Below are 137,490 nucleotides of genomic sequence, written 5' to 3'. Positions count from 1 at the left end.
TTTGCCATGGCTAATTGCCTCACCCCTACTCCTGTGTCTGGAGTGTCTGGGGAGCAACTTGCTGGAAGCAGGGTCCCTTAGGGTTCAGGGCCCAGGGCAACAGCCTCCAGCAATCCTACCATGGGGATGATCATTAAAAAATAAAAATAAAAAATAAAAAATGGTATTTCTCAAGCACTTATTCTGTGCCAGGCACTGTACTAAGCACTGGGGTAGGTGCAAGTTAATCAGGTAGGACACAGTGCATGTCCCACTGGGGCTGCCAGTTTTAATCTTCATTTTCCCGATGAGGTAAGACTTGCCTAAAGTCACACAACAGACAAGGGAAGGAACCGGGATTAGAACCCAGGTCCTCTTACACCCAGGCCCATGCCCCTTCCACTAGGCCACCCTGCTTCATTCTTGAGTACAACCAAATGGAGGGAGGGGTGTGTGTGTGTGTGTGTGTGTAGTCACGTATCTGTGAGCCTTGGGGCTGCTGGGACCTGCAGTTATCTAGGCAACTCTCGCGTGGTTCCTCCAAGTATCCTCGTGTCACTTTCAGAAGCAGAGTCTTGGGTGACCTGCACTATGGGTTTGGGCCACAGATCTGATTCAAGAACGGCCTTGCTCTGCCCTTCCGCTTTATGGGCCCAATTGGTATGAGTTTGCCATGTTGGTTATTGCATGTATGTGTTGGATTTTGGAACCATTTTCCTTAGAACATAAGACTGGGACCAACACCATTTCTTGATTCTGCTTCTGACAGTGGCCACGGGATGAGTGGAAGAATGGAGTGACAGTTGCCATCCTGTACAGCCAGCCTCATGCTCAGGGATCTAACATTCCTAAATCTTCTTGCTCATTTTCCTTCTAGTGATAAAATCTCCCATCGAGAATGCAGACATTACTCAGTCTAAAGACTTCAGGACTGAGACCTTTGTGTGGAGAAATTGATTCTATTGCTAGTGGTGTGCGTAATTCCACTCATATCCTCTCATCCCAAACAGTTGTGTTTCCAGTGGAGCATGGAGTACAAAGAATGAGCAGGTAGACAGGGTTGCTGCACGTTACAAACTGCTCTCCACCACCAAGGCTTGGAGCATTGCAAGACCCATTGATGACCAAAGTGAATGTGGCACAGCACCAGTGCTGTGCTGTGGTATAATGATCCAGCAGCGGTTGCCTCAGTAGCCAACCGTGGTCTTGGCTGTCTATATCAGGCAGTTGTTTTACCTTATTCCCACAGGCTGCACTGGGTGGTTTTTCAGTCAGAAACCTTTACCATTGTTGGCCTGGCCCCAGCAGGCAGAGATCCTAGCTAAGAGTGTGCACAGACTTTGGGCAAATCACTTAACTTCTCTGTGCCTCAGTTTCCTCATCTGTAAACTGGAGACTAAATCCTACTTGTAATCCTTATCATTATTATTATTATCAGGTGCTGTCGAGTCATTTCCAATTCATAGCAACTCTATGGATATATTTTCTCCAGAACGTCCTGTCTTCTGTCATAATCCGTAACCTTGCTAACAGTTCTTCTGTTATTGTTGTTATGGTAGCTAGTCTGCTTCTTCCACATTTTGCCTGGATTTTTCCTAGCATTAGTGTCTTCTCCAGAGAATTAGTCCTCCTGATGATGTGTCCAAAATATGCTAATCTGAGTCATTTGGCCTTTCAAAGATCACTTTGGCTTAATTTACTCCAAAATTCATTTGTTTGTCTTTCGGGCAGTCCATGGTATTCACAAAAGCCTTCCCCAACACCACATTTCAAAAGAATTGATGTGATTTCTGTCCTGTTTTTCACTGTCCAGCTTTCCAATCCATAGATTGTCACTGGAAGCACCATAGAATTGACAATTTGTATTTTTGTGGCAATTGTTACATCGGCACTTTTCATGGCTTTTTCCAGGCTCTTCATAGCAAGTCTTCCTAACATTAATCTTTGATGTATTTCTTGACTACTAGTTCCTTTCTTATTGATTTTCGATCCCAGGAGAGAAAAATTGTCACCTATTTCAATCTTCTCTCCAACCACTACAAATGTGTTAAAACTTCCAGTTGTCATGATCTTTGTTTTCTTGACATTCAAATGTAGGGCCATCTTTTTGGCCCGCTCCTTAACTTTTAATAATAAGCCCTTCACATCTTTGTCACTTTCTGCTAGTAGTATCATCAGCATAATGAAGGTTGTTCATATTCCTTCCTCCAATCTTTACTCCCCGTTTGTCTTCATCTAATTCGGCTTCTCTCATCATGTATTCGGTTTAAAGGATGAACAGATAAGGCAATAAGATAAATCATGGTCTTACACCCTTACTAATGGGAAATCAATCTGTTTCTCCATATTCTGGTTTTACTGTAGCCTCCTGTTCGTCATATAGGTTCCGTATTAATGCAATTCAATGCCTATTTTCCTTAATGTGCTCCAGAGCTTCAAGTGATCCAAGCAGTCAAAGGCCTTACTATAATCAATAAAGCACATGCTGACTTCCTTTTGCTATTCTCTTGTCCTTTTGATTATCCAACGGACATCAGCAATAATATCTCGCGTCTCTCGTCCTTTCCGGAATCTTGCTTGAATATCAGGCAATTCACGTTACGTGTAGGTCTCTATTCGATGCTGAATGACATTTAGCAATACCTTGCTTAGCATGTGAGATCAACGAAACTGTATGATAATTGTCACATTTAGTTGTGTCTCCTTTCTTCAGTATTGGAACGTAAACTGATCTCTTCCAATCAGATGGCCATTGAGTGGGTAGCCATACCTTTTGACATAATTTTGTAAGGACTTTCACTGAATCCACTGCAGCTGCCTGAAACACCTCAGTAAGAAGCCTATCAAAGCCAGTTGCCTTATTTTTGGCTAGACAGTGCAAAACTGATCTAACTTCACTAATCCTAATCCTACAGTCTGTAAAATGGGGATTGAGACCGTGAGCCCCATGTGAGACAAGGACTGTGTCCAACTTAAATTTGTTTGTATCCACTCCAGTGCTTAGTACAGAGCCTGGCACATAGTAAACACTTAACAAATACCACAGTTATTATTATTATTATTACTCCCTCCTACTTAGACTGTGAGCTCCAGATGTGACAGGGGCCTGTGTCCAACCAGATGATCTTGTATCTACTCCAGCGCTTATTACAGTGCTTGGCACAGAATAAGCACCTATTATAATTATTATTATTATCACTATTATCATTATTATATCATTATTATCATTATCATTATCATTATTATCATTATTATGTATGCAAGTACAGTAAAGTTGGCGCTGCCTCTCTGTGGGCCTGAGCTCCTATCTGGAGCAGTCCTCTGTCTGTTACATTTCTTGTACCAAGCCCTTCCTCGGAATGCCTGTGCCTAAAAGACATTACAGGGGTACAGGAGAAGGGCTCAAGAGAAGTACCTCAAAAGATGAGAAGAGGGAAAATGGGTTCTATGAGAGACTGAGTTAGAGTTAGAGTTAGAGAGACTGAGGATGTTGGCTTGGAGAAGGAAGAATATGGAAGGGGCTAAGGGAGGTCAGGGGAGAACTCCCATTTGTGAAAAATGTTTACAGAAATGACAATGACTCAAGCTCCCCACTAGACTGTAAGCTCCTTAAGGGCAGGGATTGTGTTTACCAATTCTATTGCACTTTCCCAAGTGCTTGATACAGTGTCCTGTGCACAGAAAGCTCTCAATGAATACCACTGATTCTGGCATTATAATAATAAAAATAATAATAACTGTGATATTTTTAAGCACTTGTGTGTACCAAGTGCTGGGGCAAGTATAGAATAATTGGGTCAGATACAGTCCCCATCCCACCTCACTGATTGTTTGTAAACAGGGAATGAGTCTTATGCTTCTGTTGTCCTTTCCAAGCATTTAGTATAGTGCACTGCATTTAGTCCCCTCTCAGGGTCACACATGGAGAGTTTCCAGTACTCTACCAGTCTCAGCTATAGGAGGGAGAGTCAAGCAGAGGCCTATCCATCCATTCCTAGCTTGGCCAGTGGCTAGCGAGTGGAAGGCAATCTGCTACAAGTCAAAACTCACCCATGCTGGGCAGCAGCGGCATGGGAGAGAGTTGAGGGCAGAGACTCAAGTTTTCTATGCAGAAGGCGGCAATGGTAAACCATTTCCATATTTTTACCAAGAAAACTCTATGGATACACTACCAGAATGATTGCAGATGGAGAGCGGGGTGTTCTGGGAGAGATGGGTCTGTGGTGTTACTATGGGTTGGAATAGACTTGACTGCATAAGAAAAGACTGCATTTAGTAGGTGCTGAATACATACCAGTACTAGTAGGAGTAATAGTATTTATTAAGTGCCTGCTTTGTGCAAAGACCAGGACAAAACACTGGGAAAGAATACATGGGTGGAAATTAGGCACAGTCCCTAACCCTCAAGGGGCTCCCAATCTAAGGATAAAGAGGGGAGGTAGGAGACTGATGATAAACACATGAAGAACAACAAAACACTACAGAAGCAGCATGGTCCAGTGGATAGAACACGGGCCCGGGAGTCAGAAGGTCATGTCTGCTGTGTGACCTTGGGCAAATCACTTAGCTTCTCTGTGCCTAAATTCCCTCATCTGTAAAACAGGGATTAAGACTGTGAGTCTTATGTGGGACAGGGACTGTGTCCAACCCAATTATTTGGTATCTGTCCCAGCACTTAGAATAGTGCCTGGCACATAGTAAGCACCTAACAAATACCATCATCATCATCATTATTATTATTATTATTATTATTATTATTATTATTGTTAATAAAATACTAAAACAACAGTTTTAGGATAAAATACTGCTAGTCTTCTCCCTGCCAACTAAAGAGTGACCAACAGGATATAGGCTTAAATGAAAGCACAGGAATTTCCCATTGAGCATAAAGAAAGCATTCGATCAATGGTATTTATTGAGCACTTACTAAATGCAGAGCACTGTACTAAGTGCTTGAATATGACTATGAAAGCAATAAAAAGTGGAATGGGTTATCTAGGGAGGCTGTGGTTTCTCCATGCCTGAAAATCTTTAAGTAAAGAATAGACATCATCTTTCCTGGGTGGTCTTCTACCTGCTTGAAGGCAGGAAACTGAAACAGATGACCCCTTGAGGCCTCTTTCAACTCTAGGTATAGTAAGCAAACATAAATCAAATACAAATACCACTATTATTCAAGCATTCAATCATATTTTATTGAGTGCTTACTGTGTTCAAGACACTGCACTAAGCACTTGGACCTGAGCTTGTAGTAAGTACTAGCGCTTGTACAAAGTGCCAATAATTGTTATTAGTAATAGTAGGAGAGTGTGCCAAGCATTATACTAAACCCTGGTGCATATACAAAGACGCATTTAATAAGTGCTCTGCACTCAATAAACACTCAATAAATACCACTGATTGATTAAAAAAGGAGATCATATGCAGTCCCTGTCCTACATGGGGCTGATCTGCAATGACCTTGCCTCTCTTTCTCAATTCTATTTCAAGTCTACTTTTCAATCCCTTCCTTTCATTGACCTGTTCATACATCTACTAACTATGTTGTCTCAGAATAATAAAACAAAGTACGTAACAATATAACTCTCTCTCTCTCTCTCTCTCTCTCTATATATATATATATACAAATATATATAATATATATTTATTTGTATATATACAAATATATATATAATAATGGCATTTGTTAAGTGCTTACTATATGCAAAGTACTGTTCTGAGCGCTGGGGGAGATACAAGGTGATCAGGTTGTCCCACGTGGGGCTCACAGTCTTAATCCCCATTTTACAGATGAGGTAACTGAGGCTCAGAGAAGTTAAGTGACTTGCCCAATGTCACACAGAAGACGTGTGGTGGAGGCAGGATTCGAACCCACGACCTCTGACTCCAAAGCCCGTGCTCTTTCCACTGAGGCACACTGCTTCTCTAATATATATACTATATATAGTGCTTGATGTAAAGACCACCAGTGACCGTGATATTCAACTTTGGGTGTATGTGTGACTGAAAAGGCCAATGCATGACTACAGGCCTGACCACACCACTCACACACAGACAGCCACATTTGATATTTGCAGCATCTGGTGTTGCTTTCGCTTTTGTCTCCTGGTCTCCCAGGCCGTGAGAAGCTTCTTCTTGCAAAGAGTCACTCCTTACCCAGTCGCAGGGCTCCGGGCTGGTCTCTCTGTGGCAGATGACTGTGAGCCCGCTTTTGGGTAGGGACCGTCTCTATATGTTGCCGACTTGTACTTCCCAAGCGCTTAGTACAGTGCTCTACACACAGCAAGCACTCAATAAATACGATTGAATGAATGAATGAAATGACTCCCAGTCTTCAGCTGGAAGGCAGCATTGTCTGAGGTCTTCTTTTACTGGATCCTTAACTGGTTTCCTCTGTCCTCCTGGCTTTTGGCTTCCCAATTTCCGCTCACCACACAGCAGCTGCTTGGATATCCTGCTGTTGTCCCTTTTCCTGATGGGTCCCACCAGTGTGGCTGTGTGAATAACTGCAGTACATTGTTGTCTTGTATTCCGTTTGTCACCAATTCTGGTCCCCAGATCTTTTTCTGCTGAATTTGCTGACTTTCCTCTTCTGGTACACATGACTGTTTTTTGGCCCCAACTGTTCCATCTCACAGCTCTCCCTGTTGAATTTCCTACTTCCCCCCCACCCCCTCACCGACGTGTCTTAGTCAATTTGAACTTTATTCCTGTCTTCCCAATTTAGCATTATGTCCCAGCTGGAAGAACAGACCCAGGTTCCACGATCCACACCATCGGTTGAGCTACCGAGTGGGGTCCATCCCAGTTCTCTACTGAGAATTGCTCTGGGAGACATTCTGAGCTAAAGAAATCATCTTGGTTTATATAACATCTTCAAAGATGTTTCAAAGAGTCGGTCACAGTGTAAAAATAAGCAACTTAGACCCCTCACCCACCAAGTAGGTTAACGGTTCTACCTGAATCTTTGTAAACAGGAAACCATCACTAGAAACTGAAATTCAATGAAGTATCACATTTGTTAGTAACTGCAGAAACAGATGCTACTTTCAATAGATGGCCTCCCTCGCCCTCTCCTGAGAGTCTCTGTTTTGAAGACCACTTTCATTTCCCAAGCTGAAGGAAAAGAGGGATATTCTCAGCTGCATCTCCCCATCCACCTCCACTCAGGAAATTTGAGGCCACCTAAGTTGAGTTTCTAAATTGGAAAGTATTATTATTATGCTGTGTGACCTTGGGGAAGTCACCTTAGCTCTCTGTGCTTCAGTTCCCTCAACTGCAAATTGGGGTTTCAGTACCTGTTCTACCTCTTAGTTAGACTGTGAGCCCCATGTGGGATATGGACTGTGTCCAACCCAATTTGTATCTACCCCAGTACTTAAACAGTGCTTGATACGTAGTAAGCACTTAACAAATGCCATAAAGAAGTAGAACATGATTGGGTTCACCAATAGGTTACGGGCTGAGAACTAGGGGTTTTAGGTGATAGACACACACCTCTAAACTGTAAACTCAATGTGGGAAGGGAATGTGTCTACCAACTTGGCTGTAGTGTACTCTCTCAAGTGCTTAGTACATACAGTTCTCTGCCCACAGTAAGCACTATATAACTAGAAGCAGCATGGCTTAGTGGAAAGAGGATGAGCTTGGGAGTCAGAGGTCGTGGGTTCTAATCCCGGCTCTGCCACTTAGCTGTGTGACTTTGGGCAAGTCACTTAATTTCTCTGTACTTCAGTTACCTCATCTGTAAAATGGGGATTAAGACTGTCAGCCCCATGTGGGACAACCTGGTAACCTTGTATCTACCCCAGTGCTTAGAACAGTGCTCAGCACATAGTAAGCACTTAAATACCATTATTATTACCATTAATGATGATGATAATGATGAAGGCCAGGTAGGACTAATTTGGACTGAGCCCCCCCTTTTTTCCTCTCCTCCTCCCCACCCCCCCCGCCCCTACCTCTCTCCCCACAGCACCTGTATATATGTTTGTACAGATTTATTACTCTATTTATTTTACTTGTAAATATTTACTATTCTATTTATTTTGTAAATGATGTGCACCTAGCTTTACTTCTATTTATTCTCATGACTTGACATCTGACCATATGTTTTGTTTTGTTGTCTGTCTCCCCCTTCTAGACTGTGAGCCCGTTGTTGGGTAGGGACCGTCTCTATATGTTGCCAACTTGTACTTCTTAAGCGCTTAGTACAGTGCTCTGCACACAGTAAGCGCTCAATAAATACGATTGAATGAATGAATGAATGAATGGGGAGTCTTTATAGAGGAGATGTGCTTACAAGTCAATTAGCAGTAAGCGAAGATCCATAGGGAGAACAGTACTGGGCCCGTCTCCCTCTGGTAAGTAGGTTCTTCTAGGGAAGCAGCTCACTGTGGGAAATAAGGTAGAGAGATGCCTCCTTTGGGAGCCCTTTGGGTTGGACTTGTGTGGCCCCAACCTGCCTGGGCTATAGTCTCTCTTGGGGCCACGAGGTTGGCAACATGCCCAGGGCTGCAGCCCAGGTGACCTGCTGATGGCCCCTTGCTGAGAAGAACCAGGCTTCCAGGAAGTTTGAAGGTGTCAGGTTCACATCAACAGAAGGAAATGCTTCTTCACCTGTGATCTGGTCTGATTATCTTCTATCTATCCCAGTGCATAGTCAGAGCTTGGCACACAGTAAGCACCCTAATACAGCCCAGGATTGCTCTCATTCTTGTTCCCCCAGGGGATGGGACACTGAAGAAATTCACTGCCATGGGAAGTAGTGCAGCCAAGAAGATCCTCCAGAAGAGGAAAGGAGTAGGAAAGCAGCATGGCGTAGTGGCTAGAGTGCAGGCCTGGGAGTCAGAAGGTCATGGGTTCTAATCCAGGCTTGGCCACTTGTCTGCTGTGTGACCTTGGGCAAGTCATTTCACTTCTCTGGGCCTCAGTTCCCCCATCTGTAAAAGTGGGGATTGAGACTGTGAGCCCCACATGGGACAGGGACTGTGTCCAGCCCAATTTGCTTGTATCCACCCCAGCACTTAGCACAGTGCCTGGCATAGGGTTAAGCACTTAACAAATACCATTATTATTATTATTATCATTTTTATTAAAGCCCCTCCTTTCCTCTTGTTCCACTCCCTTTTTCATCGCCCTGACTGTTCCTCTTGTTCTTCCCCTGTCCCAGCCCCACAGCACTTATGTACACATCTGTAATTTATTTATTTGTATTGATGTCTGTCTCCCTCCCTCTGGACTGCAAGCTCGTTGTGGGCAGTGAATGTGACTGTTTATTGTTCTATTGTTCTCTCCCAAGCGCTTAGTACAGTGTACTCTGTACACATTAAGTGCTCAATAAGCACAATTGAATGAATGAAGCGTTAGGGGTGTTTGATGATCCATGTTGGGCTACTAGGGGGAGAATCTGATATTTTCTGAAACTTTTGTATAATTAAATCCCCCTGCCCCATTTAAATCAATCAATCATATTTAATGTGTGCCCACCATGTGTGGAGCACTGGACTAAGCGCTTAGATGAGTACAGAACAATAGAGTTGGTAGACATTTGTTCATAATCACTGACCTCAAGGAATCTAGAAGCAGCATGGCCTAGTGGATAGAGGGTAGGTCTGGGAGTCAGAAGAACCTGAGTTCTAATCCCAGCTCCACCTCTTGTCTGCTGTGTGACCTTGGGCAAGTCACTTCATTTCTCTGTGCCTCAGTTACCGTACCTGTAAAAATGGGGATTATAGCTGTGCACCCCACGTGGGACATGGACTGTGTCCAACCTGATTACCTTGTATTTATTTTATTTTTATTTATAATGGCATTTGTTAAGCACTTACTATGTGCAAAGCACTGTTCTAAGTGCTGGGGAGGATAAAAGGTGATCAGGTTGTCCCACAGGGGGCTCACAGTCTTCATCCCCATTTTACAGATGAGGTCACTGAGGTACAGAGAAGTGAAGTGACTTGCCCAAAGTCACAAAGCTGACAAGTGGCAGAGCCAGGATTTGAACCCATGAAGCCTGATTCCCAAGCCCAGGCTCTTTCCACTGAGCCACGTTGCCTCTCTGTATATACTCCTGCACTTAGTACAGTGATTGCCTTGCACATAGTAAGCATTTAACAAATACCATTTTAAAAAAAAGGAGCTCGTAGTCTAGTGAGGGTCTTATAACAGACTAGTGCAGGGGTGAGGGGCAACAAGCATTCCATTAACCTGCTCAGGGAACCCACTCATCATCCTAGCCTTTGACGCTGACATTCAGTCCATCCCCCACCCACCAAATCCTCCCACACGCCCCTAATGCCCCTCTACCCCTGGGCTCCCTCCTCCACCTCCTATCTGGGGTAATGTCTGCTTCCTGCCCACCACCACCCCCCAAGGTGAAAGACATCCAGACCCAGAGTCTGAGCCCCTATGATTCAGGGCCTGGCCCTGGATGGACTAGTTTATCTATTCAGCAGGTCTGGGTCACTGGCTCCTCTCCTTCAGGTTGACTTGTGTCTAGATAGAACAGTGCTTGGCACATAGTAAGTGCTTTAAAAATACTATAATTATTATTATTATGGAGGCCACCTGCCACTCCCACCTCAGCGTCACCCAACACTGAGCCCCCAGCTCTGAGCCCTGATGGCTGGGGTTGATAGCCTCATCACCTTGTTAGAAGATGGAAGAGTTGGCCTACTCCCTGTCTGCCTAGGCCATTTCCCCCAAATTATCTGGCCACCTCCATCACTCACCTCCCATCCCTACGAGCCCATGGCAACCCACAGAGAACTCCAAGTTGTCTCCAAGGTACAGAGCAGACAAGCGGCAGAGCCAGAATTAGAACCCAGGTCCTCTAACTCCCAGATCCATGTTCATTCATTCATTCATTCAATCGTGTTTATTAAGCACTTACTGTGTGCAGAGCACTGTATTAAGGGCTTGGGAAGGACAAGTTGGCAACAGAGATGGTCACTACCCAACAACGGGCTCACAGTCTAGAAGGCAGAGACAGACAACAAAACAAAACATGTAGACGGGTGTCTAAACCATCAGAATAAATAGAATTATAGCTATATGCACGTCATTGATAAAATAGAGTAGTAAATGTGTACAAGTAAAATAAATAAAGTAATAAATACGTACAAATATATACAAGTGCTGTGGGGAGGGGAAGAAGGTAGAGCAGAGGGAGGGGGCGATGGGCAGGGAAGGAGGAGAGGAAAAAGGGGGCTCAGTCTGGGAAGGCCTCCTGGAGGAGGTGAGCTCTCAGTAGGGCTTTGAAGGGAGGAAGAGAGCTAGTTTGGTAGATGTGTGGAGGATGGGCATTCCAGGCCAGGGGTAGGATGCGGGCCAGGGTTCAATGGCAGACAGGTGGGAATGAGGCCCAGTGAGGAGGTTAGTGGTGGCAGAGGAGTGGAGGGTGCGGGCTGGGCTGTAGAAGGAGAGAAGGGGGGTGAGGTGATGGAGAGCCTTGAAGCAGAGAATGAGGAGTTTTTGCTTGATTCGTAGGTTGACAGGCAACCACTGGAGATTTTCGAGGAGGGGAGTGGCATGCCCAGAGCATTTCTGTACAAAGATAATCCGGGCAGCAGAGTGAAGTATAGACTGAAGTGGAGAGAGACAGGAGGATGGGAGATCAGCGAGGAGGCTAATGCAGTAATCCAGTCGGGATAGGATGAGAGATTGAACCAGCAAGGTAGCGGTTTGGATGGAGAGGAAAGGGCGAATCTTGGTGATGTTATGGAGGTAAGACTGGCAGGTTTTGGTAATGGATTGGATGTATGGGGTGAATGAGAGAGCGGAGTCAAGGATGACACCAAGGTTGCGGGCTTGTGAGACGGGAAGGATGGTAATGCCGTCCACAGTGACGGGAAAGTCAGGGAGAGGGCAGGGTTTGGGAGCGAAGATAAAGAGCTCAGTCTTGGACATGTTGAGTTTTAGATGGCGGGCAGACATCCAGATGGAGGTGTCCTGAAGACAGGAGGAGATACGAGCTTGGAGGGAGGGAGAGAGAGTAGGGGTGGAGATGTAGATTTGGGTGTCATCAGTGTAGAGATGATAGTTAAAACTGCGGGAGCGAATGAGTTCACCAAGGGAGTGAGTGTAGATAGAGAACAGAAGGGGACAAAGAACTGACCTTTGAGGAACCCCTACCATAAGGGGATGGGAGGGAGAGGAGGAGCCTGCGAAGGAGACTGAGACTGGACGGCCAGAGAGATAAAAGGAGAACCAGGAGAGGACCAAAACTGTGAAGCCAAGGTTGGATAGCATGTTGAGGAGAAGGGGGTGGGCCACAGTGTTGAAGGCAGCTGAGAGGTCGAGGGGGATTAGGATACTGCTTCTCTTACTTTTAGTTTTATTTCTGCTTCCTAATCCTAAGCGTCTAGGACTGCACTCTCCACACTTTAGGTGTCAAATACATGCCAATGATAACAATCATGAGATTGATGATATGTACGTAACCACAGTTCAGTGATATTTCAGATACACCTTTCACTATTGAGGGTGCCCTTCTGTGAATGTGCCAATGTGCCAACAGGATGTACCAATATCCGATGATGTGGCCTCTGTTCTGCCTTCTGAGTAAATCACTGCCCTAGCCCAAGCTTCCAAAATGGTTTATCTCCATTCTTTCGATGGTATTTATTGAGCACTGACTGTCCACGACAGTGTACTGAGTTTTGGGGAGAGTAATCTGGGTTCCTTTCAATCTGGCTGCCTCTGATGGCTCATTGACTAAAATCCTTTGGGGCTCCATGAGCTAACTTAGTGGTCCAATTGGCTAAAACCATTTATCAATCCATCAATCACTTGGATTTACTGAGGGCTCTTTTTTTGTTTGTTTGTTTATTTTATGGTATTTGTTAAGTTCTTACTATGTGCCAGGCAATCACTATAATAAACCCTGGGATAGATACAAGGTAATCACGTTGGACACAGTCCCTGTCCCACATGGGGCTCAAAGTCTTAATACCCATTTTTTACAGATGAGGGAACTGAGGCATAGAGATGGGAAGTGACTTGCCCAAGGTCACACAGCAGATAAACGGCAAAGCCAGGATTAGAACCCATGTCCATCTGACTCCCAGGCCCAGAACATGCTCTATCCACTAGGTCTCACTCCTTCCCTGTGTGCAATGCAGTATGGTTAGTGTTTGGGGGGAACACCCCTGTATACTTTCCCCTTTGGTTGTCCAGTGGTCAGTACAATACTCAAAGTGGTTTAACAAGGGTTGGGGGAGTGACTTCCTCTTAAGAAATGCAGGGGGAAAGCCAAAAACAAGAAACAGAAAACAAAACCACTCACCCACCCTACCTCTCTTTTCCTAGCCTGAAGCAGGGGAAGACGTGGAGTTCAGTGGAACCTGAACCAAGGAGAGAACCATCAGATGGGAGTGCACAGGAGCCATCCTGGCATGTAAATAGCACTGGGTGACTAGCAGGTGACTCCCGGGAGCCCCCTGGAGTGTAACTGAAAGGGCCCCACAGCTGGAGAAGGCTTTCTGCATGGATGCTCACATAGCTGAGAAGATGCCAATTGTCCTAATTCTACCTACGTGTCTCTCCACTCTCCCACTTCTGAGACCTCGCTCTCGCTACTCCCCCAGCCTAGAACTTCCCCCAGCCAACCAATCGGCCTGAACACAGTCCTTCCCCTCTTCAAAGTTCGCCTAAAAACCCCACCTCCTGCGGGAAGCCTTCTCAGATTAACCCCCACAACCCAGACATGTCCACCCAACATCCACCCTTAACATTCCTGTACTTTCCTCCTATCCTCAGCCTTTATGGACATATGCATTCTTTAACTTTTGGTATGCTTTTATTTGTATGATTATTGGTACATTCAAAGATCAATTCAGCTGCTTGATCTGGACATCTTCTCACTATATCTGATGGTATTCTCATGCTTCCGGGAGCCGGCACAGAAAAGCCACAGGAAGCCAGGAGGATATGTGACAGAGAAACACGTCTGGCCCATCGCGCAGGGCAGGGTCAGCAGCAAGACCCAACTGCTGGCTCAGGATGGGGACTGACGGCTCTGGGATGGGAAAGGGGGAACTCAAAGCCTCAAACCAATCACACGAAGTCTGGGCCAGAAGGATGGCAACGTGGGTTTGTCAAGGCATTGGAGGGGAGGAGTGCCAAGAGAAAAGGATTCTGCTGGGGGGAGCTGCAGCCAATGCCCTTGCCAAGCCAGAGCAGCCTTACCTCAGCGAGCACAGTACAAGCAAGCCTTAAGATCGGCTGACGTTCACAGAAATCAAGGCCAGATTTCTGCTTCAGCCCACAGTGATAACCAGGACACCCATCAGGTGTCAAACGGGCCACAGAGGCTACCCGACAGGGCACAGAGACACAGAGAGATACAGAGTCAAGTGGCCTGTAGGCCAGAGGGCAGGTGACCAACAACCAGCCACAAGCCAGCCCAGAGGAGAGAAAGCCATGGTTCAGACCTTCTAAAGGGATAGACATGTCCACCGGAGCCAGGCCTCACATCTGGGTGGCTCAACTCAGGGGCCGGGTGTCCCTCCCAACCCCTTTCAGGACGGTAGTGGGTGGGAAGCAGACGTTGACCACAGACAGGAGGCAGAGAAGGGAGCACATGGTAGGTGGAGAGAGGTTTGGTTCCACCTCATTGCCACACTGGGGCACCTGCAGAGAGAGGCAGACGGGGCACCTTGTTCCACTATGTTGGAACTACTCTTCCCTCCCAGCCCCCAGCCCCACCTTCAGAGCCCTACTAAATTACCCCCCCCATCCTGCAAGGCTTTCCCCACCAACTCCCAAAACCCAGCATCAAAAGATGCCAGAAGCAGGCATTGTCCCTTAATAAAAACAATAGTGATGGTATTTGTTGCTTACTATGTGCCAAGCACTGTTCTAAACACTGGGGTAGATGCAAGGTAATCAGGTTGTCCCATGTGGAGCTCACAGTCTTAATCCCCATTTTACAGATGAGGTAACTGAGGCTCAGAGAAGTTAAGTGACTTGCCCAAAGTCACATAGCTACAAGTGGAGGAGCAGGATTAGAACCCATGACCTCTGACTCCCATGTTCTTTCCACTAAGCCATGCTGCTCCTCCCTTGATACATCTGGAGTCAAACTAAAGTTTAGCCACTTCTCCCCCTCCTCATCTGCCCTTGGCCTCCAGAAATCTGTGCTGGCTGCCCAGAGTATGCAGAGCCCACAGCTGGGCACTGTGAGGAGGGGCTGAGTGAAGAAGAGGAGGAGGAGGAGCAGACACCATCCCTGGCCTTCAAGGTACTGATGTGGGGGAGCCAGGACACCCATTAGCCCAAAGTCGGCACATGAGACTCACTTTTCTCTCCTTATCTGTTCCCTCTACCCAAAGCTCCGACCCATAGCCACAGACCACAGCTCTTACCCACAGGCCCTGCCCACAGCCCAGCTGTAGCCCAGCCTGCAGCCCTTACCGCAGTACTCGCCCGTTCTCTCTCCCCATTCAGGCTGGGCCTCCTCCCCCAACCATCCTCAGCCTCCCAACCCCACCCCTAGCTCCTTTGACAGATTTCCCCTCTCCATCTCTCACCCGAACAGGAAACACTGCTTTCAGCCTCCCCTAGTTGAGTCCTCTTTCTTTTCCTTGGGCCAGATGAATGCAAGGGCCAATGGAGCATAAGCTCTGAGCCTCGGGTTTCAGAGGGCCTCAGTCGATCTCAGACTCATGCTACTGCTAGACAGGACCAACTCAGCTGCTGTCTGTGGGAAATAAAAACCAGCCACAAGGCAGCCCGGACGGGAGGGATAGGCTCTTAATGAAGATGCTGCCCTTGAAAGAGTACCGGAGAGTAGGTGGCATGCCCTGGCATTCATCGGGGTGCCTTCTGGCTGCTCATAGGGGTGTCACTATGCCTGGGGAGAGAGGGAGACTCCCTGCCACCCTCTCCCTCCTCCACCCTCTGCCCCCTGACCCCAGCTGGCATCAACCACATCCCAAACCCGGTAACTGTCTCCAGGCCAAGCACTGTCCTGAGCACTGCAGGAGATACAATACCATCAGGCCAGACATAGTCTCTGACCCAAATGGGGCTTGCAATCTAGGGGGAGAAAGAACAGGCATGTTATCCCTGTTTTTACAGACTAGAAAGCTGAGGCACAGAGAAGTAAAGTGCAGTCACAGTCAGGCCTGTGGTCCTGCCTCAGCCAAGAGTGGCACATTTTTGTGTGTGATGGATGTGGAGGGGTAGTGTGAGCTGAACTCTAGTTTTGCACGAGAAGCAGTTATGTGAAAAAAGCAAAGGAACTGGATCACTTCGGCCCTAATTTTCCTCATTCTACGTTTCTCATTCTTTCTTCCCCATCTCTCCCTCCCATTTCTGTCCACAGTCTCCTCCTGAGCCATTGGCACTGACCTATTGATCTGAACTCCTTTATTTCTGTGATGGTGGTGAAGGGGAACAAAAACTTGAACTCTAGTTTTGCAAGGGAAGTAGTGATGTGCAAGAGGTGGAACAAATGGCAGGTCTCAGTTGGGACCCTGTGCCACAGCCTTGGGAGGTTGCTGGTGCCAGCTCATGGTCAAGGCCGCTCTTTGGACATCTGACAAGTACGGGCCATGTCCCATTTGGAGGGAAGCCCACCCCCTTTCATTCATTCATTCAATCATATTTATTGAGCGCTTACTGTGTGCAGAGCACTGTACTAAGCTCTTGGGAAGTACAAGTTGGCAACATAACAGCAGGCTCACAGTCTAGAAGGGGGAAACAGACAACAAAACAAAACATATTAACAAAATAAATAAATAGAATAAATATGTACAAGTAAAATAGAGTAATAAATACATACAAACATAAACATATATACAGATGCTGTCCGGAGGGAAAGGAGGTAAGGCGGGGGGGATGGGGAGGTGGAGGAGGGGGAGAGGAAGGAGGGGACTCAGTCTGGAAAGGCCTGGAGGTGAGCTCTCAGTAGGGCTTTGAAGGGAGGAAGAAAGCTAGCATGGCAGATTTGCGGAAGGAGGGCATTCCAGGCCAGGGGGATGACATGGGCCAGGGGTCGATGGCGGGACAGGCGAGAACGAGGCACAGTGAGGAGATTAGTGGCAGAGAAGCGGAGGGTGCGGGCTGGGCTGTAGAAGGAGAGAAGGGAGGTGAGGTAGGAGGAGGGGGCGAGGTGATGGAGAGCCTTGAAGGCGACATCACCCCCTGTGTGATGTCCTCTTTGGACTGTACAGAACAAGTTCTGCAGAGCCTGTGGCTATCCCACATGAACTTTGCCACGGGATCCAGAGCAACTTGACTTTATATAATAATAATAATAATAATGATGAAGGCATTTGTGAAGCGCTTACTATGTGCAAAGCACTGTTCTAAGCGCTGAAAATGATCTTCCAGAACATGCTGTTCCTATGTTAAAGGATCTGACTCAGAATACTGCAAACAATATCAATTTGGAAGACACCCAGATTGATGGAGATTACATTTTCAAGACTGCAGGGCTTCCAGAAACGAGAAGCCCCACCGCAATTTGCACTTATGACAGGTACAGTCCATGTTCTGTTTGGAGGAAAGCATCACTCACTGTGTGACTTCCTTATCAGACTGTAAAAAACATGTGCTGCAGAGCCTGTGGACATCCCATGTGAACTCTGTCATGGTAACCAGGGCAAATTGACTTGAAAGATAGATAATCTTCTAGATAAAACAGTATTCATTCATTCATTCAATTGTATTTATTGAGCACTTACTGTGTGCAGAGCACTGTACTAAGCACTTGAGAAGTACAAGTTCGCAACATATAGAGACGGTCCTTACCCAACAACGGGCTCACAGTCTAGAAGTGGGAGACAGACAACAAAACAAAACATGTAGACAGGTGTTGCCTAGTGGATAGAGCATGGGCCTGGAAGACAGAAGGACCTGGATTCTAATACTGGCTCTGCCACTTGAATGCTGTGTGATCTTTGTGCCTCAGTTACCTCATCTGTAAAATGAGGATTAAGACTGTGAGCCCTATGTGAGACAGGGACTCTGTCCAAAACGATTGCTTGTTTTTATTCAAGTGCAGAATACAGTGCCTGGCACATAGTAAGAGCTTAACAAATACCAAAATTACTGTTATCATTGTTATTGTCTGCTGCTCCTTGGGTTACAGGATGTGACTCAGAATACTGCAGTCAGTATCAATTTGAAAGACCTTCAGTTTAAGGAAGGTTACATTTCCTGGGCTCTGGTTTTCAGGAACAAGAAACCCCTCCACTCTTTGCACACACAACAGGTTTGGGCCACATCCGGTAGGGAAGAAATCATCATCCACTGTGTGACTTCTTCCTGAACTTCATGAGACAAATTCTGCAGAGCCTGGAGACGTCCAACATGAACTCTGCCACAGGAACCAAGTCAACTTGACTTTATATGAAGCCCTTCCAGATACACCAGTATTGTCTGCTGTTTTTGTGTTATAGGAGCCATTCTGGGCATGTCACCTCTCTCCTCAAAAATCTCCAGTGGTTGCCTATCAACCTCCATATCAAGAAAAAACTCCTCACTATTGGCTTCAAAGCTCTCCATTACTTTGCCCCTTCTTACCTCACCTCCCTTCTCTCCTCCTATATATCCCAGCCCATACACTCCGTTCCTCTGGCACTAACCTTCTCACTGTGCCTTGTTCTCACCTGTCCTGCCGTCAACTTCTGGCCTGGAATGCCCTCCCTCCTCAGATATGCCAAACTAGCACACTTCCCCCCTTCAAAGCCCTACTGAAAGCTCACCTCCCCCAGGAGACCTTCCCAGACTAAGCCCCCTTTTTCCTCTGCTTCCCCTCTCCAATGCCCCGACTCACTCCCTTTGCTCTACCCCCTCCCTGTCCCACAGCACTTGTGTGTGTATGTATATATATATATATATATATATATATATAATTATAATTCTATTCATTTTTATTAACTACGTGTATATATATCTATAACTCTATAATGATGCTACTGATGCCTGTTTACTTGTTTTGATGTCTGTCTCCCCCCTTCTAGACTGTGAGCCCATTGTGGGCAGGGATTGTCTCTGTTGCTGAATTGTACTTCCCAAGTGCTTAGTGCAGAGCACTGTACTGTACTGTAAGTGCTCAATAAATATGATTGAATGAATGAATGAGAATACTGCAATTGGTATCAATTTGAAAGACATTCACTTTGAGGAAGATTACAATTCCAAGGCTCTTGGGCTTCCAGGAGCAAGAAACCCCTCCACTCTTTGCACACATGACAGGTATGGGCCATGTCCCATTTAGAAGACAGCGTCAACCACTGTGTGTGACTTACTTTCTGGACTGTACAAAACTAGTTCTTCAGAGCCTGTAGAAATCCCACATGAACTCTGCCACGGGAGTTCACGGGAGACAACCTGATTACCTTTTATCTACCCCAGTGCCTAGAACAGTGCTTGGCACATAGTAAGTGCTTAACAAATACCATAATTATTATTATCATTATTTCTTTCTGGACTGTACAAAACAAGTTCTGCAGAGCACGTGATCATCCCTCATAACTCTGTCATGAGACCCAAGGCAACTTGACTTTGTAAAAATAATAATAATAATTATGATACTTGTTAAGTGCTTACTATGTGCCGGGTACTGTTCTAAGTGCTGGGGTGGATACAAGCAAATCAGGTTGGACACAGTCCCTGTCGTTCATTTATTCATTCAATCGTATTTATTGAGCACTTACTGTGTGCAGAGCACTGTACTAAGTGCTTGGGAAGTACAAGTCGGCAACAGATAGAGACGGTCCCTACCCAACAGTGGGCTCACGGTCTAGAAGGGGGAGACAGATAACAAAACAAAACATTTGGGGATCACAGTCTTAATCCCCATTTTATAGATGAGGGAACTGAGGCCCAGAGAAGTGAAGTGACTTGCCCAAGCTTACACAGCAGACAACTGGCAGAGCCAGGATTAGAACCCATGATCTTCTGACTCCTAGGCCCATGCTCTATCCACTATGCCATGTTCCAGATACAGATACAGATATGCCATGTTCCAGATACACCGGTATTGTCTGCTCTTTTCATGTTACAGGAGCTGACTCAGAATATGGCAGTCAGTTTCAATTTGAAAGACCCTCACTTAATGAAAATTGCATTTTCAAGGCTCTTGGGCTTCCAGGAGCAATAAATGCCTCCAATCGTTGCACACATGACAGGTGAGATCCATCCATGTCCCACTTAGAAGAAAGCATCACCCACTGTGTGTGACTTCCTTTCCGGACTGTACAAAACTTCTGCAGAGCCTGTGGACATCACATATGAACTCTGCCATGTTACCCAGTGCAACTTGACTTTATATGAAGCTTTTCTAGATACACCAGTATTGTCTGCTCTTCCTGTTTTACAATATCTGACTCAGAATACTGCAGTCTGTATCAAATTGAAAGACCTTCACTTCACTGAAGTTTACATTTTCAAGTCTCTTGGGCACCCTGGATCAAAAAGCCTTCCACTCTTTGCACAGATGACAGATATGGGCCATGTCCCATTTGGAAGAATGCCTCACCCACTTTGAGACTTCCTTTATACTCTATTCTCCATCTACACTCACTCCCTTGGAGAACTCATCCTCTCCCATGGTTTCAACTATCATCTCTGTGCAGATGACACCCAAGTAACCTCCCCTGTTCTCCCTCTCTCCAGGCTTGCATCTCTTCCTACCTTCAGGACATCTCTACTTGGATGTCCTCCTGCCACCTCAAACTCAACATGTCCAAGACAGAGCTCCTTATCTTCCCTCCCAAACCCTGTCCTCTCCCAAACTTTCCTGTCACTATAGATGGCACAACCATCCTTCCCGACTCACAAACATGTAACCTTGGTGTCATCCTTGACTCCACTCCCTCATTCACCCAAATACCCAATCCGTCACCAAATCCTATCGGTCTCACCTTCACAAAATTGCCAACATCTGCTCTTTCCTCTCCATCCAATCCACTACCATGTTAGTGCAGTCACTCAACCTATCCTGACTGGATTACTGCATCAGCCTCCTTTCTGACCTCCCAACCTCCTGCCTTTCCCTATTTCAGTCCATACTTCACTCCACTACCCAGATTATCTTTCTACAGAAACATTCAGGGCATGCCACCCCCCTCCTCAAAAATCTCCAGTGATTGCCTATCAACATCCACATCAAACAAAAACTCCTCACTACTGGCTTTAAAGCTCTCCATCACCTAGCCCCTTTTTACCTCACCTCCCTTCTCTCCTTCTACAATCCAGTCCACACACTCTGCTCCTCTGGTGCTTATGTTCTCACTGGGCCTCCATCTCTCCTGTATTGCCACCGACCCCTGGCCCACATCCTACCTCTGGCCTGGAAAGCCCTCCTTCCTCAAATCTGCCAAACAATCACTCTTCCCCCTTTCAAAGCCTTACTGAAGGCGCACCTCCTCTAAGAGGCCTTCCCAGACTAAGCCCCCTTTTCCTCAGTTCCCCCTCCTTTCTGCATCACCTCATCTCACCCCCTTTTCTCTTCCCCCCATCTCCCCAACACACAGCACTTATGTATATATGTATATATCTATAATGCTATTTATTTGTATTGATGCCTGTTTATTTGTTTTGATACCTGCCGCCCCCCACTAGATTATAAACCCGTTGTGGGCAGGGATTATCTTTCTTTATTGCTGTATGGTACCTTCCAAGTGCTTAGTACAGTGCTCTGCCCACAGTAAGCACTCAATAAATATGACTGAATGAATTAGCACTTAGTACAGTGCTCTGCACACAGTAAGCGCTCAATAAATATGATTGATCAATGAATGAGTGAAGTTTTGCAGAGCCTGTGTACATCCCACATGAACTCTGCCACAGGACTCAAGGCAACTTGGGTTTATATGAAGAAGGCTTTCCAGATACACCAGAGTTTTCTGCTGTTCGTGTTACATTACCTGACTCAGAATACTGCAATCAGTATCAGTTTGAAAGACTCTCGGTATGATGAAGATTACATTTTACAAGATTACATTACGGAAACCACTCTGCTCTTTGCATACAAGATAAGTATGGTCCACGTCCCATTTGGAGGAAAGTTTAAGCCACTATGTGACTTCCTTTACGGACTTTACAAAACATTCTGCAGAACCTGTGGACATCCCAAATGAACTCTACCATGAGACCCAGCTCAACTTGGCTTTACAATAATAATAATCGTGGTACCTACTAAGTGCTTACTGTGTGCCAGGCACTGTACTAAGTGCTGGGGTGGATACAAGCAAATTGGGTTGGACACAGTCCCTGTCCGACGTGGGGCTCCCAGTCTCAATCCCCATTTTACAGATGAGGTAACTGAGGCACAGAGAAGTGAAGGGACTTGCCCAAGGTCCCAAAGCAGACAAGTGGCAGAGCTGAGATTAGAACGCATGGCCTTCCAACTCCTCGGCCGTGCTCTATCCATTACTCCATGCTGCTTCTTTAAATGAAGAAGTCCTTGCAGATACAACAGTGTTGTCTGCTGTTCCTGTGTTACCAGATCTGATTGAGAACACTGCAATCTATATCAATTTGAAAGACCCTCAATTTGATGAAGATTACATTTTTAAGGCTGTAGGACTTCCACCAGAAAGAAACCCCACACCCATGCTCAAAGCAGATGATCGGGAAAAATCCAGTAACGGTAGGCAGTGGAGGCCACAGCTCTGTTTTAAAGGAGACAGAAGACTGGTTCATTCAGACCGGTCAGCCTTTGGGACTTTAGGCCACAAACTGCCAAGATGGGGAGCAGTGACAGTAATGCACCGCCCCCTGCAGGTGATCAGGGACATTTCTGGGGACCCCGGTTTAGGGGTCAGGTACAGATTCCCAAGCTCCGGTTGAGCAGCAGACCTCTAAACTCCTGGCTAGGGCCTGCACTCCTGTCCCAGCAGCAAAGGTTTGATGGTGGTGGCAGAGCTGAGCCTCTGTGGTCATGCGGAACTCAATTCTGCAGTCCCAAAGCGCAGCCTACCAACAGAACCAGTACCAGCTCCTCGCAGTACAAGGTAGATTCACCCCCTGACTCCTGTGCCCCGGCCCGCTGATAGATGGCCCAGGAGGGAGATAGGCTAATGGCTCCGGAAGGAATTACCCTCTGCCACCTCCCTCAGGGAGATAGAGGTGGAATTAGAGTTTTCAAAAGCTTTCCCAAGTCCACACTTTCATCTGCCTTCCGACTCTTTGCTCCCTATGGATTCAAGCATATTTAGGAAACAGGAATTTTTAAAACTATGATACTAGTATTTAACTCTATATTTCTTACTGATATTCTCTTACTGTTTTATGTTGCCTTTGAATGGTGTGTTGCCTAATCCAGTGAATTTGAATTTAGTACTTTGCTTGTGAGAGATATCTGATGAAGAAGGGGTAGTATTTTCACTGTACTTGAGAATCAGACTAGATTGCTGTGAATTTCAAACACAGTATCCTCTGGTTTGAGAGGAACATTCTCATACTTGCTGATTTTTAATGAATACACAAAATTAGTTTTGAAAACTTGGTGGACATTGCAACCAGCCTAGAAAACACATTTTGAGAAGTGTTAATAATAGTAGTAACCATAAAAAGGTAGAGGGCAGACCAGCCCAGCACCGCTGCCGAGACCATGGTCCAGGCATCTTTTTTTGTTTTAAATGGTATTTGTTAAGCTCTTACTATGTGCCAGGCACTTTATTAAGCACTGGGGTTGGTACAAGCTAATCAGGTTGGACACAGCCCATTGTCCCACGAGGGCCTTACAGTCTTAATCCCCATTTTACAAATGAGGGAACTGAGGCACAGAGAAGTGAAGTGACCTGCCCAAGTTCACACAGCAGACAAGTGGCGGACCCAGGACTAGAACTCAGGTCCTTCTGACTCCCAGGCCCGTGGTCTAGCCACAAGGCCATGCTGATTCTTTTTTGTGCTGAACAAGTATATACAGGATCTGTCAGTGATTACCCCTGTCTGATCCCTCCTTATGCCTTTCTCTGAGGCGTCCATCTCACTTCCTTTTGAGCCCAGTCTAGCGAGGAAGCCCAGAATGGATGCCAGGTCCTGAGGGCAGACTTGAAGGTGGCAGGAAGATGGTACCCAGCCCCAATCCTTGACCTTCAGGAAAGAACATGGCTGATCCAGACGAAGGGGAGCCGTTAAGGAGAGAGAGAAGGGGCTGCCTCAGGAGAGATTGCTCTCCATCCAAACCCAACAATGGAGTTTGGCAGTTCCAGACCCAGATATCCCCTGAAGGATTTAACAGTAGGTGGATGGGCGGGATTCTTGGGACTATCGGGGCTGAGCCTCAGGGTCCCCCAAAATGTCTGAGATCCGGGACCGTCTGTCTGTCCCTATGATCTGCAGACCTGTCCACCACGGGGATGAGGGGGGGTGTGCAGAGCTTGTTCCTGAGCTATTGTTTCATGCCAGGAGGACCCAGAAAATCTGCACCCTCAAACTGATGATGATGATAACAGCATTTATATACAATATGCCAAGCACTGTAGTAAGCACTGGGGTAGGTATAAGATAATCAGCTTGGACACAGTCCCTGTCCCAAATGCAGCTCACAGTCTAAGTAGAAGGAAGAACAGGTATTGAATCCCCATTTTACAGATGAGGAAACCAAGGCACAAAGAAATCAAATGACTTGTCCAAGGCCACACAACTGAGATTTGGCTGAGTGGGATTAATATCAATCAATGGTGTTTACTGAGTGCTAACTATGGGCAGCGCACTGTCCTGAGCACTTGGGAGAGTATAACAGAATTAGTAAACACGTTCCCTTAGACGAGTTTACAGTCTAAGGCTGGTGGCTTTCCTCAACACCAAACTGCTTCCCTTCCCCAGGGGAGGGCAGGGGAAATGTGGAACTCCCAAGTTCCTTTTTCCTGCTAGGATTCAATCCCTCACATATTCCAGATGTGAGGGGTCTCCAGCTCTCAGAATCTCCAACTCCCCATCTTCTCCCCTCTGCCATTTTTCCCTCTGTGTCGGCCTGCCTCCTCCCTCCAGCCCCTACTCCAGTTTCCTCCTGGTTTCTGCCTCTGTTTTGGAGTCTCCCTCTTTCTTTCCACCTCTCTCCCTTGCTCTCCCTTTCAAAGCCAAAGCAAATGGGTCATTTCTGCCCTTATTTTCTTCTTTCCATCGACCTCAATTACATCTCAACTTCACTGGGAGGGTGCGAAGGAAGGGGCCAATAGTCAGGGGATGCCTACTGGGGCTGAGTCATCTTGGGTGAAGACTTCTGATTGAGAACCACCTATGCTATTTCACCAAGAAAGTAACGTCATAAATCCAATCAATTCCAGAATCTGTGGGGGCCAGGAGGGAGTACTGAGGAGGAAACCAGAGCTGAGCTGCAGATGTTCATGATCAGGCGAAGCATGGATCTTGTGTGACTTCTGTCATTGTCCCATTCTGATCCCTCCTTTTGTCCCATCTTTTCCCTGTGGCTGGCAACTCACTTTTTCTGGAGCCCAGATTGAGCAGTGAGCCTGGAATGGGTAACAGGCCCTGAGAGTAGACTCGAGAGTGGCAGTGATGTGGTACTCGGCCTTAATTCTTGCCCCTTAGGGAAAGAATGTGGCTGACAAGGAGGAGGAGGAGCTGTGGCTGAGGGTAGAGGGAAAGGCCTTCCCTCAGGGGAGGCCACTCCACTTCCAATCCCTCCTCAGGTGTTCACCAGTTTTGGATTCAGACTCCCTCAAATGGCTTGAGTACAATAATAATAGTAATAATAATAATTGTATTTGTTAAGCATTTACTATGTGCCAAGCACTGTTCTAAGTGCTGGGGACAAGGTAATCAGGTTGTCCCACGTTAAGATCACAGTTCTTAATCTCCATTTTACAGGGGAGGTAACTGAGACACAGAGAAGTTAAGTGATTTTCCCAAGATCACACAGCAGACAAGTGGCCAAGGTGTTAGGCATTCTGTAAATGTTGCCATGACTTCTCCATTTAGGGGTCCCTGTGGAGTTCGGTGTTTAGCTTAATGGGCAACTCTCCTTTCTCTGTAATTTTGTCCTTAAAGAACTGAGGTTCCCAGGACAGCTAGCTTGTGAGGTGTTCCCCTCTGGACTGTAAACTCAAGGGCAGGAAACAAGTCTACCAACTCGTGGCTCAGTGGAAAGAGCCCGGGCTGGGGAGTCAGAGGTCATGCTCTTGCCACTAAGCCATGCTGCTTCTCGGGATGATGAGCTGGGGGGCTAAGTTTCAGGGCCCCCCCTTATCAACCTGAGCCTAGGTTCATTCATTCATTCGATTCATTCAATTGTATTTATTGAGCGCTTACTGTGTGTGGAGCACTGTACTAAGGGCTTGGGAAGTACAATTCGGCAACACATAGAGACGGTCCCTATCCAAAGATGGGCTCACGGTCACAGTCCCTTCTCTCCTTCTACAGCCCAGCCTGCACCCTCTGCTCCTCTGCCGCTAATCTCCTCACCGTGCCTCGTTCTCGCCTGTCCCGCCGTCAACCCCCGGCCCATGTCATCCCCCTGGCCTGGAATGCCCTCCCTCCCAACATCCGCCAAGCTAGCTCTCTTCCTCCCTTCAAGGCCCTACTGAGAGCTCACCTCCTCCAGGAGGCCTTCCCAGACTGAGCCCCCTCCTTCCTCTCCCCCTCCTCCCCCTCTCCACCCCCCCGCCTTACCTCCTTCCCTTCCCCACAGCACTTGTATATATGTATATATGTTTGTACGTATTTATTACTCTATTTATTTTACTTGTACATATCTATTCTATTTATTTTATTTTGTTAATATGTTTTGTTTTGTTCTGTGTCTCCCCCTTCTAGACTGTGAGCCCACCGTTGGGTAGGGACCGTTTCTATATGTTGCCAACTTGTACTTCCCAAGCACTTAGTACAGTGCTTTGCACACAGTAAGTGCTCAATAAATACGATTGATTGATAGAAGGGGGAGACAGACAACAAAAGAAAACAAGGTGCTGGGTCCATCTAAGTTGCAACAGACCTGTCCAGCACAGGGATGCTGCCTATGTGCACAGCTGTGTGACTGTGCCTGTGCTGTGTGCACAGCTGTGTGCACAGCTTAGAGAAGCAGTGTGGCTCAGCAGAAAGAGCCCGGGCTTTGGAGTCAGAGTTTGTGGGTTCAAATCCCGGCTCTGCCAATTGTCAGCTATGTGACTTTGGACAAGTCACCTAACTTCTCTGTGCCTCAGTTACCTCATCTATAAAATGGGGATTAAGACTGTGAGCCCCCCATGGGACAACCTGATCACCTTGTAACTTCCCCAGCACTTAGAACAGTGCTTTGCACATAGTAAGTGCTTAATAATGCCATTAACAAAAAGGAGGGCACCAGCTTAACTGCACCCTTGGGTTCACCAATAACATGCTTCCCCAGTGGGAAGGTGGGGAAAGTATGGAGCTCCCAAGTTCCTTTCACTTGGTAGGATTCACCCCCTCACACATCATGAGAGTTGGGGCGGGGGGGGGGGCTCCAGCTCTCAGAATATTCAACCCCCACAGACACCTTCTCCCCTTTGCCATTTTGCCTTGAGTTATCAGCCACCTTCTTCCTCCTAGCCCCCTTTCCTCTTTCCTCATAGTTTCTCTCTCCATCTTGGAGTCTCCTTCTCCAGCCTCTCTGGCACTCCGTCTGTCCAATATTTTTATTAGTATTAGTATTATATTTCTGTAGCACTTACCGTGTGTCAAGCACACCTAATCAGGTCAGGCACAGTCCCTGTCCCCCATGGAGCTCACAACCTAAATAGGAAGGAGTGGGTACTGAATATCCGTTTTACAGACAAGGAACTCAAGGCATAGGCAAATTAAATGACTTCCCCAAAGTCACGCAGCAGGCAAGCAATAGAGCCACATTAGAACTAAGGTTCTCAGATTCTCAAGCCTGTGCTCCTTCCATTAAACTACGCCAGGGTCTCGGATTGAGGCGCCCTGACCCTAGAGCCCGGGCCCGCGCCCCGTTCTCCCCTCGGCCTCCTTCCACCCAGCCACTGCCACCGCCAACCACCAAAACCCAGTCTGGAGTTCATTCAATCGTATTTATTGAGCGCTGTGTGCAGAGCACTGTACTAAGCACTTGGGAAGTACAAGTCGGCAACATATAGAGACGGTCCCTACCCAACAAGGGACTCACAGTCTAGAGTTCCAGAGTGGACTCCTCTGGGGCCCTCACTGGGCATGCTCAGTACCACCACTGATGTGGCTTCAAAGTCAAAGCTTCTGTGGGACCCCAGAGTGCTGGCCTTGGGGGCCTCGACTTCATGGCTAGGACCGAAGTAGGCATCGCCTCAGTGAACCCTCCCCCAACCCCATCTCACCTCTATCTTCTGCCCCTGTTTCCTTGACTGCGAACCCCACCCCAGGCTTCTCCCTGGGGCCCCAAGTCCAGCCAGGGGCCAGGGGGCCTCCCAACTCTACGCCACAGCCCCACAGAGGGAGCTGGTGTGGCCACCCCCGGAGCGCAGCGTGCCCTTGGGCTGCTGCTCTGATTCCCCTGAAGGTAATCCAGGCCTGGTCCCAGTGAGCGAGGTCCAACGGTGGCTCTTGTTCCCGCCAACGCGGGTGGGGGAGGGGGCAGAGGGGGTGGAGAGTCCTGTAGTGGACTGGCTGTCTGCTAGAGTTTTGGCAACCCTGAAAAACGCCACAGACGACCCCCAACCCCCAATCCCTTCCCCTGCAAAACCCATAGCAGCCTCACTTCCAGGGGCTCAAAAATATTAGCTCGAGTTTCAGAAGAGAAAAATGGAGGTGTCAAAGGGGTGTGGCCCGAGTCTGGGGTGTGAGGGGAACATGAAGGTGGGGGGCCATCCTCCCTGGCCCCTTTTCCCAAACAGCAATATAGTAATTTGGGTTTCAGAAGCAACAAGCAGGACAGACCCCACATTACATGCCCTTTGAGTTTAAATGACAGCCCAACTATAACCACAGCAAGGGAAATGATTAATAAGAATAATAATAATGGTATTTGTTAAGCGCTTACTATGTACAAAGCACTGTTCTAAGCTCTGAGCACTGTTCTAAGCGCTGATTACTACTACCCCTCCCAGCTCCCGTTTGAGAAAGCACAATCCAGTGAGGCCAGGAAGAGCCAGCCACCATTCCAGAGGTAGGGAGTACCCCAAGGGAACTCCCAAGCAAGTGGGAGTTCAAGGACATTTGATTGCCCGCCCACCCTCCTCCTTGTTGTCCTGGCCCCATCCCTGGAAGGGAAAGAGAGAATGGGGTAACTGAGACCCAGAGGGCTTAAGGGACTTGTCTAAGGTCATCCACCCAGGCTGGGCATCTGGACGGCTTCTCAGACCTCCCGACTTTCAGCTCAGGACTCTGGCAAACTTAGCCTTTGCCGGCTGTCTAGAGAAGTAGCGTGGCTCAGTGGAAAGAGCACGGGCTTTGGAGTCAGAGGTCATGGGTTCGAATCCTGGCTCCGCCACATGTCTGCTGTGTGACCTTGGGCAAGTCACTTAACTTCTCTGAGCCTCAGTTACCTCATCTGTAAAATGGGGATTAAGACTGTGAGCCCCACATGGGGCAACCTGATCACTTTGTATCCCCCCAAGCGCTTAGAACAGTGCTTTGCACATAGTAAGTTCTTAACAAATGCCAACATTATTATTATTATGGGGGCTGAGGGAAGTGTGAGAATGAGTTGCCCAGGAGACTTTTTGAAATAACCACATTGGCCTGCCACAGGCTTCTCAAAAAGGACCAACCCTGAGCCCCTTCTCCTCTGGGAAGATGCCATTCCTGGAAGACTCTGGGATACTGCCGGGCCCTCTGGAACCCTCTAGTGCAGTCAGGGGGGAAGATGAGGGAAGGAGCTGCCCAACTCCCTCTGCTAGAACATCAAAGACTGGGAGATCCCAGAAGGGAGAAACTCTGGTGGGCCTGGGAGTCAGAGGACCTGGGTTCTAGTCCCAGCTCTGCCATTTGTCTGCTATGTGACCTTGGACAAGTCACTTAACTTCTCTGTGCCTCAGTTCTCTCATCTGTAAAATAGGGACTGAGGCTATGAGCCTCAGATGGGACAGGGACTGTGTCCAGCCTGATTATCTTGTATCTACTTCAGAACTTAGAACAGTGCCTGGCACACAGTAAGTGCTTAACAAATGCCATTATTGTTATTATTATTTCAAACCCTATATTCAAGAGAGAGATGCAGAAAAATGTGAATTCAGTGGATGTTTCTATTGTTTTCCTTTGACTGCACTTTGGCAACTTCAAGAAATATTAACAACAACAACAATAGTAAATATGTTTCCTAAGCACTTACTGTGTCCCAAGCACTCTGATAAGCCCTGGGGAAGATACAAGATAATTTGATCTGATACCCATTAGACTTTTCTCCTTGATCACTATGTTATCAGTCCGTCTGGGACATTAAAAGTCTGAAGTTGAACTCTGAGGGGTTATGAATTTATTATTCAAAATACGGATCAAAACTTAATGCCTGGGAAGATGAGAAGGAACCTTACCAAATGTTTCCAGAAACTATAGTTTTAGAGCAGTAAGAAAAAGACTGCCAAAACTCACAAGGTGTCTCACTTCCAGTAGTAGATAGGGCAAAATGCATGCAATGTAGAATGAGAAGAGTTAAAAACAAGCATATTGATGAGGGATGGATTGTCTTGAATTATTAAACAGGTCACTGTTTGGGGATCAGCATTAAAATCCAACCTAAAAACCTCTCACCCCATAGAGCAGGAGCACTGGACTACTAAACCTAGCCTGGCGATCTTTATTCTAGCCCACTTCCGGGGTTAGGGAAGCCCTGGAACCTATTGGAGCATGGGTCTGGGAAACAAGACACCTGAATTCTCCCCCATTGCACTGATGTACATATGTTTATGCTAGATAAGTACCCAGATTATTTGGTTTCCCACAATCCCCCTTCACGGGGCTGCTGCCCCTAACTGTGCCCTCGCCAGACTTTCTGTTAGGGTATTTTCCTGACTCCTCTCTTTGCCGACTGCTGCCCTGCAGAGATTTGCTGGCGGGCAGCTGGACTGGGAGTATTAAGCAACAGGATGTCCTCAAAGGGCCAGCCTGAAAGAGACTCAGATTCAGATTGTTCATCCCTTCTGCTCACTCCCCACCAGAAACATCAGGGAGTCGCATTGGTTCAGTCAGCAGGTCCAGGATAAGGATGGGGCAGGGGTGACCCTCCCTAATTTACAGATGAGGAATCTGAGGCCCAGAAAGGTTAGGTGATTCATCTAAGGTGACATAGCAGATCAGTCTGTGATCCAACGGGGGCTGGGACCCGGGTCTCTTTTTACTAGCCTTTACTGGGTTGCGTCTGTGGGCTGCTCAGGGAGAGGAGCAGGGGGTGGCTACTGATATCCCCGCTCTTCCTGCCCAGACCCAAGTTATTTTATGTTGGGGGCAGAATGTGGACCTCCCTACAAATAATAATAATGATTATGGTATTTGTTAAGCACTTACAATGTGCCAAGCCCTGCTCTAAACGCTGGGGATGATACAAGTTAATCAGGTTGGACACAGTCCCTGTTCCACATGGGGCTCCACACTCTTATCCCCATTTTAAAGATGAGGTAACTGAGGCCCGGAGAAGTTAAGTGACTTGTCTAAAGTCACACAGCAGACAAGTAGCAGAGCCAGAATTAGAACCCAGGTCCTTCTAACTCCAAGGCCCATGTTCTATCCACTAAGCCATGCTGCTTCCTCTAGGACTTGCCATAGCCAAACTATCCAGTTCTGGGGTCCACAGGACTGACCAAGGTTTCCTCCAACCCAACCCTTTTCTGGGATCCCAGCAGGCACGGGCCTTAGCCCATTCCCCATCCACAGGTTAGGATGGGCCCAAGAGGTGGGTATGGGTGGCAGGGTGGCGGGGCTGGGGGGGCAGTTTAGGGCAAGAAGGACACTTCCTTCTCAGTATTCACACTGCTTATGTAAGGAAGGCTCCAGGTAGGCCACCCTGATAGGCTTTTAATTGAGATTTCTTGTAGGTCCTGATTGTATTTTATACTCCAAATCATTTTAACAGCATAATAATAATAATAATAACAATGGTATTTTTGTAAGTGCTTACTATGTGCCAGTCATTGTACTGGCACTGTACTGTACTAAGCACTGGGGTAGATACAAGCAAATCATGTTGGACACAGTCCCTGTCCCACAAGGGACTGACAGTCTAAATCCCCATTTTACAAATGAGGGAACTGAGGCCCGAAGACGTGAAGTGACTTGCCCAAGTTCACACAACAGAGAGAGAGAGTGCAGCCCCGAGGCCCTGCAGGAGGTGAGTGGGCTAGGGTCTCCCCAAAATGATGGGAGTCTGGGGGGAGGGGAGGGGTCTTCCTAATAATAATAATGGTATTAAGTATTATGTTCCAGGCACTGTACTAAGCACTGGGGTAGGTACAAGCAAATTGGGTTGGACACAGTCCCTGTCCCACGTTTACAGATTCCCATTTTACAGATGAGGTATCTGAGACACAGAGAAGTTAAGTGACTTGCCCAAGGTCACCTAACAGATGAGTGGTGGATCCCGGATTAGAACCCATGACCTTCTGCCACCCAGGCCCATGATCTATCCACTATGCCGTGCCATGGACCCCTTGCCCTTGCGCACCCTCTGGCCTTTCATACACCGACAGACCACTTCTCTCCCCACCCCAAAGCCCTCCTCCCAGAGGCCTTCCCTGCCTAAGCCCCCATTTCCCCTAACCACCGTCTCCTCTGTATTGCCTATGCAGCTGGCCCTGTTCCCGCCCTCCTCCCCCAGCCCCACAGCACTTATGTACTTACTCATCTGAACTTTATTTTCACATCTGTTTCTCCCTCTGGGCTACGTGGCTTCAAGATGGTGGACCTGGCCATGAGCTAGAGATCAATGGGAACACTGGAGAGACTATGCATGATAAATGGGTACCATTAGGGAATGAGCAGTGCCAATTTCTTGCTCAACCACCAATAAGAAGCCACAGAATCTGACTGGCAGCATGGAGTCTAATGATTGTTTGCGCCAGTCGGATCATCTTCGGGAGGGCCGAGGGGAGCTGACTGCATCAGCTAGGAGGGGGTTTATACAGATGGACCTATATATTAAAGTCTACATGTGTAAGCAGCCCACGCTCAGTACCTGGTCCAACAGCCATGTGCTGACATAATAATAATAATAATGATGGCATTTATTAAGCGCTTACTATGTGCAAAGCACTGTTCGAAGCGCTGACATCTCCTGAGAAGGAGTGGGATTAAACGTGCCTGACTTGGAGTGTGCTGTTCTCCCTTTCTTCTTTATGCTCCACCTCTCCATGCATGGTAGCAACTCCCCCTTTCTCCATCTCTCTCCGCTTCTCATCCCCATGCACCCCTTGTCCCCTAGTCCTGTCCCAGTGAGCTCAGGCATGTAATGCAGCCCATATGGATTCTGTGGATGGATGACTACTTCCCCATCTGATAATAATAATAATAATAATGGCATTTATTAAGAGCTTACTATGTGCAAAGCACTGTTCGAAGCACTGGATGCACAGCCACAGTCGGTCAATCTATCATATTTATTGGGCATTTATTTAAGCCTGCTGTGTGCAGACCACTGTACTAAGCACTTGGGAGAGTATAATATAACAATATAACAAATGTATTCCCTGCTCACAATGTGCTTACAGTCTAGAGGGCCTCCAGCAACCAGGTGGAGAGACAGGGGAGGGGGGCAGCATTGATGGCAGGGGACAGGGAGCAGAGGGAGAGACTTCACTGTACCTCATCTTATCTATCTTGCTGCCGACCTCTTGTCCATGTCCTGACTTTGGCCTGGAACGCTTTCCCTCCTCAAATCTGACATACAATTACTCTCTCTCCCTTCAAAGCCTTATTGAAGGCCCATCTCCTCCAAGAAACCTTCCCTGACTAAGCCCTCCTTTCCTCTTCTCCCACTCCATTCTGAGTCACTCTGACTTGCTCCCTTTATTCATCCCCCTCACAGCCCCCATGTACATATCCATAATATATTTATTTGTATTAATGTCTTTCTCCCCCTCTAGACTGTAGGCTCGTGTGGGCGGGGAATATACAAATGAATTAATATATCTGTTTATCGTTATATTGTTCTCTCCCAAGTTCTTAATATAGTGCTTTGCACACAGTAAGTGTTCAATAAATATGATTGAACGAATGAATGAAATTTCTGCCCCTCTTTGGCTCACTTTCCTCATCTGGAAAATGGGGATAAATCAGCAGCTCTCCCTATCACTTAGACTGTGAACCCTGTCTTACACGGGGACTCTTTTGGAATTGATTATCTTATATGTAGCCAAGCACCTGGGCCACTGCTTGTCACCTAGCAAGCATTAATAAATGCCATACTTATCAAATTGAGATGTGAATCATTTGCTGGGTTTTCTATGGTATTTGTTAAGCACTTAATATGTGCCAGGCACTGTACAAAGCACTGAGGTAGATACAAGACAATTGGGTTGAACACAGTCCCTGTCCCACATAGGGAAGCAATGTGGCCTATTGGATAGAGCACTGGCCTGGGAGTATTCTAATCCTGGCTCCACCACTTGCCTACTGTATGGCCTTGGACAAGTCACTTCACGTCTCTGTGCCTCAGTTACCACATCTGTAAAATGGGGATAAGACTGTGATCCCTAAGTGGGACAGGGACTGTGTCCAACCCAATTTGCTTATATTCACCCCAGAACTTAGTACAGTGTCTGGCACATAGTAAGTGTTTAACAAATACCATGATCATTATTATTATTATAGGGCTCACAGTCTTTGTCCCCATTTCACTGAGGGAACTGAGGCACAGAGTAGTGAAGTGACTAGCCCAAGATCACACAGCAGACAAGTGGCAGAGCTGGAATTAGAACTTAGGTCCTCTGACTCCCAGACACAGGCTCTTTCCACTAGGCCATGCTGCTTCATGCTGTTAGCATTGGGGAGTAGAGAAATAGATCACATCAATTTGACAATCTTGTATTGGAACCAATTAGGTTACTTCACTGGTTACTCAATGCTCTGGTGATCTTTCCACCCACTCGTCCTCAAACCTCCACCTCCAAAGTGTCATGGTAACCCTCCTCTGCATGAAGGAACATGCCTAGATCACCCCCTTCCAGCCCATCCACTGTTTGATGCCAGCAGACCACACCTCTACCCATCATTAAAACCTTTCTGAAGTCCCATCTCCTCCAGGAGGTCTTCCCTGATTCATCTCTCATCTCTCCACCTTAATTTCCCCTCCACTACCACTAAATAATAATAATAATAATTGTGGTATTTGTTAAGCACTTACTATGTGCCAGGCACTGTACTAAGCACTGTTGTAGATACAAGCAAATCAGGTTGGATACAGTCCCTGTCCCACATAGGCCTCAGTGTCTTAACCCTCATTTTACAGATGAGTTAACGGAGGCCCAGAGAAGCTAAGTGATCTGCCCAAGGTCACACAGTAGACAAGTAGCAGAGCCGAGATTAGAACCCAGGTCCTTCTAACTCCCAGGCCCATGCTCTATCCACTAGGCTATGCTACTTCCTTTCAGTACTTCCACATCACCAAAACATTGGTACTCCTCTTGCCCCCACTCCATTCCCTCGGCAGCACTTATGTATACAATCTTTACATTCTATTACTTTACCCTACCTGTACATTATTTTAGTGTCTGTCTCCACCACTAGATTGTGTGCTTGAGGGCAGGGATTGTGTCTATTCTATTTTATTCTCCTAATGATAATACTAATAATTGTGGTACTTGTTAAGCACTTACTATGTGCCAGGCATTGTACTAAGCACTGGAGTGGATACAAGCAAATCAGGTTGGGCACAGTCCCTGTCCCCCGTGGGGCTTATAATTGGGCTTAAAATTCCCATTTTAAAGATGAGGTAACTGAGGCCCAGAGAAGTGAAGTCAGAGAAGTGAATTTGTCCAAGGTCACACAGCAGTCAAGTGCTTCGGCAGCACATATACTAAAATTGGAACGATGCAGAGAAGATTAGCATGGCCCCTGCTCAAGGATGACATGCAAATTTGTGAAGCGTTTCATATTTTTCCTCTAGGAGGCCTTCCCAGACTGAGCCCCCTTTTTCTTCTCCTCCTCCCCATCCCCTCCTCTGCCCTACCACCTTCCACTCCCCACAGCACTTGTATATATTTGTACAGATTTATTACTCTATTTTACTTGTACATATTTACTACTCTATTTATTTTGTTAATAATGTGCATATAGCTGTAATTCTATTTATTCTGACGGTTTTGACACCGGTCTACATGTTTTATTTTGTTGTCTATCTCCCCCTTCTAGACTGTGAGCCCGTTGTTGGGTAGGGACCGTCCCTATATGTAGCCGACTTGTAATAATAATAATAATAATAATGGTATTTATTAAGCGCTTACTATGTGCAAAGCACTGTTCTAAGCGCTGGGGAGGTTACAAGGTGATCAGGTTGTCCCACGGGAGGCTCACAGTCTTAATCCCCATTTTACAGATGAAGTAACTGAGACCCAGAGAAGTTAAGTGACTTGCCCAAAGTCACACAGCTGACAATTGGCGGAGCCGGGGTTTGAACCCATGACCTCTGACTCCAAAGCCCATGCTCTTGCCACTGAGCCACACTGCTTCTGCTTCGCTGCTTGTACTTCCCAAGGGCTTAGTACAGTGCTCTGCACACAGTAAGTGCTCAATAAATACGACTGAATGAATGAATGAATGAATTAATGAATAATACTGAAGCAATGATTTAGGCACTGAGATCCTGGTGAGAGCTGAGTGGTTCTGGGCATTTGAAGGTTGAATGCAATTCCAAAACAAAACAAGGCTCAATTTGAGTTAGATAACAATCCTCCCAAATGTGGCAAATTAACCTGAGCTTAATATTTAAGTAAACGGCAGGAGTGATGAATGATACTGTCTGTTTGAACTAAGGGGTGCGAACTAGTTCTCTCTTGGTTAGTTATTACAACTTGCCAACTTCCACCACAGAGAAATCTCAGTAGAGAAGCAAGACTTTAATAAAAATCTCCATACAGCAAGTAGGAACCAAGGCTCTGTGAAAGTGCTATGCCTAAGAGAGTCAAGCAGACACTGAGGGTGCTGTCAGAATAATAATAATAAATTCAGGTATTTGTTAAGCACTTACCATGTGCCAGGCACTGTACTAAGCGCTGGAGAGTAGACTCCATTGGGCTTGTGCTCTAACCAGTTTAGAGAAACAGCATGGCCTAATGGATAGAGCACGGGTATGGGAGTCAGAAGGACCTGGGTTCTAGTCCCGGCTCTGCCACTTGTCTGCTGTGTGACCTTGAGGAAGGTACTTCACTTCTCTGTGCCTCAGTTACCTCATCTGTAAAATGGGGGTTATGACTGTGAGCCCCATGTGGGAGAGGGACTGTGTCCAACCCGATTACCTTGTATCTAGCCAAGTGCTTAGTACAGTGTCTGTCACATAATAAGCACTTAAATACCACAATTATTATTAATAATTATTATTATTATTAATTATAACCTGGTTATAGAACATGGTTTCTAATCCCAGCTCTGCCACATATCTGCTGTATGACCTTAGGCAAGCCACTTCACCTTTCTGGGCCTCAGTTACCTCATCTTTAAAATGAGGATTAAGACTGTGAGCCCCTTGTGGGAGAGGGGCTGTGTCCAACCTGATTACCTTGTATCTATCTCAGTGCTTAGAACAGTTCTTGGCACATCTTTTAGACTGTGAGCCCACTGTTGGGTAGGGACTGTCTCTATATGTTGCCAACTTGTACTTCCCAAGCGCTTAGTACAGTGCTCTGCACACAGTAAGTGCTCAATAAATATGATTGATTGATTGATTAAAAAGTACCATAATTATTCATTATTATCGTGATATGTGTTAAGCTGCTTCCTATGTACCCAGCACTGTACTAAGTGCTAGAATAAGTACAAAATAGTTAGGTGGTACATACAGTCCCTGTCCCACATGGGGTTCACAGTCTAAGGGGAAGGGGGAGAACAGGTCTTTGATCCCCATTTTACCAATGAGGAAACTGAGAAGTGAAGTGATTTGCCCAAGGATACAACAGGCAAATTGGAGAGCCGGAATTTGAACCCAGGTCCCCTCACTGCCAGGCCTGTGCTCTTTCACCTAGACCAGACTGCTTCTCATAGGCCATGCTGCTTCTTGTGGGGGTTGTTTTTGAAATAGGTCATGGAGCCTCACAACAGAAGAGGCCCCCTTACCGCTAACCAAGGGGGTTGTGGGGTGTGCTTAGAAGAAACAGCTGCTTCCTCTCCCACCTCACATGGGGTTGAGGCTCCCAGGCCCTATTTGGGCTCACTTGACAGCATTAGGGAAGTGTGTTTGCCATTGGAACTGTGTCTCCCTGTGTGAACTTCAATCAATCTATCAGTCAATCAATCCACATTATTTACTGTGTGCGGACCACTGTACCAAAGACTTGGGAGAGCATAATAATTAGTAGACAATATCCCTGTCCTCAAGGGGCTTACGATCTAGCAAAGACAGGCACTAAAATAATTTACAGGTAGGGGAAGCAACAGAGTTTAACAATATATAGGTAAGTGCTGTGAAGGTTGGGAGACGGTGAGCACTTAAGTGCTTAGGGAATGAGGAATTCAGTGCATATGGGCCTGGGAGTCAGTAGGACCTGGGTTCTAATCCAGGCTATGCCACATATCTGCTGTGTGACTTTTGGCAAGTCACTTCACTTCTCCAGGCCTCAGGTACCTCATTTCTAAAATGGGGATTAAGACTGTGAGCCCCATCTGGGACAGGAACTGTTTCCAACACAATTTGCTTGTACAATAATAATAAAAATAATAATGTTGGTGTTTCTTAAGCACTTACTATGTGTCAAGCACTGTTTTAAGCACTGGGGTAGATACAAGGTTATCAGGTTGTCCCATGTAGAGCTCACAGTCTTCATCCCCATTTTGCAGATGAGGTAACTGAGGCACAGAGAACTTAAGTGACTTGCCCAACATCACACAGCTGACAAATGGCAGAGCCGGGATTAGAACCCATGACCTCTGATTCCCAGGCCCGTGCTTTTTCCACTAAACCATGCTGATTCTCTTGTATCCACCCTAATAATAATGATGATGATGGTATTTGTTAAGCACTTACTATGTGTAAAGCACTGTTCTAAGCGCTAGGGTAGATACAAGGTGATCAGGTTGTCCCATGTGGGGCTCACAGTCTTAATCCACATTTTACAGATGAGGGAACTGAGGCCCAGAGAAGTTAAGTGACTTGCCCAAAGTCACACAGCTGACAAATGGCAGAGTGGGATTAGAACCCATGACCTCTGGCTCCCAAGCCCAGGCTCTTTCCACTGAGCCACGCTGCCACCCTAGTGCTTAGTACAGTGCCTGGCACATAGTATGTGCGTAATAAATACCACAATTAGTAGAGAAGCAGCGCGGCCTAGTGGCAAGAACACAGATTTGGAGCCAGGATTAGAACCCTGAACCTCTGATTCCCAGGCCTGTGTTTTTTCCACTAGGACACGCTGCTTCTCCAATAGTTTGGTATTAAAGGAGTGAACTAGCAGAGAATCATGAAGTGAGTTGCTTAAAAAATAACAGTTCATCAGATGAGCTTAAGTTTACCTTAAGAAAAACAGGAAGAAGCAGGCAAAGATTAAACTCAGAGTAAATAACTAGGCTAGGCTGACAAATCAGCTGCTTCAAAGCCCACACAGACCTCTTCCTGCCCTCCCGCCCCGCCCCACTCTTTTGGGTCCTTGATTTCTCCATTAGTAAGTCTGGCTTTTGCTCATTTTTGCTAAGATGGTTTTCTGTTCTTTGGGGCCGGGTAGCCTGCCCTGGACCCTTCCCCACATTAGCTACTGATGCCCCCTGCCCGCCCCCTCTTGACAATGTGTGGTGGAGGGAGGAGAGAACTACAGCTCTTTAGTTGAATTTACTACTACAGTTGGATTTACCAGAGAGTGAAGAGGCCCCTTCCTCCTTCTCCTCTTCCACCTGGCTATGCAGGCAGGAAACCTAGGCCTAGTCTGACTGACCTGGGCTGACCCTCACCTCCATCGCGCATGCTCCTGCTGCTGTCCAGCCAGTTGGTGCCAGACAGTGACTACTCTTCAGCCTGGAAAACAGTGCCCACTGGTCCAGAGTCGTCCCCCATCCCGCTCTCTGTTGTGCATCTGGTACTCACCTTCTCTGACATTTTGACTCACTCCCCAGGGGCATCTGAAAGGCCTGCCTCCACCCAATGTCCTGACCTACTCACAGTCATCTAACACAGCCCACCACCCAGACCACTTCTACTCCTCCTCCTCCTACTGCACCTCCTTGATGACCTCCCTGCCCCCTGTCCCTCTCCACTCCAGTCCATACTTCACTCTGCTGCCCGGATCATTTTTCTACAAAAACATTCAGCTGTGTGACTTGGGTAACTGTAACGCAGGAGCTTAGCTCCAAGCAGATTCATTCTGGATTCGGTGAGACCGAAGAGGGAGGAGCCTTTGCAATGGGGTTCATATCACCTTTAATCTAGCAGCGGCCGGTCGAAGTCCTGGTGCAAGGACAGCCCCCTTCCCCGGGACATCTGTGGAGCATCCGCACCGCAACAGGTGTGGGGCGGGCTTTTATACAGAACCGGACAAATGTGGCCACTTGCCGAAGGCTTATCTAAGGCCTACATAAGTATGGTGCAGTTAGAAATATTAGAAATATACGGCGCATGAGCAGAAAGCAAAGCAAGGAATTCTAGGTATCATAACAAAGCGAGGGATCCTGGATATCACAACAAAGTGAGGGATTCTGGGTATCACAGTATTCCGTGGACATACAGAAAGTCACTTAACTTCTCTGCTTGTTACCTCATCTGTAAAATGGGGATTAAGACTGTGAGCCCCACGTGGGACAACCTGATTACCTTGTATCTCCCCCAGCGCTTAGAACAGTACTTGGCACGTAGTAAGTGCTTAACAAATACCATTATTATTATTAATAAAGGGAGCAAGTCAGGGTGATGAAGAAGGGACTGTGAGCCCGTTGTTGGGTAGGGACCGTCTCTATATGTTGCCGACTTGTACTTCCCAAGCGCTTAGTACAGTGCTCTGCACACAGTAAGCGCTCAATAAATACGATTGAATGAATGAGTGGAAGAAGAGGAAAGGAGGGCTTAGGGAAGGTCTCTTGGAGGAGATATGCCTTCAATAAGGCTTTCAAGGAGGGGAGGGTAATTGTCTGTTTGATTGCAGATTTAGATAATAGAGGACAAGTGAGCAGATACCACTCCCTGCCTCTGATCTAATCAACTGGTCAGGGGTTTCAGCCTTGTCAAGGGAGGAATAAATCCATCCTACTTGAGACTTTAAATATGCCAATCTCCCTGATAAAGCAGGTAGGGGGAGGGTACTGGTTATGTGCTCCCTTTGAGTAGCTCACTCAACAGTACTTGGAGGTTTTCTTGTTAAAGAGGCAATCAAGCAGGCCTAGACATGAAACAGCTTAGAGGGGACAGTCAGAGAGAGAAGGAGGGCAAATGCAACACCCTGATCACTGTACTTCTGTTGTGATCGGGTTTGTCTGATCTCCATTTTGTTTTCCCATCCCTTCCTCCCATCTCTTCCTCCCATCCCTTTGTACACCCTTCTTCACGAAGAAGAATGCCCGCCAAAACTTCCCGCCACAAAACCTGCCTAACAAAAGGCCTCCCCCACCCTGACCTGCCTGACAAAAGCCCTCCCCCACCCTGTTCAGAGCCGTTTATGACCCCAAGTGAAAATTAACCAATTGCAAGCCTCTGTTTCTGTAAACTTTCCACTGATTCGCAACTCCTGACCGTTAGCCTTGCGTTTTGTGCCGTTATAAACTCCGGCCCTACGCCTGATCGGGGCTGCTTGATCTGGGTTCCTGGCCCCTTGCAGCCGCGCGCTAATAAAATCCACTTCTAAATTACTACCTGGGTCTCACTCGCTGATTCTCGGCACAACACTTCCACAGGCTTCAACTGAGGCTATGACCATCCACTGTACCATGAAACAGCAGGATGCTGCATGACAACAGAAACAGTCATCAACCAATAGTGTTGATTTAGCATCTACTGTGTGCAGAGCACTGTACTAAGCACTTTGGAGAATACAATAGAGTCAATAGGCACAATCCCCATATTCAAGGATTTTACAGTCTACTTTTTTTAATGGTATTTGTTAAGCTTTTCATTCATTCATTCATTAAATTGTATTTATTGAGCACTTACTGTGTGCAGAACACTGTACTAAGCACTCGGAAAGTACAATGCACCAGGCACTGTTCTAAGTGCTGGGGTAGATACAAGATAATAAGCTTGGACACAGTCCATGCCCCACGTGGGGCTCACAGTCTAAATCCCCATTTTACAGATGAGGGAACTGAGGCACAGAGAAGAGAAGTGACTTGCCCAAGTTCACACAGCAGAGATGGGATGAGAACCCACGTCATTCTGACTCCCAAGTCCGGGCTCTATCCACTAGTCTGCTCTGCTTCTCGTGTGTGTGTGCATTTAAAGCTCTACTGTGCCATGTGCTTTGGAGAATCCAATAACAGACATATTGCAGACACAATCCCTGCCCTCGGGGATCTTACAGTCTCTTGTGTGCAAAGCACTGTACTAATCTCTTGGGAGACATCGATAGAGTTCATAGACACAATTCCTGTCCTCAAGGAGTTATAATCTAGCAGTGGAGACAGCCACTAAATTACATAACAGGTAGGAGAAAGCAATAGAGTTATAGAGATCTGTGCCTAAGTGCTTTACTTCCCAAGCGCTTAGTACAGTGCTCTGTACACAGTAAGCGCTCAATAAATACGATTGAATGAATGAATGAATACCCAAGTTCTTAGGTGGCACAGAAGAGGTGAAGCGGCAGTTAAGGATAGAAATAGAGTGAGGAGATGAGATTAATCAGGAAAGGCCTCCTGGGAGAGGTGTGACCTCAGAAGGGCTTGGAAGATGGGGACAGCTGTGGTCTCCTGGATGTGAAGGGGCCGAGGGAGTTCCAGGCAGGAGGGAGAGCTGGAGCAAGAAGTGGACCGTGAGAGAGGTGAGAACAAGGTAAGAGTGACTAGCTTGGTTTGAGGGGGTGAAATATGGGGGCTGGGGTGTAGAGGGAGAAGCGTGAGGGGCCTGGAACACCCTCCCTCTCCATATCTGACAGAAAATTACTCTCCCCCAGCTTCAAAGCCTTATTAAAGGCACATCTCCTCCAAGAGGCTTTCCCTGACTAAGCCCTATTTTCCTTTTATTCCACTCCCTTCTGCATCACCCTGACTTGCTCCCTTTATTCATCCCCACAGCACTTATGTACATATCCATAATTTATTTATATTCATGTCCATCTCCCCCTTTAGACTGTAAGCAGGAAATGTGTCTGTTATATTGTTGTACTGGACTCTCCCAAGCACTCAGTATAGTGCTCTGCATGCAGTAAGCACTCAATAGATATGATTGATTAAGTTGTGGGGGTGGGGGGGGGGCACAGATTTTAGAGAGGCTTGAAGCCAGTGATCAGTGCTACCACTCCCGGAGAAGCGTAGCATAGAGAACACAGCGACAGCTGCTTGCTTCAAGTCTGGCACTTTTAATCCCACTCCCTCCTGGAAAGGCTCAGCACATAGCCCAGGGTCCAGGTACTGAGCACCGGGCTCCTCACACAGGTAGTTTTAAACACATCCGTTTATTCGCATAAGCCCTGGATGACACATTCAGCTCCCCTTGGCCCTCCCAAAGATGGTCCCACAGGAGTGAACCCTCATTAGTCCCCATGCTGTAGGACAGGTTCTGTTGCCTATCATTGGAGGTTGAGCAAGAAGTTGGCATCCCTCGATCTCCAATGGCCCCCATTCATCACTCTTAGACTTTTCTCCAACAGTCTGTTGACCTCCACGTCATGGCTCGATCTGCCATCTTAGTTAGAGACATGTGCCCTGGGGCAGGGGGCACCCCCGAAAGAACAAGGCTTTGGGGAAACACGGGGTACACAGGTCGATCCCAAACTGCGATGGGGTAGAGGCTGGAGGTGTCCCTTGGGCTGCGCTCCATGGCAGGGGCTGGAGGAAGGCACCATGGCCTGCATTGTCAGGGTGAGTGTGGGAAGGGGACACCAGTCCTGTCGGGGGATGCTGTGTGCAGGCAAGGAGGCACCTGCTGAACACTGGAGAGGTGGCCCTGGCCCCCAGAGTGTGCAACAGATAAGAGAGGATGGGGGAAGGGAGGGGCGGCGTCAGCTCCGCAGAGATGGTATCTGGGAATGTCCTCTCCTCACTGCAGGACCCACCCTGGATCACAGGGAAAATTCAGCTTGGATCTTCTTCCCCACACTGCAAAGCTCAATCCAGATGATGGTTTGGAACTCAGGTAAAAAACAGCCGTAGCAGTACGGTGATGCCCTGTGGTGGCAAAGGCTCTATCCACAAGGCTCACCTCTCTTCCACGGAGCCCGAGCCTGAGAAGGGCCAGTGAAATCAATCAATCGTATTTATTGAGCGCTTACTATGTGCAGAGCACTCTGCACACTCTGCAAACAGTTGGGAGTCTCTGCTGGAGGAGGAGAGGAATGGACTACCATTGGAGGGTTTTGAGGAGTGGAGAGAAGTGTGCAGAAAATGATCTGGTCTCTGAGCTAGCATTGTAGAGGGGAAGACAGAATGCTTGGCACTTGGAGTGGGCATGGAAGGGTCCTAGGAAGGATGGGGGAGTTTGGCAAGCAGGCAGGGATTATGGACTGGGGCACCCAGTACCTGAGTTCTGGGGAGAGGGTGAAGAACGGAGTGCTGGGGAGGGGTGGGCAGGCCTGCCTCAACATTCCTAGTTCTCTCCTTCTGTGAGCCAGATTCTGTTGCCATGGCATCCGTATGTGGACTGGGGGTGCCATTCCACTTGGCCTCAGGGAGAAGCCGAAAGGGGTCTCTTTCCCTAGAGTCTATTTCCATTCCTGTGCAAACCCTTCCCTTCCCTCCCCTTCCTAGCTGCCTCAGCAATGCCCCGGGCCAAGAAGCCGTTAGACCTGGAATCTGAGGATTGGGTAGGGGCACCCAAATGGCGGGAAAAGATCCTGAAGACAGCCCAGGAGGCCCAAAGTCTGACAGAGATGTGCGGGCAGAGGGCGGTGGCTATGTGGCATCCCAAGGAGCCACCCCGCGACCCCACTGTGGCCCGACGCCTGATCCGGGAGGCCCAGCTGGCACCCTGGCGCTTCCGCATGCAACTGGTTAAGGGCGGGGGCATGATGGAGACCCCACCACGCGGCAAGGGTGTCACGCTCTGGTGGGGCAAGATCAAGCCTCCCCAGTGGAAGTCCCGCATGCCTCTGCCCCTCCTCCGGGACATGACCACCCTGCAGACCTCAAAGCAGATCCATGCCTATGCCCGAGAGTGCCGGCTGGTCGCCGCTCGCCTGAACCGGGCAGGGGACCAGGTCAACCTGAAGATGCGGGAGCTGATGAAACAGCGACAATCCACAGACCATACCCTAAGCATTGTGCGCCGGGGGATACTGGTCAACCAGCAGTGCAAACAGCTGCGTACCTACCGGCCCCGCTCGGAGAAGGTGAAGCCCCCTCGGTTCTCCCTGTGCTCCACCCGAGGCTGGCTGGGGGACACACCTGGAAACATCCCACCTCCCACCCCGAGATGGTCTGTCACCCTGCTCTTCCCCCTCCCCATGTCCCTCCTCCCAGAGGGAGGGCTGGAGGCAGAGCAGGGGGCAGGGACAGAGCCTGGGGAGGAGGCAGTAGTGGAATGTGCAGTGGTGGGCTGCTGGGGCCTGGTCCCCAAGGAGAGAGGCAGGATCAAGTCGCTGATCCTCTGTGGACCCAGGTACCTGACCAGGTGGATGAGATCCTGGAGAAGGAGCGACAGCTGCTGCTGAAGCTAAAGAGGAAACTGGAGCAAGACTTGGGCATTTCGGAGAGTGTGGTCAAGGTGCCGATAGACTTCCCTTGATGCTTCCTGGATTCCCCAATTTTGGGCCCTGGCTCATTCTCCCCTCTTCCTCCTCCTCCTCTTCCCTTCACCCCAGGCTCCAACTCTCACCCTCATGCACCCCCTCACACCGCCCTAGATATGACCTCTAACCCCCTGTACCACCTGTCTAGCCCATTGGTCCTGGCAGGACCCCTGTGGCACACCCCCATCCTTCCCCCAGGCCTTGGCATTGATCTCCATCCTTCCTCCCCTTCACCCCACATGCCCTGGTCCTGACGCCCCAACCTCACCTTACTGTACCCCTCCAGGATCTGGCTAAGTGTCGCTCCTCCTTGGAGTCCTGCTGTCAGCAGCGATTGCTTGTGGTGGAGCTTCTAAACAAATCCCTGGAGGAGGTGCTGGGAGAAGCTGGAAGGAAATCTTGGCTCTTCCTCAGCCGTCCACCCTCCCCCTGGCAGGAAATTAATCCTACTCCCACCGCGAACCCTCTGGGCGCCTACACCCCCGGTAACTCCCCCTGCTGCCCCATACCCAGAAAGGGAGATGAGATAGAGGGACACTGAGACAGTGGCCAGGGATGAGAGGCAAAGACACTGAGATATTGAGACAGATGAAAAGGCAAAGGTCTGAGAGATACTGAGATAGAAATGTAGGGACCCACAAAGGATGCAAGACAAAGAAAGATAGCCAGAGACGCTGAGGCTCAGAATCAGTAAGACACTGAGAGAGTCACACCGAAGGCTTCACCTACCATCTATTCCCAAATTTACATCTCCAGCCCTGATCTCCCTCCCTCTCTGCAGGCTCACGTCCCTCCTCTCTTCACAACATCTCTACTTAGATGTCCCACCACCTCAGACTTAACATGTCCAAAACAGTACTCCTCATCTCCCCACCAAGACTTTGTCATCCCTGACTTTCCCATCACTGTAGACAGCACCACCATTCTCCATCTCACAAGCCCTTGGCGTTATCGACTCATCTCTCTCATCAATCATATTTGAATTCCTGCTGTGCGCAGAGCACTGTACTAAATACTATATGCTTGGAAGAGTACAACGTAACAGACATCCTTAATATCCAAAAGTCTTCCCAACTTCCATGGTACCAGAGAGCACCAGAGAGAGTTCCCGAGGGGATTTTTCTGGGAACTGGTGACATCTTTCAGGGCATCATTAAGGGGAGGGTGAAGAGGTATCCCAGAAGCTTGCCGCTCCCTAGCCTCGTTTGGGAAAAGTCCTGCTTCCGGGTTGTCGAATCCTGCTTCTAAGCTTGATAGCTTTTCTGATTCCTTCACTCCAAAATTCACGTAGTCTTCCTTATCTCTTCTAGACTGTGAGCCCGTTGTTGGGTAGGGACCATCTCTATGTGTTGCCAACTTGTACTTCCCAAGCGCTTAGTACAGTGCTCTGCATACAGTAAGCACTTAATAAATACGATTGAATGAATGAATGAAAGACATTTCCTGCCCACAGTGCCCAACACCTGACCCGGGAGGCCCACCTGGCACCCTGACTGCCTTTCAGTCTGGAGGAGACAGGCATTAATATAAATAAATTATGGACGTGTACATATTCAACCTGTCACCAAATCCTCTCGGTTCAACCTTCACAACATCGCTATCCAAACTGCTACGGCATTAATCCAGTCACTTATCCTATCCTGCTTTGACTACTACATCGGTCTCCTCGCTGACCTCCCTGCCTCCTGTCTCTCCCCACTCCAGTCCATACTTCACTTTCCTGCTCAGATCATTTTCCTGTAAAAACACTCAGTCCATGTTTCCCCACTCAAGAACTTTCAGTGGTTGCCCATCCACCTCTGCATCAAACAGAAACTCCTTACCATCAGCTTTAAAGCACTCAATCACCTTGCCCCTTCCTACCTCAACTCGCTACTCTCCTACAACCCAGCCTGCACACTTTGCTCTGCTAGCCTTCTCACTGTACCTTGATCTCATCTATTCTCACCACCAACCTCCTGCCCACCTCCTGCCTCTACTCTGGAATGCCCTCCCTCTTCATATCTTACAGATGGTCACTCTCCCCACCTTCAAAGCCTTATTAAAAACACATCTCCAAGAGGGCTTCCCCAACTAAGCCCTCATTTCTTCTCCCACTCCCTTCTGTGTCACCCTTTCACTTGAATTTGCAACCTTAAGTCAATTCTCCCTCAGCACTGTCTGTATCCCCCTCTCAAGACTGTAAGCTGCTTGTGGGCAGGGAATGTGTCTACTGTTATACTGTACTTTCCCAAACATTTACTAGTGTTTGCACACACAGTAAGTGCTCAGTAAATATAATTGATTGAGAGAGACACTAAGAAAGAGATAGCCTCACACCCTGACAGATTCAGAGACCAAAAAATGAGATAAGATGGGGCAGGGTGAGAAGGGAAGAATGGGACAGGGGGAGAGTGAGGTGAGACAGGAGAAGAGAGGAATTGGAGTTGGCGGAGCGGTGAGAAGGGAGGAGGGAGAAATAGTGGGGGGAGCAAGGTGAGAAGGAGGAGTTGGGGGGTAGAAGGGGAGCCCTTTTGGAACTCCCTGCCCTCTGCCTTCACCCCAGAGTGTGCTGTGATCCTTGATACGGCAAAGAACTTGTATCCCAAGGCCCATGATGTGCTGAAACAGCTGGTGAAAAACCAGGCACTTGTGAAGACCCAACAGCAAGAAATATACAAACAAGTGAGGCAAAAGCTGACCCAGAAGATGAAGGAGACCATGATGCTCAAGGTGGGCTGGATCAAATGGGTTGGGAGGTAGTGGGGGAGTTGGGTGCAGAGGACTTAAGGCCTCTTCTCCCCCATCTCATGGCAGAGATTCCTGAAGCCCCAGAGCTATCCCCTGGTCCATCCCCACCCCATCCTTGTCATCCATGTGAGAAGCTGATGGCTTCTCCCCAAGATGAGGGGCTAGGGAAAGCAGAGTGGGGGACCCTGGGTCACCTGTGCTCACTGTTCCCAGACCCTTGGCCAGGCCCTGCCCTTCCTGATTAATCCTCCCCCCTCCCGACCCTTTGCCTCCAGGAGCGGCTGAATGTGTCCTCGGGGCTGATGCGAGGGACCATCAACCAGAGTGAGAAGTTCAAAGAGGACTTGGAACAAACCCAGGGGGTCCTCCAGGTGGGGGCAGAACTAGAAGGCTCGGTGGGGGGGGTGGGGTAGGGAGGAAATCTCTAAGCCTGTGGCTGAACCCCTGTAACTGAACCGTTCTCCTCTTGTCCCTGGGTGCCCACCCCGCCCTGCCCCCTGGCCACCTCCCTCATCTCTGGGATGCTACAGTACTCTGGCAGGAGTCGGGTGGGGAAGCCGGGGCTCATCCAATGCTCTGTTCACACAGGGACCTATGACTGTGAATTACCTGGAGACGCGGGAGAAGTTGACACGCCCCATGGTGCGGGTGTACCAGAGACACGTGGGCACCCAGCTGCCCGAGGCCACCCGCCTTGCCCAGGTAAGGGCCCCACCCCACCCTCCCTCTCCAAACTCATAGTGGCAAGGTGCAACGGCAGCCTTCCCCCACCTCCAAGTTCTCTTCTCATCTCCTTCTGCCCCACAGGCCTCCCAGAAGTTGGATAAGTTCCTGACCCACACAAACCAGGACCTGGAGAAATTGAAGGCTACACAGGAGCACCTCAAATCGTGTATGAGCAGCAAGCAGATGGGCTATGATGTGGACTATGCAGTCCTGCGGCTGCGTCAGCACCAGAACCACCCACACATGACCTACGAGCAGGCCCAACGCCTCGTTCATAACTGATTAACCTCTAACTCCCCAAAGGTGGCAGGGAAGGAGAAGGGGGAGGTAGTGAGAATAAACTATGATGGAGCTGTCCATTTCCACAACACCTCCTACCCAACTCTCGTGGTCACCCAACACCACGGTCGGGCCCGGAACCCACAGAGTGGCAGCTACACTCTAGAGCTGTCCAGGGGTCTGGGGCTCTGACCGCTCGGTCCTCTGTTATCAGGGCCAGACTCTAAAGCTCTCAGAGAAGCAGCGTGGCTCAGTGGAAAGATCACGGGCTTGGGAGTCAGAGGTCATGGGATCATTCATTCATTTACTCAATCGTATTTATTGAGCACTTACTGTGTGCAGAGCACTGTACTAAGCACTTGGGACGTACAAGCTGGCAACATATAGAGACGGTCCCTACCCAACAATGGCTCACAGTCTAGAAGCCCAGCTCTGCCATTTGTCAGCTGTGACTTTGAGCAAGTCTCTTCACTTCTCTGTGCCTCAGTTTCCTCATCTGTAACATTGGGATTAAGACTGTGAGCCCCACGTGAGACAACCTGATTACCTTGTATCCCCCCAGCGCTTAGACCAGTATTCACCACATACTAAGCGCTTAACAAATACCATCATTATTATTAACATGAACCCAACTCTGCCCAGGGCATCCACATGGGGATAAGAATGAAATAATAATAATAATAATAATAATGGCATTTATTAAGCGCTTACTATGTGCATCCACATGGGGATAAGAATGAAATAATAATAATAATAATGGCATTTATTAAGCGCTTACTATGTGCAAAGCACTGTTCTAAGCAATGGGGAAGTTACAAGATGACCAGGTTGTCCCATGGGGGGCTCACAGTCTTAATCCCCATTTTACAGATGAGGTAACTGAGGCACAGAGAAGTTAAGTGACTTGCCCAAAGTCACACAGCTGACAATTGGCGGAGGCGGGATTCGAACCCACGACCTGACTACAAAGCCCGTGCTCTTTCCACTGAGCCACGCTGTTTCCCTAACCCAGACCTGCCCTGAGTGAACATGACCCCCAGGGGTATCAGGGGTCTGACAAGGGGGTGGTACAGAGCCAAGCAGGGACTGAGGGCCCCCTTCCTTTTCCCCCTTGGCAACTCTTTCTTCCCTTTCCAGGACCTAATCCCAGGGTGAGCCGTTATTTGGTCCCGTGACCACAGGGTGGCGACAGAGGAACAGGGAATGAAGCCTGGTGGGCTGCACTTCAGCTTCCAGCCACACGAGGGCAGCAGGAAACGGAGATTCATCCCTACTAGTGCAGGAGTGTGAACAGCAACCCAGCCTGGTAGCTTCCAAGCTCAAACCTGAGCCTCCTCCCAGCGCTGCCCTGGTCCTCGCTACACCTGCAGCACGGTGTTTCGGTTTTTTATGGTATTTCCTAAACACTTACTATGTGCCAGGCACTGTACTAACGGCTGGGGTAGATACAAGCTCATCAAACTGGACACAGCCCATGCCCCACATGGGGCCACAGTCTTAATTCCTATTTTACATATGAGGTACTCAAGTGACTTGCCCGAGGTCACAAAGCAGACAAACGGAAGAGCTGGGATTAGAACCCAGGTCTTTCTGTCTCCCAGGGCCATGTTCCATCTACTAGGCCATGATTAATAATAATAATAATAATGTTGGTATTTGTTAAGTGCTTACTATGTGCCAAGCACTGTTCTAAGCACTGGGGTAGATACAAGGTAATCAGGTTGTCCCACGTGGGGCTCACAGTCGTAATCCCCATTTTACAGATGAGGGAACTGAGGCCCAGAGAAGTTAAGTGACTGGCCCAGAGTCACACAGCTGACAAGTAGCAGAGTCGGGATTTGAACCCATGACATCTGACTCCAAAGCCCATGCTCTTTCCACTGAGCCACGCTGCTTCTCTAATTCTGGTTCAGGCCCAGGGGCATTTAATTGCCTCCACTTGAACAGAAAGGAAAAACTGAAGGGGTGGAAGAGATAATGAATTGTGGGTCTGATGCAATTCCATCACCCTAAGATTTGGGCCCACACCCAAGCCTGCTTTGAGGCCCATGACCAGGTGATACTGGACTTCCATTGTCTTCCTGCCCAACTCGGGGAGTGGTCCCAGGTTAGCCCCACCTGGCTCAAATCCACCTAGACAGGTCCCGGTTTTTCTCTGTCTTTCAATGCATGAGTTCCACCTCCTCTACTCCTGTATCGGACTGTCAGTCCTAGAGTAGGAACTGAGTCTTCTCCCTCTGTCTGCACCCACCAACACGCAATACAGTGTGCCACTGTTCTGTCACCCTCAATACCTCTTGGGGTCAGGGACTGAATTATCTTCAATCCATGCTCCCAGAATCAAGGAGAGAAGGAGAGAGAGAAAGGGAGAGGAAGAGGGAGGGAGAGAAGGAGAAGGAGAGAGAGAGATGAGTAAGAATGTGTGGCTTTCCCATTCAGATTGTCAGTCCCTCCCTGATTCTCCTCCCAGCATGGGACCCAGGACCCTGCACACAGATGCTGCATAAATATGGTAATGTTGTGACTGATCTTCTGGCCCTCCCCTCATCCTGGACAAATCCATTCCAACCCAAGCCCAAGCCTCCATCTCAGGCCCTACCTTGGGTCCTCTCCCTCTATCTTCAGGGATCTCTCTCCCCCTCTCCTTCCACATCTTGCCCCCCTTCCCTTGTATGGCTTGCACCAGCATGCACCGGTTTACATAATTTCTATATTTGTAGTGCATTGGTTCGTTAACTCTGTGTCCTTTTCAGGTCTGTCCATGTCAGTGTTGCCCATCTTAGACTGCAAGTTCCCAGAGGGCAGGAGCAGGAGTGGTTAAATAGCAGTGTGCTCAGCTGAGAGGGCAAAGTCCAGGCTCTTGGATGATGGTGGAGGGAGGGAATTTCTCTGGCTTTCCTGACAGTGGCAGCAATGGGGTAGCTAGTGGTGGCTGCCACCAGCAGACCTTCCTTTCTTCCTTCCCTCCCTTAGAACTGCAGTGGGAGCTTATTATCATAGCAACTCTATGGTACCCAATATTTTCCCATCTCCAGGACCCTGGGGGCAGAGGGAGGGAAGGTCCACTTGAGTGAGTGTGAGCCTCTGACTAGGGGGGTGGGGGTGGGGGGTTCTGCCCACTGCCCCAGGAATCCCATTGGGGTGCAGATGGAGGGTGGGAGAGCTGCAGGTATGCCTCATGGCCTTCATATCTAGAATGGAATGTCAGCTACTGAACATGTGAAAAGGGCCCAGAACTCCACCCCATCCCAATCCCTCTCCCCTCCATGCCCCCACCTGGACGGCCCTTCTGCATCCTCCCCCTCAAGGCCCTGGACTCCAGGGGAAGGGCCGAGGGGGGGGGGAAGGGCAGATCTCCAATCAGACAGACACTGACCAAGCAGCCAGATTAGAATAACAATCTTGGTTTCTGCCTAGGGGAGCCTGCTTGAGAGAAAAGGCAATTAAGGAAAAACCTACAGCCCTCTAAGATCATTTGATCTCTCCTCCGGCTCTGGCTCCTCCTCCCCTCAGCCCTCTGAAGGGGCGTGAGGGACAGATAGGGGACACCATCAAAGGGCCAGAACCCCAGTCTCACCCGCCTGGAAGGCAGGGGGTGGTCATAGAGAATAGCACGCTGACACAAAAGGATTCCACGGGAAACTAAGGGGAATCGCCAGGTCCATGGGGCTCTCCAGACGTCCAAGTCCCTCCGCTGCCGGCCAGGTCCCCTCTGAGCTGAGCAGGGGCTATGTGGCTTTGAGGTGTCCATTGGCAAGGTGGCGCGACCCTTCCACCCTGCTCTTCGGGGCACAGTTGTTGTTGGAGGTGCTGCTGAGGTGGTCAGCCCCGTTGGGGAGGTGTTCCGGCTCATCTTCTGTCAGCACCTCTTCCACATCACTCCTTTCGTCCTTCTCCATCTGAGAGAGAGGCAGACAGGGTCAGAGATTCAGAGAGGGACACAGAGAACCAGAGAGGGACAGAGGAAGAGAGACAGCGGGCAAGAGAGAGACAGAAAGGGAGGGACAAGGGACCCAGAGAAAGGGAGAGACTGAGAGCGAGAGATCTTCATCCAAACTACCTTGTTGATTCAAGCCCATAGCCTATCCTGCCTTGACTACTGCATCTGCCGCCTTGCTGACCTCCCTGCCTCCTGTCTCTCCCCACTCCAGTCCATACTTCACTCTGTTGCCCAGATTATTTTTCTATAATGTTCAGTTCACGTTTCCCCACTCAAGAACTTCCAGTGGTTGCCCATCACTTCTGCATCAAATAAAAACTCCTTACCAAAGGCTTTAAAGCACTCAATCAGCTCACCCCTTATCTCTCAAAACAGAGCTCTTTATCTTCTCACCCAAACCCTGTTCTCCCCTTGACTTTCCTATCACTGTAGACAGCACCACCGTCCCTCCGTCTCACCAGCCCATAACTTTGGCATTATTCTCGACTCATTCAAACCACATATTCAATCTGTCGCCAAATCCTGACAGTTCAACTTCATGACGTCATTAAAATCCTCCCTTTCCTCTCCATCCAAACTGCTACCACGTTGCTCCAAGCCCTTATCCTTTCCTGCCTTGACTACTGCATCTGCCTCCCTGTTGACATCCCGGCCTCCTGTTTCTCGCCACTTCAGTCCATACTTCACACTGCTGCCTGGATCGTTTTTTCTACATAAATATTCAGCCCAGACTTCCCCAACTCCTCAAGAACCTTCAGTGGTTGCCCAACCAACTCTTCATCAAACAGAAATTTCCTTATCATTGGCTATAAAGCACTCAATCACCTTGTACATCTAAACTAAGCTTGCTGTGGGCAGGGAATGTATCTGTTATATTGTACTCTCTCAAGCGCTTAGTACAGTGCTCTACACACAGTAAGCACTCAATAAATATGACTAACTTGTCCCCTCCTCCCTTATTTCCTACTACAACCCAACCTGTACACCCTGCTCCTCTAATGCCAACCTACTCACTGTACCTTGATCTCATCTATTTCACCAATTACCCCTTGCCCACATCCTGCCTCTGACCTGGAATGCCCTCCCTCTTCAAATCTGACAGATAATCACTCTCCCCACCTTCAAGGCCTTATTGAAGGCACATCTCCTCCAAAAGGCCTTCACAGACTAAGCCCTCATTTTCTTTTCTCCAGTCCGCTTCTGCAACACCTTTGTAGATGAAGCGCTTAACAAATACCATCGTTATTATTACTTGCACCCTTCATTCACCCCTCCCTCAACCCCAAAGCACTTAAGTACATATCCATAATTTATATAAATTAATGTCTGCCTCCCCGTCTAGACTGTAAACTCGCTGTGGGCAGGGAATGCATCTACCAACTCTGTTATATTGTACTCTCCCAAGCACTTAATGCAGTGCTCTGCACACAGTAAGTGCTCAATATACAACTGACTGATTGATCTTACTTCACCAATTTCCTACTATAATCTAGCATGCACGCTTCGCTCCTCGAAAGCCAACCTACTCACTGAACCATCTATCTCACTGCCGGCCCCACGCCCACATCCTCCCTCTGTCCTGGAATTTCCTCCTCTTTAAGCACTTGATGTTCACCCCAGCCTCAGTCCTTAGCACTTACATACATAACCGTAATTTATTTTAATGTCTGTCTCCCCGCTGAACTAAGCTCGTTGTGGGCAGGGAACGTGTCTACCAACTCTGTTGTTCTGTAGTCTCCTCAGCTCTTACTCCAGTGCTCTGCACATAGTAAGCACTCAATAAATACCACTAATTGATTGAGTGATCATTTAAGAGACAGAGAAAGAGGAAGAGACAGACAGAAGGCGGCACAGAGCCGAGACTATCCCTGCGTGTGTGTTCTGCTGCAAGAAACCTGGACTCCCATCCACCACTTAGCCAGAATCCCTTCCCCTGACCCCTTGGGGGGTTCCCAAGTGGCCCGTCCCCTTCCGGTGCCCAGTGGCCCCCATACCTGGCCAACAATGGTGAACTTGTAGACCATGCGCAGGATGAGGTAGGACCAGAAGACGTGCAGCACCTGCAGGACCATGAGGAGGCCATTGAAGAAGTAGTATCCGAGGAATGGCTTGAAGGACACCATTGATTCGTAGTACGTGGTGTAGAGAACCCTGAGGCAGAGAGGAAGGATGAAGCCAGGGGCTACGGAGTGCAGGGTCCTGCCAGTCTCACAGCCTGCTCTCTCAGGGAGAGAGCTTGCCTCAGGGCCCTCACAAGGGGCCTGCTAGAGATATTTACACCTGAGTCACAAAACAACCATTGTATCCCTGGCAGGATGAGGACAGTGTTGATAGGAACACGGGCATGACCCTACTGCTAGACTTTGCCCCGCTCAGCCCCGGCGAAGACCCTGTCAGCCAGGACATGGAGAAACGGAGAGATGGCTCTGGGAAATGGGCCAGACATGATGAAAGAGATGGAACACGGGGCCTAACGGAGAACTGAAAAAAACCCGGGGATGATCAGCAGGGAGAAGAGAAAGCTGAGGGAGCTGGGAACCCTGTCTTCCGGCCTCTGGGAGGCATTTGCAAGGAGAACACTGCCTGGCAATTCTCTATGTCCTCTGAGGACTGACAAGAGGAAAATGGTTTCCGGTGCAGCAAGAGAGCGATGGGTTAGACCTACGGTAGAGTTTCCTGACTGTCGTGGGGCAGCAATAGACACTGAAACGAGCAATTTAGGGAGGGTGGTCTTTCCACTCCCAACCCGCCCCACCCCACTGCTCTTTAAACATGGAACCGTCAGCCCTCCACCCTGGCAGGTTTAGGCATGACAGATAATCACTCTCCCCACCTTCAAGGCCTTATTGAAGGCAGGTGGCTGGACCCCATGACCTGTCATGGTCCCTCCCAGCTCTGAGCCACCAGTAATTCCCGACAATGCAGTCAGGTTCCCGGAGCTGAACATCTCTCTTCTCTCTCTGGCGCTGCCAAGAACTCTGAGGAGAATGCTGGGGCCTTGGCCAAGAGAGACAGTTGCCAAATGGAAACAGAACACCGAGTGGAGGGGGAGCAATCGGGAGGCGGAAAGAGACTGTTATAGCCATGCACGTTTCTCTACCTGGCCCAAGCTGTGCTCCCACGTGTGGGTTGGCGTCTGGGGCGGGACTCAGTGAGGGGCTAATGAGGGTGGGGCTGGGAGGACTCACTTGGTTGGATACAGGAACAGTCGGCTCACAATGAACACCAGGGCGAAAATGATGAAAAGGACATCGCAGACCTTCCTCCACTGAGTATAATTAAACATCTTGCAGGCCTGAACAGAAAAAGAGAGAGAAAAATGGGGGAATGGGGAGATCAGCCATTAACAATCCTGAGTCCTAAAGTTGTGAAGGGAATATCTTTGCTCCAGCTCTCAGTTGCCTCCAGCCTGCTTTCTAAAGATATTTTTATTAATAATAATAGTAATAATAATGATGATGATGATACTGGTGGTAGTATTTCACAACACCCCCACAAGGTGAAATCAGTCTCCCAAGAGGCCTTAGTGCCCCATATTCAGACAAGGATATATGTATCAGTCCAGTACTGAGGACCTTAGGTGAGAGATTCCTTAAGTTCAGGCAGAGTTTTCTTCTCTTTCCAGCTTTTTTAATTAAACGCAATCCCTTTAGACTGTAAGCTCGTTGTGGGAAGGGAACGTGTCTACCAACTGTGTGACATTGTACTCTCCCAAGCGCTTAGTAACAGTGCTCTGCACCCAGTAAGTGCTCAATAAATACAATACCCCCACACCTGCCCATCAAGTGCATGGGTTCATCTGTTGAGTCATTTGCTACATGACTGATTTGCCTGTGCCTTTTTCTACCTTTTCTCTCATTCTTAACTACCGGTAGATTGGTCAGCTTTCTGTTTCTCGCGTTTCCGCCGTTAGACGGCATTTCCTTGTTGGCAAGAAGAATAAGTCTTGCTTCTGGTGTACTCTCCCAATGCTCAATACATTGCTCTGTACCCAGTAGGAGCCCAGTACCATGTCCTGCACACAGAAGACACTTAGTACAGAGCCCTGCCCACAGAGGCAACAGAGTATAGGACGGGGACTCAGGAGAAATCAGTTTAAAGTCCAGCTCTGCCAATGGTCTACTGGGTGGCCTGCGGCAAGTCACTTACCCTCTCTGGGCTTCTGTTTCCTCATCTGTAAAATGGGGACAAGATCCCCACTCTCCCTCTAAGACTGTTAGTTTCACTGAATTTAATAATGATATTTGTTAAGTGCTTACTACGTGTCAGGCACTGTTCTAAGCGCTGGGGTAGACACAAGTTAATCAGGTCGAATACAGTCCCTGTCCTACATAGAGCTCACAGTCTAATCAACCAATGGTATTTACTGAGTGCTTACTAGACACGGAGCACTGTACTAAGAGTACTAATCAAAAGAATTAGCGGAAACTCTCCTGGCCCAAAACAAATGTTTCATCTGTCTCATCTACCCCAGCGCTTAGCAAAGTGTTCGGCCCAAAACTACACACAAATGGAGGCCAGTACAGTGCTCTGCAATGATCAATGAGCTCCTGCTTGCCAAATCCAATGGCCTCGACTCCATCCTAATCCTCCTCGACCTCTCAGCTGCCTTTGACACTGGTCAACCACCCTCCTTCTCCTGGAAACATTATCCAACCATGGCATCATGGACACTGTCCTCTTCCTGCTTCTCCTCCTACCTCTCTGACCTCTCATTCTCATTCCCCTTCTAGAGTGTAAGCTCACTCTGGGCAGGGATTGTATCTACCAATTCTGTCGAACCGCACTCTCCCAAGCACTCAGTATAGTGTTCTGCACAGAGTAAATGCTCAATAAATATGATTGATTGATTGAGCTGCACATATAAGGGGTCCAGCACATTGCTTGGCATAGAAAAGGGGCCCATTTCTGTGCTCTGCACATAGTGGGCACCTCATAATGTCCTGCACCTGGAAAGAGCCTAGTACAGTGCTCTGCAGACAGTAGGCTTCAGTTATTTCTGATAATACTGTCACCCCCAGCCTGAGGACCCAAGAGGCAAAGGTCAGTTCCGGAACCCATTTGGGTTATTAATAATAATGATAACAATGATAATAATTATAGCAGCAATATTAACTGTGGTATCTGTTAAGTGCTTGCTACGTTCCAAGCACCATACTGAGCACTGGGGTCGATTCGATACAATCAGCTTGGACACCGATCCTGTCCCATACAGGGCTCTCAGTCTAAGTCGGAGAGAAAATAGGAACTGAATCTCCATTTTATAGATGAGGAAACTGAGGTACTGAGAGGTGAAGTTACTTGCCCAAGGTCACACAGCAGACAAGTGGCAGAGCTGAGATTAGAACCCCGATCCCCTGACTCCCAGGCCTGGGCTCTATCCACTAGGCCATGCTGCTTCTCCACAGTTGGACTCCCCAGACTGAGCCCCCTCTTCCTCTCCCCCTCCCCATCCCCCCCGCCCCACCTCCTTTCCCTCCCCACAGCACCTGTATATATGTTTATACAGATTTATTACTCTATTTACTTGTACATATTCACTATTCTATTTATTTTATTTTGTTAATACGTTTTGTTTTGTTGTCTGTCTCCCCCTTCTAGACTGTGAGCCCGCTGTTGGGTAGGGACCATCTCTATATGTTGCCAACTTGTACTTCCCAAGCGCTTAGTACAGTGCTCTGCACACAGTAAGCGCTCCATAAATATGAATGAATGAATGAATGAATGAATGAATGAATGAATGCTGTTCTTGGGGCACATGGGCACGAGCTAGAGCATTGGACCCCCCTAAAGCGGCTTGAACTTACCCAGGGAGACCCCTCCCTGGCTATCCTGTCTCTGTGGGATCCTTGGGGCTGGGGGTGGCCTGTCTGGGCCTGCCCATACCCAGAAGCAGTCCTGCCAAGGGCCACCCTGCCATGGGCCCCTGGTTGGGCATCTCCATGGCTTCGGGCCCGGAGGGTCTGCTGTCCCGCTGGGGACGGGGTGGGGGGCCTGGATGCCCACCTCCAGGAGGTAATCCGACATGTCATGGAGCAGCAACACCAGTGTCCCGATGCGCAGGAAATTGGCACAGTAGGAGAACGTCATCAGGGTGATGGTGACAAAGTGATGAATTATCTGCTCTTTGAAATCCTTGGGGGTTTGGGGGAGATGAGGAGGGGGGAGAGAGAGAGAGAATGAGGATTGAGAGAATGGGCAAGGGGGAGAGCTCAAGTCACCGGCACTCCAGCCCCCTGTTCCGGCCCGCTCCCTGAATTTCTGGGTGCCCATGAAGACCTAGTACCAGGTCTTCCTCAGTGGAAAGGAAGTTTTTCCTCTGGGATCCCTCTACCAGCCCCCTCAGAAGTAATGAGTTTTCAGTCTGACTGGAGAGACAAGGGGCTGGACCCTATGACCTCTCAAGGCCCCGTTCCAACTCTGGAATTCTATGACCCCAGTAACCAGCCCACCACCTCCCAGAGCTGATGAGCAGAGGAGCTGCCTTCTGCCCCGCCCCGGGCCCCTCCCACCCAACCCATCAGGGCTCCTCAGGGTGCTGATTGTAGGTGGAGCAGGTCACCCCACCTCCACTCACCTTCCTTTTCACGTCAAAGCGGAGAGTGAGCAGCAGCGAGATGTAAAAACCCAGTTCCAGGATGTACCACCAGTACAGAGAAGGCAGCAGAGGCTGGGGCAGACAGAAAGCAGGGTGTGAGGGGGCGGTTAAAATGCCATCTGAAGGGCATGGAGCTCATGGGTGTGGCGGGGAGCGGGGCAGATGAGCTGCTGACCTGAGGCCTTTCGGGGGCCGTTTGGGGTTTCCCCTTCAGGAGGCTCCCAGGAAAACCCAGCCCTACTCAAGCCCTGCAGACCCTGGAGGGGAGTCCAGAGGAGATATTAATGGCATTGACTGAGCACCCACTCAGTGCAACGCCCTGGACTGAGCACTTGAGAAGGAACGGCAGAGGCAGAGTAACTGTGGCAATCGTTCAGTGCTCACTATGTGGCAAGCACTCTGTTGAGCGCTGGGACAGATACAAGAGGAAACAGATTAGACACAATCCCTCACCCAAATACCGCTCACAGTCTAAGCAGGAGGGGGAATGGGTATGGGATCCCCATTTGACAGATGAGGCGACTGAGGCCCAGAGAAGCCTAAGTGACTTTCCCAAGGTTCCACAGCAGACCAGAGGTGGAGCTGGGATAGGAACCCAGGGCTCCTGACTCCCAGGCCCAGGCTCCTGCTGCTAGGCGACTCTGCTTCTCGTGTCCTAGTGGAACATGAGAGACACTTTTCCTACCTGCAAGGAACTTCCCCTCTCATGAAGTCTGGAGGCATACTAACTCACTCTCACAAGCCTGGAACTGACTGACCTCTCCCCACCCCTTTGCATGTAAGTTTGGGTTCCTGTTGCTGGGTTCATACTCAGGGGCTGCAGTTCTTGGTCAAAGCACCTCACCCCAGATATCTGTCAGCTTTCCCTCAGGGAAATCAATAATGTGGGATACCTCCTCCAGGAAGCCATCCCTGATTCACCCACTCTCCAACCACCCAGCACTATCTCTGCTCCACTCCTCTCCCTGTTATAACTGTGCCTGCCTGTCCATGTGGATGGGGACCCCTGTGTGGGCCCGTCCTGTTTTCCCTAGCAGACCGAACAGCAGTTCAGTTCCCTGAGGGCAGGGCTGTGGTATCTCTTCTCTACCATGGAGGCTGCCTGGCCGGGGGAGGGGGGTGGGGGTGGGGGAAGGGTTTGCTTGGGACAGACCTGCTGACTGAATCATCTTAAAGTTGGCAAGGGGTATGGAGGGAAGGCGGGGGGTGGGGGGGGGGGATGTTCTAGGGACAGATACCCTGTGTCTTAGCGGACCATGGAAGAATAGGTGGCAATGCCTTTCGCCTTTATTACCAATGACATCCTGAACCCTGATACCACCCAAAGGGGCTCAGAAGTAGCACAGCCTAGTAGTAAGAGTCTGGGCCCGGGAGTCAAAGGACCTGGGGTCTAATGCCGGCTCTGCCGCTTATCTGCTGTGTGACCTTGGTCAAGTCACTTCGCTTCTCTGACCCTCAGTTTCCTCTTCTGTAAACTGGGGGTTCAATACCTGCTCTCCCTCCTATTTAGACCGTGAGCCCCGCATGGGACCTTGACCGTGTCTGACCAGATTATCATGTATCTACCACGGCACCTAGTCCACTGCTTGTCACACAGTAAATACTTAATAAATACTGTTATCATTATTATTACCGGGGACACCAGACCCAAGATCTGTGGACAGAGGAGTGCCTAGGGAAAGAGTCAGTAGACAGCCAATTGCACACTATTTCCCAACGTTGCTGCTAAAAGGCCTATGCTCTGCCACTGGGAGGAGTTTCCTTAGAGTGAAAGCCCAACCAGGGGGAGAGCTACTTTTTCAGCTTTTCAGTCTCCCACAGTGGGAGCAGGCCTGGGAGAGACTTAATAAAGCCTTACATGAGGCCGTTCCTGGGTCAGATCCACAGTTCAGCAGCATCAATGGTATTTATCACCCAGCCCAAGGCTGAAGTGGACATGGAGCCTAAGGCACTCAACAGAGCATCTGCCCACCCCCGCCAACCCCAGCAGGCCCTGCCAGGAAATTTGGTCCCCCAGGGTGCTTCCTGACCACGTCCCTGGGTGACTCACCTGGTAGGGATAGCTGTCCCAGCACAGCTTGGGCTCCATAAACCAGGGTTTCTGAAAAGGACAGCTCGGTGAGAACACGCTGCTCGATGTCCCCACCCCTGCCCTGCCCCACGCCATCCCAGGACACCTCCCTCTGCCCAGGCCAGCCCAGCACCACGCAAGGCAGGACGCCTCTGGCAGGACTCGCTCATGACCAAAGATCCTGGAGAAAAAATCAAACCTTTCTTGCTTCTTTCAAGGAGCGTCCTGGTCCTTAGTCCTTAGCTAACGGATGTGAGCTAATCCCTCCCAGTGTGCCCCCCTCCCCACACATGCAAACACACACACACACACACACACACGCACGCACACACAGACACCCTTCCCCCGGACATCTTAGGTCAGTGGAATCATGTCTCCTACAGCTCAGGAAGAGATAAAGGGGGCCCATCCAATTAGAGGCAACAGCACAGGGCTGAATCACTCGGGAAATGTTTCCAGCCAAAGGGCTGTGGACTGTCATCTCTGGCTCCCCAAGATCTGGCTGGGAGAGTTTCCTGGGGCGGGGGGTGAGCGAGTGTCTGTGTGCAAAGCAAGGGCCTGATGGTTTGGGATGAGGCCCAAGTCTCCATGGGGGGGGGGGTGGAGGGGGGTGAAGGTTGGGGGGGGGGGGCTCGGGCTGGAAGCCATGTGGGATTTCTTCCCTGCGGGCAGCCTATCCTCATTCTGTGTGCTCCGAGGGAGGGGTGGAGCCTCTGGTGAAAAGCCCAGCCAGCCCCCCCGGCCCAAGATCCGCTCCCACTGACTCTTTATGCGATGGGAAGGGTCAGACATCGTTCTGCAGAGTGAAGAGCAGCTGAATAATACTTACATCATGCAGGATGGCCAGCCCACCAAAGAAAGAACAGAGGTAGAAAACAAATCTCCAGCTAAAAATACAAGACGGAAACAAAGCAGGGAGCACTGGGTTACTACAAAGAAGAGAAACAGCCCTGGGCAGAGAGTCACAAGTCCTGAGATAGAGAATCCCTGCTCTGCCCTTGACATGTTCTAGACTGTGAGCCTATTGTTGGGTAGGGACTGTCTCTATATGTCGCCAACTTGTACTTCCCATGTGCTTAGTACAGTGCTCTGCACACAGTAAGCGCTCAATAAATACAATTGAATGAATGAATGAATGAATGAATGAAATGTTGGCACAGTGTGACCTTGGGCGAATCATTTGCTCTCTCTGGGCCCTAGTCTTCTCACGGAGAAACTGGAGAGAAACAATTCAAGCCCAAGGGAGGGGAGAAGGAGGCATTTCCCTGGGTAGGGTCAGTCTGAAAGATGGGAGTCCTGGGCCAGAGACCGAGGAAAGTCAAGTCTCCCATTGGCCACTCGACCCAGGGGCCATGGCTGCTTAGTCCGCTGGAGGGGCAACGGGACCAAAGGGGAAACTTTCCTCTGTCAGTGGACCGCCGAAAGGGCCTTCCCACCCATTCCCAGCTGCAGAGACCACTCTGGCCTCAAGACTGTACCCTTCTGTCCCGGAATCCCACTGGATAGGCATGTGGGTGCTGGGGCCCCAGAGATGGGGGCGGGGGGTGCTTTCTCCAGCTGCAGCAGCTTCCTGTCCCTACGAGCCGGCCAGCATCCCAGCGCTTCCCCGACTCACCTGGCCTCACAGAATTTCTTGGTCATGCAGGGCCGGCCCTGGTTCCGTCTGCATCGGAACCACCGCTCCACCTGCCGGACCGACAGGTCACACTGCCTGCTGAGACTGAGCAGCTGGTCCTGCAGGAGACCGGGGCGCGTCAAGGGGCGGAGGGAGGGAGGGAAGGAAAGAGAGCTGGGGGGCAGGATGCCCCCACTCTGGGCGCAGTGCCCATCCTCGCTCTCCCTGGCCTCTCCCACCCAGAGGCTACAGAGGCCTAGACAGCACCCCTGCTGGTGCTCACCTCCTTGGGAGTCTTGCTCTGGAGCAGGAAGAAAGCTTCCAGCAAAGGGTTGGGAGAGGCTTTTAATCTCACTTGGTTCCTTACCCCCAGCAGTCTGCTCAGGGGCAGCCCGACAAACCTGCAAGAGAGACGTTGGAGGCAAGAGGCCATGAATCGGGCCCTGAAGCAAACTCATCTGAGGGAGAGGGGTTAACTCCCCAGGGAGTTGCCACCCTCCCCTCTCAGGGCGCTAGCTGGTGCCCCCATTCCTCCTTCTTCCAGTGGACAGACTTGCTCCCAAATCTCAACACCCCACCCTCCCCACTTTCCCTGGAGGGTGGGAGGCGGAGGGGGAGTCCACAATATGAGCCACGATTTCCACGGGCATAGGGCATCTCCCCTCAAATATCCACACGGAGACACAACTCGATAGCATCCTCACCAACAGAGTGAGGAGAGGGTAGCATGGCTTAATGGATAGAGCACAGGCCTGGAATTAGAGGGACCTGGGTTCTAACCCCAGCTCCATCACGAGGCTGCTGTGACACCTTGGTCAAGTCACTTAACTTCTCTGGGCCTCAGTTACATCATCTGTAAAATCGGGATTAAGAGTATGAGCCCCATGGGGGACACGAACTGTGTCCAACCTGATTAACTTAGAACAGTGCTTGGCACATAATAAGCGCTTAAAAGCTCCATAATTATTTCATTTTACGGCAGACAGATCTTTCACTCCTCACTCTCAGCTTCAAGGCTCTCCATCACCTCGCCCCCTCCTACCTCACCTCCCTTCTCTCCTTCTACAGCCCAGCCCAAACCCTCCACTCCTCTGCTGCTCACCTCCTCACTGTGCCTCGTTCTCACCTGTCCCGCTGTCGACCCCCGGCCCACGTCCTCCCCCTGGCCTGGAATGCCCTCCCTCCGCACATCCGCCAAGCTAGCTCTCTTCCTCCCTTCAAAGCCCTACTCCAAGAGGCCTTCCCAGACTAAGCCCCCTTTTTCCTCTCCCCTTCCCCATCCCCCCTGCCCTACCTCCTTCCCCTCCCCACAGCACCTATATATGTTTGTACAGATTTATTACTCTATTTTACTTGTACATATTTACTATTCTATTTATTTTGTCAATGATGTGCATCTAGCTTTACTTCTATTTATTCTGATGACTTGACACCTGACCACATGTTTTGTTTTGTTGTCTGTCTCCCCCTTCTAGACTGTGAGCCCGTTGTTGGGTAGGGACCGTCTCTATATGTCGCCAACTTGTACTTCCCAAGCGCTTAGTACAGTGCTCTGCACACAGTAAGCGCTCAATAAATACGATTGAATGAATGAATGAATCTTTCAAAACAAGTGTCTTGGGCCCCAAATCAGGATGGGGGGAAAGGAGGTGGAGCCACTGTGGAGGAGGTTGGGGGGAACAGGCTCTCAGTTGAAGACAGTTAAAAAAAAATCTGAAGTATATAATGCAGAAAATGAACTATCTACATCTGGAAAACTAAGCAGTGAGTTTACAGCTGAACTAGAGACCCTAAAGTAGAGGGTTGGGTGCCTCTGGGCTTGGTCATTGCTTGGCTCGGGTGAGCAGATATCCCATCCTAGAAAGGTCAGTCCTGCCTAAGTTTCAGGGCTCCTCCCAGCCATAGCAGCAGAGAGGAGGAGTCTGCCTGGCCTCCAAGCGCTTAGTACAGTGCTCTGCACACAGTAAGCGCTCAATAAATACAATTGAATGAATGTGGCCTAGTGGACACAGCCCGGGCCTGGGAATCAGAGGACATGGGCTCCCATCCCAACACTGGCCTGCTGGGTGGTCTTGGGCAAGTCACTTCACGTTTCTGGGCCTCAGTTTCCTCATCTATCTAATGGGGATTCAATGCCTGTTCTCTCTCCCAGTTAGACCATGAGCCCCATGTGGGACAGAGACTGTGTCTACCCTATCTTGTACCCACCCCACCATTTAGCCCAGTGCTTAACAAATCCCACTATTCATTCATTCAATCACATTTATTGAGCGCTTACTGTGTGCAGAGCACTGTATTAAGCACTACCATTACTGTTATTAAGAATGGCAGCCTACCCTCCCTTTCCTCTTGCTCCTCCCCCTGCCTTTTCCTCTTCCCTTCCCCCCACATCTCTTTTTTAAAAAAATAGTATTTATTAAGTGCCAGGAACCATACTAAGCATTGGGGTAGACACAAGATAATCGGATAGGACACAGTCCCTCTCCCACATGGGGCTCACAGCATGGCCTGATGGATAGAGCACAGGCCGGGAAGTCAAAATGACCTGGGTTCTAATCCCAGCTCTGCCACTTGTCTGCTGTGTGACCTCGGGCAAGTCACTTCACTTCTCTGTGCCTCAGTTACCTCATCTGTAAAATGGGGGATGAAGACTGAGAGCCCCATGTGAGACAGGGACTGTGTTCAACCTAATTAGCTTGTTTCTGCCCCAGCACTTAGAATAGTGCTTGACACAAAGTGCTTAACAAATACCATTATTATAATTATCATTTACCCCCATTGTAGAGAGCCTTCCCAGACTGAGCCCCCTCCTTCCTCTCCCCTTCCTCCCCCTCTCCATCCCCCCTGCCTTACCTCCTTCCCTTCCCCACAGCACCTGTATATATGTATATATGTTTGTACATATTTATTACTCTATTTATTTATTTATTTTACTTGTACATATCTATTCTATTTATTTTATTTTGTTAATATGTTCTGTTTTGTTCTCTGTCTCCCCTTTCTAGACTGTGAGCCCACTGTTGGGTAGGGGACCATCTCTATATGTTGCTAACTTGTACTTCCCAAGCGCTTAGTACAGTGCTCTGCACACAGTAAGCACTCAATAAATACGATTGATTGATTGATTGATTGATTCTGGCTCCCAGGCCCAGGCTCTATCCACTAGGCCATGCTACTTCTCTGCTCTTCTCTTTCTCTCTCCCCTCTTCCCACCCATTCTCTTCCCTCCCTGCACCCACTGTGTTCTTCCCCCAATCCCCCACACTCCCATCCTACCCAAAGTCCCCATATACCCACTGGGATTGAAGGGCAGTAGCCCTCCCTTGGCCAGGACAACTCCCTTCCCAGAAAGAGCTCTATTGCAACACGGATGAAGCTGTATCTGTATTCAAGTGGTTTTCCCATACACCCTACACCCTCTCCCCCTGCCACACTACCACTTAGTAGGGAGGGAGGAGATTTCTGAAACTGATGAATATGAAGCAGAAAGCAGACAATTCTCATGACAAATATGGTGGAGGCCATGAGCAGTTTCATCATCATTAACATTAGCCTGAACTAATGTGCCATGGATAGAGTCCTGGGCTAGAAGATCTGACAAACCTCTTGCCCCAAGGGACTGGCAGTGTGCTGGAAGGCACAGCCGCCACCCCAACTCCCCAACACACATATGCACGCACGCACGCACACACACACACACACACACACACACACACACACACTCTCTCTCTCTCTCTGGATGTTGTGGTGCTGGGGTGGGGAAGCAGAGGGAGGAAAAGACATGGTCCCTGACCCCAAGACTGATAGTGTAATAGGGGAGACAGGACACATACATACGTACACACACACACACACACACACACACACACACACACACACACACACACACAAAAAAAAAAAAAAAAACAGTGCACTGGGGGGAGGGGCAGAGGGAGGAGACCTGATCCTTACCCTGGTAGTCAAAGCTCCACCCAAGGCTACCTCTTTCAGGTGTCTTTCCATCATCATCATCAATCGTATTTACTGAGCGCTTACTGTGTGCAGAGCACTGTACTAAGCACTTAAGCCCACTCACCCACTCAATCCCAAAATCATCACCACTCCCACTATGCAAGCATTTATGTCTCTTGTGTCTTTCTGTTATTTTTGCTTTTAACAGTTGGCACTGAGAGAGAGAGAGAGAGAGAGAGAGAGAGAGAGAGAGAGAGAGAGAGTTCCCCAGCTTCATCCACTGTGTGCACTGCAGACAGACTGCCTGTCAGGTGGACCCCTTTCCCGGTGCCTCCAGGCAGCATACCTTTCAAAGGTGTATCGGACAGCCACCATGACCATGGCCACAGGGAGGGCCATCAGGAGGTCCCGGGGCTGAGGGTACTTGATCTCATCCGACTCCTTCATGTCTGCCCAGGAGTATCCTGGGGGGAACCAGTATTCATCCTTCCAAAACCATTTGCTCAGGAGGGCCAGCATACTGAGTGCTGAAAACACAGAGAGAAAGAAAGAGAGAGAGAGTCATTCATTCAATCATATTTATTGAGCACCTACTGTGTGCAGAACACTGTACTAAGCTCTTGGGAAGTACAAGTCGGCAACATATTGAGACGGTTCCCTACCCAACGGGCTCACAGTCTAGAAGGGGGAGACAGACAACAAAACAAAACACGTAGACAGGTGTCAAAATCGACAGAACAAATAGAATTAAAGCTATATGCACATCATTAACAAAATTAATAGAATAGTAAATATGTACAAGTAAAATAAATAGAGCAATAAATCTGTTCAAATATATATACAAGTGCTGTGGGGAAGGAAGGAGGTAGGGCAGGGGGGATGATGATGATGGTGATGGCATTTATTAAGCACTTACTATGTGCAAAGCACTGTTCTAAGCGCTGGGGAGGTTACAAGGAGGGAAAAGGGGGCTCAGTCTGGGAAGGCCTCCTGGAGGAGGTGAGCTCTCATAGGGCTTTGAAGGGAGGAAGAGAGCTAGCTTGGCGGATGTGTGGAGGGAGAGCATTCCAGGCCAGGGGAACGACGTGGGCCGGGGGTCGACGGCGGGACAGGCGATAACGAGGTACAGTGAGGAGGTTAGCGACGGCAGAGGATCGGAGGGTGTGGGCTGGGCTGGAGAAGGAGAGAAGGGAGGTGAGGTAGGAGGGGGCAAGGTGATAGAGAGCCTTGAAGCCGAGAGTGAGGAGTTTTTGCTTGATTCGTGGGTTGACAGGCAGCCACTGGAGATTTTTAAGGAGGGGAGTAGCATGCCCAGAGCATTTCTGCGCAAAGATGATCTGGGCAGCAGCGTGAAGTATAGACTGAAGTGAGGAGAGACAGGAGGATGGGAGATCAGAGAGGAGGCTGATGCAGTAATCCAGTCGTGATAAGGTGAGAGATTGAACCGGCAAGGTAGCGGTTTGGATGGAGAGGAAAGGGCGGATCTTGGTGATGTGGAGGTGAGACCGGCAGGTTTTGGTGACGGTCAGTCAGTCGCTTAGGGGATATGCACCCTTTGGGCACTTGGTATTCACCTCATGCTCAGCCCCACAGCACCTACATACATATACATCATTTATTTTTATTTTCATGTCTGTCTCCCCCTCTAGACTGTAAGTTCGTTGTGGGCAGGGATCTGTCGACCAACTCTGTTGTAGTGTACTCTCCCAAGTGCTTACTACAGTGCTCTGCACACAGTAAATGCTCAATAAATACTGTTGATTCCAATGGCTCCAGAAGTTTTCCAAGCAGGTGGCACTCTCTAAGGTAGAGCTAGCACCCTGAGCCAGGCCAGGGCCATGGCGAGAGCGGCAGCATGGGTGTAGCGGGGTGATGCAGGGCAGGAGGGGGGACTGGTGGATGTGGGGGTACCAGGAGTGTGAGCAGGGAGTCCCTCTCCCCAACACTGGCTCTGCTGCCATGCTCTCCTGGGGTGAAGATGAATAAGAACAACTCCGTTCACTTGCCAAGCAGGCAAAAGTCTGACAAATAACACACTGCTGTCCATTCCCTGCCAGGCAGGTGCTGAGCGCACTGCACTGCCTCTGCCACAAAGGCGTCCTGAAACAGGATCATTTTAGGCAACAAGAAGAGAAGAGATGTCCATCAGCCCAACAGGTTCTGGCCAGAGGGCCGGACTTGGGATCGGACTTGGGATCTCGTCTTCTTTATAAGACCCTCTGCCCTTTGACTGACAAGTTGGGAAGCAGACCCCGCGCCACCCCCTTCCCACCCTATCCTTCCAGGGGCTCTAACCTTTGCTCCATCACCAGTGGTAATTTCTTTTTTAATGGTATTTTTTATGTGCTTACTGTGTGCCAGGCACTGTTCTAAGCACGGGGGTAGATTATGAGCTAATCAGGTTGGACAGAGTCCCTGTCCCACATGAGGCTCACAGTCTTAATCCCTATTTTACAGATGAGGTAACTGAGGTACAGAGAAGTGAACTGACTCGCCCAAGGTCATACAGCAGACAAGTGGCAGAGCTGGGATTAAAACCCATGTCCTTCTGAATCCCAGGCCCATGCTCTACCGCTGTCTCTCTGCAGCCTTCCAAGTTTCCTCCTCTCCTCTTGTCCCCTGACCCCTTGGCCTCAAGCTGGAGGACTGCTCCCAGTACCTATCTTGGGGGGGCCCACCTGCAGAGAGTCCCACCCCACCCCCAACTTCCCTGGGGACCTCACCCCCTACAAGGCACACCTAAGGACAAACTGGTGTGACTGGGTGGGCAGAAGGTGGGCCGCAAGTGGAGTTAGCGACAGAGGTGGAGCAGAAGCCAGAACTAGCAACTGACAGGCAGGAACTGGCACGAAGAGAGAGGCCCAGGAGAAAGAGCGAATGCAATCTCCCGGCCCCCGGCGCTCTCTCTCTACAGCTCTAATGTGCCCACCTGCCTGCAGGTAGAGGCCTGCCAGGGGCTAGGGCCAACCCCAGGGGTGGGGACGTGTCTGGGCCCCTGACAACACACCACTCACTCCACATGGAATTTTTTCATGGGTCCTGGAAATTCTGGTCATACCCACATGCTGAAATTTCACACTGCCGCCTCCTCCTATCATGACCTACTGGAAAGAGCCCAGGCCCGGGAGTCAGAGGACCTGGGTTCCAATCCTGACTCCGCCACTTGCCCCCTGTGTGACTTGCATGGGAAAGTCCTGTCACGTCTCTGGGCCTCAGTTCCCTCATCTGCGAAATGGGGATTCAATAACTGTTCTCCCTCCTACTTAGACTATAAGCTTCATGTGGGACAGGATGATCTTGTACCTACCCCAGCACTTAGTACATAACTTGCCACATAGTAAGCATTTAACAAATACCAATTATTATCAAAACCCACACGACAGCCATATCCACTGAAACACTACACAATGATACAATATACACACACATACTGTACATCCATTCACAATTCACAGCACAACACACCACTCTCCCCTTCACCCCCTTCCCCCTCCAACATATATATACAATGCCCTCATGGCTGCTGTCTGTGCCTGGACCAGGCCCAGGTTTAGCCAGAAGGAGTCAAGGAAGAGTGAGCAGATGTCTCCGGCATGTTCTCTCAGGGCCAAGTCCAGAGGGCAAGTTCCAGGGTGGGGGAGGGGCAAACTGGCAGAGACTCAGGATTTATATGGCCTGTGAGCCCCCTCCAACTCCAACCCCTGTAGACGCTTTAGCTATGCGGCACAATGTTGAGAGGTGAGGGTGCATGGGGGAGGGAGAAAGACGTTGATGGGATTAGAAGCCTGCACTCCACCACCCAACATGCATTTCTCTTTGGCCACTGCCCGAGTTCCCCCGACTAAGCCCTCGTTTCCCCTACTCCCTTTCTCCTCCACTTCACTACCAGGCCGGAAGGGTGGGCTATCACTCACCCTTGGGTCATAGGGGGCAGTTGGGGCCAGAAACTGGACCTCCTCTCCCCCAGCCCTTCCTCCTTCTGTTGTATTCCACTTCCCAGCCCCTATTCCTTCCCCACCCCGCCTTGAGGTCATGACTGAAATGTCTGAAGAGTCTCAAATGAAAGCAGCTAGATAAGCATAATGACATTAATAATTGGGGCAATTATCCTGATTGGGTTCTTGACTCATGGTTTCACCTGACAGAAGTCACACCCCTGTAAGATAGTAAGGAGCCTGTCTTCTTCTTCATGAGGAGTCTTCACGCGGGAGTCATGCGGTGGGGGCAGCTCGACCATGGACTCTTTAACTGCAGTACACTCTGTTAACGCCCCCAGACCTCTTTGGGTGCAAAGTGCAAACCCAGGGACCTTCCTCTCTCGCCTGCCGGGCCTGCGGGATTTCTGTGTCTGCCTAGCTCCGTCCATCCGTCCATCCCCGGTGTCCAGCAACGTGGAAGGCCCACAATGGGGAGAGAGAACTCATACATGAAACCGGCTTGCCTTTCCTGGGGCCTTAGAGCTGAGATCAGAGCAGTGGCTTGGGTGGCCGCTGCCAACCTCCAGGGTTGGGAATCGGATCAGCTCCTGAGTGGAAAACACAATCCACAATCTCCCTCCCTCGCCCTTCCCCTCTCCCCGCCTCAACCTCAGTAACAAGGACTCTTCCCCTTCTAGACTGTGAGCCCGCTACTGGGTAGGGACTGTCTCTATATGTTGCCAACTTGTTCTTCCCAAGCGCTTAGTACAGTGATCTGCACACAGTAAGCGCTCAATAAATACGATTGAATGAATGAATGAATGAATAAAGGAAGACTGGGAAGTCAGACCCGAGGGCAGGTGTGGCGACTCAAATGTTGCCTCCTCCGGGAGATCTTCCCCCATGTCTCTCCCCTACCCCAAAATGCCCCTCTTCTCCAACAATCAACCAGCCGCTCCAGGACACAATCCTCCCAACTTGGCTCATCTCTGATTTGACCGATTGTCTGTCTTGCAGCCACTGTAGAAGGCAGAGATGAAGGCTGCTAGGAGAAGCAGCGTGGCTCAGTGGAAAGAGCACGGGCTTTGGAGTCAGAGGTCATGGGTTCAAATCCAGGCTACACCAACTGTCAGCTGTGTGACTTTGGGCAAGTCACTTAACTTCTCTGTGCCTCAGTTACCTCATTTGTAAAATGGGGATTGAAATTGTGAGCCCCCTGTGGGACAACCTGATCACCTTGTAACCTCCCCAGCACTTAGAATAGTGCTTTGCACATAGTAAGCACTTAACAAATATCATTATCATTATTATTATTAACACCAGTCCCAGCATCCTGGCCCAAGCTTCTAACCCCACTAAGACCAGTCGTGTAGCAGAGGGCAGACACCGGAGGGAGGTATGGCCAGCGAAGATGAATGGGCCCCTTGGTGGTCATGGCCCTGGGCAAATGCCCCTCTGGCCCCTGGGAAAAGCACCACCAGCCTCCGGGGAGTTCTTGAGCTTCTTGATCTCCCTCGGAGGTCTTTCCCCTCCCCTGGGAGGCTGGCTTCTCTGTGTACACCTCACCCCACAGGCTGAGGTGAATCCTAAGAGGTGGCTTAAAATGTTCCCAATGTGCCAGGAGTTTCCACTATGTTTTCCTGTGACTCTCTGTCTCAGTCTTTCTGGGTCCAGAGGTACCAAACTTTTCACCATGAGCTTGGAGCCGAATTTGGGGCTGAACCCGGGGTTGAACTTGGGGCAGAGCTCCAGGTGCCGAGGGCGGGGGTGCTTCCAGGAGGCTTCCAAGGAGACAGAGAGGCCCGGAGGAGGGAGAGAGGAGAAGGGTTGGGAAGGGGCCAGCCATTTTGGTGGCTCTGGCTTCCAGGGAGCCCTTGTCCAAGGATAAGGCTCAGGTGAGGCTGGCCAGTTTACGCAGGCGGCTAATGGCACTGTGGGAGTTTTCTCCTCTGCAGTTTCTCTCCTCCCAGGGAGTCTGCACTACAGAAGCATCCCTTTCTGAACTTGTACTGCCTCTGCCGGACACAGCTGCCCCGAAGTGGACCTGCGGCAGCGCTCCTACGAAAACAGGGGGGGCAGCGATTGTCCCCATGGAAAGCCCCAGGAATACCAGCTACGAATCTGCGCTCCCTGCCATTCCCTCTGTTCATTAAGGGTTTGCTCAATTCTCTGCCTGAAGCCAACAAAAACTCCTTCCTGACTAGCCTGGCTTCTCCCCAACCTGCGGCAGAATGGGGCTGGGACATCGGCAGCCTGCTCCTTAAATATGCAGGTAGTAATGGATTGGGCAGGGTGGCCGACACCCAGGAAGACAGGAGCAGAATACAAGGGACCTTAATTCATTCATTCATTTATTCATTCAATCGTATTTATTAAGCGCTTACTCTGTGCAGAGCACTGTACTAAGCGCTTGGGAAGTACAAGTTGGCAACATATAGAGACGGTCCCTACCCAACAACGGGCTCACAGTCTAGAAGGGGGAGACAGACAACAAAACAAAACATGTGGACAGGTGTCAAGTCATCAGAATAAATGGAAGTAAAGCTAGATGCACATCATTAACAAAATAAATATAATAGTAAATATGTACAAGTAAAATAAATAGAGTAATAAATCTGTACAAACATATCAATGGGCAAGAGAGGCCCTCCAAAGCAGGACCAAATTCAACTGGGACAAGGGGATGGGGAACGGAACAAAAAGCAAACACAGGATGGGGAAAAGACAGCAGAAAAAGACTCTGGGCTCTGAGCCAGCAGTGTCATGCAGAGCTTAGCAAAACTTAACCGGACGCTGGAGTGGAGGAAAGGCCTATAAAACATACAAGAACCAGGCAGTAATCCTTCTGCTCTCCTCAACCCACAGCAGATCCTGTTTGAGCCTCTGCCTTTTAACGAGAATGTGGAGACCCTGAAGGGGATCCAGAGAAGAGAGACAAAAATCACCCGAGAAATGGCAAATCAGACCTAGGGGAAGAGGTTAAAGGGACTGCAGGGGTGGGGGTGGAGGGGTATGACCTGGAGAAGGGAAAGCTGAAAGGGTGACTTAATAATGGTCTTCAAGTCTACGAAGGGATCCACCGCTAACCAAACTAGAGGAAATGGGCTTACACTGCAGCAAGAGAGAACTGGGTTGGACCAGAGGCAGAACTTACCGAATCACAGGGATTCGAGCCTGGAACCAGAGATCGAGGGACGCCGGCCAGTCACCTGAACTTTAAGGCTTCCCAGATTTGCTCTGATTGGCTCGAGTGCCTCTTCAAGCTCCACTAAACCCCCCAAGGACATGCCTACATCTCTGAATAATTTCGTGACAGTTTACTTCCGCCATTTGGGCTTTTTATGTGTTCTTCAACTTCCGTGCTGAATGTTTATATTTGACCCATCTCCCCCATGAGACCGTCAGCCCCTCAGGAGCAGGCACCGTGTCATCGTCTCCCACAGTCCCTTGCCACCCCCCTCTTTTTCCAGCGCCCATTCTAGAATGGGGCCAGATGCCACCCACTTCTGCTCAAAGCTGAACCCGTCTGACCTGACCGTGAACCCAGCAACCCAGGGAAGGGCCAGGGTCTGCTTTATCCCAGCGGATCCGGTCTCAGCCAGAAGTCTGAAAGCAAGGCAAGCAGGCTGAGGCCATAACTAGCCCGCCACAAGCCTGACCTTGGGGCTGAGCGACAACTCATCTTCCAAACCCAATCAGGCAACCTTAGCGTTCTTATGAGTGATCCGGTCCCAGGCCGCCCTTCCCACTCTGTGATCAGCTTTCTGAAACCACCTGCAACTCTGGCTTCGGGTGGGTGTTTCAAGGGGCGGGCTGGCCAATCCAGCCACAGGTGGCCAGTACAAAGGCAACCATCTGAACCTCGGGGCCCCCTCTGACAGTTTGAACAACCGAGAAGGAAGCTCTGAGAGCCCTAGTCTACGGGGTCCTAGGAGGCCGGGTCTAATTTGGTCCACACTTCCAAACTTGGGGCCCAGACCCCAGGATATAACCCACAGGGAGCTAGTTCCTCCCCACCTCCACAGAGAAGTCTTAAGCACCGCTTGGCGCCTCCCTCTGGCTCTGACCTAGAAACCACTCCTAAATCTTGTTCCATAAAGAACAGATGGGCAGATTGGCCGTGCGGGAGGCTATTATTAGCTGGGATCCCATTCACGCAAGTTCCTCCCTGGGGACCCCATGGCCACACTGATCCTTCAAACTGTCTTCCCCAAGGACAGGCTGCCAGGGCTAGCTAGGGGCGGGCTGCAGCGCCTGGAACACTGCACAGTGCTTTAGCAGCCCCAAGGGGAGGTAGGGGAAGGGGTGAGGCAGGAGAAGAGAAGTTGAATGAGGGCTCTTTTAAGTCCTATTTTTGGCTTAGCCCCGAGAGGCTACAGGGCTCACCACTTACCCATAGGAGGAGATGGAGAAGGGGAACGGGAAAAGGAGGAGGAGAGGAGAGGGATGAAGGAAGGTTCAAGAGGAAGGAAGGGGTCAGCCGCCCAGTCACCTGGAGCAAAGTGCCTACTGTGTTCTGGGCCTGTCAATCTGCCAACCACACATTAGCAGGAGGAACTAACTGGCAAAATCCTCTAGCCTAAACCCTGTCCCGAGACACCAATCCTCTCAGAACTCAAAAGCCCTATAAATACCGTTTAGGCTTCCACAGCAAGGTGAGGGGAGGTGGGGGTGTCCGGGGATAATCAAGTTCAGCAGGTTTAAGAGCTAATCCTAGAGTCACCCGCCCCATCGGTGTTTTTAAAAGCTCCGTCCCAGGGGCTTCTGCTCCTTTCATGGGTCCCGTCTGGGCCCTGCCCTGAGGCAGCTTGGGTGTCTATATAGAATATCTATTCTATTTATTTTATTTTGTTAGTATGTTTGGTTTTGTTCTCTGTCTCCCCCTTTTAGACTGTGAGCCCACTGTTGGGTAGGGACTGTCTCTATATGTTGCCAACTTGTACTTCCCAAGCGCTTAGTACAGTGCTCTGCACACAGTAAGCGCTCAATAAATACGATTGATTGATTGATTGATTGTCTTGGATGGTTCCAGGGGGGTGAGGGATCTGCTACCTGCAGCGGGCTTACAGGCTACAGAACAGGTCGTGCAGGCATGCCCTTTCCTCCCCTGCTGGCCTGGGCAGAATGTGGGAATTCAGGAACTCGGCCGACGAGTCTTTCCCAAGATCCCCCACACGGGTCCAGCACCAGAAGGGGCGGCAACACAGGGATAAAGTCAGAGGCACAGGTGTGGCAAGAGTTCAAAATCCGAGAGCTCCCAGCCCGGGTCGGAACTGGTGCTTTGTGGACGGGGAACGTGGGAAGGGATGTGAGGGCTCTAGAGCAAGGGGCAAGAGGGCTCACAGAAACCCTCTAAGGGGTCAAACCAACAATGCTACCTTCACGTGCACCACAGTGTAATGATGGAGCATGGAACGGGAAGGAGTGACAGATTTTTCTCCATCTCGGGGTGATCAAATGCCTGAAAGCAGCCCTAATAATGAAAAACTGAATAAACATGGAATTGGAGGGAACGTACTATCATGGAAAATAACGGTATTCATTTATTTTTGTATGGTATTTGTTAAATACTTTGTGTCAAACACAGCTCTAAGCATTGTAGTAGATACAAGTTAATTAGGTGGGACACAGTCCCTGTCCCACATGGGGCTCACAGTAGGGGGGGGAGAACAGGAAAACTGAGGCACAGAGAAGTTAAGTGACTTGCCCAAGGTCACACAGCAAGCAATTGGCAGAGCCGGGATTAGAACCCAGGTTCTCTGACTTCCAAGTCCATGCTCTTTCCACTAAGCCATGTTGCTTCTCAGTGCACTGTACTAGGTGCTTGGGAATTTCAGGATAATGAACAAGTGTTCTGTCCAAGGGGGAACTTTCACTCTTAACAGGGAAGTCAAATATAAAGCATTTACAACTTGAGTGGTAGAAATAAATAATTGAGCCCACATATAGTCATGAGCGCTGTGGAAGGTGTAAATCAGTTCCTAAGTGGTAGAGCTGGCTGAAAGGATGATAAAGCTGGGGGTGATGGGAAGTAAATTGGGGAAAGCTTGTTGGGGGAGGTGGGATTTTAGGAGGGCTCTGAGTGTGGGGACAGTTGGGGCAGGGTGGTGGGAGGGGGGCCCGATGTCTGTCTGCTGTGGGGAGATCCAAGCCGGGAGAACAGAGTGAGAGAGGGGACGGAGGTGGGAGAGTTGAGAGTGAGGGTCGCCTTGGAATGAGAGAAGAAAGCAGGTTGGGGAATAGTGGGTGAAGAGAGCAGATGGGTAAAGTGGGGCCAGATGGTGGAGAGCCTTGAAGCCGACTGTTTTTGTTTAATGTGAAGGGACACAGGAAGCCACTGGAGGGTTTTGAGGAGAGGAGAGGGGTGGGCTGAGCGACACTTCAGGGTCACTTTATGATCTGCGCAGCAGCAGGGTGGAGTACAAAATAGAGCAGGGAGAGGCTGGAGGCTGGGAGACTGGTGAGGAAACTGATGTAAAGATCAGAAACACAGGGGTAGGGAGGGGGACGATAAACGGCTACTTTTCGGTGGGGGGGGGGGGGGGGGGGAGGCTGTGAAGTGTGAAGGCCTGCCTGCCTCTCCTGTGGGACCCATTTGGCTCACACCTTCATAACCGATGAGGCAGGGGAGTGTGCAGTGCAATCTCCCCAGGGGCAGAGACACTTGGCCCTTCAGGCACAGTGAAAAGCAGGGCCGTTGGGACAAACTGCAGGCGCTGCTCACGGAGCTGAGCGAGGTGCCAAATGGGGCCAGTGCCCAATGATGCAGCCAGAGAAGAGCAACACAAGCTACAACCGCCAGATGCTGGACTCAGAGCGACCAGTTGTGACTCTGGAGGGAGATCTCAGAGCCGTTGCTGATGGCCAGTTTGGCAGCGACCACAGAGGCCAACCAGGTGCTGGGCATCACCGGAAAGCAGGGAAGAAGCTAAGCCAAGGGGCACGGTTCTGCCCCTGGATAAAACCATTCCCCACCCCCACCCCAACCTGGAACACCACCGGCAGTTCTGGCCTCAGTCTTGTGGGAAGGACAGAAGAAAGCCGGAGCAGGAACAGGGGAGGCCAACCAAGACGGCCGGGTGATGGAGCAACTTCCACGGAAGGAGAGACTGAAAACATTAGGCCTCTATTCTGGAAAGATGCAGACTGACAGAGAGGTTGAAACTGAACCTTACAAAATCATGAAGGGGGTGGACATGGGTGTACACAATTTTCGTTCATCAATCCCACAGCATCATTCATTCAATCACATTTATTGAGCACTTACTGTGTGCAGAGCACTGTACTAAGCGCTTGGAAGTACAAGTTGGCAACATATAGAGACGGTCTCTACCCATCAGCGGGCTCACAATCTAGAAGGGGGAGACAGACAATAAAACAAAACATATTAACAAAATAAAATAAATAGAATAGTAAATATGTACAAGTAAAATAGAGTAATAAATCTGTACAAACATATATACAGGTGCTGTGGGGAGGGGAAGGAGGTAGGGTGGGGGGAGGGGGGGAAGGTGAGGAGGGGAAGAGGAAGGAGGGTTTCATGAGGGTTTCAGATTCACTACACACACAAAAAAAATCCTCCAATAAGGTTTGCAGAGGGATTAGCTGTGGGAGGGAAAAGGCAACCTCTGATGGGTAAACTCTTTGTGAGTTTATTTCTGTGTGCTTTATTACCACCCTCAAACATCTGCGCTGCTTCTTGCTTCTATAAGAACTATAAAAGTGGTACTAAACCAAAAAGGAAAGGAAATAATGCTAAAAATATACACTTCAAATTTTGATCTCTGGCAAGCCGCAAGTTCACAGAGTAATTTAAATTAGTCTGGATCGCAAATTGAGGTTGACTAAGTCTAGGGTGAAGGGGTACACCTATTGAAGCCAAAAGGTGGCGGGTTCAAAATAAACACACCCAGCTTACCACCCATCAGACCGTAAGGCTATGGAATTTATTATTATTATTATTATTGGCATTTATTAAGCGCTTACTATGTGAAAAGTACTGTTCTTAGCGCTGGGGAGGTTACAAGGTGATCAGGTTGTCCCACGGAGGAGTTCACAGTCTTAATCCCCATTCTACAGATGAGGGAACTGAGGCCCAGAGAAATTAAGTGACTCGCCCAAAATCACACAGCTGACAATTGGCGGAGCCGGGATTTGAACCCCTGAAATCTGACTCCAAAGCCCGGGCTCTTTCCACTGAACCACACTGCTTCTCTACCACAGGAAGTTGCACAGTGGAAAGTATCGGCAGATTCGAGAGGAATTTGGACAGATCCATGGAAGAGAGAGCCCTGATAGGGGAGAAAGAGAGGGGAAAGTCAGGATAGATGGCCCATCTTTAAATCCAGAAGATGGGGGTCTGGGAAGGCAATCAGTACACAGTTCTTCCAAGCATCCTGTTGCCACGGAAATGGAACTCTGGGCTAAAGGAACCCTGGTCAAAACCAGGAATGGCTGAATGCCCAAGCTTATGGGAAGGTAATGTGTCCATCAGCTCTGTTGTAGTCCCCCAAGTGCTTAGTACAGTGTTCTGCACACAGTAAGCGCTTAGTAAATACCATTGGTACCATTAAGCACCATAACATTTTGCAAAAATAGCACACTATGGAAATTCAAAGTCTTTCCATCTCCTTGAGTCCTGATTTTCCTTTCACCTGCTTCTCGGGGTAAGCAACTCTGAATTCCTAGATTTGTGAGGAGTATGTGGGGGGTTTTTTGCTTTTTTTTTAGGATAACCCGGCCACTCCCAACTACCAATCTAATTGGGTCAGCCCTTCCTTCAGGAATCAGGGTGCAAAGCCTTTCTATTCTAGCTTCCAGTGGCCTGCCTCTCTCCCAGATCTCCCATTTCCTTCCCTCTGAGGAAAATTACCTTGCCACCAGCAGGCACCCAGTGCCAGCGGCTCAGGGAGGTGCCCAGCCTCCCGAGGGGCAGGTACAATTTGTCTTGCAGGAGGCACCAGCTTTGCCCAGGTAGAAAGCACGCATGTTCCCAGCCTTCCAGAATGGCAGGAAGTAGAGGTGCTGTTAAGCACATCTGACCCCTAGAAATCACCACCCACTCCCCCCCACCTCCAGCCCAGGCTCCCTGCCTCACCCTGCCACAGCTCTACAGTACAACAGTTAGACACGTTCCCTGCCCACAAGAAGCTTATGACCTAGACAGTCTTTGAGGGTCTGGGCATTCATCAGCCCAGAGGTAAGAGGCTGCATCAGATCACATCTTGAGACCCCCTTCCTGGGACATAACCTTCTCCCTCGACTATGCTGGGCCTCTTTCAGGGCAATCTTGGTGAAGAGAGGGACCCCTGAGGGACCCCTTCAGGAAAGAACACAGCTCTCCAAACTTCATACCTGAAAACCCTTCTCACCAGTCCCACCTGACCAAAAGAAATAGATGCAAACACCATAGGCTCAGACCCCGTCTAAAATCATCTTCAATCGATCAATCTACCAATCAGTGGTTCTTACTGAGGACTTAACGTGTGCAGAACACTGAACTAAGGGCTTGGGTGAGTACGAAAGAGCTAGCAGACTTCAAAACCAGGTCCTATTAGATTGTAAGCCCCTGGGAGAGTAGAGATTGCAAATGATATTTCTGGTGCTCCCCAGGCAACCAGTATAGTGCTCAACGCACAGCTGGTGCTCCGTGCAGTGCTTGGCCCACAGCAGGCACTCGGACAAAACTGTGATGACAATGATGGCGGAAGTCACTGACACTCCAGGCCATGCTCCCATTGGGGATGTGAGTCCCAATCCATGGGGAAATGAGAGGCCTGGAATTCCCTCCCTCTTCATATCCAACAGACTATCGCTCTCCCCACCTTCAAAGCCTTATTAAAAGCACATCTCCTCCAAGAGGCCTTCCCCGACTAAGCCTTTATTTCCTCTCCTCTTTCGCATCACCCTCGCACTTGGATTTGAACACTTTATTCATCCCACGGCATTTATGTCCATATCCGTAATATATTTATTTATATCAATGTCTGTCTCCCCCTCTAGACTGTAAGCTCACTGTGGGCAGGGAACATATCGACCAACTAACTCTGTATTCTCTCAAGTACTTAGTACAGTGCTCTGAAGACAGTAAGCACTCAATAAATACCATTGATTGATTGACTGAGAGGATTTCCTAGGAGTTCTTGAAGCAGGCCAGAGAAAAAACAAATGGGCTTAATCACTCCTTCACCCTTTGTCCTAAAATCAGTGGAGGTATTAAATGTATCCGGCGGAGAAGTGTGGGTGGGCATCAAAGAGAGGAGCAGGAACGAAGGTCAATCATCTCGCTAGACAGTCCTGCAGTGGAGGGGGAGGAAGTGGGAAGCAGTGGGGCTGGCTGAAAAGGAAAAAAAGGACCTTGCAGCAGCTGCCACCACTAGATTTTCAGTCCTGGAGATTCCCTTGACTGTTCTGCAAACTTCTCCCCAGTCCTCAAAAACCTCCAATGGTTGCCCATCCACCTCTGCATCAAACAGAAACACCTCACCACTGGCTTTAAGGCACTCAATCAGCTCTCTACCCCCGCTGCTAATCCGCTCTCTTTTCCCACTACACCCCAGCTCGCACTCTTCATTCCTCTCAAGCCAATATACTCACAGTGCCTCCTTTTCATTTCTCCTGCCACCAACCCCTTGCTCATGCCCTCCCTTCAGGTTGGAGCTCCCTCCCCCTTCATATGAGACAGACCACAGCTCTCCCCACCAGCCAGGCCCTTTTGAGATCATATCTCCTCCAAGAGCCTTTCCTGATTGATTTCCAATCTCCCCATCTTTAATCCCCCAAATGCCATTTCAGCACTTCTAGGCCACCACCTAAGCACTTAAATACTCATACACTCCTCCAGAGCACTTATGTGCATATCTTACAAACTCTATTACTTCCTCCTACCTATAATTTATTTATATGTCCATCTCCCCTATTAGATGGCAACCTGTTCGGGGATAGGGATCATGTCTACTACCTCTGTTGTATGAGCCTACATGCTTAGTACAGTGCTGTGCCTCCAGTGGGTGTTCAACAAATCGTACTGATTGAGAAGCAAGATGGCCTAGTGGAAAGAGCGTGGGCCTGGGAGTCCTCTGACTCCTAATCCCACCTCTGCCACCTGCCTGCTGTGTGGCCTTGGACAAGTTACTTCACTGCTCTGGGCCTCAGTTTCCTCATCTGTAAAATGGGGGTTCAATGCCTGTTCTCCCTTTTTGTCTGTGAGCACCATGTGGAGCAGGGTCTGTGTCTATCCTGGTTATTACAGTGTATCTACCCCAGAATTTAGCATGCTGCTTGGCCCATAGAAACCACTTGACAAATATTATTATTACTATTATTACTATCACCATCATCATCACTGTCTTGGCTTTCCAGCCCTATCAAGGCAATACTCTTGCGAGGGTCTGTTGGGTGAATGCCAATGCAAATTCTGCATTTTTGCTTTTCCAAACTGGGCAGACATGTGCTCAGCCTGGGCCACCCACACCAACTCTTCCTCACAACCACCCAAGCCACGGCGGGAGGGGAGCGAGAGGAGGTAGGTGCTGCTGGTTCACCCCTCTACCAATGCACACCCCAGTACCTCCCTTGGAGGTGGGTACACACTCCCCTCCCCTCGCTGATGGGAACACTGGGACATCAATCCCTCTTGCCCCCACCCAAGTGGGCATCATCATCATCATCATCATCATCGTCATCAATGATATTTATTGAGTACTTACTGTGTGCAGAATACTGTACTAAGTTCTTGGGAGAGTACAATACAACAGAGGTAACATACACACTCCCTGCCCAAAATGAGCTTACAATCTAGAGGAGACAGACATTAATATAGATAAACAATTTATAATATAATTTATATACATGAATATAAGTACTGTGGGGCATTTAGGACAAGCACTGTAATGGCCACCCTGTGGGCTTGTTTCATGTTACATCTAGGCTCCGTATTTCAACTCTTGTCCATGTCTTCCTGGAAATTTTCCCTAAGCCTCCAATGGTTCCCTGGCTTTTCCTTCAGATCCTATTTCCCAGTTGCCCCCTCCCAACCTCATCTCTCTTCCTGCTTCCCCAAATCACTGCAGCAAACACACTTGAAGGCTCCCACGTCCCTCCCCATCCCTCCCCATCCAATAAACCCCAGATTGCTCTCAGAACCAAACCCAGAAGGGGAGGGGGAGGAAGAGTTTAAACAGTGTTTGGGGTAGGCAGGGGAGAAGGCTGATTTGTAGTGGATCTAAGACAAGAGCTGCTAATTTGCATGGTGGCTCTTTCAGACAAGCACCAAATACCCTGTTCCCTCCCCTGACCCATGGGCCTCCCTGGGTATTGTTGGCTGCCAGGCAATCACTTCTGGCAATCAACTGGTTTGGAGGGGAGGGAGGCAGAGTTCCCTGAGGGATCATGTCTACAAACTCCACTTCCTCTCCCAAGTGGTTAGTAAGGGGCTGTGCACACCATGGATGTTCAGAACTACTACCGGCTGAATGATCGATCGATTGGACGTGGCCTAGCAGATAGAGCAGGGGCCTGGGAACCAGAAGGATGTGGCTTCTAATCCTGGCCCTGTAGCTTGTCTGTTGTGTGACCTTGGGCAAGTCACTTCACTTGTCTGTGCCTCAGTTCCCTCATTTGTAAAATGACGATTAACACATTAGTCCAATCCCTGTCTCCTGTCTCTCCCCACACCAGTCCAGATTTCACTCTGCTGCCTGTATCATTTTTCCTACAAAAACGCTCAAGGCATGTTTCCCCACTCCTCAAGAACCTCCAGTGGTTGTCCATCCACTTCCACAAACAGGAACTCCTCACCATTGGCTTTAAAGCACTCAATCACCTTTCCACCTCCTACCTCACCTTGCTACTCTCCTACTACAACCCAGCCCACACACTTTGCTCCTCTAAAGCTAACCTTCTCACTGTGCCTCGATCATTGTCTATCTCACCGCAGACCTCTGGCTCACATCCTGCCTCTAGCCTGGAACGCCCTCTCTCCTCATATCAGACAATTACTCTTCCCCCCTTCAAAGCCTTATTAAAGGCACATCTCCAGAAAGCCTTCCCTAAGCCCTCCTTTCCTATTCTCCAACTTCCTTTTGCATCACCCTGACTTGCTCCCTTTACTCATTCCCACTCCCAGCCCCACAGCACTTATGTACATATTTGTAATTTATTTATTTACATTAATGTCTGTTTCCTCCTCTAGACTGGAAGCTAGCTGTGGGTAGGGAATGCATCTGTTTATTATTGTATTGTACTCTCCCAAGCACTTAGTACAGTACTCTGCATACAGTAAGTGCTCAATAAATTCATTCATTCATTCAATCGAATTTATTGAGTGCTTACTGTGCAGAGCACTGTACTAAGCACTTGATATGATTGACTGACGGACATTGACTGACAAGTTGGACTATGTCCAACTTGTATCTACCCCAGCACTTAGTACATTGCCTGACTCATAGTGAGTGCTTAACAAATACCATAAATAAAAAAGAAACTGAAGAGGCCTTGGTCACAAGCATATGACCTCTAAACTGTAAGCACGTTGTGGGAAGGAGATGTGTCCACTAATTTTGTTGTACTGTACTCTCCCAAGCGCTAGTACAGTGCTCTGCACAGAGTAAGTGCTCAATAAATACCATTGATTGATTGACTGATTGATTGACTGGAGGCGGGGCAGATTCCCCAGCAGCTTTTGCCCAGTTGCAGAACCCACATCCTCAGCCCGGGGTTGCAGCGGGGCCAGACGCCTAGTCCAGGGCTCTGCACAACAGAGTGAGTGCTCAATAAGCACTACTGGCTTTAAGCAGAGTGGCTTAGTGGAAAGAGCACGGGCTTAGGAGTCAGAGGTCGTGGGTTCTAATCCCGGCTCTGCCACTTATCAGCTGTGACTTTGGGCAAGTCACTTAACTCCTCTGTGCCTCAGTTACCTCATCTGTAAAAAGGGGATTAAGTCTGTGAGCCCCACGTGGCACAACCTGATTATCTTGTATCTAACCCAGTGCTTAGAACAGTGCTTGGCACATAGTAAGCACTTAACAAATACCATTATTATTATTATTAAGACACATAGGGTCCCAGGCTACTGCTATACAGTGAAGGACCCTGGGCATTTCCCACAGGAAGGGGGGGGGACACAAGCTACTGAAGTATGCCCAGGGCTTGAGTTGAGGTGATTTGTCAGAGCTGGAATTTGTTGCCTGCCCTGACAGCACCAGGCTTTCTGCCCTTCCAGATGCCTGGCAGCTCTGCTTACCTAAGTCTCTGGGGGGATTCAGGGAGAAGACCCCTGGGGGTATCCTAAGGGGCCAAACTCCTGGAGGGGTGGGACGGGGAGTTAGACCAAAGAGGCTCTGAATTGGATGGATCCCTTGTGGCGTGACTTCCACTGCGGGTTGTTTTACATTAACCTGCAGACCACATTAGGCACACCACAGTAGGCAAACTCTTGAGAAGGGCAGGGGGAAAGAAGGGGAGGCAGAGGAGAAAAGGAAATTGGGGGAGAGAGGGGAAGGGGGGAAGGGAGTGGAAGCAAGGTGGGATGGAGAAAGGGAGAGACAAAGCAATTATCTTCAAAGAAAATAAACACCCTCCCTCTCTTCCCTTCACTGTGGGAGGGTAGGCAGGCGGGGCAGTGTGGGAATGGCAAGTGGGGTTACTGGGAGTCAGAGAGAGGCAGGGCAGCACGGCTCACGAGTTGCTGAGTAAGGGGGTTGAGGTCAAAGTTGCTGGCTGGTCTCAATGCCGGTGGGAGGGGATGCCAGTCAGGGAAGAGCCAGCCTGGTGTTAGTACGGGGAGGGGGAGGGGGACCTCAGGGAACAGAGGTGGACAGGGCCTGGGGGATAATCTCCTGGAGAGCTGCCCCAGGAATTCCAGCCTTAAATTGGGCTCCCCACCTCCCTGGTCCTAGAGAGGGGACAGGAAGAGAGGGGGAAGCAGTGTGGTCGAGTGACTAGAACACAGGTCTCTGAGTCAGAGGACCTGGGTTCTGATCCTAAAGTCTGCCAATTGGGGATTAAGACTGTGAACCCCATGTCGTGGCTTAGTGGAAAGAGTCCGGGCTTGGGAGTCAGAGATCGTGGGTTCTAATCCCGGCTCTGCCACTGACCAGCCGTGTGACTTTGGGCAAGTCACTTGACTTCTCTGGGCTTCAGTTACCTCATCTGTAAAATGGGGATTAAGACTGTGAGCCCCACGTGGGACAACCTGATTACCTTGTATCTACCCCAGCACATAGAACAGTGCTTGACACATAGTAAGCGCTTAACAAATGCCATTAGTAGTAGTAGTAGTATTACTGTGTCCAACCTGATTAGCTTATATCTATCCCACCACTTAGTACAGTGCCTGGCACATAATAAGCACTTAAAGGGAGAGGAGAATGGAGAGGGAGAAGGGGACAAGGGGGAGGAAGGGTGAAAGGAGAATGGGGCTGCAAAGGAGGGATTCAATACCTGTTCTCCCTCCCCCTTAGCCTGTGAGCCCTATCAGTCAATCAATGGTAGTTATCAAGCACTTACTGTGTGCACAGCATTGTACTAAGCACTTGGGAGAGTACAATATAACAAGAGTTGGTAGACACATTTCCTGCCCACGACAAGCTTGCAGTCTAGAGGGGGAGACAGACATTAATATAAATAAAATTATGGATATATACATAAGTGCTGTGGGACTGAGGGAGGGGTGAATAAAGGGTGCAAATCCAAGTGCATGGGTGACAGAAGGGAGTGGGAGAAGAAGAAATGAGGGCTTAGTTGGGAAAGGTCTCTTGGAGGAGTTGTGCTTTTAATAAGGCTTTGAAGGGTGGGGGGGAGAGTGATCATCTGTCCGAGATGAAGAGGGAGGGCATTTCAGGCCAGAGGCAGGACATGGGTGAGAGTCGGCATGGTCAGCAGGGGGATGGACAAAATCAAGGTACAGTGAGTAGGTTCCCACTCCTTACCAATGGCTTTAAAGCACTCAATCAGTTCACCCCCTCCTACCTCACCTCACAGATTTCCTACTGCAGCCCAGCCCACACACTCCACTCCTCTAGCGCCAGCTTACTCACTGGCTTACTCACTTACTCACTCAAAAATGACTGAATGAATGGGCCCTGATCTATCTCACTGCTTACTGAGTGTCTCACTGTCTCCCTGTCAACTCCTTTCCCATGTCCTCCCCCTCCATATACACAAGACCACCACTCTCTCCACCTTCAAAACATTAATAAAGTCACAGCTTCTAACAGGCCTTCCCCGATTAAGCCCTCTTTTCCCAGGCTTGCTCTCCCTTCTGCATCATCTATGCACTTCGATCTGTGACCTTTGGACACTTGATATTCACCCCATCCCCAATCCCTCAGCACCTATGTACCTATCTTTAAATTATATAATTATAAAGTACTTATTTATTCATATTAATGACTAATTAATAGACTGTGAGTTCATTGTGGACAGGGAATGACACTGTTTATTGTTGTACTGTACTTTCCCAAATGCTTAGTACAGTGCTCTGCACACAATAAGCGCCTAATACGATTGAATGGCACATAGTAAGTGCGCAACAAGTACCATTAAAAAGAAGTCAAGGCTGGAGAAGTAGATTTGGGAGTCATCTGCACAGAAATGGCAGTTGAAGTCATGGGAGAAAGTTTGTTCTCCAAGGGAGTGGGTGTAGATGGAGAATAGAAAGGGACCCAGAACTGAACCTTGAAGGGATCCCACAGTTAGGGGTTAGGAGGCAGAGGAGGAGCCTGAGAAAGAGACTGAGAGTGAGTGATCACTAATTCATTCATTCAGTCGTATTTATTGAGCACTTACTGTGCACAAAGCACTGTACTAAGCACTTGGAAAGTACAATTCGGCAACAGAGACAGTCCCTACCCAACAATAGGCTCACAGTCTAGAAGGGGGAGACAGACAACAAAACAAGTAGACAGGTGTCAATATCATCAAAATAGATAAATAGAAGTATAGCTATATACACATCATTAATAAAATAGAGTAATAAATACATACAAATATACACAAGTGCTGTGGGGAGGGGAAGGGGGTAGGGCAGAGGGAGTAGGAGCGGAGGAAAAGTCGTCGGGGGGCTAGTCTGGGTAGGTCTCCTGAAGGAGGTGAGCTCTCAGTAGGGCTTTGAAGGGAGGAAGAGAGCTAATTTGGCAGATGTGTGGAGGGAGGGCCACACACCCCAGGCCAGAGGTAGGATGTGGGCTGGGGGTCGACGGTGGGACAGGTGAGAATGAGGCACAGTGAGGAGGTTAGCGGCAGAGGAGCAGAGTGTGCAGGCTGGGGTGTAGAAGGAGAGAAGGGGGGTGAGGTAGGAGGGGGCGAGGTGATGGTGAGCCAAGAGTGGGGAGTTTTTGCTTGATTCGTAGGTTGACAGGCAACCACTGGAGATCTGGAGATTTTTGAGGAGGGGAGTGACATGCCCAGAGCATTGCTGTAGAAAGATAATCCAGGCAGCAGAGACAGAAGTGAGTAACTGAAGTGAGAGACAGGAGGATCAGAGAGATAGGAGAACCAGCCCTGTGTGGAACAGGAATTGTGTCTAACGTGATTAACCTGTATCTACCCCAGTAATTATTACAATCCTTGGCACAGAAGTGATTGCTTAACAAATACTACAATTATTAATATTAATAAGATCAATAGCAATAATGGTAATTGGGGCATTTAAGTGCTTACTGTGTGACAAGCACTATAATTAAATCATCATCATCATCATCACCAATCGTATTTATTGAGCGCTTACTGTGTGCAGAGCACTGTACTAAGCGCTTGGGAAGTACAAGTTGGCAACATATAGAGACAGTCCCTACCCAACAGTGGGCTCACAGTCTAAAAGGGGGAGACAGAGAACAAAACCAAACACACTAACAAAATAAAATAGAATAGATATGTACAAGTAAAATAGAGTAATAAATAGAGTAATAAATATGTACAAACATATATATATATACATATATACAGGTGCTGTGGGGAAGGGAAGGAGGTAAGATGGGGGGATGGAGAGGGGGACGAGGGGGAGAGGAAGGAAGGGGCTCAGTCTGGGAAGGCCTCCTGGAGGAGGTGAGCTCTCAGTAGGGCCTTGAAGGGAGGAAGAGAGCTAGCTTGGCGGATGGGCAGAGGGAGGGCATTCCAGACCCGGGGGATGACGTGGGCCAGGGGTCGATGGCGGGATAGATGAGACACAGTCTATCCCACCTAATAATAATAATAATTGATAATAATAATTATGGTATTTGTTAAGCGCTTACTATGTGCCAAGCACTGTTCTAAGAGTTGGGATAGATACAAGGTAATCAGGTTGTCCCACACAGGGCTCACAGTCTTAACTCCCCATTTTACAGATGAGGTAACTGAGGCCCAGAGAAGTGAAGTGACGCCCAAAGTCACAGAGCTGACAAGTGGCAGAGCTGGGATTAGAACCCAAGACCTCTGACTCCCAATCCCATGCTCTTTCCACTAAGCCATGCTGCTCCTCTATATGGGGTTCATAGTCTACATAGAGGAAGAACAGGTCATACCTTCCAGATGAGAAAACCAAGACTCAAAGAAGTTAAATGCCTTGCTCAAGTAGTGGGGCCTGGATGAGAACCCAGGGCTCCTGATGCCCAGTCCCAAGCTCTTTTCATGAGCCCCCGGCCCAATGGTATTTATTGATAGATAAAGAGATAGATCGATAGTGGACACACCACAGGCTTGGGAACCAGAAGGTCACGGGCTGAGATGGCATAAGGTGGGAGGATTTTCAGTCCATCAGTCGTCTTGATTGAGCGCTAACCACGTGCAGAGCACTGTCCTAAGTGCTTCGGAGAGTACAATCTAACAGAATCGATTGACACATTCCCTACCCACAGTGAGCTTACAGTCTAGAGTTGGGGTTGGGGGGACTGACGTTATTAATGTTAATAAATAAATTACAGATACGTACGTAAATGCTGTGGGACTGAGGCAGGTTGGGTGAAGGGTGCACATTGAGTACTCCCCCAGGCGCTTAGTACAGTGCTCTGAACACAGTAATCCTGGCTCTGCCACTTGTCTGCTCTGTGACCCTGGGCAAGTCACTTCATTCATTCATTCAATCATATATATTGAGCACTTACTGTGTGCACAGCACTGTACTGAGCGTTTGGAAAGTACAATTCAGCAACCAATAGAGATCAGCCCCACCCAACAACAGGCTCACAGTCTAGAAGGGGAGAGACAGACAACAAAGTCACTTCACTTCTCTGTGCCTCAGTTACCTCATCTGTAAAATGGGGATCGAGACTGGGAACCCCATGTGGGCCAGGGGCTATGTCCAACCCGATTGGCGTGTATCCATCCCAGCGCTTAGTACAGTGCCTGACACCCAGTAAGCACTTAACAAGTACAGTGCTCTGCACACAGTAAGCCCTCAATAAGTACGATTGAATGAATGAAATACCACAATTACAGTTATTATTACTGAGGCCCTACTGAGTATGGAGCGCTGTGCACTTGGGAAGAGCACAGTAGAGTTGAGAGACACGATCCCTGAGCACAGATAACAAAGAGAAAAACAAAAGTAGACAATTAAATCAATATACACACACATCTTCTCCCCCCCCCCCCCCCACCCACCACCACCACCACCACCACCACCGTAACGGGAACCCTAGGAATGGCCTCAGGGATGGCACGATAGGGGGAGAGCGAGGGGGATTAATGGGGGGCTTAATGGGGGGGATCCGGTCGTGAGGAGAAGGGCGTGGGGAAACGAGGAGAAGGGCAGGGAGGATTGGGAAATGGGTGGGTCGACTCACCTCCCGAGGAGGGGCCAGGGAGGCGCCCGCGAGCACTGATCCGTCTACCCGCCCTCTCCTCGAGAGCAGCGCGCGCGGCGGCACCGTCACGTGTGGATGAGGGGGGGGGGGGGAAGGGGGGGGAAGGGGGGGGGGCACCTCACCGCGCCCGCCCGCGCGCTCCGCCCTCCGCCTGCTCTCCAGGGCCGGGTGGGGCCGGGGGCAAGAGAGCGGGCTCCTTCACTCGCTTAGGCCCCCGGCCGCCCCCGTCTAAATTACTTAAAAATTCACCTAGGTGAAGTCGGGGGGCGGGTTGTAAAACTGAATCTAAAGCCACAGCGGCTGGGGGAATTCTGGGGGTTCGATCAGTCAGTCAGTGGTATTTACCGGGCGCTTACTGTGGGTGTACAGGGCCCTGGACTGAAGGCTTGGAAAAGCAGAGTTGGTGGACACGTTCCCTGCCCACAAAAAAAGCGAACTTTTTATGACTATGCAAATTAGCCCTCTGATTCCGGGGAGAATTGGGGCGCTTTGGACGGCAGCATGGTTCCCCTCCACCCCCTTCTCCCCATCCCTGCAGGGCTTCATGACCAACCTGCCTCTCTGCCCCTCCCGCGATATACCCACTTCCTAGGGCTACACTCGGGGTCTACAAGGAAGAATTAAAGTTCCCGGAAAATACCCTAGCACCACCACTGCTAAGTCCCCAAAGAGGAAGTCAAGAGATCGATCAATCAATCAATCAATCGTATTTATTGAGCGCTTACTGTGTGCAGAGCACTGTACTAAGCGCTTGGGAAGTACAAGTTGGCAACATACAGAGACAGTCCCTACCCAACAGTGGGCTCACGGTCTAAAAGGGGGAGACAGAGAACAAAACCAAACATACTAACAAAATAAAATAAATAGAATAGATATGTACAAGTAAAATAAATAGAGAAATATGTACAAACATATATACAGGTGCTGTGGGGAAGGGAAGGAGGTAAGATGGGGGGTGGAGAGGGGGACGAGGGGGAGAGGAAGGAAGGGGCTCAGTCTGGGAAGGCCTCCTGGAGGAGGTGAGCTCTCAGTAAAAATATGGAACACTTCACGAATTTGCGTGAAGGTAAAGATGCTCCCATCTGACCCCCTGTGTTCCCCCCAAAACCCCTCTGGGGGGGTGAGGGTGACCCTGATTCATCCCAGACATGTAGAACCCTGCTCAGCTGAGGGAACTTGGGTGCTTTCTGAGGCAGCAGAATCTCAACCGGGGCTAGTTGGATAGGCATCCCTGCCACAGCTCGTTGCTACTTCCTCCCTCACCAGTCTCAGCAGGGTCAGCTGTGTGCCTGGGGGGAGACGGGGGTGCTTGCGAAACAGTGCTTTGCGACCAAGTCTGGTGCGGGAACTCACCCAGGTCGCAAGGGTCTATATGGCACAGGGGCACGGTGACTGCACCCCATAGGGAAGGGGTGAGCCTGTGGTTCGGACATCACTGCCACACCCTCAATGTGGTGGCAGCAAGGGGCCTTAGGCCCTGTGGGTGAGGGTTGGGCCCTGTGGTCTCTGGGGAGGGTAACTGGAATGACTTGCAGTTTATGCTGACCACCGTGGGCTGGACGGAGTGCAGCCTGCCCAGAGCCCTAGAAAAACAGATATTAACATGCTCATTCTGACAAGCTCTCCCTAAAACTGTACCATGTCTGGCATGGTAAGATGGGACCCTACCTCCCTATAACAATAATAATAATAATATTTTAGCACTTACTATGTGCCAAGCAATCTACTAAACACTGGGTTAATACAAAATAATCAGGATGGACACAGTCCCTGTACCATGTGGGGCTCACAGTCTAGAAGGAGGGGGGGAACAGGTATTTAATCCCCATTTTACAGATGATGAAACTGAGACCCAGAGAAATGAAGTAACTTACCCAAGGTCACACAGAAGGCAAATGACAGAGCCAGGATTAGGACCCAGGCTCTCTGATTTGGAGGCCCATGTTCTCCCCCCCTGCCCCACCACATAAACACACAGTTCTCAATCCTGGAAGCTCCTGTTCCTGTCCACCATCCCTCCTCCCTCTCCTGTACATCACAGCTCAACAGTACCTCCTCCAGGAAGTCTTCCCTGATTCACCCCACCCACTCTCCAACTCAGCTCCACCCTTGATCAACTCCTCCCCTCACAGCTCATCCCTGCCCCCATTATGATGGCATTCCTCTATCTGCTAACATAAATTGTGTGTTGTATATCTCCTGTCAGTCTGGGATTGTATCTGCCCTCTAATGGAGGCTCCCACTGAAAACACTGGCAGAGCTTCAGTCTCAAGGTCAACCACCGACTGTGTACGGAAGGTGCTTGAAATGGCCTTTGGCCTGGCACTTTTCTCCAATGATGCAGTGACGTGTTTTGTTCCACAAGGCTTGGACAACTGAATGGCAAGTCTGACTCCAAGAGGATCTGCCCCAGGCCATGAGCTCCTGAGCGCCAGTGTCCGGGGAGCAGTGTAGTCTAGTTCATTCATTCATTCATTCATTCAATCGTATTTATTGAGTGCTTACTGTGTGCACAGCACTTTACTATGCTCTTGGGAGAACACAATGCAACAATAAACAGACACATTCCCTGGCCTCAATGAGCTTGCAGTCTAGAGAAGCAGCGTGGCTTAGTGGAAAGAGCACGAGCTTGGGAGTCAGAGTTCGTGGGTTCTAATCTCAGCTCCACTTCTTGCCAGCTTTGTGACCTTGGACAAGTCGCTTAACTTCTCTGTGCCCCAGTTACCTCATCTGTAAAATGGAGATTAAGATTGTGAGCCCCACCTGAGACAACCTGATAACCTTGTATCTCTCCCAGCACTTAGAACAGTGCTTGGCACATAGTAAGCACTTAACAAATACCATCATTATTATTATTGTGGGGGGGACAGACATCAATACAAATAAATAAAATTACAGATATGTACATAAGTGCTGCGGGGCTGGGAAGGGGGAAGAGCAAAGGGAGCAAGTCAGGGCGACACAAAAGGGAGTGGGAGATGAGGAAAGGTGGGCCTTGGCATGGGAAGGCCTCTTGGAGGAGATGTGCCTTCAATTAGGCTTTCAAGGAGAGGGTAGTAATTGTTTGGTGGATTTGAGGAGGGAGGGCATTCCAGGCCAGAGGCAGGACGTGGGCTAGGGGTCAGCAGCAAGTCAGGTGAGATTGAGACACAGTGAGAAGGTTAGAACTAGAGGAGCAAAGTGTACAGGCTGGGTTGTAGAAGGAGAGAAGCGAGGTGAGGTAATATAATAATGATAGCATTTAGTGGGGGCAAGGTGGTGGGGTGCTTTAAAGCCAATGGTGAGGAGTTTTTGTTTGATATGGAGATGGATGGGCAAGCACTGGAGTTTTTTGAGGAGCAGGGTTATATGTCCTGAAGGTAAAATGATCCAGGCAGCAGAGTGAAGTATGGAATGGAGTGGGGAGAGACAGGAGGTTGGGAGGTCAGCAAGGAGGCTGATGATGTAATCCAAGCAGGATAGGATAAGTGATTGTATTAACGTGGTAGCAGTTTGGATGGAGAGGAGGGGCAGATTTTAGCTATGTTGTGAAGGTGGGAATAACAGGTTTTAGTGATGGACTGAACATGTGGGTTGAATGACAGAGGAGTCAAGGATAACGCCAAGGTTACTGACTTGTCAGACAGGAAGGATGGTGCTGCCATCTACAGTGATGGGAAAGCCAGGGGGAGGAAAGGGTTTGGGTGGGAAGATAAGGAGCTCTGTTTTGGACATGTTAAGTTTGAGGAGACGGGAGGACATTCAAGTAGAGATACCTTGAAGACAGGAGGAGTTGAGAGACTGGAGAGAGGGAGAGAGATCAGGGCTGGAGATGTAGATTTGTGTATCATCCACATAGAGGTGATAGTTCAAGCCATGGGAGCAAATGAGTTCTCCAAGGGAGTGGATATAGATGGAGAATAGAAGGGGACCCAGAACTGAACCTCGAAGGACACCCACAGTTAGGGGAGGAGGAGCCCACAAAGAATGGCCGGAGAGATGAGGAGAACCAGAAGGGGACAGAGTTGGTGAAGCAAAAGTTAGATAACACTTCCAGGAGAAGGGGGTAGTCCACAGAGTCGAAGGCAGCTGAGAGGTTGAGGAGGATTAGGATGGAGTAAGAGATGACCTTTAAGAGGGCAGTTTTCGCGGAGTGAAAGGGATGGAAGCCAGATTGGAGGGGGTCAAGGAGAGAATTGGAGGAGAGGAATTTGAGAAAACGAGTGTACACAACTTGCTCAAGGAGTTTGGTAGAAGGGAGATAGAGAGAGCCATTTAGCCAAAGGAGGGTTTATTTGGGGCAGGGGAGACATGGACATGTTTGAAAGCAGTGGGGAAAAAGCCACTGGAGAACAAACGGTTGAAGATGGTTGTTAGGGAAGGAAGAAGGGAGGGGGTGAGAGTTTTGATAAGGTGCAAAGGAATGGGGTTGGATGCGCAGGTGGAGGGGGTGACTTTTGAGGAGGCAGGAGATCTCATCTAAAAATACTAGTGAATATAGCCCAAGACTGTGGAGTAGTACAGTGCTCTGCACACAGTAAACGCACAATAAATACGGCTGAATTGAATGTATGAAAGAGACCTGGGTTCTAATCCCAGCTATGTCACTTGTCTGCTGTGCTACCTTGAGAAAGTCAAGATGTGGGGCTGGCATTGTCTGTGGCACTCTGAGTCCCATTATACGCATTGCACGAAACACTGGGGTAGATAAAACCATCAGGTCAGACAGTCCCTGTCCAAATGGACTGCAATCTAAAGTGGGGTGGAGAACAGGTACTTAATCCCCATTTTACAGATGAGGAAACTGAGGCAAAGAGAAATTAAATGACTTGCCCAAGGTCATACCTTGTTTCCATAATGGTAAAATGGGGATTCAATACCTGTTCTCCCTCCCCCTTCAATCATATTTATTGAGTGCTTACTGTGTGCAGAGCACTGTATATTAAGTGCTTGGGCAAGTACAGTATAACAATAAACAGACACATTCCCTGACCACAACGAGCTTCCAATCTAGAGAGGGAGACAGACATTAATATAAATAAATAAATTACACATATGTACATAAGTGCTGTGGGGCTCGGTGGGGGGATGAATAAAGGGAGCAAGTCAGGGCAACGCAGAAGGGAGTGGGAGAAGAGGAAAGGAGGGCTTAGTCAGAGAAGGCTTCCTGGAGGAGATGTGCCTTCAATAAGGCTTTGGAGTGGGAAGAGTAATTGTCTGTCGGGCTCTGAGTCCCATGTGGGACTGGCACTGTGTCTGATCTGATCATCTTGCATCTACCAATCAATCAGTCATATTTAATGAGCACTTAGTGTGTGCAGAGCACTGTACTAAGCTCTTGAGAGAGTACAACAACACTATGAGAGACACTTTCCCTGCCCACAACGAGTTTACGGTCTACCCCTGTGCTCAGCACAGTGCATGGCACGTAAGCACCTAACAAATATCACAATGATTATTATTAGGTCCTCTAACATTAGCCTGGCTATATTACTGTTGGTAAAGCTAGGGGCCCTACTCCTTGATAACTAGGAGAGTAGAGGGCGTGGAAGAGTGCTGTGGGATTAAGCGCTTAGTACAGTGCTCTGCACAAAGTGCTCAATAAGTACGACTGAATGAATTAAAATCCCCAACGGTCTGGAGTGATCATACTACAAGTCCCAGAACGCTAGACTGTTGTGAGCAAGGAATGTGTCTATCAACTCTGTTATCTTGAACAAGCGCTTAGTATGTGGGCAGGGAATGTGTCTGTTATATTGTTATACTGTACTCTCCAAAGTGCTTAGTACAGTGCCCTGCACACAGTAAGTGCGCAGAAAGTATGATTGACTGGCTGACTGCCCTGCACACAGTGAGCACTGACTAAGCCCCCCTTCCTTCTTCTCCCACTTCCTTCTGCATCGCCTGTCTTGTTCCCTCTATTCATTCCCCCTCCCAGCCCCACAGCACTTACCTACATATATGTAATTTATTTATTTATATTGTCTGTCTCCCCGCCTCATTGTGGGCAGGGAATATGTCTGCTTATCGTTGTATTGTATTCTTCCAAGTGCTTAGTACAGTGCTCTGCACATAGTAGGTGCTCAATAAATACAATTGAATGAATGAATAAATATGATTGATTCATTGTTCAACATATGCCCCTGCCTGGATGTAGAAATCTTGTCATTTAATTTGAGAGATGACCCAAAACTAGGACCCTAAGCATTGGAGCATGTCCATCATTTTGGAGGTGAGGGTGCACCATCATATTTTGGGCCTGGGAGTCAGAAGGACCTGGGTTCTAATCCCAGCTCCACCACTTGTCTGCTTTTGTGCCTTTGGGCAAGTCACTTCACTTCTCTGTGCCTCAGTTACCTCATATGTAAAATGGGGATTAAGACTGTGAGCCCCATATGGGACAGAGACTGTGTCCAACCCAATTTGCTTGTAACCACCCTGGCTCTTAGTATAGTGCTCAGCACACAATTTGCATTTAACAAATAACATAAATTATTATTATTATTATTATTACTACTACTACTAAAGATATGTACATAAGTGCTTAGGGAGATGAAGCTGAAAGTAATTGGTAATTGGGGGGGGGGGGGGGTCCTTTCCTCACCTCTGCTGGCTTTGCCCCTCTCAGCTCTTGTTTCTTCTTGCCTATCCCTTCCCCCAGGAGTGGCCAAATGCTGCACAGCCCTGGTGGCCAAATCCTCAGCAGGGCCCTGCTCCCCAGTTATGACCACTCCAATCATCTTGACTATCCAATCAATACTTGAACTGCTGATGCATTCTTGGCCTGTGGCCCATGGCCACTCTGGGCCAGCACTAAATGCTCTCCTGCTCTGAGGAGGGTCATTATTTAAGCCACATGGGAAGAAGCTAACCTGAGGAGACAGAAAGCCTAGAGAACAATTAAGCAGCTTAAGGGGAAATTGGTCCTGAATCTTTCCCACAGGGCTCTCTCACAGAATGAAAAACTCCTAGAGGAAACCTCTCTTGTCTGCAAATGAGCCTTGGGCTCAACTGCTTTCATCCTACCAGGCAGGAACAATGGGTTGTTGCATTCCGCTAATAAGTAACACTAGCTCTCTGTCACCTCTTGGCAAAACAATCAATTAATCAATCAATCAATCAATCGTATTTATTGAGCCCTTACTGTGTGCAGAGCACTGTACTAAGCGCTTGGGAAGTACAAGTTGGCAACAATGAAGTGTCCAGGGGACTAAGGACTTGGTGGGGGGGGGGGGGGGGGGGGGGCAAATTTGGACTTCTTCAGTGAGTATGACAGAAACTTGGGGGATAATAAGCCCCGCTCTGGTTTTACAGGGTTTTCAGCTGGCCCATCTGTCGGGGTACCAGATGAGGTACCAAAAATCCTTTTATGTCCGGTACACTAACATTCATTCATTCATTCAATCGTATTTATTGAGCACTTACTGTGTGCAGAGCACTGTACTAAGCACTTGGGAACTACAAGTTGGTAAAATATAGAGACGGTCCCTACCCAATAGTGGGCTCACAGTCTAGAAGGGGGAGACAGACAACAAAATAACAAATATTAACAAAGTAAAATAAATAGAATAGTAAATATGTACAAGTAAAATAAATAGAGTAATAAATCTGTACAAACATATATACAGGTGCTGTGGGGAGGGGAAGGAGGTAGGGTGGGGGGATGGGGAGGGGAAGGAGGGGGAGAGGAATCAATCAATCAATCGCATTTATTGAGCGCTTACTGTGTGCAGAGCACTGTACTAAGCGCTTGGGAAGTACAAGTTGGCAACATATAGAGACAGTCCCTACCCAACAGTGGGCTCACAGTCTAAAAGGGGGAGACAGAGAACAAAACCAAACATACTAACAAAATAAAATAGAATAGATATGTACAAGTAAAATAAATAAATAAATAAATAAATAAATAAATAGAGTATTAAATATGTACAAACATATATACATATATACAGGTGCTGTGGGGAAGGGAAGGAGGTAAGATGGGGGGGATGGAGGGGGGATGAGGAAGGAGGGGGCTCAGGCTGGGAAGGCCTCCTGGAGGAGGTGAGCTTTCAGTAGGGCTTTGAAGGGAAGAGGAGAGCTAGCTTGGCAGATGTGTGGAGGGAGGGCATTCCAGGCCAGGGGGAGGACGTGGGCCGGGGGTCGACGGCGGGACAGGCGAGAACGAGGCACAGTGAGGAGGTTAGTGGCAGAGGAGCGGAGGGTTCGGGCTGGGCTGTAGAAGGAAAGAAGGGAGGTGAGGTAGGAGGGGGCGAGGTGATGGAGAGCCTTGAAGCCGAGAGTGAGGAATTTTTGCCCGATGCGTAGGTTGATTGTTAGCCACTGGAGAATTTTGAGGAGGGGAGTAACATACCCAGAGCGTTTCTGCACAAAGATGATCTGGGCAGCAGCGTGAAGTATAGACTGAAGTGGGGAGAGACAGGAGGATGGGAGACCAGAGAGGAGGCTGATGCAGTAATCCAGTCGGGATAGGATGAGAGATTGAACCAGCAGGGTAGCGGTTTGGATGGAGAGAAAAGGGCGAATCTTGGCAATGTTGCGGAGGTGAGACCGGCAGGTTTTGGTGACGGATTGGATGTGAGTGGTGAATGAGAGAGCAGAGTCGAGGATGACACCAAGGTTGCGGGCTTGTGAGACGGGAAGGATGGTAGTGCCATCAACAGTGATGGGAAAGTCAGGGAGAGGGCAGGGTTTGGGAGGGAAGATTAGGAGTTCAGTCTTGGGCATATTGAGTTTTAGATGGCGGGCAGACATCCAGATGGAGATCTCTTGAAGGCAGGAGGAGACACAAGCCTGAAGGGAGGGAGAGAGAGCAAGGGCAGAGATGTAGATTTGGGTGTCATCAGCGTAGAGATGACAGTTGAAGCCATGGGAGCGAAAGAGGTCACCAAGGGAGTGAGTGTAGATAGAGAACAGAAGGGGACCAAGAACTGACCCTTGAGGAAGCCCTATAGTAAGGGGATGGGAGGGGAAGGAGGAGCCCACCAAAGAGACTGAGAATGAACGGCCGGAGAGATAAGAGGAGAACCAGGAGAGGACAGAGTCTGTGAAGCCAAGGTTGGATAGCGTGTTGAGGAGAAGGGGGTGGTCCACAGTGTCAAAGGCAGCTGAGAGGTTGAGGAGGATTAGGATAGAGTAGGAGTCATTGGATTTGGCAAGCAGGAGGTCATTGGTGACCTTTGAGAGGGCAGTTTTGGTGGAATGTAGGGGACGGAAGCCAGACTGGAGGAGGTCGAGGAGAGAGTTGGCGTTGAGGCAGTCGAAACAGCGGGTGTAGACGACTCATTCAAGGAGTTTGGAAAGGAATGGTAGGAGGGAGATAGGGTGATAACTAGAAGGAGAGGTGGGGTCAAGAAAGGGGTTTATTAGGATGGGGGAGACGTGGGCATGTTTGAAGGCAGAGGGGAAGGAGCCAGTGGCGAGTGAGCAGTTGAAGATGGAAGTTAAAGAGGGGAGGAGGGACAGAGCGAGAGATTTGATAAGTGAGAGGGAATGGGGTCCGAAGCACAGGTGGCCGGAGTAGCACTTGAGAGGAGGGAGGAGATCTCATCTGAGGATACTGCTGGGAAGGATGGGAGAGTAGCAGAGAGTGTTGAGAGCCGGGGGGTTGGAGAAGGGGGAGGAGTGACTTTGGGGAGCTCAGACCTGATGGAGTTAATTTTGCTAATGAAGTTGGAGGCCAGATCGTTGGGGGTGAGGGATGGAGGATGGGGAGGAACAGGGGGCCTAAGAAGGGAGTTAAATGTACGGAAGAGCTGACGGGGATGATGGGCATGGATGTCAATAAGGGAGGAGAAATAGTTTTGTCTGGCAGAGGAGAGGGCAGAGTTAAGGCAGGAAAGGACAAACTTGAAGTGAACGAGGTTGACTTGGTGTTTACACTTTCGCCAGCAGCGTTCAGCAGCTCGAGCATAAGAGCGAAGGAGGCGGACAGTGGCAGTGATCCAGGGCTGTGAGTTAGTGGTACAGGAGCGGCAAAGGGAAAGGGGAGCGAGGGAGTCGAGCTGAGTAGAGAGGGTAGAGTTGAGAGCAGTAATCTGATCATCAAGTTGGGTAGAGAGGAAAGTGAGGCAAGGTGGGGTGTGAGGCGCTCAGAAAGATGGATGGGGTCGAGAGGGCGGAGGTCTCTGTGAGGAAGTAATATAGATTTACAGGGGAGAGGAGTGTGAGTGAGGAGGCAGGTGAGAAGGTTATGATCAGAGCGAGGGATTTCAGAGTTGGTGAGGGTGGAGATAGTTCATTCATTCATTCATTCCATCGTATTTATTGGGCACTTACTGTGTGCAGAGCACTGTACTAAGCACTTGGGAAGTACAAGTTGGCAACATATAGAGACGGTCCCTACCCAACAGCGGGCTCACAGTCTAGAAGGGGGAGACAGACAACAAAACAAAACATATTAACAAAATAAAATAAACAGAATAAATATGTACAAGTAAAATAAATAGAGTAATAAATACGTACAAACATATATACACATATACAGGTGCTGTGGGGAGGGGAAGGAGGTAAGGCGGGGGAGATGGGGAGGGGGAGAGGAAGGAGGGGGCTCGGTTTGGGAAGGCCTCTTGGAGGTGAGCTCTCAGTAGTGCAGCGGTAGGAGATGATGAGGTCGAGGGTGTGACCAAGTTGGTGAGTGGGCAAGGTGGGGTGGAGCAGGAGGTTGGCAGCGTCAAAGAGAGATAGAAGGGGGGGCGGCAGAGGAGTCACCAGGGATATCCATGTGGATGTTGAAGTCTCCGCGGATCAGAGTGGGCATGGAAAAGGAGAGAAGGAAGGTGAGGAAGGGGTCAAAATCGTTAAAGAAGTTGGAGGTGGGGCGGGGGCGGTAGATGACAACTACAAGAATCTGGAGGGGGTGGCAGAGGCGAATAATGTGGGCTTCAAAGGAAGGGAAGGAAAGGGAAGGGGGAGGAGGGATACAACCGGGGCCAGTAGAGGGCACCCGAGGCCTGAGTTCACAGGGACCTGGGAGCATTCGGAGGTATCTAGGCCCCCAGGAGAAACACTTTAATTTCAGGTTGGTTCTGACCAAATTGGGAAAACTTCCACAAGTCGTGACCATATGGCGCCATCACATTACACATTGGCACATGAAGCAGCATGGCCTAGTGGACAGAGCACGGGCCTGGGAGTCAGAAGGACCTGGGTTCTAATGCCGGCTTTGCCACTTGTCTGCTGTGTGACCTCGGGAAAGTCACTTAACTTCTCTGTGCCTCAGTTACCTCATCTGTAAAATGGGGATTAAGACTGTGAGCCCCACATGGGTCAGCCTGATTACCTTGTATCTACCCCAGTGCTTAGAACAGTGCTTGGCACATAGTAAGCATCATCATCATCAATCGTATTTATTGAGCGCTTACTGTGTGCAGAGCACTGTACTAAGCGCTTGGGAAGTACAAGTTGGTAACATATAGAGACAGTCCCTACCCAGCAGTGGGCTCACAGTCTAAAAGGGGGAGACAGAGAACAAAACCAAACATACTAACAAAATAAATAGAATAGATATGTACAAGTAAAATAAATAGAGTAATAAATATGTACAAACATATATACATATATTAAGCACTTAACAAATACCATCATTATACCCTGTCCCGTCCCCCCTCCCACCCCCGCCAGCTAAGGTCACCTGTGACCACTGCTACAACTGTTACACACATCATTCATTCATTCATTCAATAGTATTTATTGAGCACTTACTGTGTGCAGAGCACTGTACTAAGCACTTAGGAAGTACAAGTCGGCAACATATAGAGATAGTCCCTACCCAACAACAGGCTCACAGTCTAGAAGGGGGAGACAGACAACAAAACAAAACATGTAGATAGGTGTCAAAATCGTCAGAACAAATAGAATTAAAGCTACATGCACATCCTACATGGCCCTGTCCAAGGGAAAAGCCACTCAAGACCCCAATCTGAAAACTTCAGTTCCTAAAACCCTCCTGCCTGCCTTCCTGCCTGGAGAAATCCAAGCTCAGGAAACACTCAACTTCACCTACCAACGGCCCCCCTCCCATGATGACAGCCCCACCCAATGGGGTGAGGAGAGAGAAACTGGACAGTCCCAAATCCCTTGAGCAGACAGGGGCAGCACCAGCAGCTGAACACTTCCTGGATCTCCAGAGAGTGACAGAGATGGCTCATGCTGCCATAATGGGCCTGTCTAGAGGCCGGAGCCCGCAGAGGGGCTCTGCAGCACCTCTCTGGGCAGGAAGCATACTCCAAGGTTGGATTTGGACTTAACAGGTCCAAAACAGAACTCCTCATCTTCCCACCCAAACCCTGTCCCTCCCCCTGACTTTCCTATCTCTGTAGACTGCACCACCATTCTCCCTGTTTCACAAGCCCATAACCTGGGCATTATCCTCGACTTATCTCTCTCATTCCACCCACATATTCAATCTGTCACCAAATCCTGATGGTTCAACCTTCATAACCATTAAAATCTGCCCTTTTCTCTCCACCCAAATGGCTACTATGCTGATCCAAGCACTTATTTTATCCCACTTGACTATTGCCTCAGCCTCCTTGCTGACATCCCTGCCTCTCCCCACTCCAATCCATACTTCACTCTGCTGCCGGGATGGTTTTTCTTCAAAACTGTTCAGTCCCTGTTTCCCCATGCCTCAAGAACCTCCAGCGGTTGCCCGCACACTCCACTCTAGTTCTAATGCCAACCTCCTCACTATACTTTGACCTTGTCTATCTTGTCCCGGTTCTGCCTTGGGCCTGGAAAGCCCTCCCTCTTCTTATCCGAGGGAAGATCACTCTCCCCTTCATTATTAAATGCACAGCTCTGCCAAGAGGCCTTTCCTGATTAAGCCCTCCTTTCCTCTTCTCCCACTCCTAGCACTAGCATCTGCCCTCTTTATTCATCCCTCCCTCACTCAGCCCCATAGGTATGTACATATCTGTAATTTATTTATATACATAAATGTCTGTCACCCCTTCTAGACTGCAAGCTCTTTGTGGACAGGAAATGTGTCTACCAACTCTGTTATAGCGTACTCTCCTAAGAGTTCAGTCTTGGACATATGGGTTGGGGAAGGCCTTTTGGAGATACAATTTGAGTAGGGCTTTGAAGATGGAGAGAGTGGTAGATAAAGGGATTCACTCCTTCCCCAACAGGCCTGCTTATGTGCTAGACTGGCGCTCTCTGGGCAAGCTGTACTTTCTGCTGTCTTCCTGGAAGCTCCCCACAACCCACATCAGCCCTATAGTCATAGCTGCAACCTCTCTGCCTATTTTGTTATTTATGCTCTTGGACTTTTCTAAGTTTAGGTTCCCAGAGAAGCAGTGTGGCTTAATGGAAAGAGCACAGGCTTGGGAGTCAGAGGATGTGAGTTCTAATCCCGACTCTGCCACTTGTCTGCTGTGTGACCTTGGGCAAGCCACTTAACTTCTCTGAGCCTCAGTTACCTCATCTGTAAAATCGGGATTAAGACTGTGAGCCCCAGGTGGCACAACCTAATTATCTTGTATCTACCCCAGTGCTTAGAACAGTGCTTGGCACACAGTAAGTGCTTAACAAATACCATCATTATTATTAATTATTATTATTCTGAAATGTGCTGGTATTCCAATTAGTCTATATGATCTGTGTGGGGAGGGATTTATGTCTTAACCTTCTCCTGTCCTTCCCCTCAAGACCTAGGACAATGTTCCCAAAAGATGCTCAAAAAGCCCTTTGTCAAAGATGACAATGATGATGACTTCTCAGAGCTAAGGTACAGCTCAAAAGAGCAAGTGACCCCAGAGACAAGCCAATGCCTGTCATGGGGATAAGTCCCCCAGGCTCTGTACCCCTGACATTCTTCCTGCTTAGGTGCAGTATTGTTCCCCCGACCCCACTCCCCCAACCTCACCACCACACACACACACACACACACACTTGGTGGTTCTGGGGCCTGAAACATCTTGATTTCTGGGAATTGTCTCAGTCCCAAGTGGAATCGCCTACAGAGGCCTTCCTAGACTAAGCCCCCCTTTTCCACAGCTCCCTTTCCCCTCCCCATCTCCCCGACTCACTCCCTTTCCTCCACCCCCCTCCCACCCCCACAGCTCTTGTGTATACACGTACATATCTATAATTCTATCTATTTATATTAATGCCTATTTACTTGTTATGATCAATCAATCAATCGTATTTATTGAGTGCTTACTATGTGCAGAGCACTGTACTAAGCACTTGGGAAGTACAAATTGGCAACATATAGAGACAGTCCCTACCCAACAGTGGGCTCACAGTCTGAAAGGGGGAGACAGAGAACAAAACCAAACATACTAACAAAATAAAATAAATAGAATAGATATGTACAAGTAAAATAAATAGAGTAATAAATATGTACAAACATATACACATATATACAAGTGCTGTGGGGAAGGGAAGGAGGTAAGATGGGGATGGAGGGGGGACGAGGGGGAGAGGAGGGAAGGGGCTCAGTCTGGGAAGGCCTCTTGGAGGAGGTGAGCTCTCAGCAGGGCCTTGAAGGGAGGAAGAGAGCTAGCTTGGTGGATGGGCAGAGGGAGGGCATTCCAGGCCCGGGGGATGACGTGGGCCGGGGGCCGATGCCGGGACAGGCGAGAGCGAGGTACGGTGAGGAGATTAGCGGTGGAGGAGCGGAGGGTGCGGGCTGGGCAGTAGAAGGAGAGAAGGGAGGTGAGGTAGGAGGGGGCGAGGTGATGGAGAGCCTTGAAGCCCAGGGTGAGGAGTTTCTGCCTGATGCGCAGATTGATTGGTAGCCACTGGAGATTTTTGAGGAGGGGAGTAATATGCCCAGAGCGTTTCTGGACAAAGATAATCCGGGCAGCAGCATGAAGTATGGATTGAAGTGGAGAGAGACACGAGGATGGGAGATCAGAGAGAAGGCTGATGCAGTAGTCCAGACGGGATGGGATGAGAGCTTGAATGAGCAGGGTAGCGGTATGGATGGAGAGGAAAGGGCGGATCTTGGCAATGTTGCGCAGCTGAGACCGGCAGGTTTTGGTGACGGCTTGGATGTGAGGGGTGAACGAGAGAGCGGAGTCGAGGATGACACCAAGGTTGCGGGCTTGTGAGACGGGAAGGATGGTAGTGCCGTCAACAGAGATGGGAAAGTCAGGGAGAGGGCAAGGTTTGGGAGGGAAGACAAGGAGTTCAGTCTTCGACATGTTGAGCTTTAGGTGGCGGGCAGACATCCAGATGGAGATGTCCTGAAGGCAGGAGGAGATGCGAGCCTGGAGAGACGGGGAGAGAGCAGGGGCAGAGATGTAGATCTGGGTGTCATCAGCGTAGAGATGATAGTTGAAGCTGTGGGAGTGAATGAGGTCACCAAGGGAGTGCGTGTAGATTGAGAACAGAAGGGGACCAAGCACTGAACCTTGGGGAACCCCCACAGTAAGAGGATGGGAGGGGGAGGAGGAGCCTGCAAAAGAGACTGAGAAAGAACGACTGGAGAGATAAGAGGTGAACCAGGAGAGGACGGAGTCTGTGAAGCCAAGGTCAGATAGCGTGTTGAGGAGAAGGGGGTGGTCCACAGTGTCAAAGGCAGCTGAGAGGTCAAGGAGGATTAGGACAGAGTATGAGCCGTTGGATTTGGCAAGCAGGAGGTCATTGGTGACCTTTGAGAAGGCAGTTTCCGTGGAATGTAGGGGACGGAAGCCAGACTGGAGGGGGTCGAGGAGAGAGTTGTTGTCGAGGAATTCTAGGCAGCGCGTGTAGACAACTCGTTCTATGATGTGTATACATATCTATAATTCTATTCATTTATATTGATGCTATCGATGCCTGTTTACTTGTTTTGATGTCTGCTTCCCCCCTTCAAGACCGTGAGCAGGGACTGTCTCTCTGTTGCTGAACTGTATTTTCCAAGCACAAAGTACAGTGCTCTGCACACAATAAGTGCTCAGTAAATACAATTGAATGAATGAATGAATGACTTTCCTCATCTGTAAAACCTGTTATCCCTCCCCTTTAGACTGTGAGCCTCATGAGGGACAGGGGCTGTATCTGATCTACTGTGGGACTGTGGACAAGTCACCTTATTTCTCTGGGCCTCAGTTTCCTCTTCTGTGAGTCCCATGTGGAATTGAGTCTATTAGTAAAGTAAAAAATAGTGTGAAACTGAAGTTCTCTTAAGAGTCTCAGGACGTTGGATATAAAAGAATGACCATCACCTAGCAGAAAATGCTTTCGTGAAAATGTCCCATATGTCCCATATGAACAGAAGACAAGATAATTAGGATAAACTGATTTTAGGGTCTTGCTGCATTGCTTTAAACTTGCAAAAGATGTATATATATATATATAAACAATTAATAACTGAGAAGCAGCATGGTGTAGTGGATAGAGCATGGGCCTGCGAGTCAAAAGGTCATGAGTTCTAATCCCAGCTCTGCCACTTGTCTGCTGTGTAACTTTGGGCAAGTCGCTTCACTTCTCTGTGCCTCAGTTACTTCATCTGTAAAATGGGGATTGAGACCATGAGCCCCATGTGAGATAGGGACTGTGTCCAACCCGATTTGCTTATATAATAGTAATAATAATAATGATGGTATTTGTTAAGCGCTTACTATGTGCCAAGCACTGTTCTAAGCGCTGGGGTAGATACAAGATTATCAGGTTATCCCACGTGGGGCTCACAGTCTTAATCCCCATTTTACAGATGAGGCACAGATAAGTTAAGTGACTTGCCCAAAGTCACACAGCTAAGTGGCGGAGCCAGGATTAGAACCCATGACCTCTGAGTTCCAAGCCCATGCTCTTTCCAATCAATCAATCCAATCGTATTTATTGAGCACTTACTGCGTGCAGAGCACTGTACTAAGCGCTTGGGAAGTACAAGTTGGCAACATATAGAGACAGTCCCTACCCAACAGTGGGCTCACAGTCTAAAAGGGGGAGACAGAGAACAAAACCAAACATACTAACAAAATAAAATAGAATAGATATGTACAAGTAAAATAAATAAATAAATAAAGAGTAATAAATATGTACAAACATATATACATATATACAGGTGCTGTGGGGAAGGGAAGGAGGTAAGATGGGGGGATGGAGAGGGGGACGAGGGGGAGAGGAAGGAAGGGGCTCAGTCTGGGAAGGCCTCTTGGAGGAGGTGAGCTCTCAGTAGGGCCCTGAAGGGAGGAAGAGAGCTAGGGTGGCAGATGGGCAGAGGGAGGGCATTCCAGGCCCGGGGGATGACGTGGGCCGGGGGTCGATGGCGGGACAGGCGAGAACGAGGCACGGTGAGGAGATTAGCGGCAGAGGAGCGGAGGGTGCGGGGTGGGCTGTAGAAGGAGAGAAGGGAGGTGAGGTAGGAGGGGGCGAGGTGATGGAGAGCCTTGAAGCCGAGGGTGAGGAGTTTCTGCCTGATACGCAGATTGATTGGTAGCCACTGGAGATTTTCCACTAAGCCACGCTGCTTCTCTGCAAATAATTGTGGTATTTGTTAAGCACTTACTATGTGCCAAGCACTGTTCTAAGCACTGAGATAGATACAAGGTATTCAGGTTGTCGCACATGGGGCTCACAGTCTTAATCCCCATTTTGAAGATGAGGTAACTGAGGCACAGGGAAGTTAAGTGGCTTGGCCAAGGTCACAGAGCAGACAAGTGGCAGAGCCAGGATTAGAACCCATGTCCTCTGCCTCCCAAGCCTGTGCTCTTTCCACTATAATAATAATAATAATAATAATAATGGCATTTATTAAGCGCTTACTATGTGCAAAGCACTGTTCTAAGCACTGGGGGGATACAAGGTGATCAGGTTGTCCCACGGGGGGCTCACAATCTTAATCCCCATTTTACAGATGAGGTAACTGGGGCACAAAGAAGTTAAGTGACTTGCCCAAAGTCACACAGCCGATAAGTGGTGGAGCCGGGATTCAAACCCATGACCTCTGACTCCCAAGCCCGTGCTCTTTCCACTGAGCCACGCTGCTTCTCCAAGCACTATCCACACTAATGCTTTAGAACAGTGCCTCACACATAGTAAGTGCTTAACAAATACTATAATTATTAGTAGTATCTACTTTCCTACCACTGTAGACAGCACCACCATCCTCCCTGTCTCACAAGCCCATAACCTTGGCATTCTCCTGGACTCATCTCTCTCATTCAATCCACATATTCAATCTATCACCAAATCCTGTTGGTTCAACCTTCATGACATAACAAAAATCCACCCTTTCCTCTCCATCCAAACTGTTACCCCCGCACCCCTCCAGACAGCTCTCAGTTCAGGTGGACCCAGATGTACTTCCACAAAATGACATCCTCACATTATGCTGTGTGCCGTGTGTGATGTCATCAATCAATCAATCGAAATGATTGTGTGCAAAGCACTGTACTTACTTTTTGGGAGAGTACATTACAACAGAGTTGGCAGACACATTCCCTGCCCACAACAAGCTCACAGCCTGGTATCTACAGTGGGCAGGGAATAAGTCTGTTTATTGTTGCATTGTACTCTCCCAAGCACTTAGTACAGTGCTCTGCACACAGTAAGTGCTCAATAAATACGACTGAATGAATGAAAGGGCAGTCAGAGACCACCAACCTGGGGACCTTTAGAACAGACACCTATCTGTCCTGGGTCGGGGAGCTTAGGCTCAGAGGCAGTGAGCTAGACCAGATAACTGCCTAGATTTCTCTGCTAATAATAACTATGATCATTATTATATGATAATAACTATGATCCAGTGGCTACCAATCAATCTGCGCATCAGGCAGAAACTCCTCACCCTGGGCTTCAAGGCTCTCCATCACCTCGCCCCCTCCTACCTCACCTCCCTTCTCTCCTTCTACTGCCCAGCCCACACCCTCCGCTCCTCCTCAGCTAATCTCCTCACCGTACCTCGTTCTCGCCTGTCCCGCCATCGACCCCCAGCCCACGTCATCCCCCGGGCCTGGAATGCCCTCCCTCTGCCCATCCGCCAAGCTAGCTCTCTTCCTCCCTTCAAAGCCCTGCTGAGAGCTCACCTCCTCCAGGAGGCCTTCCCAGACTGAGCCCCTTCCTTCCTCTCCCCCTCGTCCCCCTCTCCATCCCCCCATCTTACCTCCTTCCCTTCCCCACAGCACCTGTATATATGTATATATGGTTGTACATATTTATTGCTCTATTTATTTATTTATTTATTTTGCTTGTACATATCTATCCTATTTATTTTATTTTGTTAGTATGTTTGGTTTTGTTCTGTCTCCCCCTTTTAGACTGTGAGCCCACTGTTGGGTAGGGACTGTCTCTATATGTTGCCAATTTGTACTTCCCAAGCGCTTAGTACAGTGCTCTGCACATAGTAAGCACTCAATAAATACGATTGATGATGATTATTATTATTATTATTAGGCTATTTAAGCACTTACTGTGTGCCAAGCACTGTATGAAGCACTGGGGCAAATGCAAGATAAGTAAATCAGACACTATCCCTGCCTCACCCGACTCACAGTCTAAGGAGAGGGAGAAGGGTGTTTTATCCCCATTTGACAAAACAGACTCAGAACAGTTAAGTGACTTGCCCATGGGCACACAACAGGTAAGGAGCAGAGCCAGAATTAGAAGCCAGGTATACTGACAACCAGTCTTGGGCTCTTCCCACTAGACAAGTCTTTGGGCAAATCACTTAACTTCTCTGGAACCTCATCTGTGAAATGGGGATGAAGACTGTGAGCCCCCCGGGGGACAACCTGATCACCTTGTAACCTCCCCAGTGCTTAGAACAGTGCTTTGGACATAGTAAGCACTTAATAAATGCCATTATTATTATAGACCATGCCACTTTTCTTTGACCTTTATCTTTCACCCACTGTCATTGGTTTCTACAGCATCAGAGCGCTTGGGCAGGGCAAAATTCTCAGTTCTTTTCTACTCACATCGTCTCCTCACACCGCATGCCCCTGGTGAGGAACACAGTATCAATAATAGACATGGCTATAACAGGGGCAGGATCCTACCCTGACCCAAACTCTCTAAGGCCACCAGCTTCCTGTGGGTGGGGAAGTGGGGGAGGAGAGGAATGGAAAACCAGTTGAAGTAGGAAAGAGGGCTGGCAACCCCAGCTGGATTTCTGCCATGCTTTGGAAACTGGCAAGAGAATCCTGCCCATTGGACTTCCTTGTTGCAATGGCACAAGAGGCCTGCACAAAAGATCCTTCATCGATTTCATGACTCAAGCCAAGGCAGTTGGATCAGGGGTGCTGGAGAATAAGAGGAATCTGATCCTGTCAGCTTCCCCCTCCCGTGCTCCCAGCCTCAAGGTCACCCCCTTCGGGAAGCCTTCCCGGATTAGGTCCACCCAACTTACTAAACCCTTAGCAAAGTACCCCTCAACTCATTCCTGTCGTGAATGTGTCTGCTCATCCATACTATTGGGGACTGACTGTGTGTCTGTCCTGTCTCCCCTATCGGTCAAGGGGCCATGTCTGTTCCCTACCATGGACCCTCTGTGGACTAATGGTCAGAGTCCCAGGACAGAGCGAACATTGGACCCAGCTAGCAAGAAGCTTGGACCCTCACGTCAAAAATCCCGGCTCAAATTTATCCGGGACACCTGGCTATTTTCAAAGAGGTGGGGCATTTTACTAGCCAATTGAAACTGCCTGACCCTCCCGTCTTCCCTGTCCTTCTGCACCCACCCTGACCACCAGGCTCAGAACAACTGAATTCCTATCCTCAGCACTTCTGTCCCTACATAGCTTTACTTGGATAGTTAATAATTGATTCAGCTATTTCACCCTGATAGTGTGGCCTAGTGGCAAGATCATGGGCTTGGGAGGCAGAAGGTGTGGGTTCTAATCCTGGCTCTGCCACCTGTCTGCTGTGTGACCTTGGGTGAGCTGCTTAACTTCTCTAGGCCTCAGTTACTTCCTCTGTAAAATGGGGATTAAGATGTGAGCCCATGTGGGACAACCTACTTACCTTGTATCTACCCCAGTGTGTAGAGCAGTGATTGGCACATAGTAAGCACTTTAACGAATACCATTATTATTATATACCATTCATTGACTGACGGATTGATTTTAAGAGTTCCTTGGAAATCTCACTTAGAGGGGGATAGAGAGGAAGACGAGAGAAGCAGTGTGGTTTAGTGGATAGAGCACGGGCCTGGGAGTCAGAAGGACCTGGGTTGTAAACCCAGCTCTGCCACTTGTCTGCTGTGTGACCTTGGGTAAGTCACTTCACTTCTCTGTGCCTCAGTTACCTCATCTGTAAAAAGAGGATTAAGAGTGTGAGCTCCATGTAGGACGGGGACTGATTACCTTGTATCTACCCCATAACCCCATAACAAATACCATAAAAAAAGTTTATTCAATTTCTGTCAGAGTGGGCCTGCTGCCCCCATTCTTTCGAACTGTGGCCTGGTATCCTTCAGGCAGGAGGGCATGTGTTCATTTGAGTGGTTGCCCAACACTCAAGGGAGAGGCTGATCCCTGGGTTGCTCTGGGCACCCTTTTTCTGATTATCCTGAGTAAGGATACTCAGAAGTATCCTGAGAAGCCTTGGCCAATCTAATCCTCATTTTCTTGGTATTGTGTCAGCTCAGAGCCAATATGATGCTCCCAGGGGCTGCACAAAATCTGTCACAGAGCAGCCAGCAAATTAGCCCAGTCCCCATTCCAGCCACAGCCCTTAAACGGCAGGGATAGGGAAGCCCGTGGTGACTCAATAAATACTATTGATTGATTGGTGAGGAGGGCTGACAGGGAGAGTGGGGTGGGGGGGGGGGGCGGTAGGGAGAAGCTTGGTACCCTATATAGATCAGAAATCTGCAACCTGACCCCTCTCAGCTCTGAGCCTGGGGTGGTGGCACCTCAGAGAAGCTTGGACCTCATTTCTGTGGGGGGGGGGGCGCTGCTGCCCATGCTCAGGGGATGATGAGACTTGAGGCTCCATTGGCCCACTGGAATAACTGAGCGTGTGCACTGGAGAGCCCCAGCTGCCACAATGGGGCTCCCTCTTCCCACCTCACCCCTAACCCAAATGGCCTACAGGTGGGGGGTGGGAGGAGAAGAGGTGAAGAGAGGGGTCTTGCCTGAGTCCAACCTAATTCGGCTGAGTGTTTGGGGCTTGACCTGAGGTGACAAAACTTCAGCTTAATCTCTGTCTGTTTATTTATTTAGGCTGCTAGTTGTTTGTTTTCTCTGTGTACTGAATGGATAGGTCTCTGTCAGCAGAGGGTTGGACAGAGCTCTAAACCCTTTCTAATCACTCTTGGGCCTTTCTCTCCCCACCTTAATAATGTTCTTTGTTAATGATTGAGCCAGGCCTCAATCAAATTGCAGCAGAGATTCAAATAGGTGAAGGGAAGCCAGATATAAGCTAGCTCCACCAGAAAGTGTTCATTTGTTAACTTGAGGAGATGAGCAGGTAGCCTGGAGGCTAGGTAAAGTGGGGTCATGAGACAAGGTGGATGCCACCCATGCTTTCCTGGGGCCAGGCTTCCTGGAATCTAAGTTCCTCCTGGGTCTTAATAGCACAACAGCCAGCCAATGTTTAGGAGATTCACACTTTCGGTTTGATAAACATTAGGTTAGGGCCATACAGACAGATAATTTTTGCTGGGACACTGCCATCCTTGTTCATGCTTCTCAGATTAGCTCCAGAATCTGTTCATTCATTCAATCGTATGTACTGAGTACTTACTGTGTACTAAGTGCTTGGGAAAGTACAATGCAACAATAAACAGTGACGGTCCCTGCCCACAACAGCTCACAGTTTAAAGGAGGGGAGACAGACATCAATATAAATAAATAAAATTACAGATATGTACATAAGTGCTGTGGGGCTGGGAGGGGGGAAGAGCAAAGGGAGCAAGTCAGGGCGCCGCAGAAGGGAGTGGGAGATGAGGAAAAGTAGGGCTTGGTCTGGTTAGGCCTTTTTGGAGGAGCTATGCCTTCAATACGGCTTTGAGGGGGGGAGAGTAATTGTTGGCTGACAACTGCTGCCTGGGGTCCCCACCACCCAGCCCGTCTCCGAGCTATGCCTTCAATATGGCTTTGAGGGGGGGAGAGTAATTGTTGGCTGACAACTGCTGCCTGGGGTCCCCACCACCCAGCCGTCTCCCGACATCTTGATATCTGGGAGAAAAGCCCCAGGTGCTCTACCCCAGCACTTAGAACAGTGCCTAACCCATAGTATGCGCTTAACAAATGCTATTATCATTATTATTATTATGTGGAGGACAGGCTCTGATCAAATCAATCCATCAATCAGTGACACTGACTGAGCATGCAGAGCACTGTACTAAGCACTTGGGAGAATACAGTAGAATTGGTAGACATCATCCCTGCCCTCAGGGAGCAATGGTATTTGGTAACTGCTTACTATATGTCAAGCACTGTTCTAAGTGCTGGGGTAGATCCAAGCTAATCAGGTTGGACACAGTCCCTGTCCCACATGGGGCTCACAGTCTTAATCCCCATTTTACAGATGAGGTAACTGAGGCACCGAAGAGAAGTGATATATCCAAAGTCACATGGCAGACAAGTGGCAGATCAGGATTAGAACCCAGATCCTTCTGACTACCAGGCCCGTGCCCTACCCACTAGGCCATGCTGCTTATTACTACATATCTGTAATTTATTTATTTATATTAATGTCTGTCTCCCACTCTAGACTGTAAACTTGTTGTGGGCAGGGAATGTGTCTACCAACTGTTATGCTGTACTCTCCCAACACTTAGTACAGTGCTCTGCCTCAGTAAGCACTCAATAAATATGATCGATTGATTGGTAGATATAAGATAATCAGGTGGAACAGAGTCCCTGTCCCACAGGGACGTCACAGTCACAGGCTGGTCACTCAATCAACAGGATTAACTGAATGTCTACTCTATGCCGAGCACTGAGCTAAGGATTTGGGAGACTACAAAAGAGTTAGAGCCTTTACATAGCTTACCCTCTAGTGGGGGTAACAGATACTGAAATAAATTACATTTGGGAAGAAGAGAAGAATGGAAAGGGATTTGTGAATAAGTGGAATAATGCACATATGTGGATGAGTAAGAGAAGGTAGGTCAAAATGTACCAGAGAATGTTAAGGGCTGTTTGGAGTGACTAAGTGCTGAGGTGGTAGTTGAGAGGACATGACCTGAGGAGAAAAAAACAAAACAAAACAAAACAAAAAAAAAAACGAACTGCTGCAGGAGGTGGGATTTCAGAAAGGCTTTGAAGATGCTCTTTGCCCTGTCAGAAAGAGCCTTGGGCCCCTAGGCCCAGAGGGGCAGAGAAGCCAATCTACTGTTCAAGGTTTGCTCCGGGCAGATTCAGGCTCCAAACAAGATTCCAGATCCAAAAACTCACTTCAAAATGCATGCCCGGTCCCATTCGGAATCACCTGACCTGGCCACAGACTCACATTCTGGGGTTACTTGCCAATAGAGTCAATAAAGCCCTGGCTCCCGAATGGGTTCCACGTAACTTGGGGCTTTGCCAAGGTCCAGAGTCCCACGGACACTCGCGCTGCGTCTCTTGGACCCTTTGCAGAGCCAACGTATGGGATAATCTGACCCAGGACACAGAGCTTTCCCCCAGTTCCAAAGGGAGGAGGGAAGGATTAGGGAGCAAACTGTGGGCTCCTGGCCAAGGAGGGAAGAACTCTCTCGGGCAGAAAGGGACAGGTGGGGGCAGAGACAGAGACAGGCAGACTCTCACTGGCACCTGAAACTCAAGCTGTGGGTCCCAGGGCAGCCAGACAGGACGTGGGTATGGATGAGGCCACAGTAGGTGAGGAGAAGGAGTGCCTCACGACCTATCAGGTGCCAATCCTGTCTTGGGGGGGGTGCTTTACTGGGCAGATGATGCCCTTGTGAAGCAACTGGAGAAAATGGAAAGGGACAGATTGCTTTGTCTTGACAAGCAGAGGATTTTCCCTGGGGGCCAACAGGAGGGAAAGCAGCTTTCAGGGTCCAGAAGAGGTGAGGACAGGAAAGCCTCTGGGCTTCTAGGCTCCCTGAGGCTAGTGGTCTGCAGCCAGCACCTGTCCGCTCACCCTCTTTCTGAGCAGGCTTTAACAGGATTCACAACTTCCATCCTGTATCATCTCCTGAAAATCAAGGGGGCCGCAACCCAACAAACTTTAGCAGTCTTTTAGAGACCCAAAGGTCATCCAACTGGACGTCCAGGAGGGTAACCATTAGACCATTCCTCCATGCATCCTGACCCTCTAGACTATAAGCTCACTGTAGGCAGGAAATGTGTCTGTTTATTGTTATATTGTACTCTCCCAAGCACTTAGTACAGTGTTCTGCACACAGTAAATGCTCAATAAGTATGACTGAATGAATGAACGAATCCACAGATCGGCGACAGAATCCTGGGCTGGTTGGACCCTCGGTCTGATCAGGGATTGACTTTGCCCCTTGCTCATCAGGTTTTAATAACACAAACAGATCTGCCTCATCCTCCTTTGGTAAGACAGTGCCGCTCAGGGACCAGAGCCTAAGATCACTGGGGTGCATGGGGAAAGAGGTGGGGGATGAGTAGAATTAATCATTAAAGTGCTTGTTAAGCGCTTATCATGTGTGTGACAACCTGGATTATCTGGGCAATTTCCTTAAATCTTTGCTTTGCTTTGGCTGGGGGAATGTTTCTCGACTGGCCACATCAGGTCTTGACCCTGCCTTTGTCCTCCAGGAAGCCTCCCTGACCTAGGTAAACAAACCATTGTCATGCCAGGTGTGTGGGAAGGACAGGCTTGGCAGGGAGAACCCTAGATCAAGACTGACAAAGGAGCCATGGGTACCAAGGCTGTCCTGCTTATGTGACAAGTGACCTTGTCAGGGGTAGTCCCCGAGCTTCTCTGGGCCTCAGTTTCCCAAATTGCCAACTGTAGATGACCTGCGTCAGGGATAACCGGTGGGAAGGGTTTTGTGATCCTTGGGCAAGACGTGCTCTAGAGATTCGGCTGGGGAAGATTGCTGTGGGCTTGTAAATTAAAGGATGCCACCAGGTAGGAAAATATTTAGGCAGCAGGAATGAATCAATGCATGTATTTATTGAGTCCTTACTGTGTGCCCAGCACTCTTGGCAGTTGGTAGAGAACAGAACTGACAGACAAGTTCTTTGTTCACGAGAAGCTTACAATCTAGAGGGCAAGAACAATACAAGCTCTCACCAGCTTCCCGGATGTACAGATTTATTACTCTATTTATTTTACTTGTACATATTTACTATTCTATTTATTTTGTTAATGATGCGCATCTAGCTTTATTTCTATTTATTCTGATGACTTGACACCTCTCCACATGTTTTGTTTCGTTGTCTGTCTCCCCCTTCTAGACTGTGAGCCCGTTGTTGGGGAGGGACCATCTCTATATGTTGCCAACTTGTACTTCCCAAGCGCTTAGTACAGTGCTCTGCACACAGTAAGCGCTCAATAAATACGATTGAATGAATGAATGAATGAATGAATGAATGAATAAATGAAGTTGTTGAATTCGCTGTTGAATATGACTCGCCAGCCAAAAGAAACAGAATGATGAGTCTGGGCACTCTCATTCCTCAGCTGCCTTGCCCTCACCCCGACAAGTCGGGGCTGGCTGCCTGTGTCTCAGCCCATCTCATCCCTCTGGCCCTTTCGCACCCAGCTCAGAATACACCTCCTCCAGGGAGTCTTACTAGATTAACCCAGATCAACAAATCAATCAGTCAATGGTACTGATAGTGACTGAACGCTTACTGAACCCTAGGTATTACACTAAAGGCTGGAGGGAGTACAACAGAAGCTAGAGACCCACATTCCCTGCCTATGAAGAGATCACAGTTAAATGAGGGATTCGTTCATACTGTGTTGATTAAAGAGGATGAGGCAGCTTGTTGATGGAAAGGTGGGGTGGGGTAGCATAGCACTGGGAGTTGAGTGGCTAGGTTGCCACACCAGGGGGGTCTACCCTCTAGCTCTGCTACTGATGGCACCTGTGTGACCTTGGGTGAGTTACTTAACCTCTCTGGGCCTACATTTTCTCAGTTGTAAAACAGGAAGGGGCCAGCCTGACTTTAAGAACTGTATGAGGTTATGTGAGATGGCAGTGGTAGTAGAAGTAGTAGCATTTATTGAGCCCTCACTTGGTGCGGTGTACTGTACTAGGCACTTGGGAAGTAGAGAATAAAGAAGTGCTATGTTCCCCACCATGAGGAGCTCCCATGGTAGATGGGAAAGGGTCATGGGGACTAAAAGGAAGAGAGCTTTTATTATTTGTATGGTTTCCTTTATGGAATAAGGAAGGTAACCTCAGCACTTATGTACACATGGATCCTTTTATTTATTGGCCTATTCAATTATTTAGCTATTTCATCCTGACAATTCGGGGCCACTTCCTGCTATATCCTTGTTCCTCTTCCTTCTCCTCCTCCTCCAATTTGTAAACAATATTTGTTAGTCTCCCCTGCGCGGTTGTAAGGGCCTCGAGGGCAGGAAAGGGGTGTTCTGCTTTGGCTGCACACTCTCAAGCACTCAGTACAGTCTTTGCGCACAGCAGGTGCTCAATAAATACCAATGGAGGATCAACTGGGCTGGTTCATCTCCGGTACAGCTCGGCTCAGGGCGGAGCGCAGAGTGGGGTGCACTACACCATGCCGCTTCTGGGAGATGGGAGACCACCACCATCCGGGAAGGGGAGGGGGAGAGACAATACCCCAGGAGTCCAGAAGTTGATTTCTTGTTTCCTTGCTGATTCCTGGGTCCACCTTCACCTGGTACTTCTCCCCGCACCCTGGCCTTATTTGTTTCTTTTTTTTAAATGGTAGTTGTTAAAGTGTTTATTATGTGCCAGACACTGTACTAAGCACTAGGATAGATACAAGACAGTCAGGTTATCCCACATGAAGCTCACACAATCTAAACCGAGGGAAGGGGAGTCAATCCCCATTTTACAGATGATGTATATGAGGTACAGAAAAGTTAAATGACAACTTCCCATCCCCCCTCCCTCATTAACACCCCAGCCTCACAGGGAGCCAAATATTGCCCTCTCCATGGTCCCAGAAAATTTGGAATCCCCAAGTGGGAAGGGGCACTAAGGGGTCATTGGTCCAGAACCCAGCCTCTGGGCAAGCAAACACCCGAACACTCCAGGTAGATAAGGGAGGGGCAGTGGTGGAATATGTTCTTTTCTTTCAAATCTCAAATTTCAAATAGTAGCAGCATGGCACTGGCCTGGGAGTCAAAGGACCTGAGTTCTAATCCCAGCTCTGCCACCCATCTGCTGTGTGACCTTGGGCAAATCACTTCACTTCTCTGTGCCTCAGTTACCTCTTCTGTTAAATGGGGATTAAGACTGTGAGCCCTATGTGGTACAAGGACTGCATCCAACCTGATTACCTTGCATCTTGTCTTGTCTTATGCCGTCAAGTCGTTTCCGACCCATAGCGACACCATGGACACATCTCTCCCAGAACGCCCTGCTCTCCATCTGCAATCGTTTTGGTAATGTATCCTTACAGTTTTCTTGGTAAAAATACAGAAGTGGTTACCATTGCCTCCTTCCAAACAGTAAACTTGAGTCTCCGCCCTCGGCTCTCTCCCCTGCCGCTGCTGCCCAGCACGGGTGAGTTTTGATTTGTAGCAGATTGCTTTCCACACGCTAGCCACTGGCCAAGCTAGGAATGGAATGGGTAGGCCTCTGCTTGATTCTCCCTCCCATAGCAGAGACTGGTACAGTACTGGAAACTCTCCAGGTGTGACCGTCAGAGGGGCATCTTGCATCTACCCCAGTGATTAGTACAGTGCCTGGCACATAGTAAGAGCTCCACAAATACCATTAAAAAAAAAAATCTTCTGGGGCTTGGGTTGCTGTTCTGAGGGTTGGAGGATTATCTATGGGGAGATAGGGGTGTCTCTGAATGAACCAAGCAGCGTGGCCTAGTGAAGACAGCAAGGGCCTGGGGGTCAGGGGACCTGGGTTCTAATCTGGGCTCTGCCACTTGTCTGCTGTGAGGCCCTGGACTAAGTCACTTAGCTTCTCTGGGCCTCAGCTACCTTATCTGTAAACTGGGGATTAAATCCTACTCCCTCCTATTTAGACTGTGAGCCCCATGTGGAACAGGGCCCTTGTCCAACCTGATTATCTTGTACCTACCACAGTCTTAGTGCAGGGCCTGGCACAGAGTAAGCACCTAGGAAGTTCCATTTTTTAAAAAAAAGGACCAGATCCTGGGCCTGGCTTCTCCCACCCAAAAATATCAGCAGGGCTTAGAGGGGTTTGGGCTGATACATTGAAGGGTGGTCCACTCTGGGTCACTAGAGGGAGAGTTGGGGTGTTGGATGGGGCATGCCTAACCACAAAGATGGGCACCTAGAAGGGGAGCCAGTACCCGGCTCCTCCAAGCACCCCTTTGCTACGGAGACAGAACCCTGGGCCTGAAGGACCGTGGGCCTCCCCTAGCAGTGGCAGTGCCTGATGGCCAGAGCTCATTTACCCACCCAGGGCCACATCAATCCCAACCCACAGCTCCAAGGGGGCAGCACGAAAGACGTACCACATTCCACCGGGAGGAAGGTAGCTGCAGCGTTCCTCCAGGCCTACCTGTTAGGCCTATGGAATTTGTGGAAATATTGAAAAGAGGTTGAAATACTCCAAGCAGAAACTCCTGACCATCGGCTTTAAGGCACCCAATCAGCCCTCCCCTACCACCACTTAGCTTGGCTCATCTCTCCCATTCCAACTCAGCCAGCACACTTGCTTCCTCTAATGCCAACCTACTCACTGTGCCTCATTCTCATCCCTCACCATTAACCCCTTGCTCACGTGCTCCCTTCTGCAGGGAACTCCCTCCCCGCTTCACATCCGGCTGGCCACTGCTCTTCCCTTAATCTTCAAAGCCCCTACTAAAATCACATCGCTTCCAGGAAGTCTTCTCTGATTAACCTCTCATCTCCCCACCTTATTTCCCTGCCGTCTGCATCATCCATACATCTAAGTCAGAACCCTCTAAGCACATGGGTACTCAGTCCATCCCGTCTTCTCTCACCACTTACAAACATATCTTTTTACTTGGTTGCTTCCCCTACCTGGAATTTATTTTAGTGTCAATCTCCCATGCTAGATTGAAAGCTTCTTGAGGGCAGGGATCATGCCTACTAACTCTCCTAAGCACTTAGTATAGTGCTCTACATAGAGTAAGAAATCAGTAAATACTATTGATCAATTGACTGAGACTGGTTTCTGGGTAGTATTTGTTAAGCACTTACTACGTGCCAAGCACTGTGCTAAGTGCTGGGCTGGATACAAGCCAGTCAGGTCACACACAGCCCTGCCCCAAATGAGGCTCAAAGTCTAAGTAGGACGAAGAACAGGCACATGGCTTAGTGGAAAGAGAACGGGTTTGGGATTAAGAAAGACGTGGGTTCTAATCCCGATTTCGCCACTCTTCTGCTGTGTGACCTTGGGCAAGCCATTTAACTTCCCTGGGCCTCAGTTACCTCATCTGTAAAATGGGGATTAAGACTGTGAGCCCCACATGGGACAACCTGATTACCTTGTTCTCACCCTAGTGCTTAGAACAGTGCTTGGTGCATAGAGAAGCAGCGTGGTTCAGTGGAAAGAGCACGGGCTTTGGAGTCAGAGGTCAGGGGTTCAAATCCCAGCTCTGCCAATTGTCAGCTGTGTGACGTTGGGCAAGTCACTTAACTTCTCTGTGCTTCAGTTACCTCACCTGTAAAATGGGGATTAAGACTGTGAGCCTGACGTGGGACAACCTGATCACCTTGTATCCCCCCAGTGCTTAGAACAGTGCTTTGCACATAGTAAGTGTTTAACAAATACCATCATTATTATTATTATTATTATTATTATTATTATTATTATTATAGTAAGCACTTAACGAATAACATTATAATCAGCGCTTAGAACAGTGCTTGGCACATAGTAAGCACTTCACAAATACCATTATTATTATTATTATTATCATTATTATTATTCATTGAATTCCCATTTTACAGGTGAGGAAATTGAGGTGCAAAGAGGTAAAGTGACTTGCCCAAGGTCACAGAGCTGGCAAGTGGCAGAGCTGGAATTAGAATAATAATAAGAATAAGAATAAGAATATTTGTTAAGCGCTTACTATGTGCCAGGCACTGTTCTAAGTGCTGGGGTAGAACAAGATAATAATAATAATAATAATGCTATTTGTTAAGCGCTTACTATGTACCAAGCACTTTTCTAAGCACTGGGGTAGATACAAGGTAATCAGGTTGTCCCAGGTGGGGCTCACAGTCTTAATCCCCATTTTACAGATGAGGGAACTGAGGCACAGTGAAGTGACTTGCCCAAAGTCATTCAGCAGACAAGTGGCAGAGCCAGGATTAGAACCCAGGTCCTCTGACTCCCGGGCCCACCAGAGTTTCTCCCTTCTGGGATCTCCCAGCCTTTGATGTTCTAGCAGAGGGAGATGGGCAGCCCCTTCCCTCATCCTCCCCCCTGACTGCACTGCAGGCTTCCAGAGGGCCCAGCAGCATTCCAGAGTCTTTCTGGAGTGGCATCTTCCCAGAGGAGAAAGGGCCCCGGGTTGGTCCTTGTTGACAAGCCTGGGCAGCTCTGTTATATTGTTATATTGTACTCACCCAAGTGCTTAAATAAATACAATTGACTGACTTGGTGCAGTGCTCTGCACACAGTAAGCGCTCAATAAATACAATTAACTGACTGACTGACTGGCTGGCTGGCAGGGCATTTTCCCAAACCACCAGGCTGAGATACAGGCAGGCAGTGGGGCAGTTGGGACGGCTCTTGGGGGTGTGTGAAGGAGAAGGTGCCTAGTACCGGATCTCATCAGGTCCAGTGCTGTCGGAAGCTGTGGAGACAGAGCTCTGAGCAATAGGCCGTCGAATAGGGAGGGCAGTCATAGCTCCATTTTGCAAAGGGGGGGGGGGAGGGAAGGGAAGGGGCTGGAAGACCCAGTGGGCAACCTCTTCTGACTGCCCAATCTCAGTTAAGTCCAAAGGCACAACCACAGTGATTGAGAAAAGTCCCTGGGAGGATGGGCGGGGAGCAGTGATGCAAACATCTGGCTTAGAAAATCCAGTCATGCCAGACCTGCTCTGCCAACGCACCACAGCCGCGTTGCAACAAGCAGGTGCTCTAACCGCCGGACTTTCCTTCCCCCTTCCGCTCCTCCCTTGCCAGGACATCAGGATGGGGAATCAAAACAGGTGGCGCCGGATGGTGGGAAGCCAAGCCCCGATCTGCACAGGGACACCACTCGGGCAACTGTTCATTCACTGGGCTTTCGTCACAGGCACGTGATTGTGGACCTGCCCAGGGCAGGGGGAAGGTGGGGAGGGGAGGAAATCTGGGGCAATTAGGAGTTCAAATTTGGGCTCCAATTTTCATTAGAGCCAGTGGGGAGAAGTTGCCCCAAAGGAACACTGGATGGACTGGGGGCTCCTTGAGAATGAGATGCGGGGAGCCAGGGAGGTGGGAGAGCACCTGTCCTCTCCTCCCCAGAAGCCCTCCATCCCCTTCCAGAGACACCCGGCCCTGGGATTCCAAATCACTCCTGGCTTTATAGTAATAACAATAATAGTATTTGTTAAGCACTTACTATGTGTCAAGCACTGTTCTAAAAGCTGGGGTAGACACAATTTAATCCAGGTTGGACACAATCCCTGTCCCACATGGGGCTCACAGTCTTAATCCCCATTTTACAGATGAGGGAACTGAAGCCCAGAAGTGACTTGCCTGAGGTCGCACAGCAGACAAGTGGAGGAGCCGGAATTAGAACCCAGGTCCTTCTGACTCCCAGGCCCGTGCTCTATCCACTAGGACATGCTACTTCCCCAAACTGTTTGTCGAGGGAACGGGCAATGATGACTTCTCAACTATCCTGCCTCCACCGGCAGCCTGGAAACAGATTCCCCGAAGGCTGGGCTGATAACTGAAAATTACAGCTGAACCCCATCCCTGAACCGAATCCTAAACCTGAGCCAGGACCCGGCTGCTGTGGCTCCCAGGGCCAGCGAGGATGATCCTGCAAACTGGAGATTGGGAAATCCACCGAAATGCTCCTCCCCCCAGCCCCTCGTCCGGCCCTCTCCCAGCTGTAAGCTGGAGCCCAGGGGCACAGGGCCCTGGTACTCAAGCCCCGGGGTGGTTTTTGCCCCACTCGAAGCTGCCACTTTACCAGGAGACAGAGCCCTAGGCGGTCAAGTCCTGTTTGGCCTCGACACCCTGGGCTTCGGAATCCCGAGACTGAGCCTGCTGGTCTCGCCCCAAAGCCCCTCCCTGGGCTGGGGGTAGGGGGCCCCGGAGGCCGGATGCTCTTGCCTTAGGGATGGAAAACAATTCTTGCTTGGGTTTCACGGGCAACAGAAGGTCCATCACCCCCTTCCTGGGGAACTTTGCCTCTCCCTGCCTTTCCTTTTTCCTCCCTAGTTGAATCATAAAGCCCTGGAGCAGCCATTGAGCCCACCCCCCCTGCTTCCAAGCAGAACAGCCCCTTCCCACCGTGAGATTGGTGGCCGGACCCTGTGCCCTCTTTGGGTCTTTCCCCTCGGAAAACCTCCGCTCGACGGCGCAGACCCGGACCCACCAAGAAAACAAACAACTTTCATTTGTTTGGTGCTCACTCGGCCCCTGCCTGCAGTCAGGAGGCGGTCAGCAGCTCCCCAGTGGTCAGCCCTGTCCATGAAGTCACCATTCCCAGCAAGAATGTCCCTGGGTCATCCTGAGCCGGGAGGAGGACTAAACGTTTTAGCCTTCCCCCACCCTACCCTGCCTACCACCTCCCAGAATCCCCTGATTTTGAAAGATTCTCCTACCCGCACCTCACTCCTTCCCTCCTCCCGCCCAGGCCATGAGCCCCGAGCAGGACTGCGACCGTATCCGACCTGATGATCACGTATCCGTCCCAGCGCTTAGTACAGCGCTTCCATTATTATTGTCATTGTGGGGGACTGCCCCCTCTGCCACCAGCTCTGCATGGCGCGGGCTTGGAACATTTCCATGCCGAGGGAGGGGTACAAGCCCTCGGCCTGTGACCTAAGCATCTGGAGACGGTAACCAAGGGTCCCCTCTTCGACTGGGGGAGATGAGTGCATCCAAGCAGCCCCTCCCCCTGACGCGGGGGCAGAAAGGAAGTCCACCCGAGAGAGGAAGTCCAGAGCCTCCGCGGTCCCCAGAAGCCAACAGGAGCTGAACCCACCGTTCTGGCCCCAGGATCGGTTTGGGGGGGGATGGGGGGATCAGCGTTAACGCCGGATGCTCTGCCCCGCTTTCCCTCCCATAGCATCCATTTTAGGGGTCCCAGCAGGAGACGTGTGACAAGCTGGCATCTGGCAGGAAATGCCAGCTTGGTGCCCCCTCCTCCCTCCCTGCCAAAGCCCCCTCCTGGCCCCCGAAAAGAAACCCTAACAGTTCCCTATCCCCGCGCCCCCCCGCCCCCCTTCCTCCCCGGGTGCTGAGTCCGGGGACCGTCACCATATGGGAACCACAGTGGGGCTTTTTTGGTCCGTCCTGCCGCCGAGCAGGTGGTTAGGGCTTGATTTTTAGACTGTGAGCCCACTGTTGGGTAGGGACTGTCTCTATATGTTGCCAATTTGTACTTCCCAAGCGCTTAGTACAGTGCTCTGCACATAGTAAGCTCTCAATAAATACGATTGATGATGATGATGATGATCCCAAACCGCCCCCACCCTGCCCCGGGTGGGGATGGGGGCGAGGAGACCCTTCTTCCCCACCAGCTGGGAGGTGGAGCTGAGTAAATCCCTCCCTAGAAGATGTTCCCCCAACTCCTCTGCCCACGCCCGGAGCCGAGGGTTCCGGCATCCCGGGTGCCGCACCTCTGCCCCCACGGGCCGCTCTGCCCAGCCCGAGGCCTCCGCCCGCGGCAAAGCGGGGAGCCCCGCGCGGTCGCTGCCCAGCGCTGCGCTTACCTGCTTGGTCCGGCGGCAGATGGCCGAGCCTGTGCCCTTCCCACGAGCTCGTCTGGGTGCCGACTGCGGACGTGGATGCCCTTGGACCCTGGAGCCGCTGGCGGGGGGTGAAGTTCCCGGGTAGGAGGTCACCCTCACCCCGGAGTCCGGGGCCGGCCCTCCGATCGCCGCAGAGGAGGAGGAGCAGCGGGGCGTGATCCGAGGCAGGACCGCCGGATGAAGCAAGACGAGGCGGATGACTCAGACTGGCCTCCCCGAGCCGGGAGTCCGCGTTCCTCAACGCCCGTTCCGGCCGGCCGACGAGCGCGGCGGAGCAGACGGGGCGGTCAACAGAGCACGGAGGTCCCCGGGGGAGAAGAGGACCCCGTTGCCATGGAGGAGGGAGGCGACGAGCACCGGATCCGGGAGCAGCAGCAACTTTCCAGTAGCTGGGGGCTGCCCGCACGCACACGCGCGCATACATACACCACCGCCACCACCACCACTCCCCACACACACACTTGGAGTTTAGGCCCCACCTCGCCCGGGTCACGTGCCGGGGCCGGGGCCGGCCCCGCCCCGCCCCCGCCTCGGTTTCCTCTGGCAAATCGCTCGTTGGCTCCGGACGCCCGAGGGGCGAGGGGCGGTGGGGGCTGCTAACGCGAACTCGGCCCCTCTAGCACTCTTCCGATAACCCACTTATCTTCCCCCCGGTTTCTGGGAACTGTGGAGACGGTCTGGAGGCCGGGTGAAACCCGCCGTGGCAGCGTCCGGGGAGAGGAAAACAGCAAAAGCCGCTCTCCCGGCCGCCTCCCTCCCACTCCCAACCCATCTTGATAGCCCGGCACAGGCCCAGAAAAGTCATTGACCTTCTCCGCGGGGAAATGCCCTCGGGACGCTCGGCATCCAGAATCGGTTGGGGACTGAGGCAGAGAGTAACAGTCCAAGGCTGGGCAGGGCAGCTGAGTTAACAAGTGTCTGACACTTTAAACTGTACTGACCCAGGGAACGGGGGTTGAGAGAGAGGCCTGGGAGAAGAGAGCCCACACATCCACCTCCGGAGCCGAGGGAGTCATCCCAGACCCGGCCCCGGAATCCTAGTGCCCTCTGGAGCACTCGAACAAGAGACTGAGCTGGTTTCCGACGTGTCCGGCTGAGGTGCCCACCTGTGCCCCCCCCCCCCCCAAACCCAGGCTCCCTGAACCCCTCCCTCTGCCCTTTTCCTAGGAGCAGAGGTCCTTGACAGGTCTATCCAGTCCATCCCCTTGCATCCAGGCTGGAGAGTCCCTAGCCCAGTTTGGCAAATATCTCACAGATATCTTTAGGTCTGCAAAAATTGGATTCAATTCTCTCCCGGTTCTCCTATCTCTTGGGATAGTCCTTCTCAGTCTCTTTGGCCAACTCCTCCTCTGCCTCCCACCCCCTGACTGTGGGGGTCCCTCAAGGCTCTGTTCTGGGTCCCCTTCTATTCTCACTGTACACTCAGGGAACTCATCCACTTCCACAGCTTTGACTGCCACCTCTAAGCAGATGACTTCCAAATTTATGTCATTAGCCCCAACCTCTCTCCCTCTCTGCTATCTAGCATCTTCTGCCTCCAGGATATCTCTACTTGGATGTCCCACTCAAGCTCAATATGTCCAAAATTGAACTCTTCTCACCTCTCAGATCCTCTCTGCCACCTAACTTTCCTATTTTGGTTGGCAACACATCCTCCCCATCGCTGAAGTCCACAGCTTTTGACACCTCCCTTTCTTTCAACCCCTACATTCACTCTCTCACCAAATCCCTTCAGCCTTTTTCCTACACATTTCCAGAACTCCTCCCCCACCCATTTAAACAGTCACCTCGCTGGTCCAGGCACTCACCCTGCCCCAGATTGACCAATGGGTTGGCCTCCTTGCTGACCTCCCTGCCTCCAGTCTCTCCCTTCAAGTCTATATTGCTGCCTGGATCATTTTTCTAAAATGTCATACTGCAATACATCTCCCAGTCCTCTCTGCAGAAGCGCCTGACTGTTGTCTTTAAGGTGTTCCTTCAGGGTGCTCTCCCTCCTAAACAATAATAATATGTGTTAATCACTTACTAGGTGCCAAGCTCTGTACTAAAGACTGAGGGAGATACGAAGTTAATCAGGTGGGGCACAGTCACTATCCCAGTGGGGCTCACAGTCTTAGGGGAAGGGAGAACAGAAATTGAGTCCTCATTTTACAGATGAGGAACCTGAGGCACAGAGAAGTTAGGTGACTTGCCCAAGCCATATAGCAGACAAGTGGCAGGACTGGAATCAGAGCTCAGATCTCTCCCATCCCCACATTATTTATTTATTTATTTATTTATTTATATTAATATCTGTCTCCCCCTCTAAACTGTGAGCTCATTGTGGGCAGGAATGTGTCTGTTGTTATACTCTCCCAAGTGCCTAGTACAGTGCTTTGCACACAGTAAGTGCTCGATAAATATGATTGAATGAATGAATCAATTAATGGTATTTATTGAGCACTTAATGTGTGCAGAGCACTATACTAAGCACTTGGAAGATTAAAACACAACAGAGTTAGAAAACAGGATCCCTGATCACAAGAAGCTTACAGTTTAAAGGGGGGGTAGACATTAAAATAAACTACAGATACAGAAAATGGCAGAGTATAAGAATATGGACACAGAGCTGAAGGGCTGGGGTGAATATCAAGTGCTTAAAAGGTACAGATCCAAGGTACAGATCCAAATGCATAGGTGATGCAGAAGGGAGAGGGAATAGGGGAAATGAGGGCCTAGCCAAGTCAGCTGACTCCTAGGCTCATGCTCTTTCCACTAGGACATGTTGTTTCTGCTAATCCAAGATCAATCAATCACTAAACCAATGATATTGATTGAGCACTCACTGGGAGAGTACAATACAATAGAGTAGGTAGACTCGAACCCTGCTCACAAGGAACTTTAGAGACTAAGAGGGGAAACAGATGATGTTAAAACTAATTACAGATGGGAAGCAGCATGGCCTAGTGGAACAAGGACGGGCCTGGGAATCAGGGAACCTGGGTTCTAATGTGGCTGTACTAGTTGTCTGCTGTGTGACTTTGGGCAAGTCATTTCACTTCTCTGGGCCTCAGTTTTTTCAACTGTAAAATTGGGATTCAAGCAGCGTGGCTCAGAGGCTTTGGAGTCAGAGGTCATGGGTTCAAATACCAGCTCCGCCACTTGTCAGCCGTGTCACTTCAGGCAAGTCACTTAACTTCTCTGCGCCTCAGTTACCTCATCAGCAAAATGGGGACTAAGACTGTGAGCCTGACGTGGGACAACCTGATTACCTTGTATCCTCCCCAGTGCTTAGAACAGTGCTTTGCACATAGTAAGCACTTAACAAATACCATCATTATTATTATTCCTATTTAGACTGTGAGCTCTATAGGGGACAGGGGCTGTGTCCAATAATAATAATAATAATGGCATTTGTTAAGCGCTTACTATGTGCAAAGCACTGTTCTAAGTGCTGGGGAGGTTACAAGGTGATCAGGTTGTTCCACGGGGGGCTCACAGTCTTAATCCCCATTTTACAGATGAGGTAACTGAGGCCCAGAGAAGTTAAGTGACTTTCAATCAATCAATCAATCAATCGTATTTATTGAGCACTTACTGTGTGCACAGCACTGTACTAAGCGCTTGGGAAGTACAAGTTGGCAACATATAGAGACAGTCCCTACCCAACAGTGGGCTCACAGTCTAAAAGGGGGAGACAGAGAACAAAACCAAACATATTAACAAAATAAAATAAATAGAATAGATATGTACAAGTAAAATAAATAAATAAATAAATAGAGTAATAAATATGTACAAACATATCCATATAACAGGTGCTGTGGGGAAGGGAAGGAGGTAAGGCGGGGGGGATGGACAGAGTGAGGAGGGGGAGAGGAAGGAGGGGGCTCAGTCTGGGAAGGCCTCCTGGAGGAGGTGAGCTCTTAGTAGGGCCTTGAAAGGAGGAAGAGAGCTAGCTTGGCGGATTTTGGGAGGGAGGGCATTCCAGGCCAGGGGGATGACGTGGGCTGGGGGTCGACAGCGGGACAGGCGAGAACGAGGCACGGTGAGGAGATTAGCGGCAGAGGAGCGGAGGGTGCAGGGTGGGCTGGAGAAGGAGAGAAGGGAGGTGAGGTAGGAGGGGGCGAGGTAATGGAGAGCCTTGAAGCCGAGGGTGAGGAGTTTCTGCCTGATGTGCAGGTTGATTGGTAGCCACTGGAGATTTTTGAGAAGGGGAGTAACATGCCCAGAGCGTTTCTGGACAAAGACAATCCGGGCAGCGGTGTGAAGTATGGATTGAAGTGGGGAGAGACACGAGGATGGGAGATCGGAGAGGAGGCTGATACAGACTTGCCCAAAATCACACAGCTGACAATTGGTGGAGCTGGGATTTTAACCCATGACCTCTGACTCCAAAGCCCGTGCTGTTTTCCACTGAGCCTCACTGCTTCTCCCTGATTAATTGTTTCTACTCCAGTGCTTAGAAAAGTGCCTAGTACGTAGAAAGAGCTTAACAAACGCCATAATAATAATTATTATCATATGTATCTAAGTACTGTGGAGGTGGGGTGAAAATCAAAGTGCTCAAGGGCTATAGACGCAAGTGCATAGAAGGCACCCTCCAACCTCACCTCCCTTCTCTCCTTCTACAGCCCAGCCCACACACTCTGCTCCTCTGGTGCTAACCTCCTCACTGTGCCTTGTTCTTGCTTGTCCCTCCTGTCCCACCACATCGAACCCTGGCCAACGTCCTACCTCTGGCCTGGAATGCCCTCCCTCCTCAAATCCGCCAAACTAGCACACTTCCCCACTTCAAAGCCCTACTGAAAGCTCACTTCCTCCAGGAGGCCTTCCTGGACTGAGCCCCCCTTTTCCTCTGCTCCCCCTCCCCTCTCCATCGCCCCCATTCCCTCCCTCTGCTCTACCCTCCTCCCCGCCCCACAGCACTTGTGTGTATATATATACATATTTATAATTTTATTTTTTTCATTAAAAATGGTCATGGGTTCGAATCCCAGCTCTGCCACATGTCTGCTGTGTGACCTTGGGCAAGTCACTTAACTTCTCTGATCCTCAGTTACCTCATCTGTAAAATGGGGATGAAGACTGTGAGCCCCACGTGGGACAACCTGATCACCTTGTATCCTCCCCAGTGCTTAGAACAGTGCTTTGCACATAGTAAGTGCTTAATCAATCAATCAATCATATTTATTGAGCACTTACTGTGTGCAGAGCACTGTACTAAGCACTTGGGAAATACAAGTTGGCAACATATAGAGACGGTCCCTACCCAACAGTGGGCTCACAGTCTAGAAGGGGGAGACAGAGAACAAAACCAAACATATTAACAAAATAAAATAAATAGAATAGATATGTACAAGTAAAATGAATAAATAGAGTAATAAATATGTACAAACATATATACATATATACAGGTGCTGTGGGGAAGGGAAGGAGGTAAGATGGGGGGATGGGGGGGCGAGGGAGAGAGGAAGGAGGGGGCTCAGTCTGGGAAGGCCTCCTGGAGGAGGTGAGCTCTCAATAGGGCCTTGAAGGGAGGAAGAGAGCTAGCTTGGCGGATGTGCGGAGGGAGGGCATTCCAGGCCAGGGGGATGACGTGGGCCAGGGGTCGACGGCGGGACAGGCGAGAACGAGGCACAGTGAGGAGATTAGCAGCAGAGGAGCGGAGGGTGCGGGCTGGGCTGTAGAAGGAGAGAAGGGAGGTGAGGTAGGAGGGGGCGAGGTGATAGAGAGCCTTGAAGCCCAGGGTGAGGAGTTTCTGCCTGATGCGCAGATTGATTGGTAGCCACTGGAGATTTTTGAGGAGGGGAGTAACATGCCCAGAGCGTTTCTGCACAAAGACAATCCGGGCAGCGGCATGAAGTATGGATTGAAGTGGGGAGAGACACGAGGATGGGAGATCAGAGAGAAGGCTGATGTAGTAGTCCAGACGGGATAGGATGAGAGATTGAATGAGCAGGGAAGCGGTTTGGATGGAGAGGAAAGGGCGGATCTTGGCAATGTTGTGGAGCTGAGACCAGCAGGTTTTGGTGATGGCTTGGATGTGAGGGGTGAATGAGAGAGCGGAGTCGAGGATGACACCAAGGTTGTGGGCTTGTGAGACGGGAAGAATGGTAGTGCCGTCAACAGTGATGGGAAAGTCAGGGAGAGGGCAGGGTTTGGGAGGGAAGACAAGGAGTTCAGTCTTGGACATGTTGAGTTTTAGGTGGCGGGCAGACATCCAGATGGAGATGTCCTGAAGGCAGGAGGAGATGCGAGCCTGGAGGGAGGGGGAGAGAGCAGGGACAGAGATGTAGATCTGGGTGTCATCAGCGTAGAGAAGATAGTTGAAGCCGTGGGAGTGAATGAGTTCACCAAGGGAGTGAGTGTAGATCAAGAACAGAAGGGGACCAAGAACTGAACCTTGGGGAACCCCCACCGTAAGGGGATGGGAGGGGGAGGAGGAGCCTGCAAAAGAGATTGATGCCAACAGTATTATTATTATTATTATTATTATTATTATCAATGATGTGTATATATGTATAATCCTATTTATTTATATTGATGCTATTGATGCCTGTTTACTTGTTTTGGTGTCTGTCTCCCCCGCCACCTTCTAGACTGTGAGCTCATTGTGGGCAGGGATTGTCTCTGTTGCTGAATTGTACTTCCCAAGCACTTAGTATAGTGCTGTGCACACAGTAAGCACTCAGTACATACAGTTGAATGAATGAATGAATTGCTGACAGTGCGCTCCCATCAAGAAGGGAATGACTTTCTTAGAGCAAAAATTTCTGGAGAGACAAGCAGGCAAAGGAGAAAAGGGCGTCAAGTGCTGCAAACATTGAGTACAATACAAGGAGGAACCTGATCAGCTTGTTTCTACCCCATGCTTAGTACCCTGCCTGGCCCACAGTAAGTATTTAACAAATGCCATTTAAAAAAATAAACCCTTTTGTGTGCCTAATAATAATAATGTTTTTTGTTAAGCACTTACTCTCTGCCAGGCACTGTACTAAGAGCTGGGCTGGCTACAAGCAAATCAGGTTGGACACAGTTCCTGTCCCACATTGGGCTTACAGTCTTAATTCCCATTTTCTGTTCTTGGGTAGGGATTGTCTCTATCTGCTGCAAATTGTACTTTCCAAGCGCTTAGTACAGTGCTCTGCACACAGTAAGTGCTCAATAAATATTACTGAGTGAATTTTGCAGATGAGGAACTGAGGCACAGAGAAGTGAAGTGACTTGCCCAAGGTCACATAGCAAACAAGTGACAGAGTCCGGATTGGCACCTGGGTCCTTCTGACTCCCAGGCCTGTGCTCTATCCACTAGGCCATGCTGGGACTGTGGCTCTCACAGTGGCCTTTTCAGACACACATCATCATCATCATCAATCGTATTTATTGAGAGCTTACTGTGTGCAGAGCACTGTATTAAGCGCTCGGGAAGTGCAACTCATAGGTGACTTCACCATTAGTAGTGCCTTCTTCAAATACAAAGGACAACTCCACCTATGAAGTATTCTTATCCTCCCTTAGCAATTAATAGTTATGGTTATTTAAGTGCTTACTATGTGCCAGACACTAATAATTGTGGTATTAAGCACTGGGGTAGATACTAGATAATAATAATAATATTGGTATTTGTTAAACACTTACTATGTGCTTAGTACAGTGCTCTACACACAGTAAGCGCTCAATAAAGATGATTGAATGAATGTGCAAAGCACTGTTCTAAGCGCTGGGGGGATACAAGGTGATCAGGTTGTCCCACGTGGGGCTCACAGTCTTCATCCCCATTTTACAGATGAGGTAACTGAGGCCCAGAGAAGTTAAGTGACTTGCCCAAGTCACACAGCTGACAAGCAGAGGAGCCGGAATTAGAACCCATGACCTCAGATTCCCAAGCCTGGGCTCATTCCACTGAGCCATGCTGCTTATATAATATATGAGAATTATATGAATTATATGAATTCTCATATAATTCATTTGCTCAATAAATACAAATGAATGAATGAATGAATATAATGATGGCATTTGTTAAGTGCTTACTATGTGCAAAGCACTGTTTTAAGCACTGGGGAGGATATAAGGTGATCAGGTTGTCCCACGTGGGGCTCACAGTCTTCATCCCCATTTTACAGATGAGGTAACTGAGGCCCAGAGAAGTTAAGTGTCATACAGCAGACATGTGGCAGAGCCAGGATTAGAATGGGGTTGGACATAGTCCCTGTCCCACAGAAGCAGCGTGGCTTAGTGGAAAGAGCACAGGCTTGGGAGTCAGAGGTCGTGAGTTCTAATCCTGACTCCGCCATTTGTCAGCTGGGTGACTTGGGACAAATCACTTAACTTCTCTGACCCTCAGTTACCTCATCTGTAAAATGGGGATTAAGGCCCTGAGCCCCATGTGGGACAACCTGATTACCTTGTATCTACCCCAGCACTTAGAACAGTGCTTGGCACATAGTAAGTGCTTAACAAATACCATCGTTATTATTATTGTTATTACATGGGGCTCACAGTGTTAATTCTCATTTTACTGATGAGGTAATTGAGACACAGAGAAGTGAAGTGACTTGCCCAAGCTCACACAGCAGACAAGTGGCAGAACCAGGGTTAGAACCCAGATCCACTGACTCCCAATACAGTGCTTTATCCACTAGGCCATTTATGTTCAGATCTTGAACACTCCACTACTTAAGCAGAACTCATGTTATTTTACACTTTTTCTCCTTCCTCCTATTTGGAAATTACCTGTATTTTAATGTCTGTCTCCCCTACTAGGTGGTTAGTTCTTTGAGGACAGGGATCATGCCTACTAGAAGAGAAGCAGTGTGGCTTATTGGAAAGAGCACGGGCTTGGGAGTCAGTGGTCATGGTTTCTAATCCTGGCTCTGCCACTTGTCAGCTGTGTGACTTTGGGTAAGTCATTTAACTTCTCCGTGCCTCAGTTACCTCATCTGTAACTGAGGATTAAGACTGTGAGCCCCACCTGGGACAACCTGATAACCTCATATCTCCCCCAGCACTTAGAACTTGTCAGCTGTGTGACTTTGGGCAAGTCACTTAACTTCTCTGTACCTCAGTTACCTTATCTGTAAAATGGGTATTAAGACTGTGAGCCCCACCGAGGACAACCTGATAACCTTGTATCTACCCCAGCGTTTAGAACAGTGCTTGGCACATAGTAAGTGCTTAACAAATGTCATCATTATTACTATTATTATTACTATTTCTACTATACTTTCCAAAGTGCTTAGTACAGTGCTCTGCCTACAGTAAGCCTCGAAAAAGACTATTGCTTGATTAATCGATTGAGTCAATCCAAAAAGGGACTATTAAAGTGCAGTAAAGTATATTTCATTTCTTTGCCTTTTCCCTTTAACCCATTACCTGATGTCCTTTGAACTTGCTGCCCGATTTCCTTTAGTCCCACTGTTAGATTTCCTATAGATATATCCCGAGTTTTTCAGGTCAGATTTTTATGGCAGATCTAAGCCCTAGGACATCTCTGTTGTCGAAAAATCTCTCCAGAGGACATTCCTCATGCTTCCATTCTCATGGACAAGAGTGCTGAGTCCTAAACTCTCCCATCTGTGATCCTGAAGGCAATCTAAGGTGTGGACTTCAAAAGAATGGGGGTTCAGGAGGGCAAGTAACTCACCCTTGTAACTCCTCCCTTGCCTCTATCAACAGCCGTTCATATACTAAAGACCTTAATGGCTTTTTTTATAGTATTTGTTCAGTCTATACTTCACTCTGCTGCCCGGATCATCTTTGTGCAGAAACGCTCTGGGCATGTTACTCCCCTCCTCAAAAATCTCCAGTGGCTGCCAGTCAACCTACGCATCAAGCAAAAACTCCTCACTCTTGGCTTCAAGGCTCTCCATCACCTCGCCCCCTCCTACCTCACCTCCCTTCTCTCTTTCTCCAGCCCAGCCCGCACCCTCTGCTCCTCTGCCGTCGTTAACCTCCTCACTGTACCTCGTTCTTGCCTGTCCTGCCATCGACCCCCGGCCCACATCCTCCCACTGGCCTGGAATGCCTTCCCTCCACACAGCCGCCAAGCTAGCTCTCTTCCTCCCTTCAAAGCCCTACTCCAGGAGCCCTACTCCAGGAGGCCTTCCCAGACTGAGCCCCCTTTTTCCTCTCCTCTTCCCCATCTCCCCCGCCCTACCTCCTTCCCCTCCCCACAGCACCTATATATATGTTTGTTCAGATTTACTACTCTATTTTACTTGTACATATTTACTATTCTATTTATTTTGTTCATGATGTGCATTTAGCTTTAATTCTGTTTGTTCTGACGAGTTGACACCTGTCTACATGTTCTGTTTTGTTGTCTGTCTCCCCATTCTAGACTGTGAGCCCATTGTTGGGTAGGGACTGTCTCTATATGTTGCCGACTTGTACTTCTCAAGCACTTAGTACAGTGCTCTGCACACAGTAAGCACTCAATAAATACGATTGAATGAATGAATGAATAATAATAATGATGGTATTTGTTAAGTGCTTACTATGTGCCAAGCACTGTTCTAAGCACTGGATTTGTATGGTATTTGTTATGGTATGGTGTTTTTTATGGTATTTGTTAAGCGCTTACTATGTCCCAAGCACTGTACTAAAGACTGGGGTAAATTCATTCATTCATTCAATCGTATTTGCTGAGCCCTTACTGTGTGCAGAACACTGTCCTAAACGCTTGGGAGAGTACAATACAAAAATAAACACATTCCCTGCCCACCATGAGTTTACAGTGTAGATACAAAGTAATTGGGTTGGACACTATTGGACACTGCCGCTAATCTCCTCACCGTACCTCGTTCTTGCCTGTCCCGCCATCGACCCCCGGCCCACGTCATCCCCCTGGCCTGGAATGCCCTCCCTCTGCCAATCCGCCTAGCTAGCTCTCTTCCTCCCTTCAAGGCCCTACTGAGAGCTCACCTCCTCCAGGAGGCCTTCCCAGACTGAGCCCCTTCCTTCCTCTCCCCCTCGTCCCCCTCTCCATCCCCCTCATCTTACCTCCTTCCCTTCCCCACAGCACCTGTATATATGTATATATGTTTGTACATATTTATTACTCTGTTTATTTATTTATTTATTTTGCCTGTACATATCTATTCTATTTATTTTATTTTACTAGTATGTTTGGTTTTGTTCTCTGTCTCCCCCTTTTAGACTGTGAGCCCACTGTTGGGTAGGGACTGTCT

At 49.3% G+C, this 137,490-nt stretch overlaps 2 protein-coding genes, 2 non-coding genes and 1 pseudogene across 5 annotated transcripts; 4 read left to right on the top strand and 1 right to left on the bottom strand.

Moving 5' to 3' along the window:
• Nucleotides 1–3,882: 3,882 nt before the first annotated feature.
• Nucleotides 3,883–4,019, top strand: LOC119920048. Its single transcript, XR_005447818.1, has one exon. It is a non-coding gene; the product is annotated as a small nucleolar RNA SNORA7 (small nucleolar RNA).
• Nucleotides 4,020–17,457: 13,438 nt separating this feature from the next.
• On the top strand, nucleotides 17,458–28,400 carry LOC119949963 (annotated as a pseudogene).
• Nucleotides 28,401–35,834: 7,434 nt separating this feature from the next.
• LOC119920451 lies at nucleotides 35,835–35,937 on the top strand. The gene has a single exon (XR_005448196.1). It is a non-coding gene; the product is annotated as a U6 spliceosomal RNA (small nuclear RNA).
• An 8,835-nt stretch (nucleotides 35,938–44,772) lies between these two features.
• Nucleotides 44,773–49,658, top strand: CCDC105 (coiled-coil domain containing 105). Its single transcript, XM_038772936.1, has 7 exons — nucleotides 44,773–45,443; nucleotides 45,713–45,817; nucleotides 46,129–46,327; nucleotides 48,388–48,554; nucleotides 48,848–48,943; nucleotides 49,161–49,274; nucleotides 49,380–49,658. The coding sequence occupies exons 1-7, from the start codon at nucleotides 44,874–44,876 to the stop codon at nucleotides 49,578–49,580; spliced, it is 1,452 nt and encodes a 483-aa protein (XP_038628864.1). The 5' UTR covers nucleotides 44,773–44,873; the 3' UTR covers nucleotides 49,581–49,658.
• A 3,302-nt stretch (nucleotides 49,659–52,960) lies between these two features.
• Nucleotides 52,961–126,474, bottom strand: CERS4 (ceramide synthase 4). 2 transcript variants are annotated; one of them, XM_038740362.1, is made up of 11 exons: nucleotides 126,284–126,474; nucleotides 68,099–68,279; nucleotides 64,085–64,202; nucleotides 63,802–63,920; nucleotides 63,016–63,073; nucleotides 62,166–62,216; nucleotides 60,095–60,187; nucleotides 59,524–59,652; nucleotides 56,706–56,812; nucleotides 55,512–55,668; nucleotides 53,306–53,476 (listed from the first exon to the last, which is right to left on the bottom strand). In XM_038740362.1, the coding sequence occupies exons 2-11, from the start codon at nucleotides 68,269–68,271 to the stop codon at nucleotides 53,306–53,308; spliced, it is 1,176 nt and encodes a 391-aa protein (XP_038596290.1). In that variant the 5' UTR covers nucleotides 68,272–68,279; nucleotides 126,284–126,474. The 2 variants fall into 2 exon arrangements, with proteins under 2 accessions (XP_038596291.1, XP_038596290.1); XM_038740363.1 differs by lacking the exon at nucleotides 126,284–126,474 and having other exon boundaries at nucleotides 52,961–53,476; nucleotides 68,099–68,271.
• Nucleotides 126,475–137,490: the final 11,016 nt, after the last annotated feature.

Source organism: Tachyglossus aculeatus, chromosome X1, assembly GCF_015852505.1.
Source record: "Tachyglossus aculeatus isolate mTacAcu1 chromosome X1, mTacAcu1.pri, whole genome shotgun sequence".
In the NCBI taxonomy this organism is placed as follows: Eukaryota; Metazoa; Chordata; class Mammalia; order Monotremata; family Tachyglossidae; genus Tachyglossus; species Tachyglossus aculeatus.
Note: the sequence above shows the minus strand (reverse complement) of the source record. Positions and strands in the feature narration are given on the sequence as shown.

What these genes read in the sequence shown, in the direction of transcription:
- CCDC105 (XM_038772936.1), top strand. Translation starts at nt 44,874, where the DNA reads ATGCCCCGGGCCAAGAAGCCGTTAGACCTGGAATCTGAGGATTGGGTA. An exon ending in ACCGGCCCCGCTCGGAGAAG is followed by an intron (nt 45,444 to 45,712) that starts GTGAAGCCCCCT and finishes CTGTGGACCCAG; the next exon opens with GTACCTGACCAGGTGGATGA. An exon ending in TCTGGGCGCCTACACCCCCG is followed by an intron (nt 46,328 to 48,387) that starts GTAACTCCCCCT and finishes CCTTCACCCCAG; the next exon opens with AGTGTGCTGTGATCCTTGAT.
- CERS4 (XM_038740362.1), bottom strand. Translation starts at nt 68,271, where the DNA reads ATGCTGGCCCTCCTGAGCAAATGGTTTTGGAAGGATGAATACTGGTTC. An exon ending in GGGACAGCTATCCCTACCAG is followed by an intron (nt 60,188 to 62,165) that starts GTGAGTCACCCA and finishes TGTCTGCCCCAG; the next exon opens with CCTCTGCTGCCTTCTCTGTA. An exon ending in AGTTCACCATTGTTGGCCAG is followed by an intron (nt 53,477 to 55,511) that starts GTATGGGGGCCA and finishes CCTCTCTCTCAG; the next exon opens with ATGGAGAAGGACGAAAGGAG.